The 144179-nt window shown below is 44.2% G+C and overlaps 1 protein-coding gene across 1 annotated transcript; it reads right to left on the bottom strand.

Moving 5' to 3' along the window:
* Nucleotides 1-64010: 64010 nt before the first annotated feature.
* On the bottom strand, nucleotides 64011-119789 carry LOC143930512 (elastase-1-like). Its single transcript, XM_077454870.1, has 6 exons — nucleotides 119582-119789; nucleotides 87276-87385; nucleotides 83551-83645; nucleotides 76112-76392; nucleotides 70155-70318; nucleotides 64011-64506 (listed from the first exon to the last, which is right to left on the bottom strand). The coding sequence occupies exons 1-6, from the start codon at nucleotides 119676-119678 to the stop codon at nucleotides 64327-64329; spliced, it is 927 nt and encodes a 308-aa protein (XP_077310996.1). The 5' UTR covers nucleotides 119679-119789; the 3' UTR covers nucleotides 64011-64326.
* Between the last annotated feature and the right edge of the window lie 24390 nt (nucleotides 119790-144179).

Here is a 144179-nt window from a genome sequence, read left to right as displayed (position 1 = left end):
GATAGTTTGCTATATAGGTGGATATAGCAGTGTATACTGCGTTCAGAGCATGCAGACAGCACGCACAATCCCCTAACACTGACTGCAAGCTCTATTTAAAACGAGCAAGATAGTTAGCCATATAGGTGGATATAGCGGCGTATACTGCGTTCAGAGCATGCAGACAGCACGCACAATCTCCTAACACTGACTGAAAGCTCTATTTAAAACGAGCAAGATAGTTAGCTATATAGGTGGATATAGCGGTGTATACTGGGTTCAGAGCATGCAGACAGCACACACAAGCTCCTACCGCTGACTGCAAGCTCTATTTAAAACAAGCAAGATAGTTAGCTATATAGGTGGATATAGCGGTGTATACTGGGTTCAGAGCACGCAGACAGCACGCACAAGCTCCTACCGCTGACTGCAAGCTCTATTTAAAACGAGCAAGATAGTTTGCTATATAGGTGGATATAGCGGTGTATACTGCGTTCAGAGCACGCAGACAGCACGCACAATCTCCTAACACTGACTGAGAGCTCTATTTAAAACGAGCAAGATAGTTAGCTATATAGGTGAATATAGCAGTGTATACTGCGATCAGAGCACGCAGACAGCACGCACAATCTCCTAACACTGACTGAAAGCTCTATTTAAAACGAGCAAGATAGTTAGCTATATAGGTGGATATAGCAGTGTATACTGCGTTCAGAGCAGGCAGACAGCACGCACAATCTCCTAACACTGACTGCAAGCTCTATTATAAAAGATAGATATATCGCTAGCTATATAGGTGAATATAGCGGTGTATACTGCGGTCAGGGCACGCAGACAACAACCACTACAGAAGAGCAAGAACGAAAAAAAAACGGCCGATAACGATCGGTGTATACTGTGTTGAAGGTACACAGAACACCCACTAACTGCTACAGACGCCAACACACTACACAAGGCCCCTGCGCTGGCGGCCTTATATAGTGTGGGGCGTGTACTACACAGCCTGAGCTATGATTGGCCACAGGCAGCCTGCCTGTGGCCAATCATGGCTCTCCTCGCTGCCGGCGCTGTGATTGGCCAAGCATGCGGGGTCACAGTGCATGCTTGGCCAATCATGAGCCAGCAATGCACTGCGCCATTGCAGTGCATTGGCGAGCGAGCGCCACACGAATTTGGTGAGAACGGCCCATAACGTTCGGAATTCAAACGGACGAACAGCCGATGTTCGAGTCGAACATATGCTCGACTCGAACACGAAGCTCATCCCCATCAGGGAGAGAAGTCTGGTCCAGAAGTCCTAGAGATCAGGGAAAGCAGATGCCATCTATGTCCCCAGGATGTGGTTCTTCAAGAGGCTCCATCTTCTGTCAGACCAGACTGAACCCAGGCCATCACTCTCTCGTCTTCCTTAGGCACTTCCCACCAGGCGTCCTTCCAGGCTGTGGCTGGGCTCCTGTAGTTGTGGTAGGAGGAGGAGAAGGAGGGCGTTGGTCGACCTCCTGCTTGCCACTTGCCACAGCCTCCCCCCGGCTGAGGTCTTCCTGTGTATGAAAATGGGACATAGTTTTCGTTTTTTGCTCATCAATCACACCATTTTTAGCTCATGAATGTTGCAAATTGAATGTTACCAAATAGACCAGACTAACATTCTGAGCCCAGCATTTTTCATTCTTGTCCCAATCATTTTTGGTCACTACTGTCTATTGATATGTAAACCACTTTGTTAAATCACAACTTACTGATCAATAAGAACATCTAGTTAACATCATTAAATGTACGACAAGAAATATGTTCAACAATGCAATACCTGTCTCAAGCTGGGCCCCACCACATGTTGCTGCCTGGAAGGCCCAGGCTGGACGTTGGAAGCCTCAGCTGGGGGTGAAGGAAGCCTTGAAGGAAGACTGGAGAGTGGTGGCCTGGGTTCCCCCTGGTCTACCAGAAAATGCAGCCTCTCAAAGTAAACCATCCTGGGGTAATAAATGGCATCTGGATCTCCTGATCTCAGGGACTCCAGGTGCTTCTTTCTCTCCCTGAGATATGTAATCTTCATGACACCAATTTTCCTCTTCACATAGGCCATGTCTGCCGTGGGGACCATGATCCGCACCAAAGAAAGACGTTTCTCCAGAGCTGCGTTCCTCTTTCTTCTGTTGTGATAAAACGGGTTGTTGATCTGCCACAGGCCGGGCAGCTCCCTGTACACTTCCAGGAATAGACCCATAAAATTGGGGTTTTTGGAATGGATCCATCTTGTCTGCAAGACACAACACAAGACAAACCCTAAAATACTAATAATGCCATGATTAACCCTCCTAATCTTGTCCCAACATCGGCATAGATAGAAGCAGTCTAGTCTAGTGATGTACCAAGTTCCAAATTTTACCTTCGTTTGCACGATCGTCGCGTCAGCTCCTCACTCACAGATCGTACGGACGACACATGCGTGTGTCGTTTTATATACAGTGCGCATGCGTGAAAATCCGCCCGTCCCTGACGTTCTTTCTAAACTATTCCCCGCCCCTTCGCTTTCGGCGCAGTGGGGAGAGCACATGGCGGAGACAACGCAGGTGCGCAATCAGAGTTCCACTAACGAGGAGGAGGGTGAGGAAAGCCCGGAGCCCGAAACGTCCCGATCCAGGAAGAGAAGATTTAAGGCCTCAAATATGTCTTTTGGAGAGATGTTGGAGATGGTGGACATGTTAAACAGGGTGATGGGAAGTATGGACCTTACCCAAACCCAAATATCAGAAAGGCCAAGATCATGACTAAAGTTGTGAAGAGTCTTCAGAAGAATTTTGGGGTATGCAGATCCAAGGATCAACTGAGAAAACGCTGGTCAGACCTGAAAATGAGGGAGCACGATCAGTACAGAAGGATCCAGCGTGTTCTTCAAAAAAGTAAGTAGTTGTCGTGTGTTCATATCATTATTATTCTTGCTTGCATACTGCTCCATGTGCTTTGATTTCATGTTGTGCAGTTTAAAATGGCCACTTTCAAGTTCATGGTTTCATTCGTTCGTAAGAAACATCGTTCTGCAGGTAAGTATTCCAGCTTAACAAAGTGTCCACAATAATGTTCTCACCGTTGAACTCGGCCAAAAAACACAATTATACAACACTTCGAAGCAATGTTTCATATTCCTATTTCTGCCCTCTGTGTGCTAATTATTCCTTTTTTAAATTCTCATAGGGGAGAGAAGACTCGGGAAGTCTGAGGACACCAGGGACCACATACCTTCCAAAGAAGGCAAAATACCAAAACCAGAAGCAGAGGAGCAGGAGGAGGAGGAAGAAGGAGAGATAGGTGAAGTTGGACAAATTGTCACAACAACAGGTGAGTGTCGGAGAACACAGCTTCCGGTAAGCTCATCAATGTATGTCACCATATTTATAATACATGGTGTGTTTTTTTGCTTTGTTTGGTAGGTGATGTGGAAGAAGAATCCCATATTACCAGTGAAAGTGCCCAGATCCCGATTGGGGAGATAATGGGGTGCAATCGGGATTTAGAAAATATACAGCAAAACATCAATGATGTTAAAAATAAAATGAAGAACATCATTGGTGTTTTGGGGAGAGTGTGAAACAGCCCAAACTAGCTAGGGTTTTATTTTTTTGCTTTTAAAACACAACTTTTGTATTTTAGAAAAATTCAAATTTGGAAGATGCACAGAGTGTGTCAACATGCGCTATCTCCCATCATGGGGGATCAATGTATGTGTTTTGTGGAAAGTGGCTGAGATGAAGGGGTTGCAGCCCCAAAACATGTACATTGATCCCCCATGATGGGAGATAGCACATGTTGACACACTGTGTGCATCTTCCAAAATTTGGCTTTTCCAGGGGTGACACCCCATGTGATGAAGGCAATATCAGCCCAGTTTGTACATACTCATGTCTGATATTGTCTTCACTTTTTAAGGTTGAACTTTGTAAGTTCCTGTGTTCTGCATGTTACGCTTTGATACATGCCTGTTTACACAAAAACACCAATAAAAAAAAAAAAATACCTGAAATAATGTTTTTGATACACCCATTTTGTTGGTTTGTTGTAAAACCCTTTTCTAAATGCACATGTGAATGTGCTTTGATTAAAAAGTTAAATTATCAACAATGTGTGGCTTCCTTTTTCATTGCGCAAAAGATGTATTTGGAGTAAAATTGTTGTTTTCAGTGACAATGGGTGATATTTACTAAAGACAACTCCCCTTTGCACTCCAAGTGCAGTTTCAGGTGTACTTTTGTAGTGCACTTGTAGTGCATAGTGGATGTGCCTTTAGTAAATAACACCCACAGTGATATGTTAATTTTCACAATCGTGCCATTTTCCTGCCATGGTGCTGAAAATGAGCACGATTTTGGTCAGTAATGCACTACATACATTAGTTAACAAAAACAAGGTGTGTGTGTAGCAGACCCACAACATAATAAGATTATCTGAAAAAGAGACTGTCCCCTCATCTCGCTCATAACTTGGGTTTGCACTGTTGTGGAAAAAGGCACAACAAGAAAAAACATAAATTTACCTAGGAGACACATAAAACCAAGCCAAGCAGTAAATGAAAACAAAGATTGCAGTTTCTATGAAAAATGTATTCCCAAAAATGCCTCCATGTATTGGGTTCTGACCTCACGGGCGCTTTGGGGGGGCAAGCCAGGACGAGCAGCTTCAAGGCCCATGAGGTTCTCATTTTCAAGCAAGTCTGCTTCTTGGACAACTGAGAGTGCATAGTTTGCAGAATGTCTTTTTAGGAAATTGTGAAGAACACAGCACGCCAGCACAATGTGATTGATTTTATATTCCGCCATGTGGATAGGCATTAAAAAAAGGCGTAACCAGCTGGCCAGTATTCCAAAGGTGTTCTCCACCACTCTTCGGGCTCTGGACAGGCGGAAATTAAAAATCCTCTGGTCCGGGGTGAGGGTCCTCATTGGGAAAGGCCGCATCAGATGGTTTGCCAGGGCAAACGCCTCATCTGCGATGAAGACGGACGGGAGTCCTTCCTGATTCTCTTCTGGGGGTGGCAAGCCCAGACTGCCACTCTGGAGATGCCAGTAGAACTCCGTCCATGCGAACACTCCACCATCCAACATCCGTCCATTTTGCCCCACGTCCACATACAAGAAGTCATAGGTCGCAGACACCACCGCCAACATCACAATACTATGAAACCCCTTGTAGTTAAAATAGTACGACCCCGAGTTGGGTGGTGGGACGATGCGGACGTGCTTCCCATCAATTGCACCTCCACAATTGGGAAAGTCCCAACGACTGGCAAAGTGGGAGGCCACAGTCTGCCATTCCTGTGGCGTTGAAGGACACTGCGGAGTGAAACAAGACCAAAAATTTTTAATTTTTCAAATCAACATTGCAAGCAAATTAGACACAAACATTTTTGGCCAAGATCAGTATAACATTTTGGGAACGTCAGAGTCATCAGGATTATTCTAGCGGATCTCACGGAGCAAAGGCATGTGCGAGAACTGGTGACGCTGGTGCAACCAATTCTTGGTCCACAAACGCCTCCCCTCCCTGTGCATGGACCGGGCTTGTGTCAAAGTAAGAACCCCAACACGAAGCCCCTGCACAGCAAAAAACTTTACGACGAGTATGTAGACGAAACATGGTTTGAAAACGGTCGGCTGGTCAGAACGGACAACAGAAAGCACCGATAAACAGCAATGCCTGAAAGAACGACCTGAATAGCAGAAGCAAGCAGACAATAAGCAATGCAAATCAAAGCGTACTATACCAACATATAGTCCACAATGAGAAACAAATACTTACTGACTACACGCACCGATTATCAGATACGCAAAGATAAGCAGAAACTGAAGAGCAGTAGCGAACTGAATCACAAATCTGAAAAGCGCGAATCGTCTCTCACCAAACTTCTACTAACACACGATAGACACAAGATCAGCAGAAGGAGCCCAAAGGGTGCCGGACGTGGTGCTGAACTTCCCTTTTCTAGTCCCGCTGTACGCGGCTTACGTCACCGCGTTCTAGGCAACTGGAAATTCCGACAACTTGGTCTGACCTTGTGTATGCAACATCACTTTCGGACCTCGTCCGGAATTAATCCGTCGGAATAAATGGTTGTCGGAATCTCCGACCGTGTGTACAAGGGCTAAGACCCAATATGAGGGCTAAGCAGGTTGTTCACCCATACGCCCCCTATCGTCAGAAGGTGAGAGTACGGGTCCTCAAAGCAAACCCAGAAATTAACAGGAAAACCTATCTGTAGCTGGAGTCAGCCACTGGGCCAGACCATAATAAGACAAAATAAGTCAACAACATCATAGTGTAGATTATTAATATTCCACATACCAGACCCTAGGGTGTAACCCAAAAACTCGCCCCCCATGAGTGCAGTTAGGCACAATGCCATAAGGTTTTAACCGGCAGGAGGACCACCCCCAAATCATAAATGAGTCAGAGACTCTGGACTACAACCATATGGAGGGGATGTATAGTACCTCTACCAAATTATATCTGTATGTACATTAGATAGAAACCCTAAAGAAACCTTTACAGTAAGGGCACAACTAGTGGTATGGGGACAGAGAAAGTATATTATATAAGTACTAATGTAAACAAGCAGGAAATGTATAATGGTGGTATATATATATATATATAACTATATTATGCCCCTCTCAAACATCCATCGGTACCAGCCTGAGCATACCTTGCATACAATTTTGTTCTTGTATCTGGGACTTGCCATCATGGATTGGCTTTGAAACAATTGAGATCTATATCCAGGCTGAGGTCCCTGGGGGCAAGGGATCCCAACCGGTAGCTCCAGGCTGTTTCATTTTGTGATATTAAGGTTGTTTTATTTCCTCCTCTCCAATGATCTTTGATTAGATCAAACCCATAAAATATTAAACCAGTGGGATCCCTATGATGTACCTCATCAAAATGGCATGATAAATTGTGTTTCAGGAACCCCTTCCTGATATTGTTAATATGTTCCTGTATGCGCACAAAAAGGGGGCGGGTGGTTCTGCCACATACTGAAGGTGGCACAAGCATTCAATAACGCAGGTTATGCGAGTACTATGACATGAAATCAGTTCCCTTATCCGGTATTCTCTATGATCAGTCCTTGACTTAAAGGTTTCCCTTTTGTGGGGTTGTTTTTTGCTAACTCTTCACGCCAAGTAATTTTGGCATTTGTAAAAACCCTTCATCTCTGGGAAGATTTTTATCAGTTTCGGTGGATTGATAACGTTGTGAACTAAGTGATTCCGGAGTAGGTGCTCTCCTATACACAAAATTTGACTTATTGGGTATAATTTTTGATAGAACACGATCCTCCTTCAGGATAGGCCAGTATTTTTTTCAGTTCAAAAGCTTTATATTGGATGTTAAACCCTGTGATGAAGGCCATCTCCATTTCGTTTTCCTTTTTGTTCCGTTTTTTGAAAAGGGTATTTCTATGCATGCTTACTATGTCTGTCTTTAGTTTTAGCAGTTGTTCTAGCATATATCCTTTTTCTTGGAAATGCTCAATTAAAATGTCAGCCTGCCATTTGATATAGTCTATTGAATCACAATTTCTGCGCAACCTTAGAAATTTGCCCTTGGGGATATTCCCTTTCCACCTTGGATGATGGCAACTATACATTGGTATATACCCATTTCTATCGGTTGCCTTAAAGAAAGTTCTGGTACACAGGCTCTCACCTTTCTTAAAGATCTTTAGGTCCAAATAGTCGATCTTTTGATCACTCCATTTCCAGAAAAAGTGAGGCCATATCTATTAATATTTAGATCTTTGTTCAAACATTTCAGCTGTATCGTCCCATAATATGATAAGGTCATCTATGTACCTATGGTACAATTTCAATTGAGGAAACCTTTTTGCATAGACATATTCCTCCTACCACATTTCCATGAGGAGATTAGCTACACTCAGGGGATAGCGCACCCCCATCGCTACTCATTTTGTTTGTACGTAGTAGTTGTGATCATACCAAAAATAATTACATCCCATAGCAAGCTGTAGGCCATCGAGTATGTAATTGATTTGTTCCTGTTTTATGGCTGTGTGTTCATGTAGGGCCTTCTCTACAACCAACAAACCATCCTTCTGTACTATGCTTGTGTATAAAGAATTCACATCAATAGTGGCTAGTAGATAGTTCTCAGCCCGGCTTATCTCTTGAAGGTCCTTTATAAGCTGTGAACTATCACGTAGATAGGATTTCCCTTGCTGTTCCCACAGTTAAAGGAATTTATCCAGGTACTCTCCCAATCTTAAGAACACTGAGTTTATCCCACTGATAGTTGGTCTGCCGGGTGGCTTTTCTAGCCTCTTATGAATCTTTGGAGTATAATAAATTACCGGAGTCTTTGTTAAATTCGCTACCAAGTATTCAGCTTCTTTGGCATTCAGTATTCCAATTTCCTTTCCTTTCTTTACAAAGGTCTTCAATTTTTTCTCATATTTCAGTTTTGGGTTCCCTTTAAGCCTCTTGTAGGTATGTTCTACCTTAAGTAGATTCTAGTCCACGAGGCCGGATGCCGCGGACTAGGCTGAAGTCGTGGCCTCCCCTAAAAACTCCTGCCCGCAGCTCCTCAGGACCGGCGCAGTGTCTATCAAAAAACAACTCGATTCGAATCGTGAATCAAGTTTTTTTTTTTTTTTCGAAAATCGCCCAGCTCTAAGTGCAAGTTTATACTTAGGTCATCTTCAACCATTTTTTTAAAAGCTCTCATACATTGGTTCCCAGGTGTCTTCAGGTTGAATATAGATTTGTTCTTTACATTGGTTTGTACATATGCTGGGTCATCCTTCATTCTATTGTCTTTATTTAATGCAAAGTATTTCTTTAAATTTAGTTTTCTCATGAATTTTTGTAAATCAGTGAAAACCTCAGATTTGTCCAGGGTCTTGTCAGGAGCAAATTTTAATCCCAAATCTAAAATTTTAATGGTTTCATCGGAAAATTGAACATCGCTCAGGTTATATATTCCCTTCCTAGTATTCTCTTTTTCGCTTTCTTCATAATTAAGTCCATCACTGTGGAGTCATCCTCTTGCGGTATCAGTTAGAGGGTTGTCCTTCCTTATATAGGTGTACCTCTATATTTACTTAACCCCTATTCAGGGTGTAGATGTATAATCACACCACACTGATGCAACCATTTGTGGTGTTCCCTGGGCCATATAAAGAGTGACCTGATAGATCACCTTTACGAACACAGGTAGCACCAATTACCCCAGTTCTGTCATATCTCAATACTGCTGTCCAATGGTGGCTAGGCTGCATAGGTAGACACTCTAAGATAGGATATCTAATTAGATATTTTTAGGACACAGTGCTATGACAGACTGCAAGGTTAAACAATGTTAAGCCCCATACACACTATCAGTTTTTCTGCTGAGTTTTTCCTTCAGACTTACCAAAACCATGTAATTGAAGAGCCTGCCTGATTGCATACACATTGAAACTCCTAAGGTTTGACCTCATATTACATGGTTTTGGTAAATCTGAAGGAAAAACTCAGCAGAAAAACTGATAGTGTGTATGGGGGTTTAGAGTGAGCCTTTCCCAGATCTGTCTTCATTAACATACAATGCCTGATGCCCGGATTTGGAACTCTTTGTTAGGGCAGACAGTGTTCAAATCTAGTTACAATTGATAATGGAGATCTGTCTGCACAATACCGACAGGATTATTTATGGCAAACAAACCTGCCCAGCCCCTCATAAACAAAGAGAGCTACCTGGGATTTTTGTTCCTTGCTGAAGGGCCCAGAACAGAGCATCTTAAATAGTTACATAGTTAGTCTGGTTGAAAAAAAGACACAAGCCCATCCAGTCCAACCAATAGAAGGGGAGAACAATTATACAACCCTATACCCACAGTTGATACAGAGGAAGGCAAAATAACCCCTCAATAAAGCATGATCCAATTTTCCCTTCTTGATCCCCCAAGAGGCAATGTCATGTTCCCTGGATCATTTTTTCTATAAGAATTAGTATCCAGTTATATTATGAGTATATAGGAAATAATCCAGGCCTTTCTTAAAAAAATCTACTGAGCTGGCCAAAACCAGCTCTTGAGGGAGTCTATTCCACATTTTCACAGCTCTTACTGTGAAGAAGCCTTTCCGTATTAGGAGATTAAATCTTTTTTCCTCCAGACGTAAAGAATGCTCCCTTGTCCTCTGTGATGATCTTAAATTGAATAACTCAACACCAAGTTCACTTTAGGGACCACTTATGTGTTTATACATGTTGATCATGTCTCCTCTTATCAAGAAAATATAAGTTCAGTACAGCTAATACTTCCTCATAACTCCTCCATGCTCCTCCATGCCTCTTATCAGTCTGGTTGCCCCTCTCTGCACTTTCTCCAGTTCCCGATATTCTTTTTTATTAACTGGTGCCCAAAACAGAACTGCATATTCCAGATGAGGTCTTGCTAATGATTTGTACAGGGGCAAAATTCAATTTCTCTGTTTGCAGTCCATGCCTCTCAATACAAGAATGGATTTTGCTCACTTTGGAAACTGCAGCTTGGCATTGCATGCTATTATTAAGTTTATGATCTGCCAGAATACCCAGACCCTTCTCCATCATTGACTCCCCCAGCTGTTGTCTTAGTATGTAAAATATGCATATTCTTAGCCCCCAGGTGCATAACTTTACATTTATCAACATTAAACCTCATTTGCCACATACTGTAGTTGTCAAATGAAACAATTCCTTGAGGTCAGATTGTGAGCTGAAGACATCCTCTAAGGGTGTTATTCCACTGCACGGCTTGGTGTCATCTGCAAACACTGAACTGGCACTCTTAATCCCAGACTCTATATCATTTATAAATGTATTAAAAAGTAAGTGTCCCACCACTAAACCTTGGGGTACACCACTAATAACCTTAGACCAGGGGTCATCAACCACCGGACCATGGCCCGGCTGCAGAAAGGCAACAGCCCAGTTGTGCGGGCAGCTGGCATGAGACAGCCAGGCGGCCAGCATGAGACAGCCCGGTGACCGGCATAAGAGCCCAGCAGGTGGCATGACACAGCTGGGTGGTCGGCATATGAGAGCTGGGTGCATGAGTGAAGCGAGCGGGCAGGCAAGCAGAGATGTTATCATCTCTCTCTGCCCCCCCCCCCCGCATCACCGCTCTTCCGCCCTCACAGCCGGTGTTCTATTCCAGTCATTAAAGTGTCTGTAAAATGAGAAACAATGGTTTTGAAATGACAGAGCTCAATTCTTTCAGGATTTGTGGGTGTATGTCATCGGTTTAAGGTTACAGTTATGTAGTTTCATAGTAGGTGAGGTTGAAAAGACACAAGTCCATTAAGTCCAACCTATGTGTGGGATTATATGTCAGTATTACATTGTATATACAGTACCTGTATGTTGCAGTTGTTCAGGTGCTTTTAGTAATAGTTATTAATAGTTAGTAATTAGTTAATAGTTTTTTGAAACTATCGATGCTCCCTGGTGAGACTACCGCCTGTGCAAGGGAATTACACATCCTTGCCTCTCTTACAGTAAAGAACCCTCTACATAGTTTAAGGTTAAACCTCTTTTCTTTTAATTTTAATGAGTGGCCACGTGTCTTGTTAAACTTCTTTCCATGAAAAAGTTTTATCCCTATTGTGGGGTCACCAGTACGGTATTTATAAATTTAAATCATATCCCCTCTCAATCGTCTCTTCTCCAGAGAGAATAAATTCAGTGCTTGCAACCTTTCCTCATATCTAATATCCTCCAGACCATTTATTAGCTAAGTTGCCTTTCTTTGTACTCGCTCCATTTGCAGTACATCCTTCCTGAGGACTGCTGCCCAGAACTGGACAGCATACTCTAGGTGCAGCCAGACCAGAGTCTTGTAGAGTGGGAGAATTATCGTTTTATCTCTGGAGTTGATCCCCTTTCTAATGTATGCCAATATTCTGTTTGCTTTGTTAGCAGCAGATTGGCATTGCATGCCATTGCTGAGCCTATCATCTACTAGGACCCCCAGGCCCTTTTCCATCCTAGATTCCCCCAGAGGTTCTCCGCCAATGTTTAGATTGGATTCATGTTTTTGCCACCCAAATGCATTATTTTAAAATGTTCTACATTAAACCTCATTTGTCATGTAGTTGCCAACCCCATTAATTTGTTCAGATCTTTTTGCAAGGTTTCCACATCCTGCGGAGAAGTTATTGCCCTGCTTAGCTTAGTATCGTCCGCAACTACAGAGATTGAACTGTTTACCCCATCCTCCAGGTCGTTTATGAACAAAATAAATAGGATTGGTTCCAGCACAGAACCCTGGGGGACCCCACTACCCACCTCTGACCATTCCTAGTACTCCCCATTTATTACCACCCTCTGAACTCACACTTGTAGCCAATTTTCAATCCATGTACCCATCCTATGGTCCATGCCAACGGACCTTATTTTGTACAGTAAACGTTTATGGGGAACTGTGTCAAATGCTTTTGTAAAATCCAGATACACCACGTTTACAGGCCTTCTATATCTAGATGGCAACTCACCTCCTCATAGAAGGTTAATAGATTGGTTTGGCAAGAACGATTCTTCATGAATCCATGCTGATTACTGCTAATGATACCATTCTCGTTACTAAAATCTTGTATATATTCCCTTATCATCCCCTCCAAGAGCTTGCATGCCATTGATGTTAGTCTAAGTGGTCTGTAATTCCCAGGGATGTATTTTGGTCGCCCAGGGAGTGAGACAAACGGATAACTACAAACAACTGGTCACTAGACCATCCTTTCAAAGCCTGGCGGCAATAATCACTACTTTCAGATGCCAGCAGCGAAAAATAAATATATATATATATATATATATATATATATATATATATATATATATATATATATATATATATATAGCAAAAGGGAGTACCAGAATTGTAGTCAAGCCAGGCCAGGGTCATAAACAGGATGGGGGGCCAGGAGTCAACAGACAGGGAACAAGATAGAAGGGATTAGGCTGCAGGGCAAGGATCCAGGGATACAGGAACAGAAACAAACAGGTTCAAGGTTTCAGGATACAGGATACGGGAATCCGGGGGTTCAGGTTCAGGATCAGGATCAGTTCCAGGATCAGGTCCAGGATCAGGTCCAGGATCACAGATAAACAGACTGCAGGTCAGGGCACAAGGACAATACCAGGGCAAGGTGTGTGTGTGTGCACTTGCCAGGTATTTATACTATAGCTGCTATCAAAGTCAGGTGTTGCCTAATTGCAGAAGGTAATGCCTGCTCCACACTGCCAGGATCCATCCGCTGGTGGACAACAGTATTGCAGCTCAAAGATGACATAATACCAGCAGGAAAAAGCTCTGACAGTTCCAAACTGCCAGGAGACATCTGCTGGTGGACCTCAGTACTGCACGCCAAATGATAGATATTAACAGCGGAGGGAACCTTTCCTCACACCAGCAATCAGCAGCAGTCAAAAAGCAAAACTTCTTCACACTCTCCACTCAAGGTTCCCACTGTTTAGCTTCCAACCAGCAGTCTGGCAATTTCAAATGTGCTCTACAGAAGGTTATATAGGCCTCAATTGTGACCAATTAACCACTCCCCTTAATTAGTAGGCTGAAGGAAGAAAAGAAAAAAAAACTGTTTAAAAACTGACAAAAAAAGGTGTTAAAAATCTACAAGGAAAAGTCCCAAAAAAGAGCATAAATCATAAAAATACAACCCAGCAATCACTAGCTAGTAGTCAAAAAGCAAAACTGGTTCACACTCTCCAATCAAGGTCCACACTGTTTAGCTTCCACTGTTTTGCTTTACTCACCAAATTTTTCTGGACCATATCAATTTTGAGCCATAGTGGTTCATTTGGGGGTGTTTCAATACCATCCCCAATATGGACATGGGCTCCCCAATGCCCCTTTGTATACACAGAAGTTGTTTAACCACTTCAGCCCCGGAAGATTTTACCCCCTTCCTGACCAGACCACTTTTTACAATTTGGCAGTGGGTCACTTTAACTGACAAGTGCGCAGTTGTGCAATGCTGTAACCAAACAAAATTTTCATATTTTTTTTCCACAAATACAGCATTCTTTTGGTGGTATTTGATCACCTCTGCGGTTTTTATTTCTTTGCACTATAAACAAAAAAAGAGTGAAAATTGTGAATAAAAAAACACATTTTTTACTTTTTGTAAATATCCCTAAAATAAAATCAATTTAGGCCAATATATATTCTTCTACATATTTTTGGTAAAAAAAGGCAATATGCGTATATTGATTGGTTTGTGCAAAAGTTATAGTGTCTACAAACTATGGTAACGATTCATGGCAATTTTTTTTATTAGTAATGGCGGTGATTTTTAGCTGTACTGCGACATTGCGACGGACAGATCGGACACTTTTGACACATTTTGGGACCATTGACATTTATACAGCAATCAGTGCTATAAAAATGTACTGATTACTGTGTAAATGTCACTTGCAGTGAAGGGGTTAACACTAGGGAGGGATAAAGGAGTTAAATGTGTGTTCCCTCAGTGTGTTATAACTGTATGAGGATAGGACTGACTAGGGGAGGAGACATATCGTTGTTCCTCCTCCTTGTTCCTCCTTAGTAGGAACAAACAGTATGTCTCCTCTCCCCTGACAGCCCAGGGATTTGTGTGTTTACACACATAAATCCCCATGCTGGCTCTTGTGCACACGATCGAGTGTGGCCGGTGGCAATCGTGCCCGCAGGCCACGCACATTGGGTCCCCTGCTGTGCAGATGATACACCTCCGGTGGTGTGCTCGTGCCCTCTGGTGGCTGCTAAAGGGAAGGTCTTACCCATACAGGATTTCACCCAGGAGAGCCATTCAGCCACAGTAAATCTGCATGAGCCAGTTGGGAACCAGTTAATACATTTGCCTTATGTTTGTCCCTAGTCTCTAGATTATTTTGTAAATGGCCTACATGCTCAGACCTGACCTTTTTACTATTAATATATTTGAAGATTTTTTTGGGGGTCTGTTGTACTTTCTTTTGCAATCTGCCATTTAGAATTTTTGCGTCCTTTATTTCCTTTTTACATATTATGTTATATTCTTTGTAACATTTAAATGATGATAGTGTTCCTTCATTTTTATATTTTTTAAAAGCTCTTTACTTATTATTTATTTCTTTTTTAACTTTGGGCGTGCGCTACATGTTGCCGATGGGAATTTACTTTGCAGTGTGTTTACAGACAGCCACTTTGAGGAATTCCCATTTCTGTTCTGTATTCATTGACTCCAATATTCCCTCCCAGTCTAAGTCTTGGAGAGCCGCCCTCATCCTTGGAAAAATGTCTCTCTTAAAGTTGTGTTTTTTTTAAATTTTCTGTATGTGTTTGTTGTTTACAGCTAACATTAAATGAAATCATTTAAGCAGGAGTTAGTGGGTGTTGTGTGCCTTCAGTGCAGTATACACCTGTATCTACCTATATTGCTCTTCTCTAATTGAGCCATCTGCAGGAGTTAGTTGGTGTTGTGTGCCTCCAGCGCAGTATACACCTGTAGCTACCTATATTGCTGTTCTCTATTTGAGCCATCTGCAGGAGTTAGTGGGTGTTGTGTGCTCCCTGCGCAGTATACACCTGTAGCTACCTATATTGCTGTTCTCTAATTGAGCCATCTGCAGGAGTTAGTGGGTGTTGTGTGCTTCCAGCGCAGTATACACCTGTATCTACCTATATTGCTCTTCTCTAATTGAGCCATCTGCAGGAGTTAGTTGGTGTTGTGTGCCTCCAGCGCAGTATATACATGTAGCTACCTATATTGCTCTTCTCTAATTGAGCCATCTGCAGGAGTTAGTGGGTGTTGTGTGCTTCCAGCGCAGTATACACCTGTAGCTACCTATATTGCTGTTCTCTAATTGAACCATCTGCAGGAGTTAGTGGGTGTTGTGTGCTTCCAGCGCAGTATACACCTGTATCTACCTATATTGCTCTTCTCTAATTGAGCCATCTGCAGGAGTTAGTTGGTGTTGTGTGCCTCCAGCGCAGTATAAACCTGTAGCTACCTATATTTATCTTCTCTAATTGAGCCATCTGCAGAAGTTAGTGGGTGTTGTGTGCTTCCAGCGCAGTATACACCTGTATCTACTTATATTGCTGTTCTCTAATTGAGCCATCTGCAGGAGTTAGTGGGTGTTGTGTGCCTCCAGCACAGTATACACCTGTATCTACAGTGGTGTGAAAAAGTGTTTGCCCCCTTCCTCATTTCCTGTTCCTTTGCATGTTTGTCACACTTAAGTGTTTCGGAACATCAAACCAATTTAAACAATAGTCAAGGACAAAACAAGTAAACACAAAATGCAATTTGTAAATGAAGGTGTTTATTATTAAAGGTGAAAAAAAATCCAAACCATCATGGCCCTGTGTGAAAAAGTGATTGCCCCCCTTGTTAAAACATACTATAACTGTGGTTGTCCACACCTGAGTTCAATTTCTCTAGCCACACCCAGGCCTGATTATTGCCACACCTATTCACAATCAAGGCATCACTTAAATAGGAGCTGCTTGACACAGTAAGGTCCACCAGAAGATCCTTTAAAGCTACACATCATGCCGAGACCCAAAGAAATTCAGGAACAATTGAGAAAGAAAGTAATTGAGATCTATCTGGAAAGGGTTATAAAGCCATTTCCAAAGCTTTGGGAATCCAGCGAACCACAGTGAGAGCCATTATCCACAAATGGCGAAGACATGGAACAGTGGTGAACCTTCCCAGGAGTGGCCGGCCGCCCAAAATTACCCCAAGAGCGCAGCGACGACTCATCCAAGAGGTCACAAAAGACCCCACAACAACGTCCAAGGAACTGCAGGCCTCACTTGCCTCAGTTAAGTTCAGCGTTCATGCCTCCACCATCAGGAAAAGACTGGGCAAAAATGGCCTGCATGGCAGAGTTCCAAGGAGAAAACCACTGCTGAGCAAAAAGAACATCAAAGCTCGTCTCAATTTCTCCACAACACATCTTGATGATCCCCAAGACTTTTGGGACAACATTCTGTGGACCGATGAGACAAAAGTGGAACTCTTTGGAAGGTGTGTGTCCAAGTATATCTGGCGTAGAAGGAACACTGCATTTCATAAAAAGAACATTATACCAACAGTAAAATATGGTGGTGGTAGTGTGATGGTCTGGGGCTGTTTTGCTGCTTCAGGACCTGGAAGACTTGCCGTGATAAAAGGAACTATGAATTCTGCTGTCTACCAAGAGATCCTGAAGGAGAATGTCCGACCATCTGTTCGTGTACTCAAGCTGAAACGAACTTGGGTTCTGCAGCAGGACAATGATCCTAAACACACCAGCAAGTCCACCACCGAATGGCTGAAGAAAAACAAAATGAAGACTTTGGAGTGGCCTAGCCAAAGTCCTGACCTGAATCCTATTGAGATGTTGTGGTATGACCTTAAAAAGGCCGTTCATGCTCGAAAACCCTCTAATGTAACTGAATTAGGACAATTCTGCAAAGATGAGTGGGCCAAAATTCCTCCAGGACGCTGTAAAAGCCTCATTGCACGTTATCGCAAACGCTTGGTTGCAGTTGTTGCTGCTAAGGGTGGCCCAACCAGTTATTAGGTTTAGGGGGCAATCACTTTTTCACACAGGGCCATGATGGTTTGGATTTTTTTTCACCTTTAATAATAAACACCTTCATTTACAAATTGCATTTTGTGTTTACTTGTGTTGTCCTTGACTATTGTTTAAATTGGTTTGATGTTCCGAAACACTTAAGTGTGACAAACATGCAAAGGAACAGGAAATGAGGAAGGGGGCAAACACTTTTTCACACCACTGTACCCTTTATTGCTGGTGTTCTCTAATACAGCCATCTGCAGGAGCTAGTGGGTGTTGTGTGCCTCCAGCACAGCACAATATGCCACTGTATCTACCCTTTATTGCTGGTGTTCTATAATAAAGGCATCTGCAGGAGTTAGTGGGTGTTTTGTGCCTCCAGCACAGCACAGTATACACCGGTATCTGCCCTTTAATTGCTGGTGTTCTATAATAAAGGCATCTGCAAGAGTTAGTGGGTGTTCTGTGCCTCCAGCACAGCACAATATACACTGGTATTTACCCTTTAATTGCTGGTGTTCTATAATAAAGGCATCTGCAGGAGTTAGTGGGTGTTGTGTGCCTCCAGCACAGCACAATATACACCTGTATCTACCCTTTATTGCTGGTGTTCTCTAATACAGCCATCTGCAGGAGTTAGTGGGTGTTGTGTGCCTCCAGCACAGCACAATATACACCTGTATCTACTCTTTATTGCTGGTGTTCTATAATAAAGGCATCTGCAGGAGTTAATGGGTGTTGTGTGCCTCCAGCACAGGACAATATACACTGGTATTTACCCTTTAATTGCAAGTGTTCTATAATAAAGGCATCTGCAGGAGTTAGTGGGTGTTGTGTGCCTCCAGCACAGCACAGTATACACCTGTATCTACCCTTTAATTGCTGGTGTTCTATAATAAAGGCATCTGCAGGAGTTAGTGGGTGTTGTGTGCCTCCAGCACAGCGCAGTATACACCCGTATCTACCCTTTATTGCTGGTGTTCTCTAACACAACCATCTGCAGGAGTTAGTTGGTGTTGTGTGCCTCCAGCCCAGTGTACACCTGTATCTACCCTTTATTGCTGGTGTTCTATCATACAGGCATCTGCAGGAGTTAGTGGGTGTTGTGTGCCTCCAGCACAATATACACTACCCAATTGCTGGTTTTCCCATCTCCCTGCAGGCCATTACCATGTCTGAAAGGCCAACAAGGAGAGGCAGACAGGCACGAGCCAATAAAAGAGGGCAAGCAGGCTCTGTGTCTAGAAACAACAGTGCTGGTCATGGATGCGGTGCATCGTCATCAGCACGTGGCCATGGGACACACTTGTCCTTATTTTTAGCATCCGGACGTGTTGAGCTGCATCATACCAAAGACTTGGTAGAGTGGATGACCAAGCCCTCTTCATCCTCCTCATCCAGGCTCAGGGTACTAGCAAAGCAGCTGCCAACGCATCCTCTTCCCTCATATCAATGTCATCATCAGTCACTCCTGCCCTAGACCCACCATGTCCTACTGAGGAGTCACCCAAACTGTTTGAGTACAGTGTTGGTGTTTTGCCTCCAGCACAGAATACACTGGTATTTACCTTTTAATTGCTGGTGTTCTATAATAAAGGCATCTGCAGGAGTTAGTGGGTGTTGTGTGCCTCCAGCACAGCACAGTATACACCGGTATCTACCCTTTAATTGCTGGTGTTCTATAATAAAGGCATCTGCAGGAGTTAATGGGTGTTGTGTGCCTCCAGCACAGGACAATATACACTGGTATTTACCCTTTTAATTGCTGGTGTTCTATAATAAAGGCAACTACAGGAGTTAGTGGGTGTTGTGTGCCTCCAGCACAGCACAATATACACCTGTATCTACCCTTTATTGCTGGTGTTCTCTAATACAGCCATCTGCAGGAGTTAGTGGGTGTTGTGTGCCTCCAGCACAGCACAATATACACCTGTATCTACTCTTTATTGCTGGTGTTCTATAATAAAGGCATCTGCAGGAGTTAATGGGTGTTGTGTGCCTCCAGCACAGGACAATATACACTGGTATTTACCTTTTAATTGCTGGTGTTCTATAATAAAGGCATCTGCAGGAGTTAGTGGGTGTTGTGTGCCTCTAGCCCAGTGTACACCTGTATCTACCCTTTATTGCTGGTGTTCTATCATACAGGCATCTGCAGGAGTTAGTGGGTGTTGTGTGCCTCCAGCACAATATACACTACCCAATTGCTGGTTTTCCCATCTCCCTGCAGGCCATTACCATGTCTGAAATGCCAACAAGGAGAGGCAGACAGGCACGAGCCAATAATAGAGGGCAAGCAGGCTCTGTGTCTAGAAACAACAGTGCTGGTCATGGTGCATCGTCATCAGCACGTGGCCATGGGACACACTTGTCCTTATTTTTAGCATCCGGACGTGTTGAGCCGCATCATGCCAAAGACTTGGTAGAGTGGATGACCAAGCCCTCTTCATCCTCCTCATCCAGGCTCAGGGTACTAGCAAAGCAGCTGCCAACGCATCCTCTTCCCTCACCTCAATGTCATCATCAGTCACTCCTGCTCTAGACCCACCATGTCCTCCTGAGGAGTCCCCCAAACTGTTTGAGCACAGTGTTGGGTACATGCTCCAGGAGGACGCCCAGTGTTTTGTAAGCTCTGATGATGATACTCAGCTAGAGGAAGGCAGTAGTGTGAGCGCAGAGAGAGGGGATGCTCAAGAAGGACAGCAATCTGGCAGTCATGTTCCACAAGCTGCAGCATACTGCCAGGTTTGCTCCAGTGATGAAGAGGGAGGGGATGATGAGGTCACTGACTCCACGTGGGTGCCTGGTAGGAGAGAGGAGGAGGAGGAGGCACATCTCCAACGAGGCAGGATGCCCTCCGGGGGCCAGCATAGGGGCAGCACACTGACTGAATCACACCACAGAGCTCCGCCTGTGCAGGGCGCTGCCTCTGCATGTTATTCTAAAAGTTCTTTGATGTGGGCCTTTTTTGAGACGAGTGAATCAGATCGCACCGCTGCTATTTGCAACATATGTCTCAAGCATATCTCGCGTGGCCAAAACATCAGCCGCTTGGGCACCACATGCTTGACCAGACATATGTTGACCTGCCATGCAGCTCGTTGGCAAGCTTACCTCTAATGCCGCGTACACATGATCGGACGATTCCAGCCAGAAAAAGACAGATGAGAGCTTTTCATCGGAAAATGCGACCATGTGTATGCTCCATCGGAATTTAGCTGTCCGAATTTCCGCCAGCCAAAAATTGATAGCATGTTCTCAGTTTTCCCGACGGAAAAACTTTCTATCAGTAATTCCGATCGTGTGTATGCAATTCCGACACGCCAAAAATCACACATGCTCAGATTCAACTACGAGACAGAAGCTATTGGCTACTGGCTATTAAACTTCCTTTTTCTAGTCCCGTCATACGTGTTGTACGTCACCGCGTTATAAATGATCAGAATTTGATGGGCAGCTTGAGACGAATTCCGTTGGAATTCCATCGGGAAAACCATCAGAGCTTTTTCCGATGAGAATTCCGATCGTGTGTACGCGGCAAAAGACCCACACCAAAGAACAAAGCGGACCTCTCTTTGTTCCTCATCAGCTGGGATCTCCAACCCCACTAGAACTTCAGTCCTCTCTGAAACCTGCATTGAGAGGAATGAAGGTGTAGAATTAGGTGTGTCCCAGCCAAGTGCTTGCGGGCACTCGGCTAGCAGCACACCCATGTCCGATTGTAGCAGGCAAATTTCCCTGCCCCAGCTGCTGGACCGTAGAAAGAAGTTCACTCCCAGCCATCCACATGCCCAGCGGTTGAATGCTAGCTTGGCTAAATTGCTAGCACTTCAACTGCTGCCTTTTCAGTTGGTAGACTCGACCCCCTTCCGTGAGTTTGTGCAATGTGTGTTCCTCAGTGGCAGGACCCCAAACGCCACTTTTTCTCACAGAAGGTGATTCCGGCTCTCTACCGGCATGTGGAAGGCAATGTCCTTGCCTCGCTGGACAGAGCCGTCAGTGGTATGGTGCATATTACCGCTGACTCATGGTCCAGCAGGCATGGGCAGGGACGTTACCTTTCTTTCACGCCCCATTGGGTCACTCTTCTGGCAGCTGGGAAGGATGCAGGACAAGGTGCAGTAGTGTTGGAGGTTGTTCCGCCACCACGCCTCCAAAATTCTACTACTGGTTGTACTGGTCTCTCCTCCACCCCCTCCTCTTCTTTGTCCTCCATGGCCTCTTCCAGTGCTCTGTCCTCGGAACCATCAGTGCTCATAGGTGTTCAAGGGGCTACGCAAGTACGCAGGCAAAACGATGCCATGCCGTGCTTGCGCTGGTTTGTTTGGGGGACAGGAGCCACACTGGGGCAGATATTTTGTCAGCTCTGCAGGGGCAGGCCGAGAGGTGGTTGATGCCACACCAGCTTAAGCCAGGATTGGTGGTTTGCGACAATGGCAAAAACCTCCTCTCCGCCCTCCGACAGGGACAACTGACTCATGTGCCCTGTGTGGCTCGCGTCCTTAACCTGGTGGTGCAGCGGTTCTTGGGCAGGTACCCGGGCTTACAGGATGTCCTGAAGCAGGCCAGGAAAGTCTGTGTGCATTTCCGCCGATCATTTAATGCCAGTGCTCGGCTGGCTGAGCTCCAAAAGGAGTTGAACCTGCCCAAGAACCGCCTTATATGTGACATGCCCACCAGGTGGAACTCAATGTTGGCCATGCTGCAGCGGCTGCACATGTAGCAGAGGGCCATCAATACGACTACGGCACCAGGACAGGGTCAGGGGAGCTCGGTTTTTTCTCACCACGCCAGTGGGGCATGATCAGGGATGCATGAACTGTCTTGTCGCCATTTGAGGAGGACACAAGGATGGTGAGCAGTAACAGTGCATGCATCAGTGACACTGGACCTCTTGTCCACCTGTTGGAGCATACGCTGCGTGGAATAATGGACAGGGCACTTGAGGCAGAACAGAGGCAGGAAGAGGAGGACTTCCTTGTCTCTCAAGGCCCCCTTTATCCAGACAGTGTTCCTGCTGTCCCACTTATCACACAGGAAGAGGAGGAGGAGGAGGAGGAGGAGGATGAGGATGACTGTGTCAGCATGGAGGTGGAGCCTGGCACTCAGCATCAGCAGCAGCAGTCTTGTAGGGATGATTTACAGTCCCAAGAAACCCGTGGACTTGTACGCGGCTGGGAGGAGGTGGCTGTGGATCATGTTGTCCTTAGTGGCCCAGAGGACTTCGGACCGAATGCCTCAGCTAAGCTACGCTGCATGGCCTCCCTGATCCTGCAAAGCCTGCGGAAGGATCCTCATATTCTTCAGATCAAGGAGAGGGACCATTACTGGCTGGCCACTCTCCTTGATCCATGGTACAAGGGTAAGGTTGCAGACCTTATCTTGCCATCGTAGAGGGAGCAGAGGATGAGACATCTCCAGGAGGCCTTGCAGAAAGGTCTGTGCAATGCGTTCCCAGAGACTGGGAGGTTACAAACTCCTGGTCCTGGACAACGTGTCGCTGAGGCTTTGGTCAGAAGGAGCGGTGGAGAAAGTGGCCATCTGACTGATGCGTTCAGACAATTTTTTAGTCCGCAGCCCCAAGGTATGATCAGTTCCAGAAACCATCGCCAGCATCTGATTTACATGGTGCAGGAATACCTAGGGGTAAGGCCCGACTTGGACACCTTTCCCACCGAAAATCCTCTGGTTTACTGGGTCTTGAGGATGGATCACTGGCCAGAGCTTGTACAATATGCTATTGAGCTACTGGCCTGTGATGCATCCAGCGTTCTTTCGGAATGCACCTTCAGTGCTGCTGGTGGCTTTGTAACTGATCACAGGTTGCGCCTGTCCACCGACTCGGTTGATAGACTGACCTTCATAAAGATGAATCAGTCTTGGATCACCACCAGCTACCAAGCACCTGAAGCTGATGTAACCAAATATTTTTTTGAAATATCACATCCCTTCAAGACTGCCTATGCTGATGCTGAGTGACTGTGCTGTTATGTTGACTGTCTATCCTCTTCCTCCTCCGCTGATATCTTGGAAGAACATTTTTGGTTCTGGGTGATGCCACCAGCCCAATTTTTCAGCCCCTGTTTAACAGGGGCGTGTAATTCCAATTTTTGATGCAATGCTTTGTAGCAGGGCTCATTCCTGCACTACAAATAGAGTATATGGGAGAGGTTGCAGTGTCGTGGCACCAACACCAGTGCCTAAGGCCCAATTTTTCTGCCCCTGTTTAACAGGGGCATGTAATACAATTTGATGCAATGCTTTGCAGCAGGGCTCATTCCTGCACTACAACTAGAGTATCTGGGAGAGGTTGCAGTGTTGTGGCACAGCAAGCAGTGCCTAAGGCCCAATTTTTCAGCCCCTGTTTAACAGGGGCATGTAATTACAATTCTTGATATAATATTTCCCAGCAGGGCTCGTTCCTGTGCCCAACGAGAGTAACTATGAGGACTTATAGTGTTGTGGCACCAGCACCACCACCACAACCACCAAAGGCACAATTTTTCTACCACTGTTCGACAATGGCATGTAATTACAATTCTTGATATAATCGTTCACAGCAGGGCGCTCCAGCACCCACCAAGAGTCACTTTGAGGGCTTACAGTGTTGTGGCAACACCAACACCTTGTTCTACCATTTCTGCAGAGCATATAGGGCAGGTCCCTACTTTCAAACATCCAACTTACAAACGTCTCCTACTTGCAAACGGAAGGAGACAACAGGAAGTGAGATGAAAAAAGACGGACGGCAAAACAAATTATACAGGGGTGATAACCCTTCCCTATGTTTTCCAAAAAGCTTAAAAATAGATTTTTTGACTGGAGCTACACTTTAAAAATGTATCAGTTCAAAATTACAAACAGGTTCTACTTGAAGTGGTGTTCTGGCCAAAATGTGACTTTTTAAATAAAAATAACCTATCATACACTTATCATACACAAGCTTAAACATTCTAGTAAAGTTAGTCTGTAATCAAAGGTCTGTTTTGTTAGGTTATTACAGCATTTTGTAACTTTATAAACTTGCAGTAGACCGTGGGCAACTGAGGTGTGGGCATCTGAAGCCAGACTGTATTCCTTACTGGATCGCAGCCTTGCAAATCTCGCACATGCTCAGTGCTGCACAAGCAGTGAAATAGGTTTCAGGTCAGGTTTCCATAGCAATGGCAGTGTCAGAGGAAGTTGCAGCCCCTTAACTATGCAAACCTATCCCCGCCTCCTCCCTCCAGGAACCAGGAAATATACTGCATTTATAACAACAACAGACACCAGCAGCAAAAGATAAGAGGCTTAAAAATATAATTGTAAACAAAATCATTTGCTTCTGTGCAGATATATCTACATAACAAGAGATATATATATATATATATCTATCTATATCTATATCTATATCTATATCTATATCTATATCTATATATATATATATATATATATATATATATATAATATATATCTATATCTATATCTCTTGTTATACATGTATCTTGTGTGTGTGTATATATATATATATGTGTGTGTGTGTGTGTGTCTATATAATGTGTGTGTGTGTGTGTGTGTGTGTGTGTGTGTGTGTGTGTGTATATCTACACCCAGCGGCTACTTTTTTCTGTACAGCTTTTCATAAAAAAATAATAATCTCAGCAACAAAATTAATATATGCATTGTTCGATCTCCACTTTGCTCGCCCCTTGCTGCCTGCCAGTCCCGCACTTACCCCATCCATGTCACGGCTACGGTGGCTTACCCCTGCATCTCCCCCGAGTCCTGGCGTTTGCTTAATATCATAGCCAATCGGGTCTTAGGTAGGACTCCCACCCAGTTGTGTCTCAGGACCCTTTTCCCATGATTGACCAGGAGGAAATCAGTGTCACAATAACGAGTTTAAATTTGCTAATGTCACACAAGTGGGTGGGCTTTGAGCACGGTGCTCTCTGCGCCATGGTCACCCTTTCTTGAAGCCTATTAGAGCCTTTGGGCTCTAATCAAATGCTTACAAAAATAAACAACCCCACGCTGTAATCCATGTATCCATCAACCTGCATGTAGATATAGGGGCATGGATAGGGGGTGTGGTACGTGTTTCTCCATTATGGACCATTTGTTATGTGTGTGTTAAAATCCCTACTTCATATGTGAGTTCAGAGTTTTTAATGGTACAGATTTTAGAAAGGCAACAGTTACTCAAATAACCACTATTTACAACCAAGGTATGCAGAATACCATCTCTTTATGCTCAACACATTGAAACTTCAAGCAGATGGGCAACAGCAGCAGAAAACCACACTGGGTGCCACTCCAGTCATCTAAGTACATGATGATATTGAGGCTACAATTGTCACAGATTCACCAAATTTGGTAAATAGAAGATTGAAAAAATGTTGACTGGTCCGATGAGTCTCATTTTCTGTTGTAACAATCAGATGGTAGGGTTTTAAATTTGCATAAAAAAAATAAAAATGAAAGCATGAATCAATCCATCCTGCCTTGTATCACTGGTTCAGGCTGGTGGTGGGGGTGTAATCAGGGCTGGTGCAAGAATTTTTGACACCCTAGGCGAAACCTCATTTTGCTGCCCCCCCATTGGTTCTGCCCCTGATTCCACCGCCTTTGCAATATGTGACCCGCCTGACCATTACACACACACTGACCCACCTACCTGACACATACACTGACCTACCTGACCATTACACACACACTGACCCACCTACCAGACACATACACTGACCTACCTGACCATTACACACACACACACACACACACTGACCCACCTACCTGACACATACACTGACCTACCTGACCATTACACACACACACTGACCCACCTACCAGACACATACACTGACCTACCTGACCATTACACACACACACTGACCCACCTACCTGACACATACACTGACCTACCTGACCATTACACACACACACAAACTGACCCACCTACCGGACACATACACTGACCTATCTGACCATTACAAACACACACACACATACTGACCTACCTAGCTGAAACATATTTCCTGCATTACTCACCCCCCCACAGCTCGCTGTAGATAGGGAGGATCCTCCCTCCTCCTTACCTCTGCTTCATCGACCATTACATCCGGGCTCTCCTCAGCACTGGGCAGTGTTGCTCTGGTGTCCCCGCTGGCCGGGAGGTCAGCTAACAGATGCTGCACCTCTCGATGCTCTGATCTCCACCCAGCCCCGCCCCTCCGCTGCACACACACACTACAAATACAGTAGCTGGTGACTTTTAATCTATGGACACTTACCTGTCCAGTGAGGCTGCGATGTCTTTTCAGATCAGCTGTTGGTAGCTGCCGCCACCATGACCAGCATCAGAAACTGGCATTGAAGCATGGATTTAGTCCGAAGGATTGTGTTCGAAACTGTTGCATACACACGGTCGGGCCAAGTTGTCTGATTTAGCGGTTGCCAAGAACGCGGTGACGTAAGCCGTGTACGGCGGGACTAGAAAAGGGAAGTTCAGCACCACGTCCGGCACCCTTTCGGCTCCTTCTGCTGATCTCGTGTTTTAGTAGAAGTTTGGTGAGAGACGATTCGCGCTTTTCAGATTAGTGATTCAGATCGTTACCGCTCTTCAGTTTGTGCTTGTCTTTGCGTATCTGATAATCAGTGCGTGCAGTCATTATTTGCTTCTCATTGTGGACTATATCTTGGTATAGTACGCTTTGAAAGGCATTTCTTATTGTCTGCTTGCTTCTGCTATTTAGGTCGTCCTTTCAGGCCTTGCTGTTTATCTATGCTTTCTGGTGTCCGTTCTGACCAGCTGACCGTTTTCAAAACCAGTTTCGTCTACGTACTCATCGTACAGTTTGTGCTGTGCAGGGGCTTCGTGTTGGGGTTCTTACTTTGACTTTGACACAAGCCCGGTCCATGAACAGGGAGGGGAGGCGTTTGTGGACCAAGAATTGGTTGCACCAGCGTCACCAGTTCTCCCACATGCCTTTGCTCCGTGAGATCCGCGAGAATAATCTTGATCATTTTTGGATATTTCTCAGGATGACGGACCCCGTTTTTCACCGTCTGCTGGCTTTACTGACCCCTTATATCACCAGGCAGGATACCTGCATGCGGCAAGCCATAACTCCGGAGCAGAGGCTCATCGCCACGTTGCGCTACTTGGCGACAGGGAGAACCCTTCAGGACCTCAAGTTCTCTACAGGCATCTCCCCCCAGGCTCTGGGGATCATTATTCCAGAGACCTGTTCTGCCATCATTCAGCTCCTGCAGAGGTACTATATGAAGCTAAGTTTTATCCTTAAACATCACATTCTATGTATTTCATGATTGCTAATGTCTTGCATTTCTTTCCTCATTCCCTAATTACCATCATTGCAATATGCTCTAATTCATATGCTCTTCCCCTTTGTCCTCATGCATATTTGCCTCACTAACTTCCCCACCATGCTCTTCTTGGCCCATAAAACTATAGTCTAGTCACTTAACAATGTCTTTTGGCAGCTCCATAGTATTGCTTTCCCCTAAACACCCCCTAAAATCTCTACAAATATGATGTGTGTGCTTCAATTCATGCAAAGTGACCTTTTTTTGTTTTTTGGAGTTGTGCCAAACTCATTAGGAACCCCCCTCTCCCCAACTGCTAGCTCAGCTGATAGCAATCTTCTATCTGATGACTTGACCCAACCCAATACACACTCTAAATACCTTTTTCATGATCACATTTATGGACAATTCACCAAAGCATGTAGTGTAAGGCCGCGTAAACACGCGCGGACTGTTGGCCCAACTTTGTCCGTCCAACAGTTTGAGCGAACAGTCCGCTCAAACTTAGCATGGACGGACATGGCCACACACGACGAACGAACAGTTTGCTGAAACCGTGCGCGATGACGTGAACGGCACGTACGACGGGACGCAAAATACGACGTCCTATACACTGCATTATAACTTTCGGCTTGAAAATCCTTTCTGAGCATGCGCGGAACTTAGTTTGACGAACAAGCCTACACACGGGCGGACTGTTCGTTGAAACAAGGTTTCAGCGGACAGTTTTTCGGAATTTCCGTAAAACCTTGTCCGTCCAACTGTCCGCTGAAACTGTCCGCTGAAAGCCCACACACGAGCGGACTGTCCGCCCAAACACTGTTCAGCGGACAAGGTTGGGCCAACAGTCCGCGCGTGTGTACGCGGCCTAAGGGTCTGCCTCAATACTTTCAAATGCTATTTTTATTTTTTTAACACATACATTTTCTTGCTATATAATAGCAGAATGTCAAAATGTCCTTCCATTTTGTATTTATGACACTTCTTACCTGTCCGGTGGGCTGCCAATAGTGTAACTAAGGAGGGGCTTCCCAAAGTATCACACATTATTTAGGCATTCAGCTCTCAATCAAGTGGAGAGGGTTACCTGTCCTAAACATCCCCCCTCATTTTTTAGCAAGGGCCCATCAGATGGGGGGGGGGGGGGGGGATATGACTCTCATAAGGGGACCTTATACTTTAGGCTTTAAATACTCAGTTAAAAAAATGTTATACTAATTTTGTCAAAAAATGTGGGTGTCTAATCTGCATGCAATGTTGATTTGTCAAATTACTAGTTTTTGTTCTTGTCACTACACAGTGTCCTTCAACGCCACATGAATGGCAGACTGTGGCCTCCCACTTTGCCAGTTTTATTAAAGTTGTGCCTTTTTCACCAACAGTGCAAACCCAAGTTCAGAGCGAGATGAGGGGACAGTCTCTTCTTCAGATAATCTTATTATGTTGTGGGTCTGCTACACACACACCTTCTTTTTGTTAACTAGTGTATGTAGTGCATTACTGATCAAAATCATGCTAATTTTCAGCACCATGGCAGGGAAATTGCATGATTGTCCAAATTTACACCTCACTGTGGGTGCTTTTTACTAAAGGCACATCCACTATGCACTACAAGTGCACTGCAAAAGTACACCTGAAACTGCACTTGGAGTGCAAAGTGGAGTTGCCTTTAGTAAATCGCACTCCTTCTCAGCACAAACTCAAATTTGACTACAAATACATTTTAAGCCCAATGAAAAAGGAAGCCACACATTGTTGAGAATTCAACTTTTTATACAAGCACATTCATATGTGCGTTTATTAAAGGTTTTTACAACAAACCAAGAGATTTTGTGTATCCAAAACAGAGTTTAATCATATTTTTTTTACTTGTTTTTTTTTGTGTAAACAGGCATGTATCAAACCGTAAAATACAGAACACAGGAACTTACAAAGTTCAACTTGGAAAAGTGAAGACAATATCAGACCTGAGTATGTACAAACTGGGCTGATATTGCCTTCATCACATGGGGTGTCACCCCTGAAAAATCCAAATTTGGAAGGTGCACACAGTGTGTCAACATGTGCTATCTCCCATCATGGGGGATCAATGTACATGCTTTGGGGCTGCAACCCCTTCATCTCAGACACTTTACACAAAACATGTACATTGATCCCCTATGATGGGAGATAGCGCATGTTTACACACTCTGTGCATCTTCCAAATTTTTAATTATGCAAAATACAACATTTTTATGTTAAAAAGCAAAAATAAAACCTTATCTAGTTTTTTAGTTTTCACACTCTCCCCAAAACATCAATGATGTTCTTCATTTTATTTTTAACATCATTGATGTTTTGTTGTACAATTTCCAAATCCCTATTGCACCCCATTATCTCCCCGATCAAGATCTGGGCACTTTCACTGGTAAAATGGGAATCTTCTTCCACATCACCTAGAAAACAAAGCAAACAAACACACCATGTAATCCAAATATGGTGATATACATTGATGAGCTTACCGGAAGCTGTGTTCTCCGACACTCACCTGTTGTGGTGACAATTTGTCCAACCTCCACAATCTCTCCTTCCTCCTCCTCCTCCTGCTCCTCCTCCTGCTCCTGCTCCTGCTCCTCTGTTTCTGCTTTTGGAAGTTGCCCTTCTTTGGGAGGGGTGTGGTCCCTGGTGTCCTCATACTTGCCGAGTCTTTTCTCCCCTATGAGAATGTAAACAAAGATTAATTAGCACACAGAGGGCAGAAATAGGAATCTGAAACATTGCTTGGAAGTGTTGTACAATTGTGTTTTTGGGCCGAGTTACAAGGTGAGAACATTATTGGGGACACTTTGTTAAGCTGGAATACTTCCCTGCAGAACGATGTTTCATACGAACGAACGAAACCATGACCTTGAAAGTGGCCATTTTAAAATGCACAACATGAAATCAAAGCACATGGAGCATGTATGCAAGAAAGAATAATCATATGAACACACGACAACTACTTACTTTTTTTAAGAACACGCTTGATCCTTAGGTACTGCTCGTGCTCCCTCAGTTTCAGGTCTGACCAGCGTTTTCTCAGTTGATCCTTGGATCGGCGTACCCCAAAATTCTTCTGAAGACTCTTAACAACTTTAGTCATGATCTTGGCCTTTCTGATATTTGGGTTTGGGTAAGGTCCATACTTCCCATCATAGTCGGTCCTGTTCAATATGTCCACCATCTCCAACATCTCTCCAAAAGACATATTTGAGGCCTTAAATCTTGTCTTCCTGGATCGGGACGTTTCAGGCTGCGGGCTTTCCTCACCCTCCTCCTCGTTAGTGGAACTATTAGTGCGCACCTGCGTTCTCTCCGCCATGTGCTCTCCCCACTACGCGGGAAGCGAAGGGGTGGGGCATAGTCTGGAAAGAACGTCAGGGGCGGGCAGAGTTTCACGCATGTGCACAGTATATAAAACGCAACACATGTGTATCGTCCGTACGATCTGGGAGGAGAGTGTGAGGCACGGATGTGACAAACGTGGAAAACGAAGGTAACATTTTTAACTTGGTGCTTCACTAGACTAGACTGCTTGTATCTAGGCCGATGTTGGGACAAGATTAGGAGGGATTTTAATTGCATTATTAGTATTTGAGGGTTTGTCTTGTGTTGTGTCTTGCAGACAAAATGGATCCATTCACCAATGCCAAATTTATGGGGCTATTCATAGAACTGTACATGGAGATGCCCTGCCTGTGGCAGTTCCACAACAAGTTTTATAATGACAGATCAAAGAGGAACGCAGCACTGGAGAAACTGCTTGCTTTGTTGCAGATCATGGTCCCCACGGCAGACATGACCTATCTGAATCGCAAAATTGTGGCCATGAAGCGTATATATTTCAGGGAGAGAAAGAAGCACCTGGAGTCCTTGAGAGCAGGAGATCCAGATGCTGTTTATTACCCCAGGATGGTGCACTTTGACAGGCTGCATTTTCTGGTAGACCAAGGGGTACCCAGGCCACCACTCAGGCCACCACTCTCCAGGCTTCCTCCAAGGCATCCTTCACCCCCAGCTGAGGCTTCTGATGTCCAACCTGGGCCTTCCAGGCAGCACAATGTGGTGGGCCCAGCTTGAGACAGGTATTGCATTGTTGAACATATTTCTTGTGTTACATTTAATGATGTTAACTAGATGTTCTTATTGATCAGTAAGTTGAGATTTCTGCAAGTGGTTTACATCTCAATAGACAGCAGTGACCAAAAATGATTGGGACGGGAAAGAAAAATGCTGGTGTCAGAATGATAGTCTGTTCTATTTGGTAACATTCAATTAGCAAAAGCCAGGAGCACAAAATGGTGTGATTGATGATCAAAAAACTAAAACTATGTCCCCTTTTCATACACAGGAAGACCTCAGTCGGGGGGAGGCTGTGGCAAGTGGCAGCCAGGAGGTCCACCAACGCCCTTCTCCTCCTGCCCCAGCTACAGGAGCCCAGCCACAGCCTGGAAGGATGCCTGGTGGGAAGTCCCAAAGGAAGACCAGAGAGTGATGGCCTGGGTTGAGTCTGGTGTGCCAGAAGATGCAGCCTCTTGAAGATCCACATCCTGGGGACAGAAATGGCATCTGAATTTCCTGCTCTCTAGGACTTCGGGACCAGGCTTCTCTCCCTGAGATATCTACTCCTCAGGCCACCAATTTTTTAATATCTCATTTAGTCATGTCTGCCCTGGGGACCAAAGGCTGCACCAAAGTTAAGAAGTTTCTCCAGTGCTGCGTTCCTATTTTTAGTTTCTAGCGAACAAAATACATTTTTTTTTCTTTGATGAAATACTTGTGTAATGTGTTTTCCTTCAAAAAGTACAGTTTATTTGTGAGCAGGCAGGTACATTTCCAAAATACAAAGTGAATTAAAGAACAAGGGGTACCAACGATAAACAACCTCCTGTAGATTAAAAAAGAAAAAGAAAATATAAAAAATACAATAATGTTGTTGTAAGTTTACACACAAAAAAATATATAAATCAATAAGGAGAAATGAGCAAAGTGTCTTTAAAGGAGATTTTTAAGGAATCCCCCCCCCCCCAAAACATCCAAAAAATAAAAAAACAAATCAAAAATTGTGTAGATGTGACGCAAACTAAAATTGTATTGCTGAAATGGTTAAAAAAGAGTAATGAAATCCATTCGGGAGAAGTGTGTGTGACTATGAGCATCAAAAGAAGTTCGTTCTTGCAGCATTGTTAAAGAACAAGAGAATGCGCTTGATGAATGAATTTTTAACATTGCAGCGTGACAAATGTGCTATATCGCTTACGAGCAGTAGTTTTACCTGAACAAGCACTTCCGTGTCGGAATTTGAATGTAAGCATGCGTGGCACTTGGTCCTATCAAAATGCTCTACACATGATCGGATTAGGTCCGACCAGCCCAGTTGGTCGGGAAAACATGTTGGAAAATTGGGTCCGACGGAGATTCGGATGGAATCAGTCCGATGATACCACACACAGTCGGATTATCTGACGACACAGTCCGATAGGACACATTCCGACGAATTCTCTGACTGTGTGTACAAGGCTTTAGTGTGTGTGTATGTCCATAAAGAATTTTAAAATTGACAATGCTCTTGATAAGTAGAAAATATCTTTTAATGTAAAACATTTTTTATCAAAGCATGGTGCAATACTGCCTCAGATTGAAGTTGAAACCCCCTCTCTTAGCAACTACATGGGAGGAGAGTGTAAGCATTATTAGAAATAGCTTGAGGTATCATGAAGTGTAACATGTGTAATTATAAAATTAAATAAAAAATGAACCATGATGAATTACTATCAAACATTATTTATTAAAATAAATAAAAAATATATTAAAAAAACATCTTTCTTTAAATACATTTTTGCCAAACAAGAATAAATATTAAATGAAAATTCATAATAAAATACATTTTATTTATTAGCTTATAAAGGATAAATAGGTAAAGAAAATATTTTTTGGTTTATGCTACAGAGACAAATGTTGCTTGAGGAACTATGGTCACAATATACAGAGCCAGAAAAGATCCAGCATTTCCATGTAATCCATTAGAAAAGATTTTCATGCTGCAATCAACAGAAACTAAAGAGCAAGGTGAAACAGAACGTCTTGGGAATACGAAATGGTGCAAGTGCAGAAAATGCATTCCAATGCAATATCCAATATTACTGATAATCTATAAAAAAAAAAAAAAGAAAGAAAAAAAGAGTGATGTGTTGGCAGTGTATAAAAAAATAAATAATCAGCTGGTGTGGCGACATTCCTAGACTCCAGGACAGGTAAGTGCCCTAATATTAACAGTCAACAGCTGTAGTCTGTGTAGCTGTTGGCTTTTAGATTTCTGAAAAGGGTAGGCAGATCTACGATTTAACAAAATTAAAAGTTCCAATATTTAGTGAATTATTTGTTATGCAACTGTAATAATTTTTATTTATTTTTAAGACGATTGCGGAAGACAGCTTATAGAACATTTACTGCATGGATCTATGGCTACTTGGGAAAGGGAAACCGTAGAGTCATCCCATCTTGTGCTGTTAATGCAGTACGAAACGCTTTGTTCCGGATCCCAACGATTCATATGTCGAATTCATGTATTCTAATGCTTATGAAGCCTCAGAACTGGCCTTAGAGTAACATTCAATTTAAATTATTTTATATAATTTTTTTTACATTATGTTAAAAATGTTATGAAAAAAAATAAAAAATAGTAAACTGAATGAGAATATTTATACCTTTTTTCATGTTTGATTTTATGCTTACAAGGTTGTTAGATACCGTTGTTAGATACCACAAACCAGAAATGGATATCCTAGTTTAAATAAAACATATTCGGAATCGGTCTCCTCTCTTGTCTTCCAGTATCAAAGGTATAAATTGTTCAACCATTGGGCTGTGCATTCCAGCATTTCTTAACCACTGTTGGATTTGATCCGGATTTTTGGGAAATGAATATAATTGAATATTTGGTGTTGTTAGAAGTTAGAAGTTAGAATGTTCTATCAATGGTTTTAATAATAGAGATAAACACCAATGCATGTCTTTAAACGATTTCTTCTTGATATTACTCAATAAATATTAAAAGAAGTATAAAAAGAAAAAAAAATGTAAACTCAATAAAAATTTGGACAATTGTAATATAAGAGCACCTGGATCATAAATCAAAACGGTATTGTCTACAGCTATAAAGACTATATTGCTCTAGTGATTGGATTTTATATCTGACACTTACCTGACCATCAATCGTGTGTAATCTATAAAAAAAAAAGAATATCTGTATATGAAGCTGCAATCTTCAAAAAGTTATACTGGAAGAGAAGATATGTGTCAACAGTGCTGGTAACCATCTATGCCTGCACAAATCACCAAGTGATCTTTAATGCACCTGGAAGTGGTGTAAGAAGGTGGGTGGATTAAACAACATTTTTTAAAATTTTATTCCATAATGGAGAATGATTAGGCCGGGGTGCCCAACCTTTTGAGGAGCGAGGGCCACTTTTGTGACTTGATAAACAGTCGCGGGCCAAAAATAGCGTAGCGGGCGGATTGCAAGATCTGTGTCCACTCTGCATGTATAGAGCAGACACAGATGCAGCTCGCTCTACCCTAAGGGCCCTCTGATCTGCCCAGACAGAAGGGGACAGATCCTCTTCTGTTTTTTTTTTTTTTTTTAAGGAGATTGGATTGCAGATAGGCTTGTGTAAGCAGATACAAGTCTGTTTACATATGTCACTCTATAGAGGTGAATGGAGGGTCAGATTGGGTCCTCATGAAAAACAGACAGGCAGACCCGATCGGACCAATCGTGTGAAAGGGGCCTAAGGCTGCTTTCACACTGATGCACTGTGGTTTTCTTGCATCTCAACTGACCTTGATCTTCACTTCTTCCTCAGGATTCCTGCAGCTGGTTGTGGCTGTCCCCCAGGTGGTTATAACTGGTGGCTGCTGCTGGCTGTCCTCAAGGGCTGGTACTTCGGAAAGGTGCTGGTACTTCTGGCTGTTAGGTCTGATTCACACCTATGGCATTTTTAGTGCTTTTTGCATTTTGCAGATTTGCTATACAGAACGTGTTCCATTTCAATCCAATGTTAAATGGATGTGGTGCAAATTTGCAAAAAGCACAAAAAATGCATAGGTGGGAATCAAGCGTTACTGCTGTTGGGTACTGCCTGCTGATACCACCGGCTGGTACTTGTATTGCTGGCGGGTACTACTGACTGGTACCTGTACTTATGGCTGGTACTGGTGGCGTTTACTGCTGTTTGGTACTGGTAATGCTGCCGGGTACTGGTGGCTCTGGTACTGATGTCCAAATCGCGGGTTCCCATGCGTTAGTGTGACAGAAAACAGAAGCATGTGGCTGCTGTAGAGAGCAGAAGTGATGCTTCCTGTCATAGGCGGGAGTACATTTGGTATCACTCCGCCTGTGAAGGAGCCAGCTGGTTTCCTCTAGCGACGGCTCTGTTCTTTGCGCTGATGCTCGGAGATGGCGGGTCGGGAACCCGCCATCTCCGCATGCTGACCCGCCATCTCAGAGCAAGACATGGCGGGCCACATCAGAGGGCCAGTGGTTGGGCACCCCTCGAATAGCCCATTGAGCTTATGCGTAAAAAAAAAAAAAAATATACATATATATATATATATATATATATATATATATATATATATATATACATACACTCTTGATAAAGATGCATAATATATGTTAGTGTAATTGGGGGAAATAAATGATTAACATTTTTCAGTATTTTGAGAAATAAAGTGGAGAGCGCATCTGTCAAAAACACACACATAATTATTTATATATATTCACACACAATTTTTATTTAAATCATTTTTTAATACATTTTAATTATTCATTAGTTGTCACCACACACTTCTGTGATAAAAAGTGTGACTAGGTGCACAACAAAGACTAATGAATTTCCACCAAAAAATATAGCTCCACTCACGAGAGAGAGAGAGAAATTTGAGTTTACTTTCTTGTGTGATATAGAAATAATAAATGTATGTATTCTTAGTGTAACGTGAGTGTGAGATACAGACCTTAGATATAATCTGACCTATAACCATATATTAAATTAAAAGAAACAAAAACAAAAAAACACACACGCACACAAATGTATGAGAATATATAATTTTATTTGTCTAATTTAATTTGTATTTTATTGTGTACATTTATTTGTATATTTAATACATTTAACAATATTTGTGAAAGCCTTTTTATAATTACAATAGAGAGGGGGAAAGGAGAGAGGGGGGGAGGAGAGAGTGAGAGAGAAAGGGGAGAGAGAGAGAGAGAGAGAGAGAGAGAGGAGAGGGGGGAAGGAGAGAGAAGAGGGGGGAAGGAGAGAGGAGAGGGGAGAAGGAGAGAGAGAAGGGGGAAGGAGAGAGAGAGAGGGGGGAAGGAGAGAGAGAGGGGGGAAGGAGAGAGAGAGGGGGAAAGAGAGAGAGAGAGGGGGAGGGGGGAAGAGAGAGAGAGAGGGGGGGAGGGGGGAAAGCAAGGGGGGAAGAGAGAGAGGGGGGAAGAGAGAGAGAGGGAGAAATGGGGGAAAGAGAGAGAGAGGGGGAAGAGAAAGAAAGAGAGAGGAGGGGAAAGAGAGAGGAGGGAAAGAGAGAGAGAGAGAGAGAGGGGAGACAGAGAGAGAGAGAGAGAGAGAGAGGGGGGGGAGAGAGAGAGAGAGAGAGAGAGAGAGGGGGGGGGGAGAGAGAGAGAGAGAGAGGGAGAGAGAGAGAGGGGGGGGGGAGAGAGAGAGAGAGAGATTAAAAATATTATTTAGCTTAGAGTAATGAACCTTTTCATACTATTTATTTCTTAATTTTTCGTTTTCCAAATTTGCAAAATCATTTGGATCTTCAACCTAGAGGATTAAAACAATACAACAAAAATGTAATTATAAATTTAATAAAAATATATACACATTTGTAAAAAAATTGCATTATTTTGTTCATTGCTTACCTGTAAATGGCGTAGACCAAGTAAAGATTAATTTCTACAGTCCTACAGCTTCTGCAATAATAAAAATAAATAAATTACTGACTATATTTCATCATTCTATGATAAGGGGTAGTGGGCAAGTTGAGCACAGCACACGTCCCACCACCGCACATCTGCCCCCACACCTCCCCCCACCGCACATCTGCCCCCACACATCTCCCATGTCCCCCAGCACAGCCCACCCCCCCACCACACATCTCACTGCACATGTCCCCCCACCACACAGCACATCCCAACCCACAGCACATCTCACCTCACATGTCCCCCCACACCACACATCTCCCATGTCCCCCAGCACAGCCCACGTCCCCCAAGCCCATGCCCCCCATCGCACAGCACATGTCCCCCAAGCCCAGCACATCTCACCGCACATCTCATATGTCCCCCCACCGCACATCTCCCACAGCACAGCACGTCCCCCAAGCCCAGCACATCTCACCGCACATGTCCTCCCACATGTACCCCCAATGCACAGCACATCCCACCGCACAGCACATGTCCCATGTCCCCCATCACAGCACATGTCCCCCCATCACAGCACATGTTCCATGTCCCCCCCACCGCACAGCACATCTCCCATGTCCCCCCCACCGCACAGCACATGTTCCCCCATCACAGCCCATGTCCCATATCCCCCCTTGCACAGCACATATTCCCCCCCCTAGGGTTGCCAACTTTTCTTCAAGCCAAACCCGAACATTTTCACGGCAATTTTTTGGTAGTACACGCTATTGGATTGTAAAATACCTTGGGTTACCCAAAAAGAGTAGTAATGAGGTGTGCTACAGTGAATAGTTGCTATAGCCAAATTGCATTAATAGTGGGGGGACTTAAAGGGGCATGATTAAATAAAACAAAAGCATTTAGTATACCCATAAAATATGAATCGATTAATAAAAGAAATGTCAGTGAAAATAGCCTACCTTAAAGGTGGACACTGTCAGTCAGCAGGGCAGAGGACAGTGTCAGCAGGGCAGAGGACAGTGTCAGTAGAGTAAATGGTGTTAGCAGGGCAGAAGACAGAGTCAGTAGGGCAGAGGACAGAGTCAGTAGAGCAGAGGACAGAGTCAGTAGAGCAGAGGACAGAGTCAGTAGAGTAAATGGTGTTCGCAGGGCAGAGGACGGTGTCACTTGGTGAGAACAGTATATATGGATGCAGGGGTGTGTATGCATAGTGTATGGTGGGGGGAGGGGGGTGTATGGAGTGGGTAGAAGGGTGTATATAGTGTATGGTGGGGGGAGGGGTGTATGTATAGTGTATGGTGGGGGGGTTGTATGGTGGGGGAGGGGTGTATGTATAGTGTATGGTGGGGTGGTTGTATGGTGGGGAGAGGGATGTGTGTATAGTGTATGGTGGGGGGGGTTGTATGTGGGGGGAGGGGTGTATGTATAGTGTATGGTGGGGGGGTTGTATGGTGGGGGGAGGGGTGTGTGTATAGTGTATGGTGGGGGGAGGATTTGCTCTACAGAACGTGTTCCATTTCAATCCAATGTTAAATGGATGTGGTGCAAATTTGCAAAAAGCACAAAAAATGCATAGGTGGGAATCAAGCGTTACTGCTGTTGGGTACTGCCTGCTGATACCACCGGCTGGTACTTGTATTGCTGGCGGGTACTACTGACTGGTACCTGTACTTCTGGCTGGTACTGGTGGCGGTTACTGCTGTTTGGTACTGGTAATGCTGCCGGGTACTGGTGGCTCTGGTACTGATGTCCAAATCGTGGGTTCCCATGCGTTAGTGTGACAGAAAACAGAAGCATGTGGCTGCTGTAGAGAGCAGAAGCGATGCTTCCTGTCATAGGCGGGAGTACATTTGGTATCACTCCGCCTGTGAAGGAGCCAGCTGGTTTCCTCTAGCGACGGCTCTGTTCTTTGCGCTGATGCTCGGAGATGGCGGGTCGGGAACCCGCCATCTCCGCATGCTGAATAGCCCATTGAGCTTATGCGAAAAAAAAATAAATATATATATATATATATATATATATATATATATATATATATATATATATACAGTATATACACTCTTGATAAAGATGCATAATATATGTTAGTGTAATTGGGGGAAATAAATGATTAACAGTTTTCAGTATTTTGAGAAATAAAGTGGAGAGCGCATCTGTCAAAAACACACACATAATTATTTATATATATATTCACACACAATTTTTATTTAAATCATTTTTTAATACATTTTAATTATTCATTAGTTGTCACCACACACTTCTGTGATAAAAAGTGTGACTAGGTGCACAACAAAGACTAATGAATTTCCACCAAAAAATATAGCTCCACTCATGAGAGAGAGAGAGATTTTTGTTTACTTTCTTGTGTGATATAGAAATAATAAATGTATGTATTCTTAGTGTAACGTGAGTGTGAGATACAGACCTTAGATATAATCTGACCTATAACCATATATTAAATTAAAAGAAACAAAAACAAAAAAACACACACGCACACAAATGTATGAGAATATATAATTTTATTTGTCTAATTTTATTTGTATTTTATTTTGTACATTTATTTGTATATTTAATACATTTAACAATATTTGTGAAAGCCTTTTTATAATTACAATAGAGAGGGGGAAAGGAGAGAGGGGGGGAGGAGAGAGTGAGAGAGAAAGGGGAGAGAGAGAGAGAGAGAGAGAGGAGAGGGGGGAAGGAGAGAGGAGAGGGGAGAAGGAGAGAGAGAGAGAGGGGAAGGAGAGAGAGAGAGGGGGGAAGGAGAGAGAGAGAGGGGGGAAGGAGAGAGAGAGGGGGGAAGGAGAGAGGAGAGGGGGGAAGGAGAGAGAGAGAGAGGGGAAGGAGAGAGAGAGAGGGGGGAAGGAGAGAGAGAGAGGGGGCAAGGAGAGAGAGAGGGGGGAAGAGAGAGAGAGAGGGGGGAAAGAGAGAGAGAGAGAGGGGTAGGGGGGGAAGAGAGAGAGAGGGGGAGGGGGGAAAGCGAGGGGGGAAGAGAGAGAGAGGGGGAAGAGAGAGAGAGCGAGGGGGGAAGAGAGAGGGGGGAAATAGAGAGAGAGAGGGGGTAAGAGAGAGAGAGGGGGAAGAGAGAGAGAAATAGGGGAAAGAGAGAGAGAGAGAGAGGGGGAAGAGAAAGAAAGAGAGAGGAGGGGAAAGAGAGAGGAGGGAAAGAGAGAGAGAGAGAGAGAGAGAGAGAGGGAGGGAGGGGAGACACAGAGAGAGAAAGAGAGAGAGAGAGGGAGAGAGAGAGAAAGGGGGGAGAGAGAGAGAGAGATTAAAAATATTATTTAGCTTAGAGTAATGAACCTTTTTTATACTATTTATTTCTTAATTTTTCATTTTCCAAATTTGCAAAATCATTTGGATCTTCAACCTAGAGGATTAAAACAATACAACAAAAATGTAATTATAAATTTAATAAAAATATATACACATTTGTAAAAAAATTGCATTATTTTGTTCATTGCTTACCTGTAAATGGCGTAGACCAAGTAAAGATTAATTTCTACAGTCCTACAGCTTCTGCAATAATAAAAATAAATAAATTACTGACTATATTTCATCATTCTATGATAAGGGGTAGTGGGCAAGTTGAGCACAGCACACGTCCCACCACCGCACATCTGCCCCCACACCTCCCCCCACCGCACATCTGCCCCCACACATCTCCCATGTCCCCCAGCACAGCCCACCCCCCCACCACACATCTCACTGCACATGTCCCCCCACCACACAGCACATCCCAACCCACAGCACATCTCACCTCACATGTCCCCCCACACCACACATCTCCCATGTCCCCCAGCACAGCCCACGTCCCCCAAGCCCATGCCCCCCCATCGCACAGCACATGTCCCCCAAGCCCAGCACATCTCACCGCACATCTCATATGTCCCCCCACCGCACATCTCCCACAGCACAGCACGTCCCCCAAGCCCAGCACATCTCACCGCACATGTCCCCCCACCCCACATGTCCCCCCACATGTACCCCCAATGCACAGCACATCCCACCGCACAGCACATGTCCCATGTCCCCATCACAGCACATGTCCCCCCAATCACAGCACATGTTCCATGTCCCCCCCACCGCACAGCACATGTCCCATGTCCCCCCCCACCGCACAGCACATGTTCCCCCATCACAGCCCATGTCCCATATCCCCCCCTGCACAGCACATATCCCCCCCCTAAGGTTGCCAACTTTTCTTCAAGCCAAACCCGAACATTTTCATGGCAATTTTTTGGTAGTACACGCTATTGGATTGTAAAATACCTTGGGTTACCCAAAAAGAGTAGTAATGAGGTGTGCTACAGTGAATAGTTGCTATAGCCAAATTGCATTAATAGTGGGGGGACTTAAAGGGGCATGATTAAATAAAACAAAAGCATTTAGTATACCCATAAAATATGAATTGATTAATAAAAGAAATGTCAGTGAAAATAGCCTACCTTAAAGGTGGACACTGTCAGTCAGCAGGGCAGAGGACAGTGTCAGCAGGGCAGAGGACAGTGTCAGCAGGGCAGAGGACAGTGTCAGTAGAGTAAATGGTGTTAGCAGGGCAGAAGACAGAGTCAGTAGGGCAGAGGACAGTGTCAGTAGAGTAAATGGTGTCAGCAGGGCAGAGGACAGTGTCAGTAGAGTAAATGGTGTCAGCAGGGCAGAGGACAGTGTCAGCAGGGCAGAGGACAGTGTCAGTAGAGTAAATGGTGTCAGTAGGGCAGAGGACAGTGTCAGTAGAGTAAATTGTTTCAGCAGGACAGAGGACAGTGTCAGTAGAGTAAATGGTGTCAGCAGGGCAGAGGACAGTGTCAGCAGGGCAGAGGACAGTGTCAGTAGGGTAGAGGACAGTGTCAGTAGAGTAAATGGTGTCAGTAGGGCAGAGGACAGTGTCAGTAGGGCAGAGGACAGCGTCAGTAGGGCAGAGGACAGCGTCAGTAGAGTAAATGGTGTTAGCAGGGCAGAGGACGGTGTCAGTAGGGCAGAGGACGGTGTCAGCAGGGCAGAGGACGGTGTCAGTAGGGCAGAGGACAGCGTCAATAGGGCAGAGGACAGCGTCAGTAGAGTAAATGGTGTTAGCAGGGCAGAGGACGGTGTCAGCAGGTCAGAGGACGGTGTCAGCAGGGCAGGGGACGGTGTCAGCAGGGCAGGGGACAGCATCAGCAGGGCAGAGGACAGCGTCAGTAGGGCAGAGGACAGTGTCAGTAGAGTAAATGGTGTTAGCAGGGCAGAGCACAGCGTCAGCAGGGCAGAGGACAGCGTCAGTAGGGCAGAGGACATTGTCAGTAGGGCAGAGGACAGAGTCAGTAGGGCAGAGGACAGAGTCAGTAGAGTAAATGGTGTCAGCAGGGCAGAGGACAGTGTCAATAGAGTAAATGGTGTCAGCAGGGCAGAGGACAGTGTCAGCAGGGCAGAGGACAGTGTCAGTAGAGTAAATGGTGTCAGTAGGGCAGAGGACAGTGTCAGTAGAGTAAATGGTGTCAGCAGGGCAGAGGACAGTGTCAGCACGGCAGAGAACAGTGTCAGTAGGGTAGAGGACAGTGTCAGTAGAGTAAATGGTGTCAGTAGGGCAGAGGACAGTGTCAGTAGGGTAGAGGACAGCGTCAGTAGGGCAGAGGACAGCGTCAGTAGAGTAAATGGTGTTAGCAGGGCAGAGGACGGTGTCAGTAGGGCAGAGGACGGTGTCAGCAGGGCAGAGGACGGTTTCAGCAGGGCAGGGGACCGTGTCAGCAGGGCAGGGGACAGCATCAGCAGGGCAGAGGACAGCGTCAGTAGGGCAGAGGACATCGTCAGTAGGGCAGAGGACAGCGTCAGTAGAGTAAATGGTGTTAGCAGGGCAGAGGACGGTGTCAGCAGGGCAGAGGACGGTGTCAGCAGGGCAGAGGATGGTGTCAGCAAGGCAGAGGACAGTGTCAGCAGGGCAGAGGACAGTGTCAGTAGAGTAAATGGTGTTAGCAGGGCAGGGGACGGTGTCAGCAGGGCAGGGGACGGTGTCAGCAGGGCAGAGGACGGTGTTCGCAGGGCAGAGGACGTTGTCACTTGGTGAGAACAGTATATATGGATGCAGGGGTGTGTATGTATAGTGTATGGTGGGGGGAGGGGGGTGTATGGTGTGGGTAGAAGGGTGTATATAGTGTATGGTGGGGGGAGGGGTGTATGTATAGTGTATGGTGGGGGGTTGTATGGTGGGGGAGGGGTGTATGTATAGTGTATGGTGGGGTGGTTGTATGGTGGGGAGAGGGATGTGTGTATAGTGTATGGTGGGGGGGTTGTATGTGGGGGGAGGGGTGTATGTATAGTGTATGGTGGGGGGGTTGTATGGTGGGGGGAGGGGTGTGTGTATAGTGTATGGTGGGGGGAGGAGAGGTGAGATTACTTTGAAATCTTGACAATGAAAAAATAAATAAAAAATGACCTTACAATCTTGGCTGCAGTCCCAGCGATCTCTGCACACATTCCAGAGCAGCAGGGTATGGGGAGACCCCACCCACCTCCTTGTCCCTTCTGCAGACAGCCAGAGGATTCGAGGAGAGCGCCTCCCGTCCTGCACTGCGCTAGCTGTGGACCCAAAATTGAGGAGATACGGCCGCACTGATAGCACACGGAGCCACTGACGGGTCTGAAATTAATAATGTGCCCGGGTCTCAGTTGGTCAAAGACCCGGGCACATGTTTCAAAACCCATACTGTCCGGGTGAATCCCGGACAGGTGGCAACCCTACCCCCCCTGCACAGCACATGTCCCCCCCTGCACAGCACCTTACCTCCCCTGCACAGCACATTACATCTCACTGCACAGCACATGTCCCCTGCCCCCCCTGCACAGCACATGTCCCCCCACCACCACACGCCACATGTCCCCACCACTGCACGCCACATGTTCCCCCCCACCACACAGCACATGTACCCCCCACCACCACACAGCACATGCCCCCCCCCCACCACCACACAGCACATGTTCCCCCCCACCACCACATGTTCCCTCCCACCACACAGCACATGTTCCCCCCCACCATACAGCACATGTCCCCCCACCACCACACAACACATGTTCCCCATCACACAGCACATGTCCCCCCCACCACACAGCACATGCCCCCCCACCAAGCACATGTCCCCCCACCACACAGCACATGTTCCCCCACCACACAGCACATGTTCCCTCCCACCACACATCATATGTTCCCCCCACCACATAGCACATGTTCCCCCCACCACACAGCACATGTTCCCCCCCACCACATGCCTCCCCACCACACAGCACATGTTCCCCCCACCACATAGCACATGTCCCCCCACCACACATTACATGTTCCCCCACCACACAGCACATGTTCCTCCCCCACCACATGTTCCCCCCACCACATAGCACATGTTCCCCCACCACATGTTCCCCCCTCCACCACACAGCACATGTTCCCCCCCACCACACAGCACATGTCCCCCCACCACCACACAGCACATGTCCCACCCACCACCACACAGCACATGTTCCACCCCCACCACAGCACACAGCACATGTTCCACCCCACCACAGCACACAGCACATGTTCCACCCCCACCAAAGCACATCTCCCCGCACACCACACATCCCCCACAGCACAGCGCCCATGTACTTACCGCTGAGCAGTAGCTTACTTCTTTATCTTCCACTAGACAGGCTCTTGTTCTCCTCTGCGGCAGCGGCGACAATGACGCTGCTGCTATAGCTGGATGAACACTGGCAATAAAGCCACGTTGCCCTTAATTATAGCGTCATTTCCGGTTTGGAAATAACGCGATACTACGGCCCAGCAGCCCCTATTGCCTTCTGGGATTGATAAAAAACATCTCCCAGAAGGCATAGCAGACAGGGGATGACGCGCTCAGGCCGCGGCCGGAAACAGCAAGCTGAAACAACTACTAACTATAAAACTGTGAGTTTAAAAAAATAAATAAAAATATATGCCAAATGTGTTTAAGGGGCCAGAGAAGAAGGGGATGCAGAGGACTTAAAAAAGAGGGTGGAGCTCCACTTTAACACAACAAACCTACACAGTCCCTGCCTTGTTTGCACCGCCTGTATACTCCTGTTCTGAGTATATAGGGCCTGAGGGCCCCACGCCTTTTTTTTTAAATATGGGTACGGGTTTCCCTTAATATCCGTACAAGACCCAAGTGGGCTGGTAATGGGCAGGGGGGCTACCTATGCCATTTTTCTCAATGATTTTCATTGAGAAACCAGATATTACATTAAAACTGCAAGCATTTTTTAATTACTTTTTTCCGTTAAATCATTAAGTCATTTTGTGCAGGGACTGTTCTAAACACGGGAAACACGTGGCACTTCCCAGGCATACTATAGACATCTTTTTTTTCACTTTAATCATTATTAAAATCAATGCTCCCAGAAAAATGGCCGTTTTTAAAAACATTTTAGGCATTGTCCCAAGTCCCCCGGGGCAGGAGCCAGGTCCCCAAACCCTTTTTAGGACAATATCTTGCATATTAGCCATTAAAATTAGCACTTCTTATTTTGAACATTTGAGTCCCATCTTGCCATCATAGAGGTCCGGGTGAAAGTTCTGGTGCGAACCGAACCGGGGGGTGTTCGGCTCATTCCTATTGCCTACCATAACCCTTCCTCCATCTATCCCCATTCCACCCTCCATTAATGTCTGACCCCTAACTGTCCTGTCTACCCAATTGAATTCTAGTTCACCCTCCCATCTTCATTAGTTTAAATACTCCTCAAACCTTCCCATAAAACTCCTTCCCAGCACAGCAGACCCCTTTCCATTTAGATGCAAACCATCTTTAGCATATTAAGAATAAGGTACTAGTGCGCCCAACCCAAAATAAAGCAAAACTCAACTAAACTACCTAAAATCAAATGACGCTGCTAACATAAATAATGATCTCCACACTATCCAGTAAAATGTAAAAAAAGGTTATGTAGAGCTGCCTCTTTTAAAATACCTACTAAATAACATGAATCAACATCTATACATATAAATAAATAAATGTGCAAATCACAAAAAACTTGTGCAAAAATGCATGTGCAAATACAAACCTGCATTACATAAAGTGCAAAATCGCATGAAACGTGAATGGACAATTCAATATTGTAATAGTGCAAATATAGCAAGAAATGTGACCAAATCACAGTGCAGCAATGGCAAAAAAGAAAAACAAAAGAAAGTCCATGTGCAATATAAAGTGTTTAGAAATATTCCTGTGAATATCCAGTGGTGACAGTTCAATAATAATGCAATGTTGTCACAAGTGTAAACATGCTCCACAGATATAACGCTCCACCTTCAGTGCTCAAGCAGTGCACCCCCCGTTTCCCCCAGCCTCTCACCTCAATATGAGACCCCTCAGGGTCAAACACACATATAAGGGGGAAATTTGCTGGTGTATCTTCTTTAAGATGGATCGTTCAGCAACACCCTCAGATCGTATTACCACTGGTCATGGGGAAAGAAGAAGGGGGACTCGCATGTGTAGAATTGCAATTTTTAAATTGAAATAAACAAAATCCACACTTACATTTAAAAAACACAGATCCGCGCTAGTAAACAAAGGCACTTCCGGTCTCGGCCGCAACCGGAAGTGATGGACGTGACACCTGGCTCCTCCCTGACGCGTTGCGTCACAGACACGTGACTTTTTCAAAGGGTTTTCAAATGCTCCTGGTCCCTCCCTCCTATCGAGTGCCCCCTCAGCCAGCAGCTCTCTATGGGGGCACCCGAGCCGAGTCACAGCTCTGTGTATCCATTCCGACACAGAGCCCCAACCTGGCCCCGCCCCTCTCTCCCCTGATTGTCTTATTGACTTTGATTGACAGCCACGGGAGCCAATGACACTACTGATAAGATAAGATTTATTGTCATTGTAGAAAACAAATTCACAATGAAATTACATTTCTACTGCACACATTATTCATACATCACAATTATCAACCATGCATTTACCACACAGGATTTAATTATACCAACAAAAATCTATTTATAAAAGTGTCCCCATAGTACAAAAGTATAAAAGGCTATTAAGGCTATCAATGTAGGAATGAAATGAAAGAGGTCACATAGGGGGTTATTTACGAAAAAGGCAAATCCACTTTGCACTACAAGTGCAAACTACAAGTGCAAAATGCACTTGAAATGGCACTGGAAGTGCACTTGGAAGTGCAGTCGCTGTAGATCTACAGAGAGGGGGACATGCAAGAAAAATAAAAAAACTATATTTTAGCTTTCATATGGCTGGGTGATAAAATCAACAGAGCTTCCCCTCATTTCAGATCTACCCCTCAGATTTACAGCGACTGCACTTCCAAGTGCAGTTGCAGTGCAATTTCAAATGCACTTGTAGTTTGCACTTGTAGTGCAAAGTGGATTTGCCTTTCATAAATAACCCCCTATGTGACCTCTTTCATTTCATTCCTACATTGATAGCCTTAATAGCCCTGGGAAATAAACTCTCTTTAAATCTATTTGTCCTAGTTTTAATCACCCTAAAACATCTCTTAGATGGCAATAATTCAAAGAAATGACAACCAGGATGAGTCTAGTCTCTCACTATTTTTCTTGCTCTACAAAGGCAACGAGTCTCATATATTTCTTCTAGAGCAACAAGTCCAAACCCTGCAATTTTCTGCGCTGTTCAAACCACTCTCTTTAGAGCATTTTTATCTGCTTACGTACAACTGGGATACCAAACTAAAATACAATACGCTAATGTACTCTCAAAGGCAGAGTGATAGAATCTAATACCTTCCTTCCCAAGCCATTCTTCCTAAGGAGTAGTAAAAAATACAAACGCTGTTGCTTTTTCTTAATAATGGCTTTAACATTGATTGTCCACGATAAGTTTTCAGAAATGCATGTTCCCAAAAGCTTAAAGGTAGAGACCCGCTCCACGCACACGCCTTTAACAAAAAGCGTGCTGGTTCAGGCCTGTTCCTTCTGAAATATACAATCAGTTCCTTTGTTTTCCCTGTGTTTAGGACCAGGTTATTCGCTGTACACCATTCCACTATCCTAGCAACCTCTCTCCTGTATTGCCCCTCATTGTCTCCAGTGATACAACCGATTATGGTAGTGTCATCGGCAAACTTAACTATACTATTGGTCTCATATAAGGGGGTGCAGTCATATGTGTACAGTGCATAGAGAAGGGGACTTAACACACAACCCTGCGGTGCTCCAGTACTTATTACTTGCTTGGAAGAAACAAACGTATCCAATTTGACCACCTGTGAGCGATGGACCAAAAAATCCCTTATCCAAAAACGAATAAAGTGCGGCAAATCCAATTTTTGCATTTTTTCAACCAACCGATCTGCAATGATGATATTAATCACTTTCAGACCGGACCATTTTGCTGGCTTAAGACCAGACCACTTTTTGCGATTCGGCACTGCGTCGCTTTAACTGACAATTGCGCCGTCGTGTGATGTGGCTCCCAAACAAAATTGATGCCCTTTTTTTCCCACAAATAGAGATTTCTTTTGGTGGTATTTGATCACCCCTGTGCTTTTTATTTTATGCGCTATAAACAAAAATAGAGCGACAATTTTGAAAAAAACACATTATTTTTTACTTTTTACTATAATAAATATCCCCCAAAAATATATATAAAAAAATTTTTTTCCCTCAGTTTAGGCCGATACGTATTCTTCTACATATCTTTGGTAAAAAAAACACAATAAGCGATTATTGATTGGTTTGCGCAAATGTATAGCATTTACAAAATAGGGGATAGTTTTATGCCATTTTTATTAATCATTTTTTTTTTTGGTCGGTGGCGATCAGTGATTTTTATTGTGACTGCAACATTATGGCGGACACATCGGACATTTTTGACACATTTTTGGGACCATTGTCATTTATACAGCAATCAGTGCTATACAAATGCACTGATTCCTGTGTAAATGACACTGGCAGTGAAGGGGTTAACCAGGGGGTGGCAGTGTAGGGGTTAAGTGTGTCCTAGGGGCATGTTACTAACTTTGGGGGTCCTGGGCTATGTGTTAGTGAACACTGATCTCTGCTCCAATCACAGGGAGCAGAGATCAGTGTCACTTGTTGCTAGGCAGAACCGGGAGATGCTGTTTACATTGGCATCTCCCAGTTCAGCCTCCCCATGGGACAATCACGGGTATCCCCGCGGCGATCGAGTCCGCGGGACCGTGACCGGACTCACGGGGGTCCCGACCAGCACGCACACGTGCCAGCCGCGGCGCGCACGCGATGCCAGGGCATCAATTACAAATGGACGTATCTGTACGCCTATTTGCCTGCCCGTGCCATTCTGCCGATGTACATTGTCGTGTGCCGGTTCGGAAGTGGTTAAAGGCAGAGCTGTAATCTAACAGCATCCTTATGTGGTTTCCTAAATGTTTCAGATGATTAAGTGCCCCATGCAGCGCAAAAGCTATCGCATCTTCTGTGCTTTTATTTGCTCTATACGCAAACTGATAAGGATCTAAACTACCTAACTAATCTAGTTTTGGTATATTTCAAGAGCAACCTCTCAAAACACTTCATTAGTACTGAGGTCATTGCTATTGGTCTATAATCATCTAAACTTCCCACAGTTGATTTTTTTGGAATTGGAATAATAGTGGCTGATTTTAATAATGCCAAAACAACAGCAGATGATAGTGATCTTGGCAAAGATTCACACTAATTGATCAGCACAGCCCTAACTACTCTCCCTGGGACTCTCTGGACCCGATGATTTCCTCCTATTTATAACCTTAAATGCTTGCCTCATCTCATATTCCTGTATAGTGAGTTTACAGTTACCTGGACCTAAAGGACACCCTATATCCTGGTTTGGTAACACAACCTCATAATTCTTCAACCAATGAAGCACTAGAATTCCCTTGAATTTTTGTAGGTCCTCTATGTTGTGTCAAGTACTGTATACCCCTCCAGCCCCCCCCCCCCCCCTCGCATCTTTTCCATTAAAATAGTCCTCAATTTTCGTTTTATAGGCTAATTTGGCTTCTTTTATGCCTATTTTCAAATTAACTCTCTCAATACTATACATTGCTTTAACTCTGACCCTGAATACTCTATTCCGTTCTCTAAGCCCTTTTACACACGGTCGGACATTCTGACAACCAAATCCATTGGATTTTGTCCGACAGATTTTGTCCAAAACTGTTGCATACACATGGTTGGACAAAGTTGTCGGAAAATCCGATTGTACATAACGTGATGACGTTACGACGGGACTACGTTCAGGCTAGTAGCCAATAGCTTTGGTCTAGGAATTTGATCTGAGCATGCGTGGCACTTTGTCCGTCGGAGTAGGCTACACATGATCGGAGTATGTCCGTTTGGAGCATTTTGTCAGAAAATTTTACGGACAAGTTGGAAAACTTGGTCCGTCGGATACTCCGACGGAAACAGTCCGATGGAGACCACACACAGTCGGATTATCCGACAAAACGGTCCGATAGGACACATTCCGTCAGAATCTCCGACTGTGTGTACAAGGGCTAAGAAATCTCTTTATTTCCTTAGGCTTGATTCACACTAACGTGTTTTTTGATGAAATGCAGGGAAATTTTTTAACATGGGTTCCTATGGAACATGTTCACATCAAGTCAATGGACCTGCATCAAAAACGCAAGTACCACATTTTTACCGCAATTTTGCCACGATTTGCGTTTTTTTCTTTTTTTTTCACTGTATATAGCTGGTTGCTAAGCAACCACAGTGTAAAAAAAAAAAGCAAAACACGGCAAAATCGCAGTAAAAACGCGTGTCCAAAAACGCAACAAGGACTGCAAAAAGCACTGCAAAAACGCTCAAAAGCAACATGCGTAGATGTGAATCGAGCCTAAGTCATTGTCAGGGCTGGGCTCAGCCCTTCCTTCTCTGAGCTTGATACTCAGCTGTCGGCTGTCGCTCCACAGTTACTCAGCTGTTGTTGATATCCTGCTTGTCAGTCCTGCCTACTTAAGCCGTCCAGTCCAGAGGAGCTCTGCCTTCGCCTTTGGTCAACATCACAAGAAACATCTCCTGTGTTCCTGTTTAAAGACTGGCTTTGCTGACATCCCTTCTAGCTCCAGATCCTGCTTGCATGGTCCACTACTTTGATCCCTGACTTCTAGCTTGGCTGACTATCTGTTCCGGTTACTGAACTTTGGCTATGTTTTGACTACGTTTGTTCTTTTTACTTTTATTATTAAACAAGTGTGATTTAACTGTACTTCTGTCTCAGTCTGATTTCATGGTTTCTGACAGTCATCCAGGGTTTCTGATTTGAAAAGACCTGAATGCGTTTATCCTCAGTATCATCGTCTACACAAATTTTTATATAGTCCAGAACTGTTTCTGTATACAGATCTAAATCCTGTTGTTCAAATTTCTCGCAATTTCTAAACAATCCTGTAGCCGTGAGAGAGCCCTCTGGCCAAATTCTGTTTATTTTCCACTCCGGAGCTCTGATGTCTCAGCCAATCAGGAGGAGTGTCCCGGACGGCTTAGACGCTGGTGGACATCGCTGGAGAGAGATGGGGCTCAGGTAAGTAATTAGGGGATGCTGGGGAGGCTGCTACACACAGAAGGTTTTTTTTATCTTAATGCACAGAATGCATTAAGATAAAAAACCTTCTGCCTTTACAACCCCTTTAAATTGATTCTTAAAGTGGTTGTAAACCCTTACAAACCACTTTGACCTACATGTAAGCCTAGATTAAGGCTTACCTGTAGGTCCAAGAAATATCTTCTAAACCTACACGGTTTAGGAGATATTTACTAAAAGACAGTCACAGCTGTCTGCAGCGCGCAGGCGCACTATCGCCATTAGCAGCATGCCGCTGCTAACGGCAATTTGCTGTTGGTGGCGGCTCCCGTGCGAATGCGCGGGAGTGACGTCATCGCTGCTCTGGTGCTGTGAGTGGCCGGAGAAGCGATACCTTAAAGAAGATGGATGCTCCGGACTACAGGGGACAGCGGTAACATCACTGGCTCCTGTGTCAGGTAAGTTACACATAATGGGCTACTATGCGATGCATAGTAGCCCATTATGCTTTACCTTTGCAGGGAGGCAAAGAGGAAGTAAACCCATCAGGGTTTACTTCCTCTTTAAGGAACCTCCAGCCTCCATATATTCTGTCATTGGTACCAACATGGAACAGGACAGCTGGGTCGTGCCCAGCCCCTCCCAGTAATTTATCAACCCGGTCCACCACATGCCATTCCCTGGCACCAAGCAGACAGAAAACCGTTCGGTTGAGGCGATCCTGGTGACAAATCAGTCCTTCTGATTATTATCTAAAAAGGCAAACTGCAATTTGAAATATTTATTTTTAAGTTATACTATGTGAATGATAACATGTAACAAATATAAAGTACAATGCCTTGCAAAAGTATTCACCCCCTTGGCTTTTTACCTATTTTGTTACATTAAAGCCTTTAGTTCAATGTTTTTTTTAATCTGAATTATATGTGATGGATCAGAACACAAGTAAAAAATATATACATAAAACTATTTTTCAGAAATAAAAAATCGATAATTGGCATGTGCGTATGTATTCCCCTCCTTTGTTATGAAGCCCATAAAAAGCTCTGGTGCAAGCAATTACCTTCAGAAGACACATAATTAGTAAAATGATGTCCATCTGTGTGCAATCTAAGTGACAAATTTTTTAAAGGCCCCAGAGGCTGCAGCACTAACCAAACATTGCCATGAAGACCAAGGAACTCTCCAAACAAGTAAGGGACAATGTAGTTGAGAAGTACAAGTCAGGGTAACGTTATAAAAAAATATCCAGATCTTTGTTGATTCCTAGGAGCACCATCAAATCTATCATAACCAAATCAAAAGAACGTGGCACAACAGCAAACTTGCCAAGAGATGGCCACACTCCAAAACTCTTGGACCAGGCAAGGAGGGCATTTACCAGAGAGGCAGCACAGAGACATAAGGTAACCCTGGAGGAGCTGCAGAGTTCCACAGCAGAGACTGGAATATCTGTACATAGGACGACAATAAGCCATACGCTCGATAGAGTTGGGCTTTATGACAGAGTGGCCAGAAGAAAGCCATTACATTCAGTAAAAAACAAAATGACACGTTTTGAGTTTGCAAAAAGGCACGTGGGAGACTCCCAAAATGTATGGAAGAAGGTGCTCTTGTCTGATGAGACTAAAATTTAACATTTTGGCAAAGAAAACGGTATGTCTGGCGCAAACCCAACACATGACATCACCCAAAGAACACCATCCCCACAGTGAAACATGGTTGCAGCATCATGCTGTGGGGATGTTTTTCAGCAGTCTGGACTGGGAAACTGGTCAGAGTTGAAGAAAAGATAGATGGTGCTAAATACAGGGATACTCTTGAACAAAACCTGTACCACTCTTTGTGTGATTTGAGGCTAGGACGGAGGTTCACCTTCCAGCAGGACAATGACTCCAAACCCACTGCAAAGCAATACTTGAGTGGTTTAAGGGGAAACATGTAAATGTGTCAAAACCCAGACCTCAATCCAATAGAAAATCAGTGGTCAGACTTAAAGATTGCTGTTCACAAGCACAAACAAACCAAATTATTTAGCAAATGATACTTGGGGCAGTACTGGGAGGTGGGCAGTGGGTGAAATCAAGGGACGGTGCTTGGAGGTGGGTAGGGGGCGGAGACAAGGGGGAGACTCAGATGGGGGGGAGTTCCTGCACCTATTCTCTGAGAAAAAAAGCCCTGGTTATCACACTAGGGCAGCTGTGCACTTTTTCCTTATACGTGTTACAGATTTCAGTCCACCACCCAGTGGATATACAAGGGAGCTGCAACACCTAGATCAAGAGAACTTTTAACCACAGATTGGTATCCATTTAAGAAGTGACTGTGGGACTTGCGCTGATTGGAAATTTTGTATGTTTTGGATTTTACTCTCCACTGTTAACTGTTTCCTGTAAAGGTTGGAAGTTCAGGGATAGTGATGGATGAACTTCCGACGGGACGTTTCGCGAACGCGAACCACGAACGCGGCCAAATGTTCACGAACCGCAAAGTTTGCGGCGGACCCCATTGACTTTAATGGCAGGCGAACCTTAAAAACCTACAGGTCATATTTTCAGCCACAAAATACTAGCTGTGCACACATAGTCCCACAACATGGACACTGACATAACAGAAGTATTAAGTGAATCTGGGATCGACAACGACAAACATTCTTTTTTTTTTCTGTGAAATTTTGACAATTCAGGAGCGCATGAAGGCCATGGAGAGAGGCAAGGTCAGGCCAGGCTATGAAGGGGGTCCAGGAGATGATCACTGCCACAGTCATGACAGCGCTGTCCTGTGCCAGTGTCCCAGTGTGCCAACCTGTGCTTGAGCCCCTCCCTCTGCCCGGCCCTTACCCCCACCTATGCAGGGCTCTACTGCGGTGGTCCGGAGGTGCCAGACCAGTGCTGATTCTCAGCCATGGTGCTGGCACTGCCTGCTCATTGGCTTCTCCGCTGCTATCTACCTCACTGTCTGAAACCATCACCGTGATAGAGACTGAGCACTGACACCAGCACCGTGATAGAGAGCACTGACACCAGCACCGTGATAGAGAGCACTGACACCAGCACCAAGATAGAGAGCACTGACACCAGCACAGAGATAGAGAGCACTGACACCGGCACCGTGATAGAGAGCACTGACACCAACACCGTGATAGAGAGCACTGACACCAGCACTGAGATAGAGAGCACTGACACCAGCACAGAGATAGAGAGAGAGCACTGACACTATCAGCAAGATAGAGAGCACTGACACCACACCAGCACCGTGATAGAGAGCACTGACACCAGCACCGTGATAGAGAGCACTGAGACCACACCAGCACCGAGATAGAGAGCACTGACACCACACTAGCACCGAGATAGAGAGCACTGACACCAGCACCGAGATAGAGAGCACTGACAGCAGCACTGATACCAGCAACTCGCTGTGGGACCCTAAAAATATGACACTGCTCAACCTCTTCAAACAGGAAGGTACGGGCATATAGTACGGTGTGCTTTTTTTGTACAAGGAAGTGAGCCAAAGGTAGAAAAAAGGTCCATGTGCTCGATTGAATAAATCGTTTATAGCGTTATGCATATACATGGTCTACTGGTCACATGTGTTGAATTCCTCCGAGATCCATGCCTCATTCATTTTTATAAATGTAACGTAGTCAACACTGTCGTGAGCTAGGCGAGTGTGCTTATCGGTCACGATCCCCCTGCTGCGCTGAACGTCCTTTCGGACAGAACACTGGACGAGGGGCAAGCCAACAGTTCCATTGCAAATTGGGAAAGCTCTGGCCAGAGGTCAAGCCTGCCCACCCAGTAGTCCAGGGGTTCATCACTCCTCAGAGCGCCCACATCGGCCGTTAACGCGATGTAGTCGGACACCTGAAGGTCTAGGCATTCCCTGATGCTGGATCCGGATGAGACCTGTCGATGGGTCGGCTGAAAGAATGACCTCATATCAGAAGTCACCAACACATCTTCAAACCGCCCTCTTCTTGCAGGCGTTGATGGATTGGTACACGCAACTCTTTCTCTGGGAGTGGGAATTCCTCCTCTGCCAACGCACGCAAAAGCAGAATGCAGCATTTCTCGAAGCAAGGCCTGTAAGTGCTCCATTCTGACAGCCCTCTGTGACGGTGGTAACATTTCCGCCATTTTGTGTTTGTACCGGGGCTCTAAGTACGTTGCCACCCAGTACTGGTCTTTGACCTTTATGGTTTTTATACAGTGGTCCTTGTTAAAACACTGGAGCATGAAGGCCCCCATTTGCACTAAACTGGAAGCGGTGTGTTGGGCTGGCTCCTGCTCATCATCCAGGATAATGCCGTCCTCCTCGTTCTCCTCTCCCCATCCACAACAACAGGGATCCCAGAAAGGTTTAAAGCATGTTCTTCTTGCTCCTCCTCATCCGCCCCGGCACCATCCTCCTCTGACTCCTCTTCAGACTCCTGTTGTTGACTTGTCTCAGATAGAGTATCCCCCCTGGGAATTCATCCAGCATTGCGACTTCCTCATCTTCCTGCTCCTCCACGGCTTGATCAATGACATGACACAATGCACGTTCCATAAAGAAGGCATAAGGTACGATGTCACTGATGGCACCATGGCTACGACTTACCAGTTTGGTGATCTCATCAAATGGCCGCAGAAGTCTGCATGCATCGCGCATGAGCAGCCACTGGCGCGGTGAAAAAAAAACAAGCTCCCCAGAACCTGTTCTGTCGCAGAGTTCATGTACAGATAGTCGTTAACTGCACATTTCTGCTGGAGCAGCCTATTAAGCATATAGAAGGTTGAGTTCCATCGCGTCGGGCAATCGCAAATAAGACGTTTGACTGGCAGATTGTTTCGCCGCTGAATGTCAGCAAGGCGAGCCATGGCCGTGTAAGATCTTCTAAAATGGGCCGAGATTTTCCTTGCCTGCCATAAGATGTCCTGGACCCCAGGGTATTTGACAACGAATCGCTGCACGACCAAGTTTAAGACGTGTGTCATGCATGGCACGTGTGTAATTTTGCCCTGTTTCAATGCGCTAAGCAGATTGGCACCGTTGTCACACACCACTTTACCAACTGTCAAATTGAGCGGTGTTAGCCACTGATCTGCCTGTGAACACAAAGCTGTAATGAGTGCAGGGCAAGTGTGGCTCTTGGTTTCCAGGCACAACAGACGCAGCACAGCATGGCAACGTCTCACTTTGCAGGTTGAATAGGTTCTGGGGAGCTTGGGTGGCACAGCAGAAAGAGACGCTAGCAGCGGAAAAGAAGGAGTCAGCTGAGGAGGAGAGGGAGGAGGATGGAGTAGGATGAGGAGAAGAAGAGGCAGGCCTGCATGCAATCCATGGCGGTAAAACCAAATCTACACGGGTGCCACGGGTTACATGCTTGACGGCCATCAGAAGGTTCACCCAGTGGGCGCTAAAAGTTATATACCTTCCCTGCCCATGTTTGCTAGACCACGTGTCTGTGGTCAGATGTATCTTGGCACCGACACTGTGTGCCAGAGATACATTCACTTGCCGCTGAACATGGCCATATAGCTCTGGGATGCCCTTCTGTGAGAAATACTTCCTTCCTGGGACCTTCCATTGTGGTGTTCCAATGGCCACTAATTTTTTGAAAGGCTTCCGAGTCCACCAGTTTATATGGCAGTAGTTGGTGGGCTATCAGTTCTGACAAGCCAGCCGTCAACCATTGGGTAAGAGGGCTATCCGGAGTCATCATTTTTTTATGCTCGAACATTTGGCCCATGGAAGCCTGCCTTTTTCCAGAAAAACGTGAGGATGGCATGATCTAAGGTGGAGTGGAGGATAATTGTGAGGAGAGAGGAGAAGTAGAAGACGAGGCTGGACAGTGAGAGCCTGGAGTGTGGCTTTGTGGGTTCCGTTGCTCCCAATGGGCTCGGTGATGGCAGCTCATGTGCCTTCTTAAGGCGGTCATCCCTAGATGAGTGTTGGGCTTACCGCGACTTATGCGTTGACTGAAAAGGCTGCAGATGGCAACACTATTGTCAGCAGTGGACACGTTAAAAAAAGCCCACACTGCGGAGCCATGTGCCGGCATCCTGGGAGCGCCAGGTGTGACTGTACATGGTTAATGCCTCGCTCCTGATACATTAGCAGTCTGCTTTGTCCTTCCTGTGCAATCTAAGTTCTGCCTGCTTCTCCTCCCTATCTGCTGGTCCATATCTCCCTCTGAACTCCCCTCCTCTTCCTCTTTTGTGGGCACCCACGTGGCATCACTAGACACGTCCTCATCTACGTCACCTTCTCTACTGCTATAATTAGAGATCTCGGAGTAGGCAGCAACACCGGGGACCAACCTCCTCCTTGGGCTGATGTGGGTACTGTCGTCAGACTGCTGAGTGGCGGCTGTTGCTACCTCCTCTTCCTGATCCAATGCCAAGAATGGCTACGCATCGGCAATGTCTTGTGATGGATTGGAAAATAACTCCTGTGACTCAAGCGGAGGGTATATGGTGGTGGTGGTGGTGTTGGTGGTAGTGTCTTTGGGGGTGCACACAGCAGAGAGTGAAGAAGAGGGTGCAGATCGAGAGGATGAGGAGGGTGCAGAAGAGTAAGGCTGAGTGAGCCACTCAACCAAGTCTGGTGCGTCCTTTGATGTAATCGCACGCACCTTCTGCAATTTGCCACTTTGGCTCAAGTCTGTTGCTCCTGCCCTACCCCTACTACCCTTGCGGAAGGGCCTGCCTCTTCCTCTGCCTGTCATTTTTTAAATGACCCTGTGACAAAAGTCTCTAGAGAAGTGCAGTATGTATGTGGAAGAAGGTATATAGCACCCCGCTTCAATCTGTCGTTTTTGGGGGCCACTGGTCTATCACACCAGTTATAATACTTTTTTTTTATTGCGTTTGTCACTCTTTGTAGTATCGCTGCAGAACCGTTCAGCAGTTACAATGCTGCACAGTGGAAATGCACTATACTATGCTTTCTATATGTGCAAGTATTTTATATGTGTATTACACCCCTATATACTGCACACCAAATAGTACACCTATACCAGTCCTTAAAAGGACCTTTGTGGACCTAATAGTAGCTAGCTAGTAGCTAGTGATTTGCAGACTGTCCCTGCTTCAAAAAACAAACTGTCCCTCCCTACACTGAGAAATGACAGCTGCAGAATCGGTCAGCAACACACCAGTGCAGTGCACTATAATATGCTTTCTATATTTGAAAGAAAGTATGTTATACTTGTACAACCCTATATACTGTACACCTATACCAACCTGATAAAAGACAGCTGCAGAATCGGGCAGCAATCAGCTCAGCAGTCAAGTATAATATTCTTTCTATATTTGAAAGAAAGTATATTATATGTGTACAACCCTATATACTGTACACCTATACCAGTCCTTAAAAGGACCTTTGTGGACCTAGTAGCTAGTGATTTGCAGACTGTCCCTGCTCCAAACACCAAACTGTCCCTCAGTCCCTACATTGATAAAAGACAGCTGCAGAATCGGGCAGCAGTCAGCTCAGCAGTCAAGTATAATATGCTTTCTATATTTGAAAGAAAGTATGTTATACGTGTACAACCCTATATACTGTACACCTATACCAGTCCTTAAAAGGACCTTTGTGGACCTAGTAGCTAGTGATTTGCAGACTGTCCCTGCTCCAAACACCAAACTGTCCCTCAGTCCCTACACTGATAACAGACAGCTGCAGAATCGGGCAGCAATCAGCTCAGCAGCCAAGTATAATATGCTTTCTATATTTGAAAGAAAGTATATTATACGTGTACAACCCTATATACTGTACACCTATACCAGTCCTTAAAAGGACCTTTGTGGACCTAATAGTAATAGCTAGTGATTAAACTGACTGTCCTTGCTCCACACAGCGTCCTGTCCCTACACTGACAAATGACAGCCTCAGAATCGGTCAGCAGTGCACTCAGCAATCAGCAGCACAGCAGTCAGCAGCAGTGTACCAGAATATACTTTGTATCTTTGAAAGAAAGTATATTCTAAGTGTATTACAACCCTATATACTGTACACCTATACCAGTCCTTAAAAGGACCTTTGTGGACTTGATAGTAATAGCTAGTGATTAAACTAACTGTCCCTGCTCCACACAGCGTCCTGTCCTTACACTGACAAAAGACAGAATGTAAAATGGCCACCAGATTAGGTCTATTTATAAGGTAGGGGGTATGTCCAATTGTCCATGTGCTGAAATGTCTCAATTGGCTGTCCTATACCCCATGATGGATGTGTCATGGGTCAAAGTTCTTCACAATGTAAACAAATATGGCCGCCGCGAACAGCGCCAGAAGTCCGCCGGTTTGGCCAATCGTGAACGAGCAAAATTCGGCGCAAACTGACCGCCAGGCGAACCGCAAGGCCATCTCTATTCAGGGAGTCAATATCATTGAAATTTGTAAACTGCAAGTGCTGGGGTAAGAATCTTAAACAATTTACTAGGGATGTTAATTTTTTGTGCTCAACAACTTAGACCAAAAAGAGCCAAGGGTTTAATACTGTTTTATTAGGAGAATAAGCACACAAAGTTCTGAAAATTGCATGTATCATTTTATTAAGTCATATACTGAACGACCAAAGCCCAGTCTGAAAAATTTACATTTTGTTCTCGGACAGCTCAGTCACATTGTGTGTCCACTCTGAATTTCTTCAGTTAAGATATAGAGTCATTTTATTTTACTCTAAGGTATTATAGAAAAATATACTAGTCTGAATAAACAGCAAACTTAATAGATTTTAGGTAAAACAAACAAAGCACACACAGTAGTATACAGTCAGATACATGTAAGTGGGAAGTGATGCATAGCACCGGTATGTATAATAAATAATGTGTCTTTACGCGGGTGGCTACAAGCGCTAAGTCAGCCTTTTTTTAGAATTCGAGGTGAAATGCAAGTGCAATTCAACCACGTGCAAAAAGTCTTAAGCACAACGTAAAAAGACTTTAGCTGAGGGAAAGCTAAGCTGAGCTTCTTTTCATCTGTTGCAGGTCCGAATTCAGACCAAAATTTGGGCTGAAATTGGACCTGAAACGGTGAACCGGATCCTGCTGTGAGACGGATGCAGTGATAGTGTGAACCCAGCCTTAAAATAAAAATCAGCGGTATTGAACTGTATTTTGTGGAAGTGAAGTTGCTACCATGAATAAGGGTCAAAATCTTTCTCAAATTCCACTTTCTCAGTAGGCCAGTGAGAGTTCCCTCTATCTAAAATAAAAGAGAAAATTTGGGTTTTCTGATTTTGTTTGGTCAGCATAGCTTGATCTAAGCCAATATACATCAAACATTTAAGTACAGTATATTTATTTTATACATAATATGTGACAATGAATATATTCATTTTATAGTTTAATTGCAGTATGAGTAATGGATAAATTGCAGCTGTTATTCCAAGATATGTTATAGCAGATCTTGACCCTAAACTAACTCTCACATTGCCCTGCCTCCTCCCCCCTCCCTCTCTCATAATTGGATATACATTTTTTCCTTATTTAAAAGATTTTTGAGATTTTTTTTGCAAAAAGACGGCTATTATGGAAGCCCCAATACTTCACTACTTTTTAAACATGTGCTGTGCCGAAGGACTCTGCCTGGACCTGAAGGCATGACACATCTGCACATGTGCCATAATGGCAGCGCCTGAGGAGCTAGATCCACACAAAAGGGGACTGAAATTCCTCTTTAAAGTTTCTGTATACCCAAAACTTTTATTTTTGTGTTGCTAGATAGAATTGGGAAAGGTTGGAAGCCCTGGCTCCTTTAGAGATATTTCCCTTCACTTTCTGTTCTGGGGACAACATTTTAGTAAACAGGGATTGAGAAACATATGCACCACGGAGACAGACAACAATAAAAAGCTTACAAAGGTTCTAGCATCCCCTACCTATCTTAAAAGAAAGAATTTTTACTTCTGTCTGTGTTTTGCCACTTCCTGTCCAGGTGACAACTTTTTTACCAGACTGGAAGTGGAAATTTCTACAACTGAGCCTTTGACTGCTAATCCTTTCCTATTCTATATGTATATTAAAAAAAAGTTCTGATTGTGGATACACTTTAGATGCATTTTTAGAATAGTATTACTGCAGGCTTGAATCTTATTGTATTTTATCTTGCAAAGCTTACAGTATGTTTTGACGGTATAGGACTCTTTGGTCATAAAGCCTGACTTGAGTCAAAATTTTCTCTTTTAGTTTTAGCTAAAGCTGGTAAGAATTAGAAACTTTTTAAATGCTGTCTATGTCCTACTGAGGTTTTTTTTCTGTCAGGTTATACAATCTACATCCCTGGTAAAATAGAACTTTAATAATAAAAAAAAATCTGGTGCAGCTGTTAATGGTAGCCAGTCAGCTTCTAACTTAAACTTGCTCAATTAGGCCTTGACAAAAAAACTGGAAGCTTTTGTGTATGCTACCACTATTTCTCTACTGCATCACAGAATTCTTACCTGCCTATTTGTATGGTGTACAGTTTCAGCATCTGCTGAGATGAATGAACAGAAATTATGTAATCTAAGCCAAACCAATCAAAATCACCAAAGGTCAAAACCCCGATAAAGGCTTATTTTAGTGGCCAGGGGCTGGCAGGAAGCTCCAGGGCCCTGCATTCCTGGAGTGGAGGTGTGTATAGTTTTGCTTTAAAGAGATATCCCCTTGTAGCTCTTTTTGTACTAGAAAATATGCCGTTGGTTGAATTTCCCCTCAATTTTCCACTCTCTGACACCCAGCATGTGAACAGAAACTGAAAAGATTTTGCCACAAGAAGTAAAAGATTTTGCTACAAGAAGTGAGGAAAATTTCCAAAATTGAGACACAGACAGCACTTAGGCTGGGTTCACACCTATGCGGGTTGGATGGGGGTTTCCCCCCATCCAATTCGCATAGCAGGAGAATGTGACTGGCTCTCTATGGAGCCAGTTCACATATCTCTGCAGCAAGTCTGGGGCGATTTGCTGGAAAAAGTGTACTTTTTTGGTCCGTTTGAGGTCCAAATTCAGTCCAAAATTTGGGCTAAAATCAGACCCGAAACAGTGAACCATCACACACTGGACCCCTGCTGTTCGATGGATCTGGCGATGACCTTAAACATTGACAGAGATTCTAACCCTTCCACACTTTTTCCAAAACGAAAAAAAAAAAAAAGTTTTGGTTGGAGATGGGCTTTAATGTTAGTAAGAATCGAACTACAGAGCCTGATTCATGAAGCTGCTTTGGCACTCGCATCATGTGAATTGACAAGTCAAGAAATATTGCCTCATTTATTAATACTCAAATGCTCAGTACCTCAAGTACTATTAAGTCCTTATGAATCAGGGCCATTGTGCTATATAAAGGAGTACAGACTATAAAAACGTATTTAATTTTTTCTTCTTTTGTGGAAGAATTACCCTGCTATTCTCATGTAGTCCATTGACATAAAGCTGTGGTATCATTTTTGCACTGTATATAGATAACACAAAGTAAAGGATTTAAGTGAATGCCAAAGTGACAACCTCTAGAAACAACATTTACAGGTGAATACAGAACATTAGAATGCCAGAAACAACATTATTATCTGCAAAATGTTGTCACCCTCTACTCCTCATCTATAAAATAAAATATAAAAATGGCCTAGAAGGTAATATTGTATCTATCTGAAATGGAAGGTGCGTACGGTGTAAATATTTGATGTACACAGATTGAGGTCACTTTAGCATTTACATGATCTCCTTAGTTTTATTGGACAGGAAAGGCTACAGTTGTAAGTAGCTGCATATGGCAGATCTGTGATCTGTGCAGAGCACAAGATACTGCATTTATTTCACCTCTATGCCAACTGGCCTTTTCTATCTTTGCTGACTTCAAAAACAAGTAGCTACCGGACTGCACACTAATCTAACAACGCTGAAGATGTTGTATGCACAAGCTGTGCCATGTGATAAGACTAAATCCCTGCTATGAAGAATAAGCATAAATCCCTTTTACAATCCAAGATTTGAACAGCTGCCACATTTGAGCTTCCGCTTCTGCCTTTAGTGTAGGAAGAAATCACGTATTCTTGTGGCCTCAATCCATGGAATATAGGTGGAAGTTTTAGTGAAAACACTGGGCTTGTTCTCCACTGTGCAACCAATGGGTCCAAAACTGACTATCCCATGGACTTCCCAACGTTCTCTTCCATTTTGACAGACGAGTGGCCCTCCAGAATCTCCCTGTAAACAACAATCAGTGACTTTTAGTGGTTATCTATACTTAAGATATACAGTACATAAACCTGGAGACAAATATTTGTCTCAATAGCTCCTAATATCTGGGATTGCTTGCTAAGCCAATAAACAAATGAATGCATTGGTCAAAGTCACGTGTAGCAATCAAAGAAGACATATTTTGTGACAACCCTAATTTTGAAAGTTAAATGACTGAACTGCATTTTGCGCATCATCATTATTGCTTGCACTTCTTTACTGAATTAACCCAACAAAATACACCGTAATCATACAAGGATCTAACAGGAAATATGTATTGCCTAGAAACAAAGCTCTTTAGAACAAGGTTAATTTACTAAAGGCTAATAGGCTGTTCACACTGCAAGGGAATTTGCGCCCGAGGTTAATGAATGTGATGAACATTAATTCAGTCAGGTGCAAGGAAAAAAACAACATTTTTTATTGCACATGATTCGGTCATGGAAGTCAGCAGAGCTTGACCTCATTCACTAAGCTCTGGAGAAAAATCCCTAGCAAAATGCTAATTCCCTTGCAAAGAAAACTGCCTACTTGCCTTTAGTAAATTAACTCCCATTTTTCTTAAATAAAATATCAGCCTGAACTCCATTTTAACCGAGAAAGAAATAACTTGGCACCCTTTCATTCTAAATCCTCCAAGGCAGTAACAATTTAATTTAACATTATTTTATCTGCTCTAAACAAAAAGTGAAATTTGACCTGGTTCTATGGGTTACTGTACTTTGTACATTGCTTTTTCCCCTTATGAATTAAGCCTGTTAGTTTTTCAGATTAATATTATACCTATATGTATATTAAAAAAGTGACTGATGCCTATATAGTGGAATTAATTTTTCCCCTTCCAAGTCTGAGTTGTGGGGGCACCCACACTAGCACACAGAACCACACATGAAAAGACTGTGACGGTACACATAGTATTGATTCATGCTGCTGATTCAGCCCGCTGACATAATAGAATGAACATTCCAACCTAGTAATCAGTTTTAACTAGGGCTTTCTTGTGCTATTTATACTGGGAACTGAAATGCCAACATGATATAACTTCCCACAATAAAAAACGTTGAGTAGATCCAATAATTAATGTAAAAGTATAAATGACTTCAAATGCAAAGATTTTATTTTATTTTATTTTCAGGATTACCAATATGAAAAAAGCAAACTGTATAAAGTAGTCAGAAAGCAGACTTCAGTCATTATTCTGATTCTGGATAAATATATTTTTCTAAATTGCTATATACAGGCAAGAACACCATGTATTGTCATAACTGGTATGTGAGTGATAAATGGTGGAACATCACAGTAACAAGTGTCATAGTAAAAGTATTCATTATTCTCTGATCATAAGTGTCTTGATTTCAGTAACCAGAGATTAGGGTTGTGATTGTGTATACAGTGTGCAGTGCTTGAGCATGTCAAAGTCCTCAATTTTTGGATACACATCTTTGAAACAAATGTTGATAACACCTGGTCTCATTTGTATTAAAATCTCTTTAAATTGGTGGAAAATCTCTATCCAGATTTTACCTTCAAACAGTCTAACAATGAGTTTGGAAGATTTAAGGGAATGTTAATCTTGGTATTTGCTAAGATGCTAGATAGAGGCATGCATGCCCTCTGTGGTAGTAGCTAGTTTTAGCATTCTAGCTGGTTTGTAGGTTGTCAGTTTACTAGTAAACATGTGCGGTTCATTATTTGGAGATTTGGATATATCCAAATAAATTTTGGATATATCCAAATAAATTTTGGATATATCCAAATAATTTTTTTTTGTCATGCGCATGTCTGTTTACTAGATTTCAGAGGATTGCCATGCATCAAGTTAAGGAATGGGGTGATTTCACATCAGAAGAAACTTCTGACCCATGCCTCTTCAGTTAACCATGTGATTATTTTTATTATTGCAATATACACACATGTATATGAAACAAAAATTACTTTCAGGTACTTGCAAGAAAAAGTTTTCTTTTTTCTATCCATATCATATTAGAATTCAATGTGATGAAGTCAGATCAGTAAAGATAGATTCTGATTGATTTCAATGAATTACTATGATTAGCAATTAGACAAATATATATTTGCTTGGTAGTAGTCATTGTAGAATTACATTCTTTCTAACTGGACTGCACAAAAATAAATTTGTCAATAAAAGTCAATTCACAAAATGTTTTAATGAAATTTGGAATTTATTAATCTCAAATGGTCACAGGGAATCTTATGATGACTTTTGAAGAAACAACTACGACAACTGGTGATTTATATACAGATTGTGATTTATTGATGTTTTTGTAGGAACATTCAAATTTTAATTTCAGAAAACACAGTTCTGTTCATGGTTTATGCTATGACTCAAATGAATTGAGCATAGCATAATCAACCATGCTGACATTTAGAAAAAATTTGAATGCATGTTTAAAGGTATTAAAAGAAGAACTCCATCAATGCATGATCTGTGTAAAGGAGGTTGGTGGTGTTACTTATGCCACGTACACACGATCAAACAAGCGGGTGGAAAAGTCCGGCAAACTCAAGTCCGCCGGACAATCCCCCCGTGTGTAGCCTCCGGCATACTTTTTTGACCCGAAAGTACGGCGGACTTAGAATGCCGTGTTGCACTCCAATCTTCCCGCCAGACTCGCATTTCGGCGGACAATCCGGCCGTGTGTATGCCAGTCCGCCGTACTTTTGAAATGAGCGGACTTTTCCCGCCCGGAGAAGTCTCCTTCGCGGGCCCCGCCTAACTGGAGACCCGCTCGAAATGAGCGGACTTTTCTCCGGGCGGGAAAAGTCCGCTCATTTCAAAAGTACGGCGGACTGGCATACACACGGCCGGATTGTCCGCCGAAATGCGAGTCTGGCGGGAAGATTGGAGTGCAACACGGCATTCTAAGTCCGCCGTACTTTCGGGTCAAAAAAGTATGCCGGAGGCTACACACGGGGGGATTGCCGCCTGGTATGGACTTAAAGGGGAACCCCAACGCCGAAAAAAATCAGCGTGGGGTTCCCCCCCCAAGTCCACAACAGACCCTTGTCCGAGCACGCTACCCAACCGGCCAGGAAAGGGGGGGCAAGCGAGCGCCCCCCCTCCTGAGCCGTACCAGGCCACGTGCCCTCAACATGGGGGGTGCCTTGGGGAAGGGGGGCCTCGCGGCCCCCCCCCACCCAAAGCACCTTGTCTCCATGTTGATGAGGATAAGGGCCTCTTCCCGACAACCCTGGCTGTTGGTTGTCGGGGTCTGCGGGCGGGGGGCTTATCGGAATCCGGGAGCCCCCTTTAATAAGGGGGCCCCCGGATACCGGCCCCCCACCCTATGTGAATGAGTATGGGGTACAATGTACCCTTATCCATTCACCTGCAAAATAAAAGTACAAAAAAAACACAACACACGAGATAAAATACTTTATTGCACAGCTCCAGGGGTCTTCTGTCTTCGGGGGTCTTCTCGCCGGACTCCTCCGTTATCTTCTTGTAGCTCTTTTGCTAGCGGAGGAGTCCGGCTTTCTTCCTCGCCGCCGGCCTCTTCTTCCGACTTCGGGGGTCTTGTCCCCCTCTTCGGTTCTTCTGCCGGGCCACCGCGCCTTCTTCTAGCTCTTTTACAGGTGGTGGCCCGGTCTTCTGCCGCCGCCGCCGCCGCCTTCCGTTCTTCTGTTCTTCTTCTTCTTCAGATGTTGCCTCGCCGAGTCCTCCGCTCACAATGACAGGGAACGGGCACGCGGCGACTTATATAGGGACAAGGGGCGGGGTCTTCGGTGGATGTCACATGGGTTCATGTCACATGGTGACCCCGCCCCCTTACGATGTCACAGTCCCGGAGGATGCTGGGACTGTCGCCATGTGACATGAACCCATGTGACATGAACCCATGTGACATCCACCGAAGACCCCGCCCCTTGTCCCTATATAAGTCGCCGCGCGCCCGTTCCCTGTCATTGTGAGCGGAGGACTCGGCGAGGCAACATCTGAAGAAGAAGAGAAGAACAGAAGAACGGAAGGTGGCGGCGGCAACAGAAGACCGGGCCACCGCCTGTAAAAGAGCTAGAAGAAGGCGCGGTGGCCGGCAGAAAAACCGAAGAGGGGGACAAGACCCCCGAAGTCGGAAGAAGAGGCCGGCGGCGAGGAAGAAAGCCGGACTCCTCCGCTAGCAAAAGAGCTACAAGAAGATAGCAGAGGAGTCCGGCGAGAAGACCCCCGAAGACGGAAGACCCCCGGAGCTGTGCAATAAAGTATTTTATCTCGTGTGTTGTGTTTTTTTTTGTACTTTTATTTTACAGGTGAATGGGTAGGGGTACATTGTACCCCATACTCATTCACATAGGGTGGGGGGCCGGTATCCGGGGGCCCCCTTATTAAAGGGGGCTCCCGGATTCCGATAAGCCCCCCGCCCGCAGACCCCGACAACCAACGGCCAGGGTTGTCGGGAAGAGGCCCTTGTCCTCATCAACATGGGGACAAGGTGCTTTGGGGTGGGGGGGGGGCGCGCAGCCCCCCCCTTCCACAAGGCACCCCCCATGTTGAGGGCACGCGGCCTGGTACGGCTCAGGGGGGGACGCTTGCTTGCCCCCCTTTCCTGGCCGGCCGGGTAGCGTGCTCGGACAAGGGTCTGTTGTGGACTTGGGGGGGACCCCCACGCCGATTTTTTTCGGCGTTGGGGTTCCCCTTTAAGTCCATGCCAGGCGGCGGCGTCTCCTTCGCGGGCCCCGCCTACCTGGAGATGTGCTTGAAATGAGCGGACTTTCCTCCGCGTGTGTGGGCGAGTCCGTTCATTTCAAAAGTAGGGCGGATAGTACGGCGGACTTAGTCGCCGTATTAGTCCGCTGAAAAAGTGCCGTGTGTGGGCAAGTAGCCCGTACGGAAAGTCCGACGGACAGTCTGGCGGGAAGTCCGCCAGACTAAGTACGTCGGACAGACGGCTACGTGTGTGCGTGGCTTTACACGTACCTGCTGGTCCTTTAGATTTTTAGATGCCGTACTACAATAAGGGATTTAATAGCTATCTGCAGATTACCTGGGAAACTTCACCCTGGGGTGCAGCGTAGTAGCATTTTTAGCTTTTAGGTTTAAGTGAGGTGAAAATAAAGACCACATATATGGTATGTCATTGTTTGCTGGATTAAAGCATATATAAACCAAGGGTTATTAGGTGAAAATTAAAAAAACAAAACCTGAACAAAAGAAAACAAATGTAGCCACTACTCCTAAAAACTGTTAAGTTGCAATACATTTGATTTTTGTTTTTAGTGCTGATTGTTGCACAGATAACAATGATATTAATTTCTTATATATGGGTATTCTTAGCAGGTTTATTCAGTAATGTTTGAAAAGTAAGCAAAATGTTGGGTGTGTTGACCTTCATTCTACATTTCTACACACATTTTTTGTAATTATGTATTGGAAATATTTATATGGTGGTAATTAAATAATGATAATATCAATTTAATGATGTACTAATTCTTCTAATGTTTATGAGTCATAATAATTATCCAAATGGCCACTATAAATCAACATCAACTTAGCTCCACCATAAGGACAGATGTGTTGTGAAATCAAATCTTTACTTTTGTGTAGGAATATTTCATAATAAAATTGGTTCACCAATGTAAAATTCATGGTTAGTTACCTGGCAAGCAGCAGGAGATCCTCCAAAGTCTCTGAAACCTGCACAAATCATTGACTCCCGTACTCTTTCTCCCCAGAATTTTTTCTGCTTGCAAGTTTTGTTGTCAATGATGGGCAACTTGGCTTGGTTAAGGACTTCTGACAGTGTTAAGTTTTCCTTTCCACCTTTAGGCACAGAAATGTGAGATTAAATAACATATTTCTGTCTTAATTTCAGTCTATAGAATAGATCAAATATTTGTGTTAATTAATAGCATTTAGGAAACTCGTAGCTACATTTTCTTTTCTACAAGACTTTATGTTTACATAATCCAAAAAGACACTTAAAGGGGCTGATTTACTAAAGGAAAATACTGTGCACTTTGCAAGTGCAGTTACTCCAGAGCTTAGTAAATGAGATGAAGCTCTCCTGACTTCCATCATCCAATCATGTACAAGCACAAATGTTGTTTTTTTTTCTTTTCCTCGCATGTGATTGCATATTTTTTACAAGTAAAGTTTCACCTCATTTACTAAGCTTTGGAGCAAAGTGCACAGTCTGTTTGTTTTTAGTAAACGCATTCCTTAATGTCAGTATACCCATCTACATCCCATTTGCCATACAGGTTGGGAAGGCTAATGTAAATAATCCATTCCTAAATGTGCTATTCCAAATATCATTAATACCTTGTTTTAGCAATTTTTATTACGGTCACATGACTCATATTCTGTTTCTCTGCACAGCCCTGGTCTGTAGGATGAGGCTATGCAGCAGCATATTAGGTGACCAGTTGAAATCGCTGCTGTGCGCTCTCATTTTCCACTGCTCAGAGCGGATTGGAGAATTTGCAGTGACATGACCACATTAAAATAAAAATAAAAAAAATGATATTACATACACATGTTTCTAATATTTATCCTCGGATTGATTGCTTATAAACTGTAATTGGCATTTCCTGTAAAGTAAAACAATTTCTTAATGAAGTAAATGTTACGTGGGCATGCTGGAGCTGAGGTGATCAAAGAATGCCATGTGTAGTCATGACCGTTCAGGAGACAGAACTGGAGTATGCATAGATGGGTGGCAACGCTGCAGAGGGGAGATCAGCCTGCAGAACTTTCCCATCAGGAATGCGGAAGTCCAAGCTACTGGCAGGTATTGCATACTTATGGCATGGTTTTACAGTAAAGCAAGAACACACATTTTATTTGGGCGCCTGTAATGAAAAAGCACCTTCTGGTTTGGATAAACCTATGTAAAACTTTTGCTCATGGGGCATTTTTAAAACCCAACACTTTAAAATCTCTCAAATATGGACAGTTTTCTATAGATTTATGCCGTGTACACACGACCGGACTTTCCGGCAGACTAGGTCCAACGGAATCAGTCCGTCGGACAATCCGATCGTGTGTGGGCTAATCCGATAATTTTTTGCTTAAAGAAATCAGACGGACCTAGAAATAGAACATGTTTCACATCTGTCCGACGGACTCAACGGGAAAACCGTTCGTCTGTATGCTGATCCGACGGACCAAATAAGATGGAAGGGAAGCTATTGGCTACTGGCTATTGAACTTCCTTTTTTAGTCCCATCTTAAGTCATCATGTTCAAAATGAACGGACTTAGTCTAAGCTAGGTTCACATATCTGTGGTGGGAGACACCACATGTGGTTCGGATTGGAATTGCACCGCATTCCTATTCAAATCACATGCGATTTTTTACAGTGTGATTTGAGCCCATTTTGTATGAGGTTCATTTACACTGCAAGCGTCTTTTTTTTGCCGCACTGGAAGCGGATTGCATGGCTGTTCACACCCTTGTGATCTGATTCTTGCAACCGTACTATGTTTTGCAAATTGTTTTGGGGTATCATAAATTAATATTGACACCAATGGCAGATTGCATGAACAGAGTGCGATTTTTATATGTGAACTTGACCTTTAGAAGGGATATTCATTGTTCTTCAGTATAATTCTGTTGATCAGGTTTTCCAATATTTAAAGAGACAAAAATAAATATTAAATACTGATCTGAGTGAGTGAGAAGCAGGGGCTGTTAAGAAGCCAGGGAACTTCACTGAATCACAGTTTACGAATAAATCAACAACTTTCATGTTCTTAATGATCACTTGGAATAATGTTTAACACTATATTATTATTATACGCAATTTATATGTGAGCAGTTCTAAATAAAACATATTTAGGGGCTCATTTTAGTAGTGGGTGCACAGATGAATGATAGTTCAGTTACATTTGCAGACAGTCATATTCATGCTTTATTATGCCAAACAATAATATCCAAATTCTGATTAGCTCTAAAGGTTCTTTAACCTAATCTGGTAAATGATTTATGAATGATATGAACGTGAAATAATCACTCAATAAGAGCCCTTTTACACTGGGGCGGGAATGGTAGCGGTAAAGCGCTGCTAGTTTTTTCAGGGGGGAGCAGGGCACTTTTAACTCCCTAGAAGGGTTTACAAAGGGGTTAAAAGCACCAGTGTAGCGCCACTGCCAATGGGCAGGGGCAGTGGAGGAGCGGTGTATACACCGCTCGCAAACCGCCCGATAGATGCTGTTTGCAGGACTTTTTCTAACGGGCTTTCACACTGGGACTTCAGATGAGGCCTTATTCAGGTGCATTACTGGCACTTTAACTCCAGACAAATAGTCAAATACATATGAAATACATAAATGCAGTGGCGGCTGGTGATTTTTTGTTTGGGGGCAGCAAACACCCAACCTCCCCCCCCCCCCCACGGCAGCGCAAACCCCCCCCCCCCGCTGTCTGCCAGTCGGTCCACTGGCACTTACCCCATCTAGGCGGCGGGAATCCGAGGAGCAGCGGCAGAGATTGAGCATCCGAGGAGCAGCAGGGATCAGGCATCCAGGCATCAGCAGGGATCGGGCATCCAGGCATCAGCAGGGATCGGGCATCCAGGCATCGTCGGGGACCGTGCATCGGCAGGGACCGGACATCCAGGCATCAGCAGGGACCGAGCATCCAGACATCAGCCATAGGCTCTTCTCCTCGCTTCCACTGTGCATCTCCTCCCCTCCTCCTAGGCATCCAATAGGATGGCCTGTCCTTTCAGACAATCAAGTGATGGGTATCAGACCTGCTTCCCGATTGGCCGGGAGGAGGATCAGTGCTGCAACAGTGAATTTTCATTCACTGTTGCAACACACCTGGCTGGGCTCCAGTTGCACTCTCTGCATCCCGAGCCCACCCTATTTTGAAGCCTGTTAGAGCCTCTGACTGCTGTAATTCATACGCCCGGTGTCCTGAAAGGGGCCGGACGCATGAATAGGTTATGGCCTGTGATGGCATATAGGGGGTGGCCTAGAGAGAGGGGGTGGGCCCGGACGCCCCTAATGGATGGACTGCCCCTGCATAAATGAGATTCTACTTGCCAAAGGATTAGTGTTTCTGTTTTTCCAGTATTGAAATTTGCATATCTATGACACACCTAGCAGCCCTGTTTGCCAAGGGAAGAAACCTGATTTTTCTTCACTGTTGTTCAATAACACTTACAGGCCTTGTCTTCCACCATTACATTTTTCCATTAATTTAGGCCAAAATATATTCTGCTACATTTCTATGGTAAAAGAAAATCCCAATAAGTGCATTATTTATGGCGGTGATCAGTAACTTATAGTGGGTCTGTGTGGCGGACAATCTGACACTAGCTGGCGCTGGCTGGGGGTACACTAACTGACACTGACATTAATATTGACACTAATAGAGTGATAAGTGTTAATAAATATACACTGTTACTATACTAATGACGCTGGCTGGGAAGTGGTTAACATCTAAGCCCTTATACACACGGTTGTACATTCCGACAACCAAATCCATCGGATTTTGTCCGAGGGATTTTGTCCGAAACTGGTGTGGCATACACACGGTCGGACAAAGTTGTCGGAAAATCTGATCGTTCAGAAAGTGATGACGTTATTTCGTTACTATGGGACTACGTTCAGGCTAGTAGCCAATAGCTTTGGTCTAGGAATTTGATCTGAGCATGCGTGGCACTTTGTCCAATTGGAACTCTCTACAAATGATCGGACAAAGTCCGATTGGATCATGTTGTCCGAAAATTTTACAGCCCAGCTCTTAAAGGTTGTCTGTCAGATATTCAGACGGAAACAGTCCGATGGAGCCCACACACGGTCAGATTATCCGACAACACGGTCCGATCGGACATTTTCCGTCGGAATGTCCGACCGTGTGTACAAGGGCTAAGGGTGATCAAATGGTTAAATATGTTCCTAACAATGTTTACTGTGTGTGTTATGTGCTGCTTTTACTAAGTGATCTTACTGCAGGGGATAAAAAACAGCAAGATCACCTGTGTGTGTTCGGAGCTCTGTGTTATTTACAACACAGAGCTGCCTTCCCCCAATGATGGAGCCAATCAGCATGTGCCGGCAATGAATCATTGCACCAGGTGTGCGCGCTCTCCCCCTACCCAGAAATGCCGCTCACGTATCAGATACGTGATCCAGTACAGAGCGGCCATCGTGCAGCATGGGGTGGTTGGAAAGTTGTTAAATTTTATTTTTTATTTGCCCGGAGTTGAGCTTTAAATGTCTAAAAATAACAGTGTTATTCATATCATAATATAAGTCAAAGAGGAACTAAACCCTTACATCCTTTTCAGCCAAGGAAGCTGCCACTTGGCCTCTGTTTTATCTGCAACTGTATGTGATCAGTTATGAAACCAGCCATTTGATGCGGTTGAGAGCAGAAGCATATGTGACAGTAGAATTCCAGCATGCTGAGAATGTCACTGTTTTTTTGAAACCGTAAAATCAATGGGTTGGTTCTGCTTTAACCAAATGACTTTGGGATGATTTACCCCCCTTCCTGACCGGGCCATTTTTTGTGATATGGCACTGCATTCATTTAACTGACAATTGCGCGGTCATGCGACGCTGTAGCCAAACAAAAAATTATCAACAATTTTGAAAAAAAACTATATTTTTTACTTTCTCCTATAAAACATATCCATACATTTTTTTAAAAAATAATCATATTTCTTCATCAATTTAGACCAATATGCACAGTATTCTGCTACATATTTTTGGTAAAAAAATTCCCAATAAGTGTATATTGATTGGTTTGCGCAAAAGTTATAGTCTACAAACTATGGGATATATATATATTTTTTTAGTACTAATGGTGGCCAACAGCGACTTATATTGGGACTGTGATACTGCGACGGACATTGTGACACTAATTGACACTTTTTGGGGACCAGTGACACATAGACAGTGATCAGTGCTAAAAATATGTTCGCTGATAGCTGTTCTATTGACACTGACTGGGAAGGGGTTAAACATCTAGGGCGATCAAAGGGTTAAATCTGTGACTAGCCTATTTTTGTGTACTGTGTGGGAGGTGCTTTTACTAGGTGAAGGCATGGATCCATGTCCCTGCTTTGCAGGAACACAGGATCCATGCCTTCCCCACTGACTTGTTCTGACTGTGTAACGAATGGGTGGCGGCAGACATCGATTCCGCAGTACCCGCTGATCAGCTCCGACTGTGTATAATCACAGTGGGAGTGAGGCGCCCCCTATCTGGAAGAGCCGAATCACATATATATATATTGTACGTCAGTGGTCATCAACCCTGTTCTCTGGGCCTACTAACAGGCCAGGTTTTATGTATTACCTTGGGGAGATGCAGACTAGAATACTGCAATCACTGAGCAGCAAATGATATCACCTGTGATGTATTTCACTTATCTTGCAAACCTGGCCTGTTAGTGGGCCCTGAGGACAGGGTTGATGACCACTGGTGTACGTAACGCCCTGTAGCATAAAAAACTGCTATGGGGCAGACAGCAAGGCAGAAGCAACAAAACATTGAACCCCACACTGTTGAGCTGTTATAGTTTTTAGGTTAATATAGATAGATTGAACTTAGACTTGTATTATTATTTAGTTTTTTAGGGTACAAGCAGATTACCTCTGGTGTCTCCCCATCCTGTTACCCAGCAGAAATGGCCTGGACGTAGAGTTGTTTCTTTCTTGGGAAGGCAGGCATACTGTATAAAGTGAGTAGGCAGTATATCCTCCACAGGCTTGACCAATGCAATGTCATAGTCCAGCTCGTTCAAATGGGGATAGCGAAAGCGTTCATGTCTATAAATGCGTTTCACATTGTAAACTTTTTCCGTAGATTCTGTATGGTTGAGGTTATGCTTCCCAAGGACGATCCTCCAGTTGGCGGCATCTTCTGCCTTACCCCTATATAACAAAAGTGAATGAAAACCAATGTTAGAATTATACATAATTTCATTTCTTTTAAAGTGCAATTTAAAGCAGAATTCAATTCACATTTAAAAATAATGTTGACAGGCAGGATTTTTATGACAGAAGATACCCTAATTGTCTCTTCTGTCATAAATGCTTCTACCTACCTGTCAGCAGTAATGTGCAGGTCAGAGTACATTTACAGCATTGCTCTGTCATCAGGTCCTGACCATATAAGCAGCCAAACAGATTAAACCTGGTAGGTAGACTGAGAGTAGATGGAAGCACCCAGGACCAACTGGAGCATTGACAGCACAGCACTGGAGGGCTTCTTTTGACAGGTTAGTGTGCCATAATGTGCCAATATGCTATGCATACTAGCACATTATGACATATACTTCCTAGGGGCCCATTAAAAAAAATATATATACCGTATTTATCGGTGTATAACATGCACAAGCGTATAACATGGACATTAATTTTAAGAGGGAAGTTTCAAGAAAAAAACCTTAAATTTTAAATAAGGAACTTTGAAGCAAAATAAGGGTCAGTGCCCATCTTCAGCCTCACCATTGCCATCAATGCAGCCTGATCAATGCCCATCTGCAGCCTCATCAGTCCACATCAATGTAGCCTCACCATTGCCTTCAATTCAGCAGCCTCACCATTGCCATCAGTACAGCCTGATCAATGCCCATCTGCAGCTTAGAGGGGACAGGGAGTAAGAGGGTGGGACGAGCACCGACAGTTTACATACAGTGAGAATCTCCTATGATAGCCAGAAAAGTGATCCAATGCCGGCCCCGTAGACAGGACGTCCTATTATAGAGGCTGTCAAGTGAGATTCTCACTGTGTGTAATCTGACAGCGCTCATCCTGCCCCCCTCCCTGTCCCCTCCGAGGCAGCTAAAATTGAAGTATTGGCGTATAACACACACACACGCTATTTGCACCTGATTTTCATGGTGAAAAAATGAGTGTTATACACCAATAAATACAGTATATAACAGAGTTTAATTCTTCTTTAAGGCCCTATTCATAACGAAAAACAAAATTGTTATCTGCCTTCTTTGGACAGTGCAGTGTCTACGCATCACTACCCATGTTTTTACAGTATCTCACAAAAGTGAGTACACCACTGACATTTTTGTAAATATTTTATTATATCTTTTCATGTGACAACTCTGAAGAAATGACACTTTGCTACAATATAAAGTAGTGAGTACGCAGCTTGTATAACAGTGTAAATTTGCTGTTCCCTCAAAATATCCCAACACAGCCATTAATGTCTAAACCGCTGGCAACAAAAGTGAGTACACCTCAAAGTGTCAATATTTTGTGTGGCCACCATTATTTTCCAGAACTTCCTTAACTGTCTTGGGAATAGAGTTCACCAGAGCTTCACAAGTTGCCATTGGAGTCCTTTTCCACTCCTCCATGACGACATCACGGAGCTGGTGGATGTTAGAGACCGTGCGCTCCTCCACCTTCCGTTTAAGGATGCCCCACAGATGCTCAATAGGGTTTAGGTCTGGAGACATGCTTGGTCAGACCATCAGCTTTACCCTCAGCTTCTTTAGCAAGGCAGTGGACACCTTGGAGGTAAGTTTGGGGCCATTATCATGTTGGAATACTTCCCTGCAGCCCAGTTTCCGAAGGGAGGGGATCATGCTCTGCTTTAGTATGTCACAGTACATGTTGACATTCATGGTTCCCTCAATGAACTGTAGCTCCCCAGTGCCGGCAGCACTCATGCAGCCTCAGACCATGACCACCATGCTTGACTGTAGGCAAGACACACTTGTCTTTGTACTCCTTACCAGGTTGCCGCCACACATGCTTGACACCATATGAACCAAATAAGTTTATCTTGGTCTCATCAGACCAAGATAAACTTTGCTTGTTTGCTTGTCTTCAGCAAACTGTCCTTGTGGCTTTCTTGTGCATCATTTTTAGAAGAGGCTTTTTTTTTAGGATGAAATGCTGCTGCCAGACTCATCCACCTTACCAATCACTCTGTGTCTGTTACCCCTCTCTGTCAATCCCTCCACATCATTTTTAGAAGAGGCTTTTTTTCTAGGATGACAGCAATGCAGACCAATTTGATGCAGTGTGCAGCGTATGGTCTGAGTACTGGCAGGCTGATCCCCCACCCCTTCAGCCTCTGCAGCAATGCTGACAGCACTCATACATCTATTTCCCAAAGACAACCTCTGGATATGATGCTGAGCACGTGCACTCAACTTCTTTGGTCAACCATGGCGAGGCATGTTCTGAGTGGAACCTGTTCTGTTAAACCGCTGTATGGTCTTGTCCACCGTGCTACAGCTTAGTTACAGGGTCTTAGCAATCTTCTTAAAGCCTAGGCCATCTTTATGTAGAGCAACAATTCTTTTTTCCCAATTTGGACATTTTCACTTAGGGGTGTACTCACTTTGGTTGCCAGTGGTTTAGACATTAATGGCTATGTGTTGATTTATTTGGAGGGAACAGAAAATGTATACTATTATACAAGCTGTACACTCACTACTCTACATTGTAGCAAAGTGTCATTTCTTCGGTGTTGTCACATGAAAAGATATAACATTTCTTTTTTTAAATGTGAGGGGGTTCTCACTTTTGTGAAATACTGTACCTGCCACTCATAAAATGCAGAGCAAGGTGTGGCGTCTGTGGTGTACCATGATGTGCATAAAACAACAGTTCGTAGGATTGTGCTATTTTCCTATTGGCAATTTTGTTTGAAAATGAATAGTTTTTCATTTGTTTTAGAGTCTCAAAGCAAATCAAATGCCAAGCACATTTGTAATGGACACCACTGAGCCTTATATGTAAGTTGTTCATTTTTTCTTTCTTTAACCACTTTCGGAAGGTTTTAACCCTTTGCTGGCCAGGCCATTTTTGGAGCTAGGGCACTGCATTGCTTTAACTGACAATTGCGTGGCCACGCGACGCTGAACCAAAATAAAATTGATGTCCTTTTTTTCCCACAAATAGAGTTTTTTTTGGTGGTGTTTGATCACCTCTGCTGTTTTATTTTTTGCGCTATAAACAAAAAATGACCGACAATTTTGAAAAAAAATCCCAACACAATATTTTTTATTTTCTGCTATAAAACATACCCAATACATTTTTGGTGAGCAGTGATTTTTAGTGGGGACTGCGACATTGCAGCAGACAAATCTGACACTAAGTGACATTTTTGGGGACCAGTAACACCAATACAGTGATCAGTGCTAACAAAAATGAACTGTCACTGTATAAATGACACTGACAGGGAAGGGGTTACCATCAGGGATGATCAAAGGGTTAAGTGTGCTCCTAGGGAGTGCTTTCCAAATGTGGGGGGAGTGGATGCACTGGAGGAAAACAGAGATCCATCTTTCTGCTTAGCAGAAACACAAGATCTCAATTTTTCTTCCTCTCAGAACCGCGGTCTACCTTGTTTGCATAGGCAAATCGCTGTTCTGCTTTTCCTCTGAGTGATCAGTGGGTTCCAGCACCCATCGTGGCCACCGGACCCGCTGATTGGCTCCTGCTCACAACAGGAGTGGGGCTCTGGCGGCACACGCCCCAGATGGCGTACACAAAATCACATACAAGTATGGGCCGCCATGCCACAGTATATATACAGTGGGCGGTCCGGAAGTGGTTAAAGTAGCAGTATGCATCAAGGTATTTTCCTTTACCTGGAGGGTCTTTAAGAGCCAGGTCACACCACAATTTCTGCGTCCCAAATATGTTACTGCATTTTTATACATTCCGATGGGTTACTGTTACTTATGTAATACTGACATATAATCACACACATGGGTTGGACTTGATGGACTTGCATCTTTTTTCAACCTCACCTACTATGTACCTATGTAACTAAAGCATTCCGGTACGCATTTTACCCTCTTTTTCTTCATCTCAATTTATCTTCAAGATGTGCATTCTGGTGAGTTTTTGATGCACTTTGCTGCATTCAATACAGAAAAAATACATGTTCTACTTTTGTTGACTGCATTGGAATGCACTGCACTAGTGTAAACTAGGGCCATTGGAGTCCAGATTAATCACTGTCCATGTATTTTTGATGCAGAAAAAAATTCACTCGAGTACATCTGGTGTGAACCAGTCCTACAGCACAGGACCCTTTCCCAAAGTCGCATCGCAGTTACGTTGCATTGATGCAAGCGGGCACCAGTGAAATGAATGTGATTTCCATTGTGATGTGATGAACTTGCATCAGTGTGAAACAGGCCTAAAGGCAAGGGCAATGTTCACATGCTGCAGAGATGTGAATATGATTGGGTAAGCACACAACACAGCACTAAAACATAGCGCAGCAATACAAATTTGACAGCAATGGCTGACACATTAAACCTGACCCTGACCCATTTTGAAGATACAATCAATAATAAGAGGTTTTAGATACATAAACACCTGACAGGGGTTTTAACCCTTCTGCACTCTACCCAAGCCTTAAAAAAAAAAAAATTTCCCAGTGAAAGTTTAAGCACATTTGCCAAAAATGTATTTTGTTACCTTTTGAACACTATGACAGCTTACACATATTGTTTGGCACTTTACTTTAAGTGCACACAAGCAGTGCAGTCCTTAAAAAGGGCTTCTGGGTGACCTCCCCATTTCCCTTTGAAATGCTTACGAGGGATTATGTGGGCTTTGCCTTTAATACACCTGTGTGATTTTCTTTAGAAACATCCACATATATCTGCGTGTGCCATGCTAAAATGATAAAAGTGACTCACTAAAGTGTCCTGGCTATTGTGTTTCTTTCTCTTGATAAACCCTCAGAATAAGGGTACAAGAGACACTTCTGTTTTTCTGTTTCAATGTTTTTTATTAATCGTTTACGTAGATTGTTAAAGAATTGTCAGTAGAACAGCGAACAGTCCTTGCTTGCTCCATATGTATTGAAAGAAAAATAAATTCTGTTGAACAAGAAAACAAACATCCAAGCATGGAAACAGTACAACAATTCAACAATTGAATGTTAGGCATATTGCAGACAAATATGGACTCGACTTGTAGGTTAGGTCCTTTTTTCAGCCCCCACGGCATGCAGTAACTAGTACGGGAGGCAGGACAGTGTCTCATGTCGAGATATTGGAGTAACACAGAATCTATCTGTACTCTATAGTTACATAGTTAGCAAGGTTGAATAAAGACACCAGTCCAACCTGAGTGAGGTGTCTACAATTGTCCCTATCCCTGTACATTGCACACTCACATTGGTCCCTACCCTCAAGGAGCCCACAATCCAAGGTCCCCATTCATATACTAGGGCCAATTTTGGACAGAGGCCAATTAACCTACCTGCATGTCTTTGGAGTGTGGGAGGAAACCAAAGTACCCAGAGGAAACCCATGCAGGCACAGGGAGAACATGCAAGCTCCAGGCAGGTAGTCATGCTTGTCATGGTTAAGATTCGAACCAGTGACCCTTTTTACTGCTAGGCGAGAGTGCTAACTCCTACACCACTGTGCTCCCCCATAGTGGAGTCAATCTATCAGTCATCCCTTACGTTGTATGTTTATAACTTGGTCTCTGTGAAACTTCCCAGCTAAAGTATCATCACGGCAAGGTAGTCTGGGTGACTTGATACCATAGAGGGCAAGATTCATTCAACAATTGTCTAACCTAACTGAAACACTTTTGTTTTTAATCTACCAGTGCTACCACCCACTTACATGCAGGGAGAATGTAAATACTGAATGGAGGTTTACTCCACACCTTGTCATTCTCTTAGCAGGACCTGGCATACAGCAGGAACCAGCAAGGAACTAGATGTGGTGGGGGTGGGGGGGGGGGGGGGGTGAGTGGAGATGGGTTTGACAGGAGCTGGCAAAGTTTTCTTTTCCTATTAACAAGCTGGTGATTGGTTTCTCTGACCTCCTAGTAACCAATCACCAGCTTAATAGGTAGCTCCTGCTCGCCTGTCCAGTGCTGTGCTCTGCTGTAAGTCTTTCTACATCCTAAATCAGTGAAAATGTAATTTGTTTTAATTTTTTTAATGCTATATTTAATATAACATTAAAATATTTACTTAACAAGGCAGTAATGATATGTACAGTGCCTATACTAGCCAATCATATTTTTTGTCCCTATTTTATTTATCATAGTCAGATAAATAAAATATGATTGCTGGTATTGACTGTGTGTTGAGTTATTTTGAGGGGACAACAAATCTACACTATTATACAAGCTGTACACTCACTACTTTACATTGTAGCAAAGTGTAATTTCTTCAGTGTTGTCACAAATATATAATAAAATACTGTATTTACAAGGGGGTTTTGAGAGATGCTGTAACTGCTTTAAAGGTTCAGAAACATGATTATAAAAAATTTAATCTATAGATAGGAAGTAGGAAACATCTTTAGCTATCTACATACTGCAACTCCCTTCTCATTGGCTTACCTCTACATTCTACAGATACAATCACCTCTTCAATCCATTGTGAATGCTGCTGCCAGACTCATCCACCTTACCAATCACTCTGTGTCTGTTACCCCTCTCTGTCAATCCCTCCACTGGCTTCTACTTACCCAACAAATTAAATTCAAAATACTAACAACTACTTACAAAGTAATCCACGATTTAGCCCCCAGCTACATCACTAGCCTAGTCTCTAAATATCAATCTAATTGTTCTCTTTGTTCCTCTCAAGACCTCCTGCTCTCTAGCTCCCTCATCATCTCCTCCCATGCTCACCTTCAAGTCTCTCCAATCCTATGGTTTACCCCAATCTGTCCGCTTATCTCCTACTCTATTGGCTTTTAGATAATCCCTGAAAACCCTTTTCTTCAGAGAAGCCTATCCTACCCACACCTAACAACTGTATTTTCATTTTCTCCATCAGCTCACCCCCACAGTTATTACCTTTTGTTTCCATTTGACTCTCCCTTCTAGATTGTAAGCTCTAATGGGCAAGGCCCTCTGATCCCTCCTGTATTGATTTGTATTGTAAGTGTAGTTCTGCCCTCATGTTGTAAAGCTCTGCACAAACGGTTGGCGCTATATAAATCCTGTATAATAATAATAATAATCTACATAGTACTGGCTAAGCACCAGTCTTCCCACTATACTTATACTGTTATCCATTATCCATGGCCACTATCAAAGGCATGTACAAAAAACACTTACTTCTGAAAGCAGTGGGCTGCAGTGAGAATCCAATTCCTGTGAATGAGCGTCCCACCGCAGACGTGAACATACTTCTTACTTGCTCTAGACCGAACCTTATAATAATAATAATAATACAAAAAAAAGACTGTAAATTAATTTCATGTAATGATTTATTAAACTAACCTACAACAAGTAATTGCAAATTCTGTATTTTGTTTGTCAAAATAAAGCACTATTCAAGTTAGTGTTAACATGTGGTCACACCCCTTTAGCACCTGATGGTATTATATATATATGTACACTATATTGTCAAAGGTATCAAGATGCCTGCCTTTACACGCACATGAACTTTAATGGCATCCAAGTCTTAGTCTATTTGGGTTCAATAATGAGCTGACCTTTTCTTTTCGAAAAATAGTGGACAGTCCCGCCCCACTATAATGTCATGTATTAGGCTTCTCGCTACCCCGACCTCTTGGGTCACTGAGGTATGGCCATAGGACACAGTCACCGAAACCATGGGGTACTCCTTGCAATTGGATCCAGGTGAGTGGTGCAGACTCTTTGCACATAGAAGGAGCTTCTCCAACCACTCCCGCAGTCCATAGGCTCCTCCTGAAGTGGGCATTGCGCCTGGGTATGTCCCCAGGACCGTTATCGCCAACACTGTAGGTCTCCTGTTCTTGGGACAGGAACCACCCTTCGAGGTTCTGTAGCAGACGATGCGGTTTTGCGGATCACAATGTCTGGCAGGGCTTCTCTCCTAGGCGCTATGACTGGTCTGGTTGTCCTTGGTGTGGGTTCCCTACCAACTCCACCAGCTGGTCAGCGGTTGCGGGGTCTCCATGGCTTACCCAGCACTGTAGGTCATCTGGTAGGGACCGCAGGTACCAGTCCATCACTATTCATTCCACCATCTGTGGGCCTGACAGTTTTTCTGGCTGCAGCCATTTTTTAACCAGCTGAACCAGTTCATGCATTTGAGACCTTGGTGGTCAGTCAGGTTTGTACCACCAGCAATGCACCCTCTGAGCCCGGACAGCTGTGGTCACTCCTAGGCGGGCCAGGATCTCTGCCTTCAGACGCTCATAGTCGCTGATATGTTCCACTGGGAGGTCAAAATAGGCCTTTTGCGGGTCACCGGTGAGGAAAGGGGGGATAATGCCGGCCCATTGATCACGGGGCCACCCCTCTTTCTCCGCTATCCTCTCAAAGGTGGTGAGAAAGGCCTCTACATCATCGCTGGGCATTCGTTTTCGTAAAAAATGGCTGGCCCTCACAGACACCTGGTTGCCAGTGGCAACAGCCGCTTGTTCACGTCCCTGAGCCAGCCGCTGTACTGCCTCCTGCAAGGCAGCCACCTGTGCTTGAGTGGACCCCTGCTGAGCAGTAAACTGGGCGGCTAGCAGCCGTGTGCTTTCCTGTTGTGCAGCTATGGCCTGTGCCAGGGCCTGCTGCTGCTGAGCCATCGCTTCCTCATGGCGGCGGTTTGCGTTTGCTGAAGTTTGCTGCTGGGTCACGGTGGCTTGTGCCAAAGCCCTGATGACCTCCTCCATGTCTTTGCCTGCTGCCTGCAGCATCTGGGCTGGCTTCACCCAAGACATGCAATGTACACAGTCTCTTTTAAATGTCAGTTTTTAAACGGTTTTTGCGGCTGCAAATGCACTTTTGCCCGCATTCTCCACCAGTTGTAAAGTTTGGGGATACTAGCTCCGCTGGACTAAGTGCATAAACCGGTATAAGGTGAAACCAAAATACTTTTATTTATAATTAAATCAAAAATAAAGCTTTTCTTCAGCATACAAAAAACGTAAATTAAAGTCCGCTTATCTTCAGCACAAATAATACGAAAAGAAAGCACCTACAGTTCTGTAGTCAGGTCTTCACCAAAAAGTTTCTTTAGAGTCCTTGCAGAGATCTTTTTGCAGCCTCCAAAGCAGCAAAACAGCAATACAACAACACAGCCAGACCGCTCCTCAGACAGGTGTTCATCTCCTTCTCCTCCTCACCACCACCTCTCTACTACTTCCTGTCTTATAGGCTGTCTTCTTGGAGGCTGTTAACCCCCTGTGGGCCGAATCCCTGTGGTCAGGGAGGGAGGCAATTTCCCACCCAAATGTCACTTCAGAGCGTCCCAAATTCCGGGTCCCAACTATCTCTCTTAAATCTAGAGAGGACTGCGAGTCAGTCTTCTCCCAAAACTATCCCTATGAATTTGTCACCCATTTTTGGGTGACCCCCTGAGGACTACCAGGATTCCATTAAAGGGACCACATTCCGAATATAGGCGCCACATAGCACCCGTCCAGGACCCAACCTTGGCGTCCTGTACAGGGGGAACTCCTGAGCCGGGCCCTTTGTGTCCATAGACACACACAGTGAGGCCTGGCCCTGCCCACACCTCAGTGGATTTGATTGAGAGCAGCAGGAGCCAATGGCTACCAGCTCTGGCACACATGTTAGCAGTCATGTTAGGTAAGGAATAACAGATTCCAATTTTGTCTTGCTTATACTAAAACATGTGGATTCTGCATTTGGATATCCAGTATTTGAAGCTCACTCATGTAAGTTTCATGTAACTTATATAAATGTATGCAATGCAGAGCACTGACTACTCTACAATATGTAAATATACAGTATGAAAATCATCATATAAAATATAAAATCACCTATACTTTTAACTTACCATTAATGAGCCATTAATGGTCAATCTAAGACTTTTTAGTTACTGTATTAAATACCGTCAATGCTAGCTAACATTTATGAGCAATAATTCTTCTCTGTCAGAGCTTGTATGGCAGCAAATCAGATAGATTCCTGCTGTCATGTATTTAGTGTACAGTAGAGCATGTATTTAATTGTAACACTTTACCTGCTCATGCCCTAAAGTTTTTATACACGAGACTTGCAATTGGTTCACATTTGGATCTACTCCCATTGGGCATGATAGTAATAGAAATGAGAAAAATCATGTATAATGCAGAGCGATAACTATACAATGATATAAGGGGCATATTTTTAAAGACGTTTGCCCTATTTGTAAAGCATAGCCAGCACAGATTTTTTAAATAAAATTAAATGCTATCCTGTGGTGACAGCTGTCCTTAGTGCAGAAACTATATTTTTTATTTTTTTTCTTTCTTTAAGTAAAAAATAAAAAAAACAGTAGGTTACCAACCTCTTTGTGGTTAAATTGTTTCAGGGGCTATTTGGACAATTCATATGTGTGCTGGTATGGAAAAAGTTAACATAGACCTAAAAGGTAAACTTTTTTCTTTTTTCATTTTGGATCGATTTTGGATCGATTAACTTAAGCTTATAAGCTGGTCAGTTTATATCTGTGTCCTGCTGGGGAAATTCCTTTTCACTTCCTGACCCATAGCCAAAACAGGAAGTGAAAGGAAATCCCTCTAAAGCGAGGGAATCTCTGGTTGTCACCCAAATAAGTGTTCCTATTTGAAGATTTCCCCACTATTACTGTTATGGAGCTAGAGCAGCGCTTTACATTCAGTGTGGTGGTGAAGTTTGGAAATTTCTAGAAGGAATTTTTGTGTGCTGCTTGGTTGCAGTGGTGTCTTTTGTCCTGAGAATTAACACCAAGGTCCACTAGAGTATAAATAATTAGTATTAAAATGTAAACTAATTGTTTGCTCTATATATTTGTCAATTTGGAAATCAGCTTCATAGCAAGCTCAGCACACACCAAAAGTTCATCAAACCATAAAACTAACAACAAATTGTACCTGCAAGGAAACCTGCCAAGGCCAGGAGAACGGGCGTACTTCATTTCCAGACACAATTCTTCCTGCTGTATTTTGTTGAAAAAATGCAACTCCACAATCTGCTGGCCAGTCTGAAAAAAGCAAGTAAGTGCAAATAATATAACCAATATATTTTCTACACAAGACATTTTGTAACAACATTTTATTAAAAATAATTTTTCCTTTGCAATTTGCAAAGTGCTGTGGTTTTCTAAAACCATAAAAATATTTAAATGAGTTTCCTTGCAGTCTGGCAAAACCAAAAGGGTTTCTTAAAGAGTTTGGTGGAGACTGTACCCTATGTTTTTGGATGTTGTTTCCCTTAAATTACATATCGGACCTGAAGGACTTGGTGGGAACTCCCACACATTTCTTTTTTACAATCCCCAGCTTCTTTGTTTACATGGCAGGAGATTCTCTTCATCTGTACCAGGAGCTTATCCCAGAAGAGGATCTGATCTAAATGTTAATTGGGGGCTGCCGCAGAAAACAACTAATGGGGGCTTCTCATAATTCATGCCAGACCCTTCAGCTCTAGTATGAATATTAAAGGGGGACCATAACAAAAAAAACAGCATGAGTCTCCCCCAAAATTACATACCACGCCCTTAACGGAGCATCCAGCCTGGCAGGCCATGAAATGGGGAAGGGAGAGCTATACCAGGCCACTTGTCCTCAACATGAGGGGGGTACCCTGAAGAGTGCAAGGGCCTCTTCCCAAAAAGAAAAAAAACAACAACCAAACCTGATGATGTCACTCACCGAATGACAGCTTCTCGAGCTGCCATCTAAATAAACAGGGATGGGAGTAGGGATAGAGGTAACATCATTGCATAAATATGGCTATGGCCATATGTGGGTTGTTTTATTGCCCAAATATGACCATATTTAGGCAATGATGTCACCCCCTGTCCCTGCTCTTTCCCTTATTATTTGCACATAACAGCCCAGATCCTCCTCTTCTGGTGCTCCTGGATCCTCCTGCCTTCTGAGTGCCCCCATAGCAAGCCGCTTGGTATGAGGGCACTAATGCAGGCTCAATCCCATATAGTGTGGTGTGGTCCTACGCCCTGCTCCCTTATCTCTGGATTTTATGGACAGTAGCAGGAGCTAATGACTCCTGCTGCTCTCACTGAGTCCAGTGAGGATGCAGAAAGAGAGGCTCTAATAAGTATTTTAGGGGAGAGGGGTGTGTTGCTATGGATATGTTTGGGTGAGTTTATAGCATATTTATTTGTCAATTGTTAGATTTTAAGACCATGTGCTGTTTTTTGAAGAAGTGAAGGCTCCCCCTATTAATATGCAAATGAACCTGTGGGACTGGCTTAGGAGCCAAGCAGAGGAAGATCTTACTGGAGTTCCATTGAACAAAAGAGACCAATATTCTGGAGTAACGGGTGGTCCCCTTTCTCAAAGTGATGGACAGAACTAACTTTAGTTGCCTTAAGAACATGGGATAAAAAAAAATGGAAAAAAGTTCCAGGTTTGAATATATTCTACTGGCTGATCACTGTAAACCATTCAAAGGTGTCATCAGCAATCAGTGTTGATACTTGTTAGAGAATCAAGATGCCATATTGGTCTGTAAACATAGTCTGTGGGATTAAAAACCAGTCATATCTCCCGTCTCCAATGGTAAACCTAAAGAACGGAAAGGTAAAGTCTAGAAAAAAAGAGTCCACTTTATTGGGCTGTAAACATAATTGAAAGCATGTCCACATCTATGTGCTCAATGAATAATAAACTTGTCAACAGCTTACACAGTCCCTGTAACTCGATGGCCCAATAAATTGGATTTTTTTTTTTATGACATTACCTTTCTCTTTTTTGGGGTTGACCATTTTATCAGTGGAGATATTACTGTTTTTTTATTTTATTTCATCTCACAGACTATATTTACAGACCAATAGGGCATCTTGATTCTCTAATAAGTATCAACACTGGCGTTGTTGTATATTGCTGATGACAGTTTTGGACGGTTTACAGTGATCAACCAGTAGAACATATTTAAACCTGGAACTTTTCTTTTATCCCATAGTCTCATAGTGTGCTTCATTTATGAATATTTCTTCTTTTCGTTTCAACTTCACTCTGTTGTTTTACATATAGCAACAGGAGCATGGGTTATTGACCTTTGTTTACTTATGGTAATATATGTGACAAATACCCTTACTCAGTTTGGGTCTAGAGCAGATCTTTTAGTGCCACACCATATGGTTTTGTGCTTTAGTTGTCTTGATAACAGTTTAAGCTCTGCACCATAAATTTCTGCATTTGGTTTTTAAAGAGAAGGTGCTATATGGACTATTAACAATGAACAAAAAAAAGTATGTATGTTCTATGTTCAACTTATGGGTGGAAAACATTGAAACTCGTGCAAACTTTCCCAGAAAATGAGCACATATCAGTGATGGGGAATGGAAGCTCTCTGATTAAATTGTTGAAGCAGCAATTGATGTTATCTGGACCTTATCTATGTTGGATGTAATCATAGTGAAGAGGACTTTGTGACTCTACACCGGGGTGATAGACCCTTCATCCAAACAGGGGTGGTAAAGAATACCATGTGAAGGCCAGTCACTCTTTAATGACAAAACAATTTTCAATGCGATATCAAAGCAGGGTGAAAGGTGGGGGTGCGTCAGCCCAGCATTGGAAGCTTGGGCATTATGCTCTCATTAGATCTAGGCAGAAAACTTTCCAGATGCATGCCTCCTGCAGACAGTAAGTCAGAGATACAGCTGTTTTTTTCAATGAACGCCAATGAACGCCTTCCTCTGCACAAATATTCTAGAACAGCTAGATAAGAACAAAATCATTTTCCAGTAGATCTGCGACATTCTGTCCGAAGGGAGCAATTATCCAAGTGCCTAAGTCCCTAAGATTCAAAGTGGTGAAATACCCAATCTTCCTGGTGCTGAAGAAAGCCAGGGACTGGAGGCCAGTAATTGATCGCTGTAGGCTCATCAAGGAAATCTCCAGATGCAAGGTGAAGTTACTTTGCTCCTCCTGGAGAGGCCCAAGGTCACCCCCCCCCCCAGACTGGCTCCCTGTAGGCCCCAACAGCCTCCACACTCTTGTACTCCAGCTCTTCCATCCGACAACTCCTCCCCAGGTTGGGGATTGGTCAAGGCTCCTTAAAATACCTCAGGCAGCTCCACCTCACCTCTCCTCCTCTCTTTCTAGCACCTTCTAGAAAGAAGAGGGAGGTGACATTGATGCTACTTGTGAGTCACCCAGCCATGCCCTGAGCCACTCCCAGCCCAGAATGAAAACAGGCCTAGCCACCAGCCAGGCCTGCCTAAATTTCTATAGAAAAATCTAACCTCTAGCACCTACCTAACTAGAAGGTGCTACATTAACATCCACAAAAAAATATTGTATCTAGGTAGAGATCTTCACTAGCAATTTGTCTACCTGTTGTTTGAGAGTGTCTGAGAGACAAGGACTGACCAAAGGTTCTTTTGGCAGTGAAAGCACTGATTTAGGAACAAGGTATCAGAATCCAGCACTGTCTCAAAGTTGTACTCCTAGAAAACAGCAGAGACCAGTTATCTACTCAAAAATTTTGGGTGGATTATAAATGTTGCAAAAAGTCAGCTAGAGGCCAATAAGACCTTGACTTAGGAGCCCACCTTGATACCATCAGCTCCACTATCCACCATGGTTGGGGGCACATTTCCAAGGAGCAATGACACAGGGTGGATGGGACTTCAATGCTTCTCAGGTTGTGTCAAATATACTGGAAATCAGGGCAACATCCTGTGCCCTCAATTGGTCAAGGGTCAAGGTGTCTCCCACAGTACTGTATAGACAGGACAGTTGTAGCTTGCTGAAGCAGAGAGGAACTCACAGAAGGACTTTGCTGAGCGAGGCGACTCCAACTCATGAAATGGGCACAGTCTGATCTGAGCCAAATCCCAGCTGTGTATGTACTGGGATTTGTGAACACATTGACTGACACAAGTTCTCCCTATGCCTGGACAAAAACGAATAGTCCTTGCTGCCTCAGGTGTTCAACATACTAGTGCAGAAATGGCGCCGGCCAGAAATGACCTTATTTGCATCTCTCCAGAATATCAAGGTGACCGAGTTCATGTTAAGAATTCCCAGCTCTCAGGCAGTAGCAAGCAATACCTTAATTAAACATTGGGCAGCTGCGAGGCTTACATCTTTCCTCTGATTCACAAGCTACTAAACAGGCTAGCTCAGGAGTCACTGACAGTGACTGCAGTCCTTCCATTCTGCCCCAAATGGCTGTCAATCTCCCTTGTGGCAGGTCAGCATACTAATAATATTCTTCACTCCACTAAGAAAACTGTAAATAAAATCTTACTAATATTACTAATTCTTAACTAATTAACAGGACCACCATTTCCGCATCTGAAATCCTGCAGGATCAAAAATTTCACACTGAAGGCAACCACTAGTTGCAGGTTCCATCCTATTTAGGAACTAGTCTTACTGCCCTTCACCACACCAGAAGTTGGCCCTGTATGCTCACCCAATGTGGGAAAAGTCCAGAAAGTTTATATCCAGGCAACAGCAGAGTTAGAAAAATGAACTCAAATTAATTAGTAAAATCACCTGACCTAGTGAGAAATCATAACTCATTAATCAGTGTAGCGCTATCAACTCAAATATACAAAAAACAAACAATCATATATAAAAGCACAATATATCCTATGTAGATATAAAGTCCAAAATTGTGGTGCAATGATAATCTGTGCCCCAATATGAACACACACTAAAGTCCTCTGTGCATTCCATGTGACCATGCAACAAAATCACTGTGCAATCCATGTAAGCACTCAATAAAGTCCACTGTGCAATTCATGCAGAAACACTCTTTTCTAGAGCAAAACAATCCTCAGGTAGTACACTCCTTTCCCATATCATGACAAACTGTTCACCTTGTGGTGTTGTTGACATCAAAATTGTACACAGAGGTCAGCAAATGCATGTATCCCCTTCATCATAAGATGATGATTAGTTGGAGTTCTGTGGAGAAGATCATTATCATTTTATAAGGGAATACATGTGTTTGCACCTTTGTGTAACTGAGGTCAACACCACAAGATGAGCAGTTTTTCAGTTTAATAAAGTGTATTACTGCACTAGTTGTGGCTTCCCTATTGTTTGCCATTTTATCTCACGTAAAAGTCCTAAAACCACTGCAGCAGTGGTTCCAGTTGCTTAAGCCTAGGCAAAGACATGGTCCTGTGGCCCAGGAGGCCATGGTTTCCTTTCCTGTGCAGCCTGTAGATTATAGACTTACTTTACCAGGGCTCAATGTATCATCCCTCTCCAGAAAGACTGAACCTGTTGGCCTGAAATTTGAACCACATAAATTGAAAGATACAGGATTTTCAGAGCCAGTGATCAAAACTATGCTCCAAGCTAGAAAACAATCTACTAACCCAACCTACTTTAAAATATGGAAAAAATGTCTATCTCTTGCAGAAAGGAAACCTGAAAATCCATTAGACCCACCATTATCTTTTATCCTGGATTTTCTCCAGTTAGGAGTCGACCCTGGTCTCTTGTACAATACTATAAAGATACAAGTCTGCTTTATCTCCCCCTACAGGAACACAGTGGACTTTGATTACCTCATTCATTTAGTTTCTAAAACCTCTCTTGGAGATTCATCTTCCAAAAAAATGCATTTCTGAAAAATGATCCCTCCCTCAGCCTCCAAGTTTTGATTAATTTGAGATAAGATAAAATAGGACCTTAGTGTTCAATTTTCAGATTTCACGAAGACACGGAGACCGCTTTGCCAGTCCTTTTTCCCAAACCAAATTGTAATGGGAAGGGTTATGGCATAACCTGGATATGGTCCATCTGATTTCCGCCTACTTGAGAAGGAACATTTCAGCCCATCTTTTCAAAATAGTCTTCATTCTGTCTTCAGATCAAAGGAAGAATTGTGTGGCTTCATCAAAAACTATAACCTGCTGGATAGTTTAAGCCTTTTGATTATTGTATAAAGCTTAGGAGGTTCCCAAGCTTCTACAGGTCACTGTGTATTCAAATAAAATGTCTCTGTGGACCTCATGGGCTAGGATCTTGCCGTAGTACATTATTTACAAGGTAGCAAACTGGTCTTCAAGAAATATGTTTGTGAACCAGTATAGGTTAGATAGCTAGTTCAGATGTATGTTGGCTGCCCTAGCCTCCGTTTGTAATTCTATGAAATAAACTTATATATTTTTTAAGTTACTGAGTTTAGAATCAAGGATGGGTACGGCAAAAATAGATATCAAAAAATAATATAAAACAGTATCACTGAAAACGACATCCCATTTTTAGAGTATTTGGTTAATAAACGCACTATGATCATATGACACTTTGCAGAATGATGTAATATGTAGCGGTCTATTACCATATTGTTAACTACTATATACAGGCAGATGAGGGGGTTAGGATGTCATTGCCGTCAATGATAATGTTTTATATTATTTTTTTTATATATATTTTTTATGTTAGTGACACTGTGAAGAGGTGTCCTCCTCCTTACATACCATCTTAAATGTAACCTGTAGAGGGATATATAGGCTCAATTTAGGCTAATGAGCTCCTTATAAGCCATCATAAACTGATGTTATATGCTGCTGTGTGTTATTGTGCTGGGTCACAATACATGGCATGCAATATGGGTAGTGTGGAGCATTTTGACCTATCAGAAAATGGCCGTGAGCATATAATAAACTATATAATGTCTATGATCTTCAACAAAATGGCCGCAATGACATTATAAAATTATTGACATCTCAACCGTCCAATAGAATTCCCCCTGAGGAAGATACAACATTTCCCGGTATCGACACATGTTGGGGAGGGGACAGGATGGTTTGTGAGACAGTGGAGTGTTCTCAGAGCGGGAGAGAACACATCAGCACAGCGCCTTTCTATTTGTTTGGCTTGATACAGAGTGTTGCGTCATAGCACCTAATAAATGTGAGTACCCTAATATAGGGGGGAATATTGTAATTTTAAATAAAACTTTTAAAATGGTAATACACTATCCAGTTTCCTCTGTTTTCCATATGAATATTTCTGAAAGCAACCATCCAAGGATCTAAATGCTGACCATAAACCAAGAGGTGGTTTAAAAGCGTGTTTTAACCAAGCTCAGGTGCAAGGTCACACACTCTAAGGTGAGCACATACACCAAAGAGGGAGCACAAGAGTGGACACAAGCACTTTACTGTTATATCCTCTATTTTATCATCTGCAATAAGCACTAGAAGAATGGAGTAGTTATGATTGGACTTTATGCTGTGATTTTATGGACACAGATTAATGCATGAATTCGTTTGGCACAAGAGCACTGTAAAGTTCGGGGAACCAGCTAGATTGCAGGCTTTTCAGGAAAAAGGAGGTTTATTAAACTTACCGTATATACTCGAGTATAAGCCGAGATTTTCAGCCTCTTTTTTGAGGCTGAAAGTGCCCCCCTCGGCTTATACTCGAGTCATCGCCGTCTGACTGCTCGATCAGCGTATCGAGCAGACAGACGGCGGACATACTACAATTTGAAAGCCGCGCCTCCGCCTCCGCCTCCGCCTGTGATAGGCGGAACACTGAATTTCCCAGCAGCCTGTGTTCCGCCTATCACGGACATCGTCTCATCCTCGTCCGTAGTACGAGGATGAGACGATGTCCGTGATAGGCGGAACACAGGCTGCTGGGAAATTCAGTGTTCCGCCTATCACAGGCGAAGGCGGAGGCGGAGGCGCGGCTTTCGAATTGTAGTATGTCCGCCGAGGTGCCGACGAAGAGCGGCGATCCTGGCAAGGCACGGGACGGGACGGAGGCAAGGCAAGGCACGGCACGGGACGGGACGGAGGCAAGGCACGACACGGGACGGAGGCAAGGAGGCAAGGCACGGCACGGGACGGAGGCAAGGAGGCAAGGCACGGGACGGAGGCTCGGGACACAGGTAGGCTGGACACACACACACACACACATACACACACACACACACACACACACACACACACACACACACACACACATGGACACACACACACAGGGATGGATGGATGGAGACACACACACACAGGGATGGATGGATGGATGGAGACACACACACACAGGGATGGATGGATGGATGGAGACACACACACACAGGGATGGATGGATGGATGGACACACACACACACAGGGATGGATGGATGGATGGACACACACACACACAGGGATGGATGGATGGATGGACACACACACACACAGGGATGGACGGACACACAGGGATGGACGGACACACAGGGACGGACACACACACAGGGATGGACAGGCATGTCTCACCCTCGGCTTATACACGAGTCAATAAGTTTGCCAGTTTTTTTGGGGGTAAATTGGGGGCCTCGGCTTATATTCGGGTCGGCCTATACTCGAGTATATACGGTAAATAGCTTCACAGTAGCAAAAACAAAAGAAAGAGATTTCAGTCTCACCGACTTGCAGAGTCCAGAACTGCTGTCGCAGTTAAACAGTCCTTGATTTCTGTTGTAGTTTCCCCTGCCAGGAGGCTTCCAGGCAGGACACTGCCATTCACTTGTATCGCTGTACACAAAAACCACCATCCACCGTCCACTGTACACCGTCTCCTCTACACTCCTCCACACCCATCTACAACTTCCTGTCTGGTTTAAACCCGCTTCCTCTGACAGGTGAGTTAAAGGGACCACAGTCCAAACAGAGGGGAAACAGAGCGTCCAGAACCCAGCCACGGCGTCCTGCACAGCACTTTAAACACAGTTCACTTTATTTCTATACTGATTATTGTATATTGATGCACTTTTATATAGATTTATGTAAATTACAGATTGTCACTCTAATTATCGCAGTATTGAAATTATCGCACAGGGTTGCAAATTTCTCTATTGCATATGAATGCTACGTGTGCATGTGTATACAGAGGTGTGTATGATACACAGGTTGTTATTGGGAGGATAGGATTGCAATTTTTATTGCTCATGATCATAACTTATAATTGCATAAGATTGCATTATTATATCCACTGGATTTTTTATATAGGAATAGTATACCCCATCATCACTATTTAACTGCAGTCAGTAATATTATGGTTTAGTAAAGTTACCATATGATTACATTTGGATAACGTAGCATTATATTGGTATAACATTTTTAAGAGATGTAGGAGCCTATAAAAACGTTCAGGTTTTTAAATGGCAACAGAAAGTAGGAGAACAGGATGTACGCTCTCATACCACTACACCCATTAGGTAGATTAACGGTAGAGGGGGGGCTAAAGGGATGGCACAAGGTGACTCTGGTTATCAACAGCCAGAGAATAGCTGGAGGAGGGATACATAGGAATTTAAGAGGCCATATCTTAATAATAAGCCTTAGAAACAATAGAACAAAATAGGAAAGGTCCTAATGGAAGAGGGATTAATACTGGATACAGGCCCCCTCCAAACAATCATGGAAATACTAGAAATAGATTCCCTCAGAATTATAATCAGTTTGGGAAAAAGGATAATTGATATGGTGCAGATATCCCAATGCAAAACAGGTTTTCTCATTTGGAGACCAAAATTGAAGGCCCATAACGGGCCTGAGAGAATCCGGATGAAAGGTGGAATGGAGGAAGAATACATTGGAAACTGATTTGGCGCAAAAAGAAGAGGAGAGGGAGAAGAGCAGGTAGGAGGCACCAACAAAAAAAAGAAAATACCATTTGGAGAAGGTATATATAACCTAAGTGGTACCCTCAGTCTTGAGGAAGTTAAGGCTTTGGATAGGGGCCTTAAATTTGCCCCTGTTAAAAAAGTTGAATATGTTTGAAATTTATGTTAGCACTCAAAAGTTCATTAGAATGTTGAATGTTAAAAAGTATATATTTTTTTATCTAATCCCACACAAAAGACTTCTGGAATATATGATGGTATCATACTAATTTGAGGAATAAATACACTTTTAACCCTCACAATGTAGATTATAAATATATAGATGTTTTTAAAAATATGGTTGTAAATGATCTGGAAAAAGTAAAGGTGAAAAAGTGAGGGATCCGATGTTTATTAGAAAAGGTATACAGGCAAAAGTAAAAAGGATGTAATTACACCCGCAGATAAAAGATGACTAAAGGATGATTGTGCTGATGACCAAAACTTACTATACGATGGAAATTAACAGATTATTTGAAGATAGAAACACATATCAGTTGCTAAGTAAGAACCCATTTTGTGAATTTAAAATTGATTTGCAGAGACTAATCAATAGAGGAGTTAAGAGGAACATTCTAAACAGTAAAGAGGCACAAGATCTAAACCTGTCTGCATACAGAACACCGGTGATTTATTTTCTACAAAAAATTCATAAGTGTTACCAATCCCCTAGGAAGACCGATAGTGAATGGGGTGGAATCCTTATCTTCATGGTTGGGTCAATATATAGATTTGCATTCACAGCTTTTGGTCACCTCCGCAGATGTTTGTTTAAAGGATATAAAGCACTTATTATAAGTGCTGGGTAATATCTCTGATCTAGGATCCAGTTTTTTTGTGACAGTGGACATCAGTTCCCTATACACTATTATTAAAAAACAAGGATGCTATGGAGTCTTTCAAATGGGCATTGGTTGCTTCTAGTTTTTCTAGGAAACACCAAAACACCAATGCTTTTTATTGGAATGTTAAGACTATAGTCTTCAACGTAATTACTTCTGGTATGATAACAATTAGAATTAAAAAAAAAAGTATGTTAAATCTATATAGGCTTTAACAAGTATTTATTTTTAAATGCCTGTGTATGATCCCTAACTAATCAATGAGCCCTAAGCCCTGGTTCACATTGATGCTACTTTACTTGAAGTAACGTGATTTCAAAATAGCAAGGTCAGTGCAATCTCAGGTACTACTTGATAGACATCTGTGTGGCTTCATACACAGATGTCTATTGAAGTGACACCTGAAATCGGTAAAAGTAGAGCAGGAACTACTTTTGCAAATTGGTGTCACACTGCAAAATCGGTGTCGCATCAATTGAAACAGTGCCATTGCCTCCAATAGGCTGTGACTTGTCATGCGATTTGGTATCTCAAAACAAATCGCTATAATGTGAACCTAAGCTAAATGACAATAGGGTTGATTTACTATAGGGAAATAAACTGTGCATTTTGCAAAGTGCAATTGCTCCAGATGAGGTAAGGCTTCACTTTGCAAAAAGCACCCAATCAAGTGCAAGGAAAATAAAAAAAAAACATATTTGCTTGCACTTGATTGGATGATGGAAGTCAGTAGAGCTTCTGCCCATTTACTAAGCTCTGGAGCAACACTTTGCAAAGTGCACAGTCTTTTTGGTTTTAGTAAATCAACCCCATTATATAGTAGCTCTAACATGATTTTGCTAATGTTGTCAGTGTTCTGATTATTACTATTTAATACAATGCATCACAATGGGCCCGTAAAGGGCATCTGTCATTCTCATTATAACCTCAAGGCTCTTAATTTATTCTGAAGACTACTTTTGCCCATCTCCAGGGGTTGGTAAGAGAGAAAAAACAACATTTCCCATTACTTGTTTCATTTTAATTAGTTAGTTAGTAAGGTTGAATAAAGACACCAGTCCATCCAGTTCAACCTGAGTGAGCATCTACAATTGTCCCTATCCCTGTACATTGCACACTTACATTGGTCCCTACCCTCAAGGAGCCCACAATCCAAGGTCCCCATTCATATATTAGGGCCAATTTTGGACAAAAGCCAATTAACCTACCTGCATGTCTTTGAATTGTGGGAGGAAACCAGAGTACCCGGAGGAAACTCACGCAGGCACAGGGAGAACATGCAAACTCCAGGCAGGTAGTGTCATGGTGGGGATTCGAACATCCCTTCTTACTGCTAGGCAAGAGTGCTAACCACTACAGCACTGTGCCGCCCTAATTAAAGCCATTAATGCAATTAACACTTCAAAAATGTGCTTTTTGTTATCTCCACTTTATTTTTCTAATTCTAAAATGGCAGTTTCAAAATATTATGTGACTTTCATTTTAATTCACAAAGCCATATCTGGGAACTTTCAGAGGTCAGTGGTCAGAGATAGGAGGTGCTACTAATAGCAGCTCAATAGTTGTGGCACGGGCCACACTGATATGCGTTAATAGTTGTGGCATGAGCCACACTGATATGAGTAATGGTTGTGGTTGTTGAGTTTAATAGCAGTGCATACAGTTTAAAAGCATTTGGATGTAGTTTAACCACTTAAGCCCTGGAAGATTTGGGCCATTAATGACCAAGCCATTTTTTGCGATACGGCACTGTGTCGCCTTAACTGATAATTGCACGGTTGTGTGACGTTGTACAAAAACAAAATCACCATCCTTTTTTTCCCCCACTAATAGAGCTTTCTTTTTGGTGGTATCTGATCACCTCTGTGATTTTTACTTTTTGTGCTATAAACAAAAATAAAAACGACAATCTTGAAAAAAAAACATATTTTTAACTTTTTATTATAATAAATATCCCCCAAATAAAAAAAAAAAAAAGTCTTCCTTAGTTTAGGCCAATATGTATTCTACATATTTTTGGTACAAAAAATCACAATAAGCATATATTGATTGGTTTGTGCAAAAGTTATAGAATTTACAAATAGGGGATAGATTTTTGGCATTTTTATTATTATTTTTTTTTACTAGTAGTGGAGGTGATTTCATCAGAACTGCGACATTTCGGACACTTTTTTGGGACCATTGACATTTATAAAGCAATCAGAGCTAAAAATAGCCATTGATTACTGTATAAATGTCATTGGCAGGGAAGGGGTTAACATTAGGGGGCGATCAAGGTGTTAAATGTGTGTCCTAGGGAGTGTTTCTAACTTTGGGGGGATGGGACTGCCTGGGGGAGGAGACTGATTGTTGTTCGTAAGCATTATTTACATGCACAGACCTCAGTTCTTGCTCTGTGTGGAACGATCGTGGGTGGCCGACAGACATCACGACCGCCGGGCACATGCATCGGCTCAGTCGTTGTGCTGCTGGCGCTTGCACATGCTAGTTTTAGCTCCACTCTAGATAAACACTATCAACCTTGCACTTGACCTTTCTTTCCATTTCGGCATTTTTCTGTGAAAACTAATTAAAGTATCTAGATGAATTCATAACTAGGCAACAATGTTTTCTTAGTTTTGGATATAGTGGAAAGAACAACCCACCTGCTATAGTTTTGGATATAGTGGAAAGAAGAACCCACCTGCTTGAAGCCCTAAACCTCCACCATATTATGCCTACCTCTTTTCCGACCTTCCCACGATATCCCCAGCCATTAGCCTTTATATTTTCCTCAGAATTTTTTTTAAGAAAGGAGTGTCCACACAAAAGAAGAATGGGCAGCAGCATACAAAACTTCACCTTTAAGCCATCTTCCCTTTACACAGTTGTTCTCCTTCCCAGGGTCATTACTCACTCTGAGGGCTCTGGCTTGTCTTTTGTGTCCAGCTCACAACACCCTGATTGTTGTACCAAAGACAGGAACACGGAAGGTGCATGCACCTCTAGCTTCAGTACACTTCTCCTAGGTCCTTCAGGGGGGTCGACTCACTTCAGAAAACACATGCCCTGGCCTGAAGCAGGTACAGTTTACAACAGGAATATATGAAAAACATTTTGCATATATTCCTTTTGTAAACTGTACCTGCTTGAAGGCTTCTAAATAGAGTCAAAACTTTTTCTATATATGTGGAGCCCCTTCTCTGTTCTTTCTGATTGCCATGAGGTCTATCTTTGAATGTACGGAATGCAGTAAGGAGACAATTGGAGCTGGTTTGTGGATCCACTGAAGCCCCTTTTGACCTATCTTGTCGTATGTTAATGAGGGACAACTACATTTGGTGAGTAGGGATCTTAACTTTACTTCTGTGAGTTGTATGTTTTGGGAGCACATTCAGCTATAAATCACTAATTGTGGGATTTACATGGCGAGAACATACTTTTTTAGAAACTGAGTTCTCTTTAATCACTATCAACAGACTTATGAAACACTATACTATATATATATATATATATATATATATATATATATATATATATATATATATATGTTGATTTTTGTATATTGTGTTTGCATAATTGTTTATTTGTAGGAGTCTGATATCACTTGCTACCCGGAAGCGCTGTTTACTCTACGGGAATTTAGATTTTTTTTGTAACATTTCTATCCAACACTAGTTCTGGTGACAACCCAGGAATTTCCTAACTTTGGAGGGATTCCCTCTTACTTTCTGTTTTGGCTATGGGACAGGAAGTGAAGAGAAATCTCTTCAATGGGACACAGATTGCAAAAAAATTAGAGGGGCCATAAATGATTAGTACTCTATAGAAAATGAAAAACGTTTTGCTTTTAGTTTTATTTTTTTTAAGTTTCAGATTAAAATGGCTGAATTTGGGTTTTTATGTTCATGTTTCATTACTTCCTGTAGCCAGACATAAGAGCAAGTGAGAGATCTCTCTCTCTAAAGTAGGGGAAAATTATCGCTTGGACACTTGTAACATCACCACTGCAAGATTTCCAAACTATGTCTATTCCACTGACAGCTTGAAATGTTAAATTATCCCTCACTTTCAGTTCCAGTGACAATAGTCAGAGAGTGGATCGCCCCAGCAGGGACACAAACAGCAGTAAAAAAAAGTGATAGAAGTTCTATCCCTCACCTGCTATTTTGAAAAACAGTACAATAAAAATTGGGGCAGCACAGCGGTGTAGTGGTTAGCACTCTCACCTAGCAGCAAGAAGGGTCACTGGTTTGATATCCCAACCACGACACTAACTGCCTGGAGTTTGCATGTTCTCCCTGTGCCTGCGTGGGTTCCTCCAGGTACTCCAGTTTCCTCCCACAATCCAAAGAATTGGCTTCTGTCCAAAATTGTCCCTAGTATATGAATGAGGACTTTGGATTGTGGGCTCCGTGAGGGTAGGGACCGATGTGAGTGTGCAATGTACAGGGACAGGGACAAATGTAGATACTCACTCAGGTTGAACTGGATGGACTAGTGTCTTTATTCAACCTTACTAACTATGAAACTATGAAAAATTGGCTTTAGATACCCATTAAACACAATTCTACTATTATCGCATAACAGTTTAAAAAGTATTCAGAAGTAGAATATATTGCCTAGTCACTTTAGCAATTTAATCATACTAGATTTTTTAATTATTTTACATTTTTTTATAAAATTTCTTCCTATTTAAACTTTTTTGTTTTATTATGTAATGTGAGTAGCTGGGAATGAACTTTGAATTTATTTACATGGCTAGAATCAGAACAGACACACAGCAGACTATAATATATAGGGTTTCACAATGCTGGGCTTATAGGGACCATTTATTTTGTTATATTTTTGTGTCCTTGCCCATTATCTCCCACGCCTTATCTAAATGTTGTATTTTGGTTTGCTGTTAGTTTAAGCAATGCACTACGCTTGTGTCAATGTTTACAATTTGTCTTGTGATTTTGTACAGCTTCACCTGACCCTGTAAGCAGACACAGGTCAATACGCAAGCCCCCTGTAACAAAGAAGAACCAGCATTGCAGCTATGTTAGTGATTAACCTTGTCAGGTATTGAATTCGGTCACTCTTTGGGAAGGACAGCTATTATCTCTTTACCATAGATGACTGGGCCCTGCTGGAGCAAAGTTGCTTTTAGGGCATCACTTAATATGAAATAATTTATTTTATTGGGATTTTTGTTAATAGCCTTCACATCTATGCTGGATTTGACATTAGACCACATGGCCTGTGGCCTAGGTTTCATGATGGTTGGGGTGGAATCTTTCCACTTGTATATTCCCATTGCCTCCAATTACAGTTTTAATTTTATTTTGGCATCAGTGACAACTTGGTAGATAATCAGGTTCTGTGTTTACTTTACAATACCTTCACAATATTAGATATACAGGCATGCAATGGCACTGCATATTGTGCTAGAGAATTGAGGCAAGTGCAGGGTGAGTCGTGGATAGGCAATGCCACCCCAAATACACAGTGATGGTCCCCCTTCCAGTTGCCTGGACAGAACGACTTTCAATGCTGCAAACAGACAATATTCTTTTCTTTCTATGCCGTCTCTGACACACCACCTCACCAGGAAGGTGTGATCTATCTCCTAACCCTACCTCATGTTCACGTCTACTGCTGCCCTCAAGTTCACCAACAGTGCTCACCACCTGCATAACTCAGCTCACCACACGGCATCTCCAACCCAACCTGGCCAGCACAGCAAACACTTCTAAAGAAATCTGAACTATAAAGGAACAGTCTCTGACAGCAACAGCAGTTGTCCCAATCCCCTTGCACCAACGCACCTTCTATCTCCATTCTTCAAATGTCGACCACTTATTTCGACCACTTATTTCTCATCCATCCCATGCTTCCATATCTGTCCCCCATCATCAGCCCTCTCAAAGGTTATGGCAGCCAGTGTTTCCCAGACCACTCAAATATCTTACCTGTCTGGAGTACAATTTTAGTTTTTTTGCTTTTTCTTGCCTCTATACCAGGGGTCTTCAAAAAAAAAGGGTCAGATTACTGTCCTTAAGACTTTGGGGTGGGGGGGGGGGCATGCTAACTCTAGCCATTGCATTGGGAATAGAAGAGTCTGAATGTCAGTGGGAAAAAAACAATGCCCCATCTTTGCTGTCAGTGGAAGGAATTGGGCCCTATCATTGGTGTCATTGGGAGGGATTTTTGTCCATTATTGGTGTCAGTGTGTGAAACAGTGCCTCAATGGCCAGATAAAAGCAAGCAAAAGGTCACATCTGGCCCTGGGCCACAATTTGGAGACCACTGCTCAAAAACAACACCTGGTTCTAACCCCCTCTTCTATTCACCCCACTGACATTGTCACTAAAACCCATCAAAAACATCACATATTATTCTATCAGGTGATATTATTTTTTTCCTCTTCTACTCACTGTTATGAGTTTTTATAGCCACTGTGGAACATTTACAGACTTTGCCATCCCTCTGAGTGCAGAAGCAAGACACAGTGACCGGATCAGTTGAGGATTCAGAGACACCTCTTGAAGCAACAGAAGGACCCGGTTCAACTTACGGAGTGGAGTGGTGAGACGGAGCCGGCCTGCCAGAAGCAAGACATAGTGCACCAGAGCAAAGCTATCACAAGTTCAGTATCCAGTGGGTGAGAGGGCTGTTGCCCATAGTTTATTATGCACTTGCATACAGTTAGACTTCCATACAGAGGTGCTGGGACCCGTAGTCCCATGGAGGAGGATCTAACAAAGACTGACAATAGGCAGGTCTAAAGCCTACTCTCATCACACTTTAGTACCGTGCCATATCAGAGGTAATAGCCATTAGAGTACCTCAAGAAACAGTTCCAGGATCCCTTCTAAGTTAACCTTTTACTTTATCTCTTTGTTGGATTACAAATCGCTACAGACCTTTAAAGCTAGCAGAAGAAAAGAAGATCAAAGACTGTGTGTTATTGCAAGGCCTTTCACCTAGAACTCAATGTAGGGGGAGCTCCCTTTTATTTGTGCTATATTTACCTGTTGTTCATATTCATTGCATTGTTACGTTATGTTGATGTGACAACATAACTACTGTGATTATCACCTTATCACAACCAAAGTAAAATACCCATTTAGTTAAGTACATTGGTGTGGAGTATTGTTCTTTCTCCAGCAGGTGGAGCCATTGGATACCCAGGTGACAATCAAGGTACACTGTCATTATATTGTATATTGTGGGGTTATTTTCACCATTTATTCTACACCAACATTGCACCGCAGCTGTGTCAAGGGGACTGAGCTAAGTCAGTGGGGGTTTACTAACAGAGTGCAGGCCCAAATAAATTCAGCAACTCCTTCGGGAGTCAGTGCCACCCATGGGGGCTCGTCCGGGATCCTGTCACTCTGCAAACAAGCCCACCCCCTTGTTGCCAGTATGGACTGTGCCGCCATACTTCAGAGGTGGGATGAAGAAATTGCCCACAGGAAGGTGAGTATGACTGTTGAGCTCCCTGAAGGGGCTCGGGAGGAAGAGTGTCAGTCCAGGATCCTGAGAGAGACCACTGACAGGAGGAGCGATTCTGAGCTGGAAGAGCTGGCGCTCCAGCTGCAAAAAGAGATGTCCAAGATGATGGAGATGTTGACTGGATCATTGAATCTCAGGTCTGAGATAGACACATTGAAGTTGCAAGTGTCTCAGATGAAGGAGATGATGAGTCAAGGCGTCTGCTTAAACTGCAGAGGTATAGGTCACAGCCAGCAAGTATGTCCTAGTCCACAAATGAAAACAGAAGATTGACGGAGACCTCAAAGAAGTGACCCAAGGATGAAGAGAAGATCCGGGCCTTCAAAAGAAACTTTCCCTGAGTCTGAACGGAAATCATGGAGGACACTTGCTATTTATACTGTTTCAGTGGGAAATGCCTATCAGTCTCTAAGCCCTTGTACACACGGTCGGAGAATCCGTCGGAATGTGTCCTATCGGACCGTGTCGTCGGATAATCCGACTGTGTGTGGTATGCATCGGACTGATTCCGTCGGAATATCCGTCGGACCCAATTTTCCAACATGTTGGAAATATTTCCCGACCAACTGGGCCGGTCGGACATACTCCGATCATGTGTAGCGAATTTTGATCGGACCAAGTGCCACGCATGCTCATATCAAATTCCTACATCAAAGCTATTGGCTACTAGCCTGAATGTAGTCCCATCGTAACGAAATTACGTCATCACGTTCTGAAAGATCTGATTTTTCGACAACTTAGTCCGACCGTGTGTATGCAACAGTTTCGGACAAAATCCGACGGAGAAAATTTGGTTGTCGAAATCTCCGACCGTGTGTACAGGGGCTTAGCCGACAACAGAAGCGGTGTGACCGGCATCAGAAGCTGAAGAGAGCGCAAGTCCAAGTATGCCAATCTGTTGTTATAGATGTCTCTAACAGACTTCCTGTCAGGGAAATAGGCGTTACCTCAGAACATACGATCGTGTTAACGCGCGTCAGCGCTCACGAAGATGCAATGTGATTCCCAGACGAACGCCTGATGTAGCTTCTGTTCAAGTGCGAGTACGCGGGGTAGGACGAACGCATAGCGTTACACGTCGTAGGCGTACGAACGCGATGGCGCGCTCACGACGTAATCCCAGCGCCGTGCCTATTTAAACGTTCACCTGACAGTGCCGCATTGCTGGTTTATCGTCAGCTTTTCCTGAGTACCTGTGCCTGTTATCCCTGCTGTCTGATCTCCTGTTTACCGACCCGGCTTGTTTGACCTGCTTCTGCTACTCTCCTGGCTCCGACTTCTGGCTTGTCCCTGATACTCCTTGTCTGCTCCTGGCACCCGACCTCGGCTTGGCTTGGCTCCCGTTTCCTGGTCTCCAGCTCAGGATCCATCGCTCTCACCTCCGGATTGATCTCCCGTGTTTGACCTTCGGCTTGACCCTGACCCTGCCTTGGACTTCCTAGCACAGTTGCCTCCAGAGACTGCCTACTCAGCTTTCCACCTGCTGCTACCCGGCAACCTGTGCTACTGTGGGCACTGCATCCCTGTGTCACCTTCAGGGTTGTACTGCACTCGGCCGCAAGGGGAGCCCTCTCAGCATCTCGGCCTCCTTACCTCGATATTGACAGTATAAACCAGCCATATGTCAGAGGCCGACAGAGGTAACGCCCCGATAGAGGCCATCTTACGGAAAGTCATGGCCCTTATCCCAGCGATTCAGGGACTCCAAGAGAAATATCTCCGGCTGGAGGAACGTCTGCAGCACCCTCCTGAGTCACCTATCCTCTCTGGCCAAGGTTCTACCACTATAATCTCAACCTCTCCAGAGCCACGAGTCCCTGCACCAGAGTATTTTCATGGGAACCGACGAAAATTTAGGTCCTTCAGGAACTCATGCTATTTGTACTTCTCCCTGCAGCCTCAGACTTTTTCTTCTGAAGTGACCAAGGTGGGTTTTACCATCTCACTACTAAGGGACGATCCCCAGACATGGGCTCACGGCCTACTGGAGCAACGCAGCTCCTTCATTAGTACTCTGGATCAGTTTTTTCAAGCCATGGCTCGCTTATATGATGATCCCTTTCGGACAGCTACAGCCGAAGCAACCTTGTACTCCCTTCGCCAGGGTGAGCGGCCTGCAGAGGACTATACAGTGGAGTTCCGTACTTGGTCTACAGATGCTGGCTGGAATGAGGCAGCTCTAAAATATCAATACCGGATGGGGCTGTCCGAAGCCCTCAAGGATGAACTAGCCAGATTGGAGGTTCCCTCAACACTTGAGGAACTTATCCAACTTACCATTCAGCTTGATAGGCGCCTACGTGAACGCCAGTCTGAACGCACTTGGACTCTTAATCCTATCCAGGCTCCACCCCCGGTCTGCCCGGTGGCAACCTCTGTTCCGAATGGCCTGTTCCGCTCCCCCTTGACCATTGAGGAAAAGCTTCACCGCCGTCAGGCACACCTCTGCTTCTATTGTGGGGAGTCAGGACATCGTATTAACAACTGTCCCACAAGACCAAGCAAATCGACCTACTGTGCTCCATTTCACCTCCAAGTAACGAAGCCCGCTTCAGCCCACATCACCCTTCCTGTCACACTGATGGTGGCAGGTCAGGAGGTCCACTTACAGGCAATACTTGACTCTGGGGCCTGCAGCTGCTTTTTGGATTTATCCTTGGCTGAAAGTCTTGCTCTCCCGCTTCTCTTAAAGAAACAAAGACTGACTGTCCGTCTGGCCGATGGCTCCCTACCTAGCTCTGGCCATGTCACCAGGGAAACAAGACCCATTCTAACGACCACAGGTTCAGGGCATCGGGAGTTTCTTAAATTTGACGTCCTGTGTTCTCCCATGTTTCCTGTCATCCTAGGAATCCCGTGGCTTCAGGCACACAACCCTCGGATTGATTGGTTCAAGAAAGAAATAACCTTCACTTCTGCCTACTGCCAACAATACTGCCTGGATCCCGAGTCAAGAAACTTGTCCAGCTGTTTGACCGTTCAACCCGTACCCAGTCCTGCTCCCAACATACCAGCAGCTTACCAAGAATTCAGAGATGTGTTCGACAAGAAAAAGGCAGACATCTTACCCCCGCATCGTCCCTATGATTGCCCCATCGAATTATTGCCAGGAGCTCCCATTCCCTTCGGCCGGATTTTCCCTCTTTCTGAGACTGAACTTGGGGCCTTGAGACAGTATATAGACGAGAATCTGGCAAAGGGATTCATCCGTCCTTCCTCATCCCCTGCTGGTGCCGGCATCTTTTTCGTAGAAAAAAAAGACAAGACTTTAAGACCATGTGTGGACTACAGGGAATTAAATAATATCACCCTCAAGAACCGCTACCCACTTCCGCTCATCCCAGAACTTTTCCAAAGGTTCCACACTTCCCGCGTTTTTACCAAACTTGATCTACGTGGAGCCTACAACCTTGTCCGTATTCGGGAGGGGGACGAGTGGAAGACGGCATTCAGAACAAGATTTGGGCATTTCGAATATTTAGTCATGCCCTTCGGATTGTGCAATGCCCCAGCAACTTTCCAGCACTTTATTAATGACATTTTCCGGGAGTACTTGGACCACTTCGTCGTCGCCTACTTGGACGACATTCTTATCTTCTCGACCACTCTGGAACTCCATAGAATACATGTTAGGAAAGTGCTAGGTATTCTCAGAACCCATGGACTATTCGTTAAAGCCGAGAAGTGTGACTTTGAAAAAGAATCCATTCAATTCCTGGGACTCATCATCACAACAGGTGGAATCGCCATGGACCCCCAGAAAGTGAAATCCATCCTAGACTGGCCCGCTCCTTCCGACAAGAAGGGCGTTCAGAGGTTTATCGGGTTTGCAAACTTCTACCGAAGATTCATAAGGAACTTCTCCACCATCGTAGCACCCATCACGCAAACCACTCGTCAGCATACCAAGTTCCTCTGGTCCCCAGCAGCACAGTCCGCCTTTGACCAGCTCAAAACCCTCTTCACTACCGCACCTATCCTGCAGCATCCAGACCCTGCCTTACCCTACGTACTGGAGGTTGACGCCTCAGAGGTGGCCACAGGGGCAATTCTATCCCAGCGTCAAGGTCCCAAGGCATTATTACACCCCGTAGCTTTCTTTTCACGGAAGATGAGCTCCCCCGAAAGGAACTACGATGTAGGTGACCGGGAGCTTCTGCCGATCAAGACCGCCCTTGAAGAGTGGAGATACCTCTTGGAAGGTGCCGCTCACCCCATTCTGGTTTTCACTGATCATAAAAACTTAGAATATCCCCGCACGGCCAAACGTCTAAGACCCCGACAAGCCCGATGGGCCTTATTCTTCTCGAGGTTCAATTTCCATGTGACCTATCGTCCAGGATCGAAAAATGGCAAGGCAGATGCCTTGTCCCGGATGTTCCCAGATTCCTCAGAAAAAATTACACCCAGTACTATCCTGTCTCCTCAGAATTTCCTATTAATCCAACCGGATCTAAGAGCCTCGTTAGTCCAGGCCTCTAGCCAGTGTACAGAAATAGAAGCTTCTTCCCTGAGAAGCCAAGAAGGGCTTCTATGGCATCAGGATAAAATCTTTGTTCCTCAGCAAGCCAGGTTACCCGTATTAAGGACCTTCCACGACCATCAGCTAGCCGGCCACTTCGGAGTTCGGAAGACGATTGACCTTGTGCAGCGGTCCTTATGGTGGCCTACCCTAAGATCTGACTGTAAAAAGTATGTTGATTCCTGTACAACCTGCCAACGAAACAAGGGGTCTAATGCTAGATCCTGGGGCCTGCTAAGGCCGCTACCAGTCCCAGAACAACCTTGGAAGGAAATCTCTTTGGACTTCATCGTGGAGTTGCCCCCTTCTGAAGAGTACACTACCATCTTGGTGGTGGTGGATCGTTTATCTAAGATGGCGCACTTTTTGCCGATGAAAGGGACCCCCTCCGCCTTGGATACTGCAAAAATCTTCATTAGGGAAATTGTCCGACTACATGGTGTACCCGACAGCATTGTATCAGATAGAGGGGTACAATTTACCTCCAGGTTCTGGAAGGAGCTCTGTAGGTCGTTGTCAATTAGAATATGTCTATCCTCCGCCTACCATCCACAGAGTAATGGACAAACGGAAAGGACCAATCAGACGCTTGAACAATACCTACGATGCTTCTGTTCCTTTTCCCAGGATGATTGGGTTTCCTTGCTTCCCTGTGCGGAATTCGCGTACAACAACTCAGTACACGCCTCTACCAACCAATCACCCTTTTGGGCAAATTACGGGTTCCACCCTTCATTTTTACCCAATACCATCCCTGAATCCACGGTCCCAGCAGTCCAGGACAGAGTAAACCTTATCCAAGCTAACTATCAAATGCTCCAGGATACTATGAAGAAGGCTCAGGAAGAATACAAGAAACATTATGATAAGAAGAAGAGAATTAACCCTGCCTTTAGGATAGGGGACAAAGTGTGGCTCTCTGCGGTGAATCTAAAATTGTCATGTCCATCTCGGAAGTTGGGACCCAAGTTTCTGGGCCCTTTTGAGATCAGACGTGAAATTAACCCTGTAGCATTTGAACTTGCTTTACCTAACTCTTTCAGAATTCATCCTGTTTTCCATGTCTCTCTTCTCAAACGTGTCATCTCCAGTCCTTTTTCAGGAAGAGAAGAAGTGCCCCCGCCTCCGGTTCAGGTTGGTGACGAAACCGGATTTGAAGTCGAATCTATCCTTGACTGTCGTCGGAGAGGTAGGACAATCCAATTTCTAATTAAATGGAAGGGGTATTCTGCCGAAGAGAATTCTTGGGAACCTGCAAGTTTTGTACATGCACCTAGGCTCATACACAGGTTTCGTAGTCTTCATCCCGAAAAATGGGCTCGTTTAGGCATCCGGAGGCTGCCCCTTGGGGGGGGGCACTGTCAGGGAAATAGGCGTTACCTCAGAACATACGATCGTGTTAACGCGCGTCAGCGCTCACGAAGACGCAATGTGATTCCCAGACGAACGCCTGATGTAGCTTCTGTTCAAGTGCGAGTACGCGGGGTAGGACGAACACATAGCGTTACACGTCGTAGGCGTACGAACGCGATGGCGCGCTCACGACGTAATCCCAGCGCCGTGCCTATTTAAACGTTCACCTGACAGTGCCGCATTGCTGGTTTATCGTCAGCTTTTCCTGAGTACCTGTGCCTGTTATCCCTGCTGTCTGATCTCCTGTTTACCGACCCGGCTTGTTTGACCTGCTTCTGCTACTCTCCTGGCTCCGACTTCTGGCTTGTCCCTGATACTCCTTGTCTGCTCCTGGCACCCGACCTCGGCTTGGCTTGGCTCCCGTTTCCTGGTCTCCAGCTCAGGATCCATCGCTCTCACCTCCGGATTGATCTCCCGTGTTTGACCTTCGGCTTGACCCTGACCCTGCCTTGGACTTCCTAGCACAGTTGCCTCCAGAGACTGCCTACTCAGCTTTCCACCTGCTGCTACCCGGCAACCTGTGCTACTGTGGGCACTGCATCCCTGTGTCACCTTCAGGGTTGTACTGCACTCGGCCGCAAGGGGAGCCCTCTCAGCATCTCGGCCTCCTTACCTCGATATTGACACTTCCTACCCGGATAGTAGGTCCTCAACCTATTGTGCCCATTCTGATTGAGGGGATCTACACCAGAGCCATCCTGGACTCAGGTGCCCAAGTTACCCTGCTGACAAGAGACTTTTACCAGTGGCACCTGTCATACCTGCCCTTGAAGCAACTGGAAGACATAGAGATCCAGGGTATCCAAGCAGTGGACCACCCTTGTGATGGATATCTTTGAGTCAAGTTGTTGTGGGATCCGTTGAGGGCTGGGGAGCTCCAGAACTTTGAAATCCTGGCCATTGTTTGCCCCTGGTGGCCAGGGTCCTCAAGAAGTTTGATGATCGTTGGGACCAACACAGATCTGATGAGGTGGCTGTTAGCCCCTATTGTCCCCAGATGTGACTCTCTACCCCTACTTCCAGAAGAAGAGTCAGAAGTACCTCTTAGTCCCAAAATGGATGGAGAAATATCCAAAACAGAAGTGGAAGAAACCGACCTGCAAGAGGTAGAAGTAGTTGCACAGAAAGAGAAGGCTAGTGAGACTACCATGTTTACATCAGTGAATCAGAGGAAACAAAGAGTAATTTGCAGATTCAAGAGACCAACTTGTGATGTGCTGGATGAGAGCTCCACAGAAGTTATTGTTACCCCTCAAGGGTTGTCAAGAGAGTCTGGGCCCTCAGCAACTGAGGATGAAGAGCGGGAAGAGATGGAGATAAGTTGGTTGTGGCCATCTGAAACATCAGAAACTGAAGTTGATGTCTCATCTCAGACAGGAGAAGGGGATAATGGAACTCTCAGAGCAGAGGCCCCAGAATTTGTGCCAATAACCTATTACTTGGAAGAGCAATGCACTCCTGTGAATTCCCCATTACAAGAGCCTGAGATGCAGAATGAGGATACTTACCCAAAAGTGGTGGATACGCCAAAAAGACAAAGAGCAAAGAGACACATTCGCCCCCACAAAAGAGACTGACATATAATGCATTGGGCGAATGTTCTAAAGTGACCCAAGTCACCAGCAAGAGAAATCCTGAAGGGCCTGGTCCCTCTACTACTGATTCAGTAAGGGACAACCCCAGCTCACCCCTTGACACATCTGTATCAGACACTATGGTGTCAGCTGTGAGTGCAGAGGACAGCTCCCTATCACATGTGAATTGGTGGTAAGCTCCTCTGTCTGAATTATGTGATTGCATAGAGACAAAAATACAGGATAGAGCTAAGATTTTGAACATCTTTGGGGACCAAAGAATTAAAGTGGGGGGTATGTAGGACCCATATTTTTACCTACTAATGCTCTAACATGGAAACCTATGGACAATATTATTCCTTACTATTTGGTGCCATCTAGTGACCAAAACTAGAAATGGACTTGGATGAATTTCCTTTTTGTAATGTTGGAAATATAACAGGAAGGACTGTGTTTACTTTTTGATATTTGACCTATCTATCCAGAATGCCAGGTGACCTACCTATGATCACCCTGTACTGAAATGCATGCTGGGTGGGCTTTAAAAGGACCCCGCGATCTTAGCTCTCTTCGGCCTGCCTGTGAGGACTGCTGAGGAGGTCTCCAGAGAGCATGGCCTACAGCCACTGCGGAACATTTCGGGACTTTGCCATCCCTCTGAGTGCAGAAGCAAGACACTGTGACCGGATTAGTTGAGGATTCAGAGACACCTCTTGAAGCATCAGAAGGACCCAGTTCAATTTGCGGAGCAGTGCGATGGAGCTGGCCTGCCAGAAGCAAGACATAGTGCACCGGAGCAAAGCTGTCACAAGTTCAGTATCCAGTGGGTGAGAGGGTTGTTGCCCATAGTTTATTACCCACTTGCATACAGTTAGACTTCCACACAGAGATGCTGGGACCCGTAGTGCCATGCTATATCAGAGGTAATAACCATTAGAGTACCTCCAGAAACAGTTCCAGGATCCCTTCTAAGTTAACCTTTTACTATCTCACTTTGTTGGATTACAAATCGCTACAAACCTTTATAGCTAGCAGAAGAAAAGAAGATCAAAGACTGTGTGTTATTGCAAGGCCTTGCACCTAGAACTCGATGTAGGGGGAGCTGCCTTGTATTTGTGCTATATTTACCTGTTGTTCAGATTCATTGCATTGTTACGTTATGTTGATGCGACAACATAACTACTGTAATTATCACCTTATCATAACCAAAGTAAAATACCCATTTAGTTAGGTACATTGGTGTGGAGTATTGTTCTTTCTCCAGCAGGTGGAGCCATTGGATACCCAGGTACACTGTCATTATATTGTATATTGTGGGGTTATCTTTCACTATTTATTCCACATTAACATTGCACCGCAGCTGTGTCAAGGGGGCTGAGCCAAGTCAGTGGGGGTTTAATAACAGAGTGTAGGCCCAAATAAATTCAGCAGCTCCTTCTGGGTCAGTGCTACATAAAGGGGCTTTATTTAGGGGTAACTGCTCTGCTTAGTATGCCATGGTGTTTAAAGCGTGTCAAACTCTCTCATTCAACATTAACTTTATGCTACTAGCATTAGTTAAATAGATAGGGAAGTATATTATATTCACTTGTTTTAAACTTTTTTTTTACATTTCCTCAGTTACTTCCAGGTTTCTGGCCTAGGCCACAATTATGTCATTCATCCCAAGAGTCTACATGGGGATTTTTTTTTGTTCATCTAAAAGAACATGTAGGCACACCCTCCTGCCTGCATGCCTTAGCTAAGGGCTGATGGATTATAGGAAGTAAATGCTTCATGAAGAATTCATCCTTATTCAAGATGACCATGGCTAGAAACACTAGGGGGTGATTTTCAAAGTGATTTCTCAATAAAATAAAACATGGAGGCATTGATGGATGTATGAGTTTGCTGTAAATATTAAAACTGAATGAAATAACATTTTAAATTTGTGGTCCTCAGATACAGTTAAGTTCTGCTATAATACGTATTCTAAATTGATGCACAGTATATGCTGTTCTGTATGTTGCATACGCCAGACAGCTGTACCTTGCATTGCATTGCATTACATACATACAGGTGACGACAGTCTGCATGTCATACTATGTTGTACGTTGTATACTCCTGAATACCACCTCTTGTACACCTTGCAGAATCTTACAAAATCTTAGACCACCCAAGGGCCCTGGATCCCACAGGACTGTTGAAGAATTTCAACTAAATCTCAGCATTCTATTTGTCCAGAATGTATTCTGTTGCCAGGTCCTGAACTCTCATTCCAGCACCTGGCAGCAGTTCTATGCAGGCACTTTCAGGAGAAGAATTCACCTGCCCAAGAGTGCTTTCATTATTTTGAGGCTAATGCAATTAGCTGGAAGCCAGGGTAGCACAGGTTGCATGCATCTCTTAGGTAAGTATAAACCACTGAATATCAATTCTAGGAGGATGTTTGTTTAATCCCAATGACCACAATGCTGAGTAGAAGTTTATTTAGTGCCACTGACACCAATGCTGAGGGCAGGGCCATCTTTAATATTGATTAGACCCTGGGCAAACCTTTTCTTGGGCCCCCCTCACAATTTTGCTCTCACATTTTACAGGACCCTCTCCCCCATACTACCCCCATCATAAAACAGGAACTCCTCCCACCACAGACTCCTGCATCTCCCCCCCCCCCCCCCCCCAGCAGCCTTACCTTGATAGTGTCATAAGGATTTCAGGCAAACACAAGGCACCCTCCTCAAACCCCCAGCGAATAGGTTATTCAATGGGCCGATTGTCTGTGGCTTATCAGACATGGTGAGCAAGAGGGGTCAGTGTGACTGTGCCCGGGACTGACAAGTGCTCTCCCCAGACAAGGTTTACCTTACTAAACTCACCAATCATGGTGCATGCATAGTAGTCCATTATGCTTTGCCTTTACAGGGAATGAAAGAGGAAGTAAACTCATCAGGGTTTACTTCCTCTTTAAAGCGGAGGTCCACCCTAAAGTGGACCTCCGCTCATCGGAACCCTCCCCGCCTCCGGCGCCACAATTGGCACCTTTCAGGAGGGAGGGGGGTGCAGATACCTGTACAGTACAGGTATTCTGCACCCACTTCCGGGATAGCTCTCTGCGGAAAGGGGCGTAGATTACACCCCTTTCCGCAAGTGCCCGCCCCTTTCCGCAAGTGCCCCGCTGCCTGCTGGGAAACACACAGATCCCAGAGGCAGCGGGGACCATCCTTATTGCGCAGCGCGATTCGCGCATGCGCAGTAGGGAACCGGGAAATGAAGCTGAAAGGCTCCATTTCCTGATTCCCATACCCAAGATGGCGGCGGCAGCACCCGACAAGACGATCTAGAGATCGGCTTCGGGTGCCGACATCGCGGGCGCGCTGGACAGGTAAGTGTCACTATTTTAAAAGTCAGCAGCTGCAGTATTTGTAGCTGCTGGCTTTTAAAAAAAAAAAAAAACGCGGAGTCCCGGCGGACTCCCGCTTTAAAGTGCAAGGAAATATATACAATAATATTATTTACTAGCAAAATAACAATTAAAAAGTGCTAATGATAATATTAAATCAATTAACATATATCCTATAACGGTGCAAAAAATCCTGGTAAAAAATGTATATCTGTGATGAAAAAGCTCATGTGAATTGTTGCAAACAACAAAAAGCGTACACAATTTATATATTTAAAAAATAAAAAACAAAATATAAATTGCTGCGAAAGTCTTAAAAAATCCAATGTGCAAATAACGTGCAAAATCAACGTGCAAAAAGCAAAAAGTGCAGATAATCATCAAACAATGTCTTTAAATAGCTAAGTAAACAAGTCCCATAAACATGCAAAGAAGATCCACCCGAATAGTAAATCTACACTGTGTAGTTCGGATCATCAATAATAAAGTGCAAGTGCCAATACCTAACATGTAGTTTCCACCATTCAATGTCCGTCACACTATTTCCCCCAGCCTCTCACCTTATGTAGCAATATATTAATCCTCTCTGTAGATTCCCACACAGATTGTTCGATTCCCAAAAAACTCCTCAGCGTGGTCACACTCACAGGGCAATAGGCTCATTTACATGCAGGAAAAGAGATGGCTCCATAGTGTAGTAATTTATCAAAAATAAATGTTGTTAAACATAGTAACTTACATTCCAGGTTAAAAACAAACAGCACTGTATATCCAAGAACTTACGATCTTTCACTGACGAGTTGCGTCACTGTTCAAGTGACTTTTTCGTTGCGTCACGTGAACAGTGACACAACGCGTCAGGGAGAGAGCTGGGTGACATAATTTTCAGTCGCGGACGAGACTGGAAGTTCTTGGATATACAACGCTGTTTGTTTTTAACCTGGAATGTAACTTACTACGTTTAATAAAATGTATTTTTGATAAATGATTACACTATGGAGCCATCTCTTTTCCTGTGTGTAAATGAGCCTATTGCCCTGTGAGTGTGACCACGCTGAGGAGTTTTTCGGGAATCGATCAACCAGTGTGGGAATCTACAGAGAGGCTTAATATCTTGCTATATGAGGTGAGAGGCTGGAGGCTGGGGGAAATAGTGTGATGCACAATAAATGGTGGAAACTACCTGGATATTGGCACTTGCATTTTATTATTGATGATCCAAACTACACAGTGTGGATTTACTATTCGTGTGGATCTTCTTTGCACGTTTATGGGACTTGTTTACTTCACTATTTAATGACATTGTTTGATGATTATCTGCACTTTTTTGCTTTTTGCATGTTGATTTTGAACGTTATTTGCACATTGGATTTTTGAAGACTTTTGCAGCAATTTATATATATATATATATATATATATATATATATATATATATATATATATATATATTTCATTTTTTTATTTTTTTAAATATATAAACTGTGTACTTTGTTGTTTGCAACAATTCACATGAAATGTTTCATCACGAATATACATATTTTACCAGGATTTTTTGCACCGTTATAGGATACATGTTAATTTATTCAATATGGTCATTAGTACTTTTTGATTGTTATTTTGCAAGTAAATAATATTATTGTATATATTTCCTTGCACTTTAGCACATGCACTTGGAGAATTAAGCATTTAATAGATTTTTATTAGTAAGTGCCACATTATTTGCCATTAGTACTAAAGAATAGAGGCCTCTAGTAAGCTGTAAAAGCAAAGGAACCGATGAAGAAATTTCTAAACTGGGGCCCTAGGGAGAAAGTCTGTGGTTCTGTAATGATTCCTTGATCCTAAGCTAACGCAGCATTTATCTTTTATTGTGCCAATTATATACTTTCATTTTTATATGTGTAGCAGCAGCATTTTCTCTTACCCCCAGCCATCAACAGATGGTTTAGCTGAAAAGAGGACATCTTTTCCCATCAGTAAACCCTAAGGGAAGCTTTTTCCTGGAACCTTCTGTCACTACAGCTAACAAGCACAATTTTAACTACAAAGAAAGGTTTACAAACATTTTTATGTATATTTTATATGCATTTGATAAGGAAATAACGTTCGCAGCTAAGAAACAATGTATCAGAATGAATGTCAAATATTTTATTTTCCAAAGATAACAATATCACAATATTCAATATAACAATATTCCTCTTTCTATAATCCCTCATTATGCTTTCCTCTCTCTTACTCTCTGTAACCAATTTCTATTTCTTTTTCCTTCATTTTATTTGATGTATTCCTCTCTTGATCTCACCCTTGTCCTTCGTTGTCTTCTGTTTCTCTCTCCATCTCTACCTCTCAAGCTCTCTGTCTCTAGTACTCTCTCTTTTTCTCATCCCTCTTGATCTTATCTGTCTCTTCCTACTTGCCTTAACTCTCTTCTCTTTCTGTTTTCTTCTTTCCTCTCTATCTTATCTCTCACCCCTCTTTTTTGTCTTTTCTGTCCCTTCTTACCTCTCCTCTCCTTACTTTTTCTTCTTTCCTCTCACTTATCTCTCACTTGTCTTTTTTATTTGGCTAACTCTTCCTACCTCCCTTATATCTCTTCTCAGTTTTTTTCTTCTTTTCACGTCCCCCCATCTTTTTTTGTCTTGTCTGCTTCTTTCTACTTTCCTTACCTCTTTTCTCCTTACTTTTTATTCTTTCTTTTGTTTTAGTTTTCACCCCTTTTTTGTTGTCTTGTCTATCATTTCCTATTTCCATTACCTCTTTTCTCCTTTCTCCTTTCTTTTTCTTCTTCTTCCCTTATTTTCTTAGTTCTTTATTTTAGTTCTCACTCTTTTTTTCTTTGGCTTGTCTGTTATTTCTTAATTTTCTTACCTCATTTCTCCTTTCTGTTTCTTCTTTCCTCTTTCTTATCTTTCATCCCTCTTACTTTGTCTTGCCTCTTGTTTACTATTTCCCTTACCTCTGTTCTTCCTATTTTTCTTCTTTCCTCTCATTTATCTCTCACCCCTCTTTCTTTGTCTTGTCTGTCTCTCCCTACTCTTTCCATGACTTTACCTTATTTCCTTTCTCTATCACCACTCTCCAGAGCATCATAAATCACAATCAAAACAGTTTTTCTATTAAAAAAACTTAAGTACCCACAGAAAAAGCAAAAACTCCCCAAAATATACAGATGGTAAAATGCTAAAATAAAGAAAACAGCTTTGTTGTCTAGTTTTGTTGCTATTATGTTTTACACTATGTTTTACATTATGTTTAAACACATGGTTTTATGACACCAAAAACACCAGCAAACATCCTCCAGACAAAAAATGATCAATTAAATGTATTAAATAATCTATTCAATAATCTATTAAACAAGACACTTACCTAAGTGGAGAAACTTGGGGTGGATGATGTGCTGTGGCGATGTTGCCTGTGCTAATGACAGCACAAAAAGCAGAATAAGGAGACCTTTTAAAATCATTTCCAGGTGTGTGAACTGTGGTAATGAGGACAGTGTTGGTATTTATACAGCAGAGAGTGTGTCATGATGAGCTTTACACAGGGGACATAACACAAACTTTTGCTGTTACCAGGGTCCTGATAAATGCACATATAACAATACCCGCAGATCAAAACACACGGGCCTAGATGGTTCTGTATGTTCCCAGCATTCTGCTTGTAAACTGACCACTGGGAGTAATATCAGCAGTTTTAGACTGACTGGCAGAAAACAGGCTCAGCTGGGAGTATGTGAGGGTTTTACTGTGTAGCAGGCCAGAGAAATAAATGTTTCTTCATTAAGTGCAATGGAGTTTAAACCAAATATTACGGTATCTTATTTCTGGTAGAGTGGATCCTCTTGAATGAAATGTCACCATTCCAGAACAAAAATCTACCAAAATGAGAGACAGACAAACAACATAGATTGTTCCTTAAATTTATTCTAATTAATACCGTTTGCTGCTTATTTTACATACATAATTTACCCTGGCCAATTTTATAAAAAACAAACAGTTTAACCACTTCAGGGCACTTATACCCCCTTCCTGCCCAGACCAATTTTCAGCTTTCAGTGCTCTCACACTTTGAATGCTAAATTACTCAATCATGCTCAACATTTTTATATATTTTATTCACACAAATAGAGCTTTCTTTTGGTGGTATTTAATCACCACTGGGTTTTTTATTTTTTTGTGACATAAGTGAAAAAAGAGTGAAAATTTAGAAAAAACAAACAAACACTTTTTTTTTGTTTCTATGATAAATAGGTCATTTTTTTCATAAATCCGGGCAAACATTTATACTGGTACTTATCTTTGTTAAAAATAACCCAAATAAGTGTATATTATTTGGTCTGTGTGAAAGTTATAGAGTCCAAAAGCTATGGTGCCAATCGTTGAAAATTCATCACACCTGATGCCTGACCCCTTTTTGAAAAGTAGATAGTCCAATGTATTTAGTAAGAGGCATGGCAAGTTTTTTGAAGTTGTAATTTTTTCCCAGAATTCTTGGGAAAATGAAGAAATTATTATTATTATTTTTCACACATTTATCATAATAACAAGTTATTTCTCACACACAGCACATGCATACTTCCAATTACACCCCAAAATATTTTCTGCTACTCTTCACGAGTATGGCGATACCACATGTGTGAGACTTTTTCACAGCCTGGCCACATAGGGAGGTCCAACATGCAGGGAGCACCGTCAGGCTTTCTAAGAGCATAAATTATACATTTAATTTCCTAACAACAGTGGAATTACCCACAACGTATATTCTTTGAGGCATTATGAGTCTTTTGAACAGTTCGGTTTTTTCCACAAGTCTTTGAAAAACGTGGAAAGAAAATAAAAACATTTTTTTTTTTTACACAAAGCAGTCAATTTATAAGACATTTCTAACACATATCATGTACATAACAAAAATTACACCCCAAAATACATTCTTCTACTCATCCTGAGTATGACAATACCAAATGTGTGAGACTTTTACACTGATTGGCCTCATAGAGAGGTCCAACATTGAAAAAAGGACATTTTAGAAGCATAAATTGCACATCTAAATTTTATTCCTACCTATCACACTTTTGAAGGTCCTGATGCACCAGGAGAGTGGAATAACCCACAAAATAACCCCATTTTGGAAAGCAAACACCCCAAGGTATATTCTATGAGGCATGGACTGCAGATAGGTACTCAGGTACTCTGATGGGCTGCAGATAGGTACTCTGATGGGCTGTATATTTGTACTCAGGTACTCTGATGGGCTGGTGACAAGTACTCGGGTACTCTGATGGGCTAGTGACAGGTACTTGGGTACTCAGATGAGCTGGTGACAGGTATTTGGGTACTCAGATGGGCTGGTGACAGGTACTCGGAAACTCTGATGGGCTGGTGACATTGAAGTAGTACCTTCAGGTGTTCTAGGAGCATAAATTACACATCTAACTTCATTCCTACCTATCACACTTTTGAAGGTCCTGGAGCACCGGGACAGTGGAATTGCCTACAAAATTACCCCATATTGGAAAGCAAACACCCCAAGGTATATTCTATGAGGCATGGGCTGCAGATAGGTACTCAGGTACTCTGATGACCCCATATTGGAAAGCAAACACCCCAAGGTATATTCTATGAGGCATGGGCTGCAGATAGGTACTCAGGTACTCTGATGGGCTCCAGAAAGGTACTCGGGTACTCAGATGGGCTGGTGACAGATACTCGGGTACTCTGTTGGACTGATGACAGGTACTCGGGTACTCTGATGGGCTGGTGACAGGTACTCGGGTACTCAGATGGGCTAGTGACATTGAAGTAGTACCTTCAGGCATTCTAGGAGCATAAATTACACATCTAATTTCATTCCTACCTATCACAATTTTGAAGGTCCTGGAGCACCGGGACAGTGGAATTACCTACAAAATGACTCAATTTTGGAAAGCAAACATCCCATGGTATATTCTATGGGGCATGGGCTGCACATAGGTACACAGGTACTCTGATGGGCTGCAGATAGGTACTCGGGTACAGGGATGGGTTGAAGACAGGTACTTGGATAATCTGATGGGCTGCATATAGGTACTCAGGTACTCTGATCGGCTGGAGACAGGTGCTTGGGTAATCTGATGGGCTGCAGATAGGTACTCGGGTACTCTGATGGGCTGGTGACAGGTACTCTGGTACTCAGATGGGCTAGTGACACTGAAGTAGTACCTTCAGGCATTCTAGGAGCATAAATTACACATCTAATTTCATTCCTACCTATCACACTTTCGAAGGTCCTGGAGCACCGGGACAGTGGAATTACCTACAAAATGACACAATTTTGGAAAGCAAACACCCCAAGGTATATTCTATGGGGCATGGGCTGCAGATAGGTACTCAGGTACTCTGATGGGCTGCAGATAGGTACTCAGGTACAGGGATGGGTTGGAGACAGGTACTTGGATAATCTGATGGGCTGCATATAGGTACTCAGGTACTCTGATCAGCTGGAGACAGGTGCTTCGGTAATCTGATGGGCTGCAGATAGGTACTCAGGTACTCTGATGGACTGCAGATAGATACTCGGGTACTCTGATGGATTGGTGACAGGTACTTGGGTTCTCTGATGTGTAATTTATGCTCCTAGAATCTCCTACTTCAATGTTGGCCTCTATGTGGCCAAGCTGTTTAAAAGTCTCACACATGTGGTATTGCCATACTCAGGATGAGTAGCAGAATGTATTTTGGGGTGTAATTTTTGCTATGTACATGATATGTGTTAGAAATATCTTATAAATTGACTGCTTTGTGTAAAAAAAAAAAAAATATGTTTTTATTTTCTTTCCATGTTTTTTGAAGACTTGTGGAAAAAACTGAACTGTTCAAAAGACTCATAATGCCTCAAAGAATATACTTTGGCTTTTTGCTTTCCAAAATGAGGTAATTTTGTGGGTAATTCCACTGTCGTTAGGAAATTAAATGTGTAATTTATGCTCCTAGAATGCCTGACGGTGCTCCCTGCATGTTGGACCTCTCTATGTGGGCAGGCTGTGAAAAAGTCTCACACATGTGGTATTGCCATACTCAGATGAGCTGGTGACAGGTTTTTTTGTACTCTGATGGGCTGGTGACAGGTACTTGGGTTCTCTGATTGGCTGGTGACAAGTACTTGGGTACTCTGATGGGCTGGTGACAGGTACTCAGGTACTCTGATGGGCTGCAGATAGGTACTCGGGTACTTTGATGGGCTGGTGACAGGTATTCGGGTACTCAGGTGGGCTGGTGATATTGAAGTAGAACCTTCAGGCATTCTAAAGCCGCGTACACATGGGGCGGACTGTCTGGCCAACTTAGTCCGTCAGACAATCCGACGGACAGTCCGTCATACTTTCGAATGAACGGACTTGCCCACACACGGCACTTTTTGAGCGGACTAATACGGCGTACTAAGTCCGCCATACTATCCGCCCTACTTTTGAAATGAACGGACTCGCCCACACACGCGGAGGAAAGTCCGCTCATTTCGAGCGCGTCTCCAGGTAGGCGGGGCCCGCGAAGGAGACGTCGCTGGCCCCGCCGCCTGGTATGGACTTAAAAGGGAACCCCAACGCCGAAAAAAATCGGCGTGGGGGTCCCCCCCAAGTCCACAACAGACCCTTGTCCGAGCACGCTACCCGGCCGGCCAGGAAAGGGGGGCGAGCGAGCGCCCCCCTCCTGAGCTGTACCAGGCCGCGTGCCCTCAACATGGGGGGGTGCCTTGGGGAAGGGGGGGCCGCGTGGCCCCCCCACCCAAAAGCACCTTGTCCCCATGTTGATGAGGACAAGGGCCTCTTCCCGACAACCCTGGCCGTTGGTTGTCGGGGTCTGCGGGCGGGGGGCTTATCGGAATCCGGGAGCCCCCTTTAATAAGGGGGCCCCCGGATACCGGCCCCCCACCCTATGTGAATGAGTATGGGGTACAATGTACCCCTACCCATTCACCTGTAAAATAAAAGTACCAAAAAAAAACACAACACACGAGATAAAATACTTTATTGCACAGCTCCGGGGGTCTTCCGTCTTCGGGGGTCTTCTCGCCGGGCTCCTCCACTATCTTCTTGTAGCTCTTTTGCTAGCGGAGGAGTCCGGCTTTCTTCCTCGCCGCCGGCCTCTTCTCCCGACTTCGGGGGTCTTGTCCCCCTCTTCGGTTCTTCTGCCGGGCCACCGCGCCTTCTTATAGCTCTTTTACAGGCGGTGGCCCGGTCTTTCTTCCTCGCCGCCGGCCTCTTCATAAAGCCATGTGACACCGCCCCATTGTCCCTATATAAGTGGCCGGAGAGATCGTCGAGGCAACATCTCCTGGAGAAGAAGAAGAAGAAGAAGAAGAAGAAGAAGAAGAAGAAGAAGAAGAAGAAGAACGGAAGGCGGCGGCGACGACGGCGGCGACAGAAGACCGGGCCACCGCCTGTAAAAGAGCTATAAGAAGGCACGGTGGCCCGGCAGAAGAACCGAAGAGGGGGACAAGACCCCCGAAGTCGGGAGAAGAGGCCGGCGGCGAGGAAGAAAGCCGGACTCCTCCGCTAGCAAAAGAGCTACAAGAAGATAGCGGAGGAGTCCGGCGAGAAGACCCCCGAAGACGGAAGACCCCCGGAGCTGTGCAATAAAGTATTTTATTTCGTGTGTTGTGTTTTTTTTGGTACTTTTATTTTACAGGTGAATGGGTAGGGGTACATTGTACCCCATAATCATTCACATAGGGTACGGGGCCGGCATCCGCGGGCCCCCTTATTAAAGGTGGCTCCCAGATTCCGATATGCCCCCCGCCCCCGGCCCCCTACAACCAACGGCCAGGGTTGTCGGGAAGAGGCCCTTGTCCTCATCAACATGGGGACAAGGTGCTTTGGGGTGGGGGGCCACGCGGCCCCCCCTTCCCCAAGGCACCCCCCCATGTTGAGGGCACGCGGCCTGGTATGGCTCAGGAGGGGGGGGGGGCGCTCGCTCGCCCCCCTTTCCTGGCCGGCCGGGTAGCGTGCTCTGACAAGGGTCTGTTGTGGACTTGGGGGGACCCCCACGCCGATTTTTTTCGGCATTGGGGTTCCCCTTTAAGTCCATACCAGGCGGCGGGGCCAGCGACGTCTCCTTCACGGGCCCCGCCTACCTGGAGACCCGCTCGAAATGAGCGGACTTTTCTCCGGGCGGGAAAAGTCTGCTCATTTCAAAAGTACGGCGGACTGGCACACACACGGGTGGATTGTCCGCCGAAATGCGAGTCCGACGGACAGTATTACGGAAATTCCGAAATACTTAGTCCGCCAGACTGCACGCTGAAAAAGTCCGCTGAAGCCCACACACGAGCGGACTGTCCGCTGAAATGTGTTTCGGCCGACTAAGTAGGCCAGACAGTCCGCCCGTGTGTACGCGGCTTAAGAGCATACATTACACATCTAATTTCATTCCTACCCATCACACATTTGAAGGTCCTGGAGCACCAAGACAGTGGAATTACCAACAAAATGATGCCATTTTGGAAAGTAAACAGCCCAAGGTACATTCTATGAGGCATGGGCTGCAGATAGGCATTCGAGTACTCTGATGGGCTGCAGATAGGTACTCAGATGGGCTGGAGACAGGTACATGGATAATCTGATGGGCTGCATATAGGTTAATCTGATGGGCTGCAGATAGGTACTTGGGTACTCTGATGGGCTGCAGATAGGTACTTGTGTACTCTAATGGGCTGCAGATAGATACTCGGGTACTCTGATGGGCTGCAGATAGGTACTCTAGTAATCTGATGGGCTGCTGACAGGTACTCGGGTACTCAGATGAGCTAGTGACAGGTACTTGGGTACTCTGATGAGCTGGTGACAGGTACTCGGGTACTCTGATGGGCTGGTGACAGGTACTCCTGTACTCTGATGGGCTGCAGATAGGTACTCGGGTACTCTGATGGGCTGCTGCCAGGTATTTAGGTACTCTGATGGGCTGGGGACAGGTACTCGGGTAATCAGATGAGATAGTGACAGGTACTTGTGTACTCTGATGGGCTAGTGACAGGTACTCGGGTACTCTGATGGGCTGGTGACAGGTACTTGTGTACTCTGATGGGCTGGTGACTGGTACTCAGGTACTCTGATGGGCCGGTGACAGGTACTCGGGTACTCTGATGGGCTGGTGACAGGTACTCGGGTACTCTGATGGACTGGTGAAAGGTACTTGGGTACTCAGATGGGCTGGTGACAGGTACTCAGGTACTCTGATTGGCTGGTGAAAGGTACTCAGTTAACCTGAGGGGTTGTGACAGATACTTGGGTACTCTGATGGGCTGGTGACAGGTACTCAGGTACTCCGATGTGCTGGTGACAGGTATTTGAGTACTCTGATGGGCTGATGACAGGTACTTGGTTAATCTGATTGGCTAGTGACAGGTAGTCGGGTAATCTGATGGGCTGGTGACAGGTACTCGGGTACTCTGATGGGCTGGTGACAGGTACTCGGGTACTCTGATGGGCTGGGGACAGGTACTTGGGTACTCTGATGGGCTGGTGACAGTACTCTGGTACTCAGATGAACTGGTGACAGGTATTTGAGTACTCTGATGGGCTGATAACAGGTACTTGGTTACTCTGATTGGCTAGTGACAGGTACTCGGGTAATCTGATGGGCTGGTGACAGGTACTCGGGTGCTCTGATGGGCTGGCGACAGGTACTCGGGTGCTCTGATTTGCTGGTGACAGGTACTCGGGTACTCTGATGGGCTGGTGACCAGTACTCAGGTACTCTCATGGGCTGGTGACAGGTACTCGATTAACCTGAGGGGTTGTGACAGATACTTGGGTACTCTGATAAACTGGTGACAGGTATTTGAGTACTCTGATTGGCTAGTGACAGGTACTCGGGTAATCTGATGGGCTGGTGACAGGTACTCGGGTACACTGATGGGCTGGTGACAAGTACTCGGGTAATCTGAGGGGTTGTGGCAGGTACTCAGGTTCTCTGATGGGCTGGGGACAGGTACTCGGGTAATCAGATGAGATAGTGACAGGTACTTGTGTACTCTGATGGGCTGGTGACAGGTACTCGGGTACTCTGATGGGCTGGTGACAGGTACTCAGGTACTCTGATTGGCTGGTGAAAGGTACTCGGTTAACCTGAGGGGTTGTGACAGATACTTGGGTACTCTGATGGGCTGGTGACAGGTACTCAGGTACTCCGATGTGCTGGTGACAGGTATTTGAGTACTCTGATGGGCTGATGACAGGTACTTGGTTAATCTGATTGGCTAGTGACAGGTAGTCGGGTAATCTGATGGGCTGGTGACAGGTACTCGGATACTCTGATGGGCTGGTGACAGGTACTCGGGTACTCTGATGGGCTGGGGACAGGTACTTGGGTACTCTGATGGGCTAGTGACAGTACTCTGGTACTCAGATGAACTGGTGACAGGTATTTGAGTACACTGATGGGCTGATAACAGGTACTTGGTTACTCTGATTGGCTAGTGACAGGTATTCGGGTAATCTGATGGGCTAGTGACAGGTACTCGGGTGCTCTGATGGGCTGGCGACAGGTACTCGGGTGCTCTGATTTTCTGGTGACAGGTACTCGGGTACTCTGATGGGCTGGTGACCAGTACTCAGGTACTCTCATGGGCTGGTGACAGGTACTCGATTAACCTGAGGGGTTGTGACAGATACTTGGGTACTCTGATAAACTGGTGACAGGTATTTGAGTACTCTGATTGGCTAGTGACAGGTACTCGGGTAATCTGATGGGCTGGTGACAGGTACTCGGGTACACTGATGGGCTGGTGACAAGTACTCGGGTAATCTGAGGGGTTGTGGCAGGTACTCAGGTTCTCTGATGGGCTGGGGACAGGTACTCGGGTAATCAGATGAGATAGTGACAGGTACTTGTGTACTCTGATGGGCTGGTGACAGGTACTCGGGTACTCTGATGGGCTGGTGACAGGTACTCAGGTACTCTGATTGGCTGGTGAAAGGTACTCGGTTAACCTGAGGGGTTGTGACAGATACTTGGGTACTCTGATGGGCTGGTGACAGGTACTCAGGTACTCCGATGTGCTGGTAACAGGTATTTGAGTACTCTGATGGGCTGATGACAGGTACTTGGTTAATCTGATTGGCTAGTGACAGGTAGTCGGGTAATCTGATGGGCTGGTGACAGGTACTCGGATACTCTGATGGGCTGGTGACAGGTACTCGGGTACTCTGATGGGCTGGGGACAGGTACTTGGGTACTCTGATGGGCTAGTGACAGTACTCTGGTACTCAGATGAACTGGTGACAGGTATTTGAGTACTCTGATGGGCTGATAACAGGTACTTGGTTACTCTGATTGGCTAGTGACAGGTATTCGGGTAATCTGATGGGCTGGTGACAGGTACTCGGGTGCTCTGATGGGCTGGCGACAGGTACTCGGGTGCTCTGATTTGCTGGTGACAGGTACTCGGGTACTCTGATGGGCTGGTGACCAGTACTCAGGTACTCTCATGGGCTGGTGACAGGTACTCGATTAACCTGAGGGGTTGTGACAGATACTTGGGTACTCTGATAAACTGGTGACAGGTATTTGAGTACTCTGATTGGCTAGTGACAGGTACTCGGGTAATCTGATGGGCTGGTGACAGGTACTCGGGTACACTGATGGGCTGGTGACAAGTACTCGGGTAATCTGAGGGGTTGTGGCAGGTACTCAGGTTCTCTGATGGGCTGGGGACAGGTACTCGGGTAATCAGATGAGATAGTGACAGGTACTTGTGTACTCTGATGGGCTGGTGACAGGTACTCGGGTACTCTGATGGGCTGGTGACAGGTACTCAGGTACTCTGATTGGCTGGTGAAAGGTACTCGGTTAACCTGAGGGGTTGTGACAGATACTTGGGTACTCTGATGGGCTGGTGACAGGTACTCAGGTACTCCGATGTGCTGGTAACAGGTATTTGAGTACTCTGATGGGCTGATGACAGGTACTTGGTTAATCTGATTGGCTAGTGACAGGTAGTCGGGTAATCTGATGGGCTGGTGACAGGTACTCGGATACTCTGATGGGCTGGTGACAGGTACTCGGGTACTCTGATGGGCTGGGGACAGGTACTTGGGTACTCTGATGGGCTAGTGACAGTACTCTGGTACTCAGATGAACTGGTGACAGGTATTTGAGTACTCTGATGGGCTGATAACAGGTACTTGGTTACTCTGATTGGCTAGTGACAGGTATTCGGGTAATCTGATGGGCTGGTGACAGGTACTCGGGTGCTCTGATGGGCTGGCGACAGGTACTCGGGTGCTCTGATTTGCTGGTGACAGATACTCGGGTACTCTGATGGGCTGGTGACCAGTACTCAGGTACTCTCATGGGCTGGTGACAGGTACTCGGTTAACCTGAGGGGTTGTGACAGATACTTGGGTACTCTGATAAACTGGTGACAGGTATTTGAGTACTCTGATTGGCTAGTGACAGGTACTCGGGTAATCTGATGGGCTGGTGACAGGTACTCGGATACTCTGATGGGCTGGTGACAGGTACTCGGGTACTCTGATGGGCTGGGGACAGGTACTTGGGTACTCTGATGGGCTAGTGACAGTACTCTGGTACTCAGATGAACTGGTGACAGGTATTTGAGTACACTGATGGGCTGATAACAGGTACTTGGTTACTCTGATTGGCTAGTGACAGGTATTCGGGTAATCTGATGGGCTAGTGACAGGTACTCGGGTGCTCTGATGGGCTGGCGACAGGTACTCGGGTGCTCTGATTTTCTGGTGACAGGTACTCGGGTACTCTGATGGGCTGGTGACCAGTACTCAGGTACTCTCATGGGCTGGTGACAGGTACTCGATTAACCTGAGGGGTTGTGACAGATACTTGGGTACTCTGATAAACTGGTGACAGGTATTTGAGTACTCTGATTGGCTAGTGACAGGTACTCGGGTAATCTGATGGGCTGGTGACAGGTACTCGGGTACACTGATGGGCTGGTGACAAGTACTCGGGTAATCTGAGGGGTTGTGGCAGGTACTCAGGTTCTCTGATGGGCTGGGGACAGGTACTCGGGTAATCAGATGAGATAGTGACAGGTACTTGTGTACTCTGATGGGCTGGTGACAGGTACTCGGGTACTCTGATGGGCTGGTGACAGGTACTCAGGTACTCTGATTGGCTGGTGAAAGGTACTCGGTTAACCTGAGGGGTTGTGACAGATACTTGGGTACTCTGATGGGCTGGTGACAGGTACTCAGGTACTCCGATGTGCTGGTAACAGGTATTTGAGTACTCTGATGGGCTGATGACAGGTACTTGGTTAATCTGATTGGCTAGTGACAGGTAGTCGGGTAATCTGATGGGCTGGTGACAGGTACTCGGATACTCTGATGGGCTGGTGACAGGTACTCGGGTACTCTGATGGGCTGGGGACAGGTACTTGGGTACTCTGATGGGCTAGTGACAGTACTCTGGTACTCAGATGAACTGGTGACAGGTATTTGAGTACTCTGATGGGCTGATAACAGGTACTTGGTTACTCTGATTGGCTAGTGACAGGTATTCGGGTAATCTGATGGGCTGGTGACAGGTACTCGGGTGCTCTGATGGGCTGGCGACAGGTACTCGGGTGCTCTGATTTGCTGGTGACAGGTACTCGGGTACTCTGATGGGCTGGTGACCAGTACTCAGGTACTCTCATGGGCTGGTGACAGGTACTCGATTAACCTGAGGGGTTGTGACAGATACTTGGGTACTCTGATAAACTGGTGACAGGTATTTGAGTACTCTGATTGGCTAGTGACAGGTACTCGGGTAATCTGATGGGCTGGTGACAGGTACTCGGGTACACTGATGGGCTGGTGACAAGTACTCGGGTAATCTGAGGGGTTGTGGCAGGTACTCAGGTTCTCTGATGGGCTGGGGACAGGTACTCGGGTAATCAGATGAGATAGTGACAGGTACTTGTGTACTCTGATGGGCTGGTGACAGGTACTCGGGTACTCTGATGGGCTGGTGACAGGTACTCAGGTACTCTGATTGGCTGGTGAAAGGTACTCGGTTAACCTGAGGGGTTGTGACAGATACTTGGGTACTCTGATGGGCTGGTGACAGGTACTCAGGTACTCCGATGTGCTGGTAACAGGTATTTGAGTACTCTGATGGGCTGATGACAGGTACTTGGTTAATCTGATTGGCTAGTGACAGGTAGTCGGGTAATCTGATGGGCTGGTGACAGGTACTCGGATACTCTGATGGGCTGGTGACAGGTACTCGGGTACTCTGATGGGCTGGGGACAGGTACTTGGGTACTCTGATGGGCTAGTGACAGTACTCTGGTACTCAGATGAACTGGTGACAGGTATTTGAGTACTCTGATGGGCTGATAACAGGTACTTGGTTACTCTGATTGGCTAGTGACAGGTATTCGGGTAATCTGATGGGCTGGTGACAGGTACTCGGGTGCTCTGATGGGCTGGCGACAGGTACTCGGGTGCTCTGATTTGCTGGTGACAGATACTCGGGTACTCTGATGGGCTGGTGACCAGTACTCAGGTACTCTCATGGGCTGGTGACAGGTACTCGGTTAACCTGAGGGGTTGTGACAGATACTTGGGTACTCTGATAAACTGGTGACAGGTATTTGAGTACTCTGATTGGCTAGTGACAGGTACTCGGGTAATCTGATGGGCTGGTGACAGGTACTCGGGTACACTGATGGGCTGGTGACAAGTACTCGGGTAATCTGAGAGGTTGTGACAGGTACTCGGGTACTCTGATGGGATGATGACAATGCACAGTGCAGCAACAAGGACCTTCTACCATCTGTGACGTCACCAGACCCACCTGAACAATACAGAATTTATGGTGTTCAACTACTCCTATGGATATGTATTTACTTCCCAGTACACGAATGGAATAGCTACATTTGAAATCCCCCTGCAAAATGCACTGCTGAAGGAATCTGCATACATATGTATGAGCTTGTGTGATCCTCCAAATGTAAATTTGTGTGGATCCAATAAATCCGGTAAGCGTCCATTTCACTTGGTGAAGGGAATACCACGTGGTGATTGCATGATTTTTTATGAAGGAGGTGTATGATATTTCCTGCACACTTGTGGACTATACACGGATATTATACACAAGAGACTTTGTATTTTTATGTTTGGATTTTCTTTTTTTGGATTTTTTCTTTTGTTCGAATTCTTTCTTAGAATCACTCTATAGCTATAGCTATATATATATATATATATATATATATATATATATATATATATATATATATAGCAATTAATATCTATATGTGATTTACAGTAAAACTTTATATGTTATGTGCACTATTTCACATTGTGAATATTCACTGAATGTATATACATAGGTTTACACATATAAGATATTTTGGAAGGATGGTATAAATATGCCTGGTTCTTAAAGCGCTACACTTTTATATAGTATTTATCACGTTACACTTTGTATCCTTGTGGTGTGTTAGCAGCTAATGTTTTCGGTTTTTGTGTTGTATTTATTTATAAGAATAGCGCAGTGTTTGGTTGAAAGTTTTTGATATACATTGGGTCCTCTTTATTACTGGGAGGGCAATCAGTGTGTGCTGGTGTGCACTGTAAGCGGTAACAAGCTGATACCGCAATCTCCTCCTCACATACGATCGGTGTGTGAGGAGGAGAACCCGGTAACAGCTCGTTACAACAGTTTGTTTACATTCTGTAAAAAATAAAAGAAATATCTGCGCTAAAATAAACCACAATAACATACAGCAGCTATGCACTATAACCCAGATAGTAGGCACAAAGGCAAATATATAGCAACAAAAAGTGCAGCGCTATTTATCAAAGTATTAATTAATACAAGTTAAATATTAAAGTGCAATAGTGCAAATAATGTCCATGACAGTGAATCGTATAAATCAATACCAACAATTAATTAAGAAAAAAGTCCAGTATATCAATAATACACAAATTATCCATAAGACGATGTAATAAAAAGGTGACTTGAGTTCATGAAAAATCCTGGTGCACTGTGAGGTGAATCATTCATGAATAGTGAAATAAGAAAGCTTGACCAAGCAAGACCACCACAGATTGACAGGAGGCTTACCAGAAAGCCAGTGACCATCCTTATTCAAGGGGGTCTTACAAGGCTTGTTGGATCTATGATCCATTGGAACCATCACTAAAGCCTGGAACGATAATCCAATATGCTGAGCCTTCACCTCCGGATGATGTACACAAGCCCTGGGCGATAGTCTACTCCAATCCATGGTCTTATCCAGATCTTCCTGAACAGCAACACGGGAGTCTTTCTCACTGGAAATGGTGATCTCTTTATTCTCCACAAAAATTAAAGCCAATGAATGTGGCCTACAATCTTCAACATCAGATGTGTCAAACGATCTGTAAATGTGAACACATGATTTTTGTACAGCGTGCTTGGCTGCATAGACAAGCAGTTCACTTGTCTATGCAGCCAAGCACGCTACACAAAAATCACGTGCTTACATTTACAGATCGTTTGACACATCTGGACACATCAGAATTTTTCATTAACTCAAGTCACCTTCTCATTATATCATCTTATGGATATTTTGTGTATTATTGATATACTTGACTTTTTTCTTAATTAATTGTTGGTATTGATTTATATGATTCACCGTCATGGACATTATTTGCACTATTGCATTTTAATATTTCACTTGTATTAATTAATACTTGAATCAATAGCTCTGCACTTTTTTGTTATTTATATGTTTACATTCTGTGACCGGCTGTGATTGGACACAGCCGGTCACCTGATAAAGAGCCAATTTCTCACACGAGCACCATGCACGAGGACAGTGCATGTGACCGGCTGTGATTGGACACAGCTGGTGATATAGTAAAGAGACATTTTTACGCAGGAGCGGCAAGAACGTGAGGATGTCATATGATGGGAGATTGTTCTTGTCTGCTTAATTTTACTATGGTCCAGTATGGAAGTGGTTAATATAAATGTTAACCACTTAGGGACAGGAAGAATTTCCCCCCTTAATGACCAGGCCATTTTTTGCGATACGGCACTGCGTCGCTTTAACTGACAATTGCACGGTCATGCGACACTGTACCTAAACAAAAATTGACATCCTTTTTTTCCTACAAATAGAGCTTTCTTTTGGTGGTATCTGATCACCTCTGTGTTTTTTTTTGCGCTTTAGAGACTGGACCATTTTGCTGGCTTAAGATCACACCACTTTTTGCCATTCGGCACTGCGTTGCTTTAACTGACAATTGCGCAGTCGTGCGACGTGGTTCCCAAACAAAATTGACGTCCTTTTTTCCCCACAAATAGAGCTTTCTTTTGGTAGTATTTGATCACCCCTGCATTTTTTCTTTTTTGCGCTATAAACAAAAAAACAAAAATAGTGACAATTTTGAATAAAACACATTATTTTTTACTTTTTGCTATAATAAATATCCCCCACAAATATATAAAAAAACATTTTTTTTCCTCAGTTTAGGCCGATACGTATTCTTCTACATATTTTTGGTAAAAAAATCGCAATAAGCGATTATTGATTGGTTTGTGCAAAATTTATAGCGTTTATAAAATAGGGGATATTTTTATGGCATTTTTATTAATATTTTTTTTTTACTAGTAATGGTGGCGATCAGTGATTTTTATTGTGACTGCGACATTATGGCGGACACATCGGACATTTTTGACACATTTTTGGGACTATTGTCATTTATACATCAATCAGTGTTATACAAATGCACTGATTCCTGTGTAAATGACACTGGCAGTGAAGGGGTTAACCTGGGGGTGGCAGTGTAGGGGTTAAGTGTGTCCCAGGGGTGTTTTACTAACTGTGGGCGGCTGGGCTGTGTGTTAGTGAACACTGATCTCTGCTCCAATCACAGGCAGCAGAGATCAGTGTCACTTGTTGCTAGGCAGAACAGGGAGCTGCTGTGTCCTTCCGCATCTCCCCATTCAGCCTCCCCGATAAGATTATCCCGGGTATCCCCACGGCGATCTAGTCCGCTGGACCCCCAACTGGACTCACGGGGGTTCCCGACCGGCACGCGCCGGCGGTGGCACGCACACGATGGCAGGGCGGCAATTTCAAATGGACATACCTGTACGCCAATTTGCCTGCCCATGCCATTCTGCCGACGTACATCATCGTGCATCGGTCGAGAAGTGGTTAAACAAACAAATTTTGAAAAAACATTTTTTTTTGTACTTTTTGCTATAATACACATCCCAAAAAAATGAATAAAAAAATGTATTCATCAGTTTAGGCTGATATATATTCTTCTACATATTTTTGTTTAAAAAATTGCAATAGGTGTATATTGATTGGCTTGCACAAATGTTATCGCGTCTACAAACTATTGAATAGCTTTAGGGACTTTTATTTATTCTTTATTGTTTTTATTGTTTTTACTGGTAATGGCATTGATATGCGATTTTTAGCGGGACTTCGACATTGCGGCAGACAAATCTGACCCCAAATGACACTTTTTGGGGACCAGGGACATTATTACCTTGATCATAGCTATAAAAATGCACTGATCAATGTCAAAATTACACTGGCAGTAAAAGCTAGGGGACGATCAAGGGGTTAACTGTGTTCCCTAGGTGTGTTCTAACTGTAGGGGGGATGGGCTGCCTGGGACATGACAGAGATCACTGTTCTCGATGACTGGGAACGGTAGATCTCTTTCATGTCATCAGTCAGAATGGGGATCCACCTTGTTTACAAAGGCAAATCCACATTCTGCCTCTGTACTAGGTAAACGCGTGTTGCCGGCGCGCGCCCTCTCGCAATTGCGCGAGCCGACATACAATGGCGATGATTCATCCAGGGAAGCCAACCTGCTGCAGTACAACTGCAGTGGCTGGACCCTGCATTAAATATATCTGGTCTCCCACAGTATACAGAACATGGAAATGCAATTATTTTAGTCAACATAAATTGCTAAAAAAAACTTTTCTCATCACCAGTTTATAGCAGTCTTATGAATTCTATAAGTGTCTGGTTAAAGCTTGTAGGAGGAGTTTTCATTCTACTCTGATTGTACTATGAGGCTACAGGACCCTTGACCCTCTGTCTGGACAGTGCTGATTAGCCCTGTGCTGATTACATGCACCCTCCCAAAAAAAAAAATCTCTCTAGCAATACACACCAAACTGAGCATGTGCAGAGTGACTCCAAAGACTGTACTATCAGGAGATAGATTGGGGACAGTGGAAGAAGGGGGGAATTAGAAAAGACAGGATCAAACAGCCATTTTACACAATGGGCAGGATTAACCCCTTAGGTTGCATAACAAGCATGCTATACTGCATACACAGACTGGCTTTACTGTTGTGGGTGTAGAAACTTTTGTATAAAATAGTCACTTTGGTTTTAGATTTAAGAATAAGTCTAGTCATAGATGGACTGTTTTTTCTCATTCAGTACACTGGTAAAAAACAAACAAAAAAAAACAGATTTCCCCCATCCCCATCCAAGCAAGGTGATTCATTGAAGGGATGCCCCCTTGGACTTTGAAGGGCAGTGAAGAGTACATGAGAAGTAATGAAGTATAAAAAAAGTCGCAAAGGTGCCAACTTTATTTGTATACAAAAGTAGAAAACAGTTTTAACTAGACATATTTACTTATATAGTACAAAAAGTACACCAATGAATAAACATCATACATTGTACAATATATCACACCCAAAGCTGGTAATTCAAAGTGCTACTCAATATATCTTTATATATATATAAAACAGTACATGCATAATATTATAGCGTAAAGCATCCAAATATTATTTAGAGCTTATTATATCATATTATAGAGTAGCAATATAGAGAGTACTTACATATTTATTGACTCATGCTTGCATGTATCTCCTTATCCTGTTTTTTTCCCCCTGTTTTTTATGGGATAAACACTGCAAATTTCAAATCGAGCATAACTCATTTTGAGTAGCACTTTGAATTACCAGCTTTGGGTGATATATATTGTACAATGTATGATGTTTATTCATTGGTGTACTTTTTGTACTGTATAAGTAAATATGTCTATTTTTTTTCTACTTTTGTATACAAATAAAGTTGGCACCTTTGTGCCTTTTTTATACTTCATTTACTCTTCACTGCCCTTCAAAGTCCAAGGGGGGTGTCCCTTCAATGCATCTTCTTGCATGTTTTCTCTATAATGCTATGTAGGATCTTGGCAGGATTAGCACACTCTACAATTCTTACAAATTCTTTCTATTCTGTGGCTGATGGATGTATTCTGACAGCAAGGACTCCTGGCTGTAGCTGTTGATCACATAAAACATACCCCCATTGACAGAAGTCGACAGTTATGCCCCGTACACACAGTCGGATCTTCATCGAAAATGTTCAATGGGAGCTTTTTGTCGGAAATTCTGACCGTGTGTAGGCTCGATCGGACATTTTCCATCGAAATGTCCGACACACAAAATTTGAGATCTGGATCTCAAATTTTCTGACAACAAATTCTGTTGTCGGAAATTCTGATCGTGTGTAGGCTCCATCGGACATTTTCCATCGGAATTTTTCGACACACAAAATTTGAGATCTGGATCTCAAATTTTCTGACAACAAATTCTGTTGTCGGAAATTCTGATCGTGTGTACACAATTCTAAAGCACAAAGTTCTACACATACTCAGAATCAAGCAGAAGAGTCGCACTGGCTATTGAACTTCAATTTTCTCGGCTCGTCGTATGTCACCGTGTTCTTGATGTTTGGAATTTCCCACAACATTGTGTGACCATGTTTATGCAAGACAAGTTTGAGCCAACATCCGTCAGAAAAAATCCCATGGATTTTGTTGTCAGGAATGTCCGAATGTATGTACGCGGAATTAGATTGGCTTCTGTCAAGCTGAAACAGACATAGATGGATCAAAATGTGTCCAGTTCCAGGTGAACTGAATGAGTTTTGGTTTATCTTTGGGCAGCTTACGTCTGTATTTACACCTATGCAATTGTGTGTGTTGGGGGGTGTTGTGCATTGTGGGTATCTTGTGCATTATAGACATATTCATTTTACATGTGTTACTGATCCCTAGTGAATGTGTATTTTGTTTGAACCCACAGCAAGGATGCAGCAAACAGGAACCTGCAACACATTTTAAAATGGCAAGGCATCTAAAACTGAACCTGCAGTGCATCTAAAACATGCAGATGTGTACCTAGCTCAAGTGAATCCAAAGTCTGGATTTTTAGAGAGACCTCTCAAGGATGCTTCTTCTGTTCACATTGACACTGCTAGGACTGCTAACTGAAGTTTAGTTAATTTTTATTGTTATTTTTTTTCCGCTATAGCTTTAATTGCAAAAGTTATAACTTACCCCTAATGAAGTATGTCCTATGGTCCTGCAGACTGCTGGTTCTTGTAGAAACTTTCTTTCCAGTGATGCGCAGTCCTCTTCACAATGCTGAACTTCTACCACTGCAGGGTTAAATAGATTTGGGTCTAACACTGAATTACAGGACCTGACTGGCACCCACTCATTCTGTCTTCTTCTCCATTCTCAACACTCCTACATACTTTTCACAGAACGAAACACTTTCTCTGAATGGGGGAAAAGGAGAGGATTCATTTGATTCTGACATTCACTTATATGTTACATTCAGTGAAAACAATAAAAGGACTTTTGCCAATGAACAAGAGGACAGAAAGGGGAAGACGCTCGTCAAAAACTTCTTCAATGCACTTCTATGTTAGACTCAAAGCTCTTAAGTCCTGCAGTGCTAGAAGTTCAGTGCTGTGAAGAGAACTGGGCATAATAGGAAAGAATGTTTCTACAGGAACCATCAGCCTATAGGATATAGGCCATACTTCATTACAGGTAAAGAATGTGACTGCATCTGTAGAATTTTTTTTTAAACTAAACTTCAGACTTAAAATGGCATGCTACTGTACTATACAATGCCTTGAAAAATTGTTCATACCCTTTTCACGTTTTGTCACATTACAACCAAAAATGTAAAACGGGACATTTCTATCAAATACTGTAATTTTCCTTTCCTGATGGACTCCATGGCAGCCTACATGTGGGTTAATCCCGCCCCCTCATAGGACCTTTCTCCCATAAATCTTTGCTGCGGGCCGGAGGTCATGTTTCATAATTTAGCCTACTCCAGTCACTGGGAGGGAACTCCTGCTGCCATGGAGTCCATAAGGAAAGGAAAGGAAAATAATGGTAAGTATTTGACAGAAATTTTCCATTTTCCTGACAGACTCCATGGCAACCTACGTGTGGGAAATAACTAGCCATACACACAAAGTGTTGGACAAAAGAAAAAAAGTTTAATTGGCACCATCAAAAGACAAGATATGTAAACCAAATTTAACATAAGACAAAGAGGCTGGCTCTATGCAGCAGTGAGTCATTAACTTTGTAGGCCCACTAAATGATCTGAACAATCCATGCTGCGATAGATCTGAAAGAGGCACACAATCCCTTATTCTTTCCATGAAAAAGAACAAACAGGTGGTGGGACTGACGGAGCGGAGCAGTAGCTTCTAGCTACTGTCTCAGAGCTTTCCCGACATCTAGGGGATGAACACTGGAGTCTCCGGTAGATCTAAACATTGGAAGAGCAATCTCCTTATTGTCATGAAACACAGATGATACTTTGGGGTTTAAACCCAACACAGGAATCAAAACTACCTGATCAGGAAAAAAGGTTAAAAATGGCTCCTTGCATCCCAGAGAGCTGATTTCGGAGACCCTCTTGGCCGATGTTATAGCCACCAGGAAGGCAACTTTTATAGACAGTTCCCACTTCCTGCCCAATGACGTCATATGATGTCATGGACTTTCAGTGGGAATATCTGAATGATGCCTGCAGCTGACTTTACCAAACCCATACACACTATGCCTACCTCTTTTGTGGTCAGATTTATGGATGAATTCACCAAAGCATGTTGTGCAAGGGCCTGCCTGAATACTTTAAATGGTACCGTTTAAAGTTTGTTTCTCCTATTATTATCTTGATAGGTAATAGCAGAATGTAAAAATGTGCTTTCCTTTGTTCAGTCTATATATTGTTTTATTATGACACTTCTTAGGCCGCGTACACACGCGGGGACTGTCTGCCGAAACTAAGTTCGTCAAACAGTCCGCTCAAACTTTTGAATGAACGAACATGCCCACACACGGCACTTTTTGAGCGGACAAATACGGCAAAATTTGTTTGTTGTACTAAGTCCGCGCAACTTTTGAAATGAACGGACTCGCCCACACACGAGGCAACAGTCCGCTCATTTCGAGCGCGTGTGCAGGTAGACGTCGCGGGCTCCGCCGCCTGGAATGTACTTAAAGGGGAACCCCAACGCCGAAAAAAAATCGGCGTGGGGGTCCCCCCAAAGTCCACAACAGACCCTTGTCCGAGCACGCTACCCGGCCGGCCAGGAAAGGGGGGCGAGCGAGCGCGCCCCCCCTCCCGAGCCGTACCAGGCCCTCAACATGGGGGGTGCCTTGGGGAAGGGGGGGCCGCGCGGCCCCCCCACCCCAAAGCACCTTGTCCCCATGTTGATGAGGACAAGGGCCTCTTCCCGACAACCCTGGCCGTTGGTTGTCGGGGTCTGCGGGCGGGGGGCTTATCGGAATCCGGGAGCCCCCTTTAATAAGGGGGCCCCCGGATACCGGCCCCCCACCCTATGTGAATGAGTATGGGGTACAATGTACCCCTACCCATTCACCTGTAAAATAAAAGTACCCAAAAAAAAAACACAACACACGAGATAAAATATTTTATTGCACAGCTCCGGGGGTCTTCCGTCTTCGGGGGTCTTCTCGCCGGACTCCTCCGCTATCTTCTTGTAGCTCTTTTGCTAGCGGAGGAGTCCGGCTTTCTTCCTCCCCGCCGCCGGCCTCTTCTCCCGACTTCGGGGGTCTTGTCCCCCTCTTCGGTTCTTCTGCCGGGCCACCGCGCCTTCTTATAGCTCTTTTACAGGCGGTGGCCCGGTCTTCTGTCGCCGCCGCCTTCCGTTCTTCTGCCGGGCCACCGCGCCTTCTTATAGCTCTTTTAGAGGCGGTGGCCCGGTCTTCTGTCGCCGCTGTCGCCTTCCGGTCGCCTTCCGTTCTTCTTCTTGTTCTTCTTCTTCTTCTTCTCCAGGAGATGTTGACACGTCGCTCTCTCTGGCCGGAATGCCAGAGCCGCGCTGTGCGGCCACTTATATAGTGACAATGGGGCGGTGTCACATGGTATATGTCACATGGGTTGGTCACATGGTGACCCCGCCCCCTTACGATGTCATAGTCCCCATGTGACATCAACCCATGTGACCAACCCATGTGACATATACCATGTGACACCGCCCCATTGTCACTATATAAGTGGCCGCGCAGCGCGGCTCTGGCATTCCGGCCGGAGAGAGCGACGTGTCAACATCTCCTGGAGAAGAAGAAGAAGAACAAGAAGAAGAACGGAAGGCGACCGGAAGGCGACAGCGGCGACAGAAGACCGGGCCACCGCCTCTAAAAGAGCTATAAGAAGGCGCGGTGGCCCGGCAGAAGAACGGAAGGCGGCGGCGACAGAAGACCGGGCCACCGCCTGTAAAAGAGCTATAAGAAGGCGCGGTGGCCCGGCAGAAGAACCGAAGAGGGGGACAAGACCCCCGAAGTCGGGAGAAGAGGCCGGCGGCGGGGAGGAAGAAAGCCGGACTCCTCCGCTAGCAAAAGAGCTACAAGAAGATAGCGGAGGAGTCCGGCGAGAAGACCCCCGGAGCTGTGCAATAAAATATTTTATCTCGTGTGTTGTGTTTTTTTTTTGGGTACTTTTATTTTACAGGTGAATGGGTAGGGGTACATTGTACCCCATACTCATTCACATAGGGTGGGGGGCCGGTATCCGGGGGCCCCCTTATTAAAGGGGGCTCCCGGATTCCGATAAGCCCCCCGCCCGCAGACCCCGACAACCAACGGCCAGGGTTGTCGGGAAGAGGCCCTTGTCCTCATCAACATGGGGACAAGGTGCTTTGGGGTGGGGGGGCCGCGCGGCCCCCCCTTCCCCAAGGCACCCCCCATGTTGAGGGCACGCGGCCTGGTACGGCTCGGGAGGGGGGGCGCGCTCGCTCGCCCCCCTTTCCTGGCCGGCCGGGTAGCGTGCTCGGACAAGGGTCTGTTGTGGACTTTGGGGGGACCCCCACGCTGATTTTTTTCGGCGTTGGGGTTCCCCTTTAAGTCCATACCAGGCGGCGGGGCCCGCGACGTCTCCCTCGCGGGCCCCGCCTACCTGGAGACGCGCTCGAAATGAGCAGACTTTCCTCCGAGCGGGAACAGTTTGCTCATTTCAAAAGTGGCCTACACACGGGCGGACTGTCCGCTCAAACCAAGTTTCAGCGGACAGTTTTTCGGAATTTCCGAAAAACTTTGTTCGTCAAACTGTCCGCTGAAACTGTCCGCTGAAGCCCCACACACGAGCGGACTGTCCGCTGAAACACTGTTCAGCGGACAAAGTTGAGCGAACAGTCCGCCCGTGTGTACGCGGCCTTACCTGTCCAATGGGCTGCCGATAGTGTAAGTAAGGAGGGGCTGGCCAAAGTAACACACAATATTTATGCATTCAGCTCTCAATGAAGTGGAGAGGGTTACCTGTCAAAAACATCTCCCCCCCTTAAATTTTTGCAATGGGCCATTAGATGGGGTGAGGAATCTGATAAGTGGACCTTATACTTTTGTCTTTAAATACTCATTTCAAAAAATGTTATATTTTTGTTGGCCAAGAATGTTTGTGTCTAATCTGCTTGCAATGTTTATGTGCAAAATGACTCATTTTTTTCTGGTTTGACTCCACAGTTTCCTTCAACGCCACAGGAATGGCAGACTGTGGCCTCCCACTTTGCCACCCTTTGGGACTTTCCCAACTTTGGAGGGGCAATTGATGGAAAACATGTCCACATAGTCCCACCCCCCAACTCGGGGTCATACTATTATAATTACAAGGGGTATAATAGTATAGTGATGTCATCGCCCAGATGGAGTTCTACAGGCATCTCCAGAATGGCAGCTTGGGCTTGCCACCTCCAGAAGACAATGTGGAAGGACTCCCCTTCCTCTTTGTTGTGGATGAAGCCTTTGAACTGGGGGGCCATCTTATGCGGCCATTCCCAATGAGGACCCCCAACCAGGACCAGAGGGTTTTTAATTACAGGCTGACAAGAACCAGAAGAGTGGTGGAGATCACTTTTGGGATAATGGCCAGCTGTTTCCGCCTATTTTTGATACTGATACACATGGATATATAAACTGAACCATATTGTGCTTGCCTGCTGCATTCTGCACAATTTTCTCAGAAAAAATTCAACAAACTATCTGGCCTCAGTTGGGCCTACAATCCTGGCGGCACTTGAAGCTGGCCAGAAGAAGATACATGGAGTACTTTGCTGGTAGGGGGGCCATTGATATGCCAGAGAATGTCTGAGACTTTTTTAAATACATTTATTTGAAACTGGAATAATATTTCCTTTGATTTTCTTTTAGCTGTCTCCTAGGTTATCTTTTTTTGTTTTTTTGGGGGGCCTTTTTCTTCAACAGTGCAAAACAAATTTCTTTGAGACATGAGGTGACAATCTCTTTTTCGGCTAATATTATTATGTTGTGGGTCTGCTACACACACACACACACACACCTTGTTTTTGTTGTTAATGTATGTAATGCATTACTGACAAAAATATTCATAATTTTCAGCACCATGACAGAAATTTGGGGAGTCATGAAAATGGAGTGATTGGGGCACATTAAAAAGCACTGTGGGTGTAATTTACTAAAGGCAAATCCACTTTGCACTACAAGTGCACTGCAAAGCCTTTAGTAAGTAACCCCCGTTGCCACTGAAAAGACCAACTTTACTACAAAAACTGATTTTGAGCATTGAACAAAGAAGCCACACATTGTATAAAAGGGTCTTTGAACAAACCAACATCTTTGGTGTATAACATTATTTTTTTGTGTAGCACTGACCCCCGAAGAGCGGCTGAC

The sequence above is a fragment of the Lithobates pipiens genome, unplaced genomic scaffold (assembly GCF_037356315.1).
Source record: "Lithobates pipiens isolate NorthernLeopardFrog02 unplaced genomic scaffold, aLitPip1_a1.2 Scaffold_25, whole genome shotgun sequence".
Lineage (NCBI taxonomy): Eukaryota > Metazoa > Chordata > Amphibia > Anura > Ranidae > Lithobates > Lithobates pipiens.
Note: the sequence above shows the minus strand (reverse complement) of the source record. Positions and strands in the feature narration are given on the sequence as shown.

What these genes read in the sequence shown, in the direction of transcription:
- LOC143930512 (XM_077454870.1), bottom strand. Translation starts at nt 119,678, where the DNA reads ATGATTTTAAAAGGTCTCCTTATTCTGCTTTTTGTGCTGTCATTAGCA. An exon ending in CTTGGCAGGTTTCCTTGCAG is followed by an intron (nt 83,646 to 87,275) that starts GTACAATTTGTT and finishes TATTATTATAAG; the next exon opens with GTTCGGTCTAGAGCAAGTAA. An exon ending in AGGATGGGGAGACACCAGAG is followed by an intron (nt 70,319 to 76,111) that starts GTAATCTGCTTG and finishes CTGTGCCTAAAG; the next exon opens with GTGGAAAGGAAAACTTAACA.